At 42.4% G+C, this 129,167-nt stretch overlaps 1 protein-coding gene across 1 annotated transcript; it reads left to right on the top strand.

Moving 5' to 3' along the window:
* Positions 1–28,732: 28,732 nt before the first annotated feature.
* On the top strand, positions 28,733–71,962 carry BCAS1 (breast carcinoma amplified sequence 1). The gene is made up of 11 exons (XM_027646058.1): positions 28,733–28,801; positions 28,906–28,969; positions 37,136–37,692; positions 43,097–43,252; positions 43,762–43,806; positions 46,269–46,403; positions 49,720–49,755; positions 50,067–50,270; positions 56,186–56,353; positions 65,369–65,635; positions 70,859–71,962. Exons 1-11 carry the CDS (start codon positions 28,733–28,735, stop codon positions 70,931–70,933), a joined length of 1,776 nt encoding a protein of 591 aa, XP_027501859.1. The 3' UTR covers positions 70,934–71,962.
* The last annotated feature ends 57,205 nt before the right edge of the window (positions 71,963–129,167 follow it).

The raw sequence follows: 129,167 nt of genomic DNA, 5'->3' as shown, positions 1-129,167 counted from the left end.
CAGTCAGCTGGGACACAGTCTGGAAAGCCCAGGTCCTGGTGGGAGGGTCTGGTGGGCACTGCCTGGCACCACCCAGCCCCAGTGGGGTGGGTCCTGGGTTAAATATGAGCAGTTAAGCCCTGCAGGGCAGAGCCTTGGTGCCAAACCCCTTTTGTGCCTTTAATTCTGCTATTCCTTCAATCCAGGCCAACCCCCATATTCAGGAATGAGTTAAGCCCAAGCTTTCAGCCCCTTTTCCTCTGTATAATCCTGTGAGACCCCAATGAATGATCTATCAGGAGTTTCTGTATCTGAGTACATTTCTCCCTGGTGTGCACAGAACTGAGGTCTCCAGGGACGGCATTGTTACATTTCTCTGTCACTATGACAAGATAAAATCCATAAAAAGTTTCGAGGAAGGATGAAAATAGTTTGAACCTCTGCAAAATCAAAAGAAATATATATATTAAGAAATGCCATCCAGCAGCACTGTGACTGACAGGCTGATGGTCACATAAAGGAAAATTTGACAGTCAAAACCTGCTCTGTCTTTACCAAGGGAAAGCAGCCTCAGGTTGAGTGACTGGTGGTGTAAGAAAAATCCTACAGCACTGTGAGGATGGTGCTTTTCCAAAAATTATGTTGCCATGTGCCCCTTAGAGTGACTGGAGTTTGTGCTGCTGACACTGATCTGGGAGTTGGGAGCACTGGGTCCCTGAGCCTGGGAAAGGTGGGCTGGGAGAACAATCCCCTGGGAGCTTTGGCAGCTCCTGTGAAGCTGTGTGGGGGGATCTACCCAAGCTGCTGTGACAATAACCCACACCAAGTCTCCTCTTATAACAGCATAAACTAATATTACTCCATTAGAGCCAGCGGAGTTGTGCCAATATGAAACAAGTTTGTTCAATTCCAGGCACTTCACATTGCTCACAAATGTCCTGATGATTTAACTCCTAAAGACAAGCAGAGGGAAGAGGTGTTATCTCGTTGAACTGACCTTGACAGCCCAGTTATCAGCTGTTTCGAAATCCTTTATTGCTCCTGTGTAGTAAATCCCAGGTTCATACTTACTGGACTGCTCATTATTCCTGCTACTTAAATTTAGGGGACTCAAAGATCTGTACAGGTGTTGCTGTGAGGAAGGTTTTGACTAATTCTGTACTAGCTGTGGTACCAATGAGTGCTGCCTGCTGGATTTCTGAAAGTACAATAACCACTGACCTGGAAAATTGTGTTTCCGGAAGCTTTGTAGATTTTCAAGTTCCCGAAGTTTGCAAAGAACTTCATTAATCTGCTACCTCAAAGTAAATGTCCAAAGCAATTTACCTAGGAAATAGGTAATTATCAAACTACACAGATAATGAATGACCAAGCCAGACTCCCACATCAAGAAACCCACATGGCTTCCTTTCCCCTCATTCTTCAGCTGTAGAAACCCAGTGTGATGCCTCTGAGATTAATAAATGTCTATGAAACCCTTCACCTGTGGTCAGCTGGATAAATTCAGTGCAGTTCTTTGCTGCTTTGAAATGAGTTGCTCATTCATAATTTTCATTTCAGCACTGCTTCCCTGTTATCATTTCCTATGGTTACTCCTCAGAGGAAGGGAGTTGGATCATAAAATAATTGGAATTAATTGGCCTCCACATTAACTTTCTCAGCAAGGAAGTGAAGGAGGTTTACCCATCCAGAAGGAAGTTAATTTGGGCATGTTGGTGGGAATGCTATAGACAAAGCTGAAGCCAACTAATCCATGTTTTCTATGGATAAAGAATGCAAGTTTTCTGGACTGACAACCTGGCATTTTTGATCTGTGTTTTATTCATTATAATCTGGCTGTTCCATGGCTCTGAGTCAGTCTCTGTGTACACCTTTCACTGCTCTGATTACCTGACAGATAATGTGTCCTGGTTTGTCTCCTTCCATGCTGAGAAGGACCTTTGTGCTCAACAACTAGAGATAGAATTCTCATCTGTGTCAGTGCCGACTTTGATTAATGGGGCAAAATTACCCAAAACCTGAAAAATGAATTCTGCCAACTGTTCACAGCTAAAGTTCATTTCAGGACAAATTTTTGGAGAACAACTCAACACATTCTTAATTTTAAATACATGAACCATCATTCTGATCTTAGTGGGACTGCAGGAGTATGCGTGGGGTTTTTTAATGCATTCTCACTTTTTGTAAAAGGAGAAAGTTTAACAATTTCCAGCAGCTTGTGGCACACATATTCAAAACTCGTGGAAGAGTTGTACTTTTAGAAGAAAAGCTGCCTTTTTACTTCAGATAATTCAGACAAAGAGCCCATTGAGATTGAAGCTACAAGCAGCTCATTAATCTCTTACCCTGGCTTCATGTATTCTTCTGATAACTTGTGGATTGATATACTGAGGTGTGGGTTGCTGCATTCAAATTTTTTAAATGTAACCTTCCAGGCAAGGCTTGGAGAAAAGTATGAATATCATATTACGAAACTGAGCATTATTCTTATTGCTCAGTTTTATTCTTGGGCATTTTTGAGTGTCAGTTTTCAAGTGAGTGAAAAACAGAGTTGCTGAATTGTTTTGGCCTGGAAGGAGGACATGTCCTGACTGTCCAGGCTGCCATCCCTCCTCTCTTTCTACTGTAGCTCAGGGTTGCAACCCCACCGCTTTCAATCCCTTTCATATTCTGAGGTACAAGCCAGCAATCCATCTGCTGGAACTGAGAAATGTAAAGTCACATGAAACTGATGTCAGCCACTATGAAACCAGTGCAATTCTTTGGGCAGGGATGTGTAAGTGGTGAGGATGGAGGCCACACTTGGGAGTTGGTTCAATGTTACAGTGCGCTTTTCCCAAAACATCCATGCTCTTTATGTGAATATTTCTGCATTACTGCTCACTTCTTTCTTGTCTGTTCACCCTGAACTGTGTTAGTGCCTCATACAATTCCTATCTGGACTTTATCTTCTATATTCCTATCCTCTTCTTTACCAGCAGAGGAAGAACTACATTTATGTTCAGCTCTTGTCCATGGTTTTTGTCTCAGCTGCGTGATCACTAACCTGTGGCTTTGGAACAACTTAACAAGTTAAACTTCAGCTACAGGATTTGGATCCAGAAGGAGTTTTAGACAACTTTATATTGTAGGGTTTAGATGGAGCAATCCTCCTCCTGACAGGGAAAGCAACAACGAGACCTCTTTCTAAACCAAAGTATTTTTCTCCAAGGGACAATGTCAAAACAAGTGGGGAATGGAATGTATTTATAATCGGGGTAAATTTTGCTGTGCTTTCTTGGGCACGTCCCTCTCAACAAGTTTGAACTCTTTGCCTCTAATTGTTCCATGTGTTGAGTGAACTGCAGCCTCCACACATCAGGGGAGAAGGGAAGGAAGCAGAGTCAGCTGCTGACAGGGAGAACAGGGCAATAAAGGGGAACCAGGAGTACCTGAGTTACCCCTTGGTCTCCCCAAATTGGTCCCCAGCTGCATGTTTGTGATACTTTGCCCTCCACTATCAAATTAGGTGCCCTGAAACCTGATAGTGAATCAAGCAAGTCACATCTGATTCATTCTGCTGCTGAACTGTGTTTCACAGGAAAACAGGAGACAGGAGAGAAGCAGGGGAATGGTGCAGGTCTGGTTTGCCTTGGACTAAAGGGTTCCCTCACTGTGGGATGGATTTCTAGAAGCACAGAGTGGCTCAAGGTGAAGAAAGGAAAAATGTTCCCTAAATTTAATGGAAATAATGGAAGGAAGTCTTCGAGAAACCTCAGGCAGTGTGAGTTGCACTTATCTTGGCTTCCAAGTTCCTACAAAAAAAGCCCTTACTGTTATCTCAGTTCTACCGACGGGAATCACAGATAGTTTTGCAGATGAGGTCAATGCCTGAATCAGGCTCTGTCCCACTTCTTTCCAGGGCAAAGGTCCCCACATATCTGATCAGGAGTCAGCCAAGAGTCAACTCAACCCATGGGCAAAGGCCACCCTAGAACTGGGATCTGCTTTGGTGGCTTTGCAGGACATTCAACCACAGGCTGCAAACACCAAACACACTCCTCACATTGAGGTTGATGGGATTAAACTGTCTGTCCTGCCATAAAGCACAGGAGAAGACCTGAGCTGGGATCCAAATTTCAGTCATTTTAAATGGGAGCAGGAGTAGAATAAGGGAGATTTTGGGAGTAAGATTCTGTGTAGGATGACAAGATAGTTGGACTCACACACACCTTCTGCTCTGTTCAGGAGGTGCCAAGTTTTGGTACTCTGGAACAATGCTGTCTTCTCTCTGGCTGTGTTTGAAAGTCAGAGCAATAGGAAAGAAAAGCTTTCAATTCATATTTCTCCTTGTGATACCAACACTCAGTATCTCATTTCAACACAAGTGAAAAGCTTCAAAGCACTTCACTCCACTAAAATAAAATTAACAACAGCAAAGAGAAGAAAATAGGAGATATCAGGAGATGTTTTACATGAAATCGCTGAACACAATGATATAAATTTCTCAAGTAACTGAACACCCTGAACACTCTTATTGGGATCTTCCACTGGAGCTTCAAGGAAAGACTGGACGTGGCACTCAGTGCTCTGGGCTGGGTGACAAGGTGGGGATTGGTCACAGGTTGGACTCGATGGTCTTGGGGGTCTTTTCCAACCTTCTGTGGTTCAAGACGTATAATGGGAAGTTGGCTCCATAAGATATCAGGTTTTTAGTTTTCCTAATGAAGTTTAACATTTCAAAGTTCACATCTAAGTGCTTGCTCTCTAAAAGGCTGATAAGAAGTGCAGACTTCACATTTGCAGTGAAGTGAAATATCACTTTATCAGCTTTATGAAATCCAGAAGTGCTGCAGCTCTGTGGAGGTATCTGCTCATCCTACCTGTTCTATTAAGTACCTGTTAATGTGCAGATTGAAAAGGATTTTTCAGGGAAAGAAAGTGCCGTAGAGTTACAAGAATGAAGTAGGCCCATAATTGTAAGGATATTTCATTTGCTGAGCCCTCTTTATATATGATGCTTTGATTTAGACACCGAAGGCAGAAGCTGCTTTAACTGGTTGAATCCTTCTGAAATGGAAAGGACTTGTCCCTCAGAGTTGTTCACACGAATTCCAAAGAATAGGGGAGTTGTGAATTTTTTTAGGTGTGGTTTGCTTACCTGCAATAAAAGCCCTGTGAGATTGCACCCCAAAGAACTTTGTGGGTTCACAGACTAATTATGGGCTGTTGTCCTTCACAGGTATCCTGCTTTCTGTCCTGAGACTTTGAACCAGACAAAAACCTTTCTTGCAGGGTCGGTTTTGGTAGGATCAGAGCTGCTCTGACTCACCTCTTGGCTACAAAATCACTGGAGTCAACAGCAGGAAGGTGGCATGAACATGTATTTGGGGGGTGACACCTTGGAGCTGGAAAGGGCAAGACCACCTTTCTGACTGCATCAGCTCCAAATTACTCAAAGGAACAGGTAACTGCACCTGGAGTTGCACACATTGACCTGGAGAGGGATTCCCAAGGTCAATCTTAGGAGAAACACAGGTGTTGAACCACATTATTTGAGATGCAGACCCTGAGGTTCTTAAATATTTAGGTGACATTAAGCCATCTAAAGCCAGCAGGATTTATTTTTTTTTCCTGAATGCCAAAATTTTGCTTTGGATGTGTGAACCTCTCAGAAACTTTCCTTCTGTTTTGAGCAGCTCAGAAAAGAACTCCTTGCACGAGTTTTCTTTATTACTGAACAGTGGTAAAACAAGGCACACTCAGAGGGAAGTCTGGCAACTAAGGTTTGGGAAGGTGCTGGAGGACATTTTCCAGAAAGGAAGGTACCTTCAAATACACTTGATTCATAACTCTTGCAAAGTTTTTCTTGCCCAAAGGCAAAATTGAAAGGAAAACTAGATCAGCTCGTTGCTTGAGGAATCAAAGAGTTAGTTGTGAGCCAACAGATATTCACTGCAGGGAGAGGGAAGTTTTATTTATGTTGTGGATACAAATGACTGGAATAAATATTTAAAAATAGCATATTCTATTGCCTGCAGGTGGAGTTGTTCAGGGAGGGATATGGCTGATGCCAAATATTTGATCTGTGCTTTGATCCAACAGCAGGGCTCTGGCAGGTGCCCTTAGAAACACAGAGAACACATTTTTTTGTATATTCAACAGCCCCTCGGGAAGCTGCTGCTTCCTCTGAGCCCCTCTTGGGCTGTCATTGGCACCCAATGTGCTTCACTGGAAAACAGATTTTTGAGGACATGGAGGGTACTGTGCTATGTATAGAAGTCAATGGCATCCAGGGTAAAACAGCTGAAGGAGCAACTGGAATTTCTGGGGGAAATCAGAGCTCCTGGGCAAATAGAGAGGTGTGAATTCTGTGTAATGGAAATAACGTGTTCGCAGGGGAAGTTAAAGCAGAGGGTGTTCAGACAGGTCACACAGTAACCACTACCAGCCTGTCTCAACAGAGAGATCAGGTACAAAGTGATGGGGATTAAGGAAGGAAAGGGATGTTGTGTTTGGCTGCCCCAGCTGGTGCCTGAGCGCTCGTGCTGGGGCACAGCCGGCTCTGCATTCCCTGGCTCCCATCACCTGGCACGGCACAACCAGGGCAGGATGCCCTGGGAAGGGAGAGGGGTGGTGGAGCTGCATAGGAGGTTAAATTGCCAAGAAACATGCTCTTATATTCGTAACAAAATGCACCATTCAAAGCACGAGCATCTGCTGTCGCCTCAACAGACTGATGGGATGCTCAGAGTTTTACAACAAAGTGTCAGTGCCATCCTGTGAAGCCACATGTCCAATGCTGGCCATGCTCAAACCCCTTCACTTGGTCTCCTTCTCTCTGGAGGGATGTTGTGCTGTATGATGGGTGTTAAAGCTGACAGCTTCCTGTCTTCACACCCTGCCCAGGGCTGAGGCCTGTTACTGCAGCTGAAGGAGAATGAGAACTGTGTTTCCTATTTTTTTTGACTTGAAATTAAATCCGGAAATCTAAAATTCTTCTGTATATGAAAACTTGACAGAAGTGAAGATTTTTTTTTTAATGAAATCAAGTTAGAGAGAGAGGAAACACTTGAGATGAATGCAAACCTTACAGAAAGGAATCTTTTAGAAAACTTGGAATTGTTTTTAAGAATTACTGTGTCTGTTAAAGAACTTGCTCCAGGACAAGGATTTTTCTTTCAGTCAAGCCCTGAACGGTAGATTTCAACATTATTATGTCAACAACTCTTCATTTTCAATTTGAAAGGGCATTTCATGAAAACTGCCTTAATCTCATGGCATGTTTCAATTTTCAGAAAGTAGCTCCATCCAAACACCTTAAGGCACAGCATCATCAGGCCCAAGTGATAAACATCAAACTGTGTAAAAACCTTGGGCAATGTTGGCCTGAGCAGAAAATACCCAAGAATGTCTTGAGCCTGCCTTTAAAACACATCTTTTCCCCCCAGACTTAAATCTCCGTGAGCCTTATAGTACCTTGACTCCTTGATTCCTGACTGTAGCACCAGTGACAGCCCTCTGAAGGTTTGATGCTGATTAAATTATTGAGATGTGTGTGTAAAGACCAGGCACATCTACACCTCCACAGATGTATTCTTGGGATCCCTCTACACCAGAATTGACTGGAGAGACAACCTGCCCCATGAAATTTTCCTCTATTCATTCATACAGTCAAGGAGACCCTGGGGAAGCACAGCCCGTGATCAGATGCAGAAGAGTTTATTAACCATGCTTGGCAGATGTGCAAGTCACCACACAAACACTGTTTGAGTCAAAGGGAAAAACAATTCCTTGACCTGAGCAAGGATATTCGTATCAAAAACTTTACACTGGACTTCTGTCAAAGGTTGCATCTATTTTTGGTGTGCGCATAACACTCCACACTCCACATTTTTGAATCATGATATGGCTTTTCTAACCAACAGAAACATGCAGATGTTGCTCCTTTTCCTACATCTCTTGTCTTGGTATGTGCACACAGAGTCAACTGATTTACCCTCAGTTGCTAATCCAGAGTTAGAGTTTTGCTTACCAGGCATGAGGACCACACTGTAATCAGACAGTGGCATTCCTGGGGGAAATCTGCCCTCTGAACTATTTCCAACAGCCTGTGCAAGACTTTATAATATTCTTAGCTTGTGTAGAAATCATAAATACAATATTAGTAGTGACTTAAAGCAGGCAGATGTTTTAAAAGCCCAGGTAACAGTGTTTGACTCAAAGTTAATTCTGCAACTATCTAAAGCAGGCAGACTCCAAGTCCTTTGCTTCTCCTCAGAGTGTTGTCCCCTCATTTCGTGCTGCACCCTTCTAGCTTGATCCTCATCAATTCTCACCCTCAGTGCTTTTCTCAGCCTGTCAGAGGCCTTTCCCTTCCCTCCTGGACATCCCCACATGTATCACCTCCTCACCTTCTACTGTTCCCCAGGCTGTTTTGTCAGCCTGTCCCAAATCTTCCTTGAGACAAGCTGAGCAAACCAGGCAGGGTGATGAAGAAAACAAGTTCTGCCACGACTACACCACCAAACTGAGGCCAGAAGGCTTGTTTTAGCAGTTATTGCCCCAGCAAGCCCAGTGGAGAGTGACTGTAAGACAGAAGGAACCTGTTGCCACTGATGAGTGACATCCAGTAGCTGAGAGAAAACACAAAGATGTGCCATGTGCCAGCTTCTTTCTTCTCCTTCAAGGACAGGAAAAATGTACAGAATGTGTCTAGACAAGGTGATGATTCATATTCTTTGCAATGTGTTCCAAGCGTTGAGGGGAGGCAGGGTACAGCCACCATGGCTCCTTTCTTCATGAGCCTCTCTGCTTCTTGTTGTTGTCATTTCTTCTTGCTTTGGAAGGGCATGGAGAAAATTAGTGCTTTATATTCATTTTTACTATAGTTAATAAAATACATTAAAGCATCCTTGAACTTCATTTCAGCTCATAAGTCTGAAAAGTAGAAAAAAACTTAGACATCTGTTAATTTTGAAATACCACTAAAGGAGATGTTGTGAATAAAGTAGATCATGCTCAACTGCTTTCTTTAACACAACATTTACTCTATAGCTTCCGAGGAACTTGCAAGTTCAGGGATCAGTGCCTCCAGGGCTCCCAGAATTAGTGTAGTATGTGGGGTTTTTACTAAAAATAGTTAAAGTTTCATCAGGATTGGACTTTTGTGTGTCTATTTTTGGCATCCTTCAGTAGACAAATGCACTGGCTGAACTCGCTCTCCCAACCTCTTGATGGTGTTTTGCTATTAATAGAAGAAAAGGGTTTAATGAGTAACTGGTCTCACGGTGTGGGATAATACATTCCCACTTTGCAATCTGCTCCTGTGACCTTTACAACCAGAGACACACTTAAAAAACAATACAGGGATCTGCCAGGATACCCGAGCAGGAGGGAGCAGGTGCCTGTGGGAGCACAGCCTGGCATGGATCCTGGGGGGAAAACATCCCTGGCCAGTGACCCAGAAGCCACATCCTGAGCCCTCGGAACTATATTGATACCAGCAACCCCCAGGCTCTGCTGGGAGGAAAGGCTGAGGGAATTGGGATTGTTCAGCATGGAGAAGAAAAGGCTTTGGGGTGATCTGATTGGACCTGAAGAGAGTGACAAGAAAGATGAAGAGAGACAATTTCCAATGGGCCTGGAGTGACAGGACAAAGGGGAATGGCTTCACACTAACAGAGAGGAGGGTTAGATGGGATATTAGGAAGAAATTGTTCCCTGTGAGGGTGGGGAGACCCTGGCACAGGTTGCCCAGAGAAGCTGTGGCTGCCCCATCCCTGGGAGTGTCCAAGGCCAGGTTGGACGGGGTTTGGAGCAACCTGGTCTAGTGGAAGGTGTCCCTGCCCATGGCAGGGGTTGAATGGGACTGGATGATCTTCCAACTCAAACCATTCTGTGATGAACTGTGGCCAAACCAGCCCCAGGTTCCTGCCTCAACCCTCCAGTGGATGTAGGAGATGGGCAGCACGGGGTTGTCAGGGGACATTCCCAGGAATGCAGGGACAAGTGGGATCCAGGCTCACAAATCTCAGCTGCACATTTTCTCCAGATTCCCAAATACCGGTGTGTGAGGAGCTGCTTTGAGTCTGAAAAGCAGGGAAGATGCATAGTCCAAGAAGAAATAAAAGACCCAGATCATTTTAAGGTGTCTTGTTACGCAAAGATGACGTGGGTCACATGGGTAAACCAAAGATGCCACCGTGGGTTATGGTGCAGCAGGTCGGACTCAGTGTCAGGGTGTGGGTAACTGGCACTTTGCAGCCAGCTGACCTCGACAAAAAGCAGGAAAAACTTTAGGAAAACCAGGCCAGGAGAGCTGATTTATTTCTGAGTAATATATGACACTCTCATGAGTAATGGTATTTTTACTTGAAAGGTTAAGTGGGAAACAGAAACCGAGTGTTTGTGGCTCTGTTCCAAGAATAATATTTGAACTAATCCAGCAACTTTGATCATCCAACTACACATCATGTTTATTTGTGAAATATGTCAACATTTTCCTAGGCCCATGCGGATTTCCCCTCCTTTTGATCTCTCAGTACCCTCAGTTTTCCTGTAAGGTTAGAGGGATTAATCCATATTTATGATCACATAAAAAATAAAGTATTCTGTGTTTTTACATTTTCTAAACTGGACAAGATCGAGACAAATAATAAAAGCATACCGAATAACTGGTGGCTCTTTCCTGCTCTTACAAATTAAACATTCCTTCTCATGGGCATCCTCAGAGCAAGATTTCCACCAGTTTGTATGTTCAGTGTACACAGATACCATTCCTCGGGTGAAGGGAAAAAGGTTCTTAGAGCCAGAAGAGTGGGAGCACAAGGTTTGGGGTGGTTGTGTCCCAGGACTAGGCTGGAGCCAGGATGAGTTGGCTGACAACGTAACACATACAGGTAGATTGTGACTTTCCTTTTCCTTGCCTGAGCAGCAAAGGTTCTTTAAATTTAATTAGATTTAAAGCTCCATTAGTTCTATACTTCTTGTGTCAACACACAATGTCCCAGAAGCACAACAATATTCCCTGGTTTGGCACTAGAAGGAATATGTCTGGCTGTGCTGGAAATGACCATTTCCATTTCCTAGACAGACATCACTAAAGCTCCATTAGCCTTTACTTCAAGGGTCTGGCTCTAGAAAAGAAGCAATCATTAATTTTAGGTGTTAACTGCCTGGTTTTTAGCCAGTACTACCAACAGGGATACTTGTGAACATCTTGTCCAGTGAGACTTGAGTCAAGACCATCTTCTTTGCACAGAGTATACTGAAAATATCATCTTAACTGACAGCAAAGACATGAAAGTCTTTATAGCCACTGTCTTACCTTTGCCATGACAATGTTTTGAGAACTGTTATAAAAATTATCTCCCAAACCTATTTCTTCCCGAATTCTCTACAATTGCATTCAGAATTTTCTGCTAGAATTGGTTGAATTTCTCTTTTACCATCCCTCTCTCTCTCACCCAAGGCTGAAGCACCCTAAATCCCACACTCTAAACCTTCATTTGCAGTTATTTTTCCCCCACCCATCCCATCTACATGTTGCACAAAGTCTTTCAAGTCCAGGTTTGTTGGAGCCAACAAAAGCATCGGGTAAGTCACTGGTGTCAAAAAGTCTAGTTGAAGGGGTTTTTTTTAATATTCTTGGGCAACCTGTTAGGAAAAAGCCAGTAGCAAATGATGAGCTTGTAGGAACATATTGCAAAAGCTTGTCCCTCCTTCTTACCAGCAGTGAACTGCATGATCTGAACTGGAATATATTTGTCTCAGAGAATGGATGAGTGAGTTTGCTGGGATTATCAGCCTTTCTTATGAGTAAGAGCACTGCCCTTCTTTTCAGCAATCCTTGATCTAAAGGAAAACAGTTTGCTTCTCATCCTTTATCTTTTATTAGACACTATTGAAGGTGGGGAAAAACCCATTGGATCTGAGGTAGCTCCTTGGCAGTGTTAGAGCCCATTGTACCAGCTGGGTGGCCTAGAAGAGCTGCTGCAGACATTTCACAAAGAATTATATTTATTTTAAATCATGATGTGGCTTTTCTAACCAAACCATGTTTTCAGCAGAATTCCCTTTAGAACCAGTCTCAGCCCTAAGGTATGCAGCTCAGCCTACAAAGTGCAGGCAATATCTACACCATCAAGACAAACTAGAAGAATTCTCAGCCCCGTCTTGGGAAAGCCTTTTCCAGTGGGCAGCTGGGGAAGGCACAGGGAGGAAGCTGAAGGCAGGTTGGATCCTACAGGCAGCAGGAACAGCCTGGTCCTGGCTGCTGCCTCCTTGAGCCTTTTCCCAACGTGTCCTTAAGAATTTGCTGAGTGAATGAACTGCACACACATGGCAAATCCAGCCCTTCCAGGAAAGCTTTGGGTTGGGGGAAAACATGAAATATAGTCATGTTGTGTGTGCCCAGCAAAGCCAGCTCACACTGGGTCTACTATGTGCATGTAGAACAAATATCCAGCAGGAATCCCTTCTGTGATAAGGGAAAGGCCAAAGAGTGCAACCAATCCCAACGCTGACATGAGTACGTGACCCTCTCTGCCCTGCAGGAAAACCTGGGCACTGCTGCTCCAGGTTAAAAACACCCCTGCATTTCCCCTGGGGGCTGTAACACCAGCCATCAGCCAAATTAAAACCTAGACCTTTTTCATTTTTTTCCTTTTAATTGGAAATTTGAAGAATATATTTAATACCGTGGGGTTTTTTCCCCCCAAAGGTGGCCTCGAACTGTGTAAACTCTCAGGTTAAGTGCTCAATTAAAAGGTCAAATTATCCAAAGAGAAAACTGAAGTGTCAGGCAATAATTGTCCACTGGACTCCGTTACCTGAGGAGTTCATTGCACACTGACCTCCTTTAAACATTACACAGACTGGTGGGACCTGTGGTACTTCCTACTGGTTATTTATAACTCCGAAAAATCCGGACTCGGGCAAATACCGAGATCGCTCTCTGGAAGAGTTTTAATGTGAAATTGCAGGATCCACAAATACAGTAAAGATGCTCTCAGAATTCCCAACCAAGCTTTTTCTAGGAGAAAAAAAAGTAGCCCCTGTCTCTCGCCAGCATAACAAAAAGTTATATGAATGCAGCAGAATATTTAAGTTATTACTAATGCTTGCTGATGAAGTCTCATTTTATGAGCCTCCCCCAGATCTCAGCTCTGTGCCCATAATTTTCCTGTGGGATGTCTATTCTGACTCAACACTTCAAGCTCATTCTTCACTTTTGACCAAAAACTCAGCTTCTGTTTTATGCTGTCTGTGCCTCTAACGAGCCAACAGGGACAGTGACACAGGGCAGTCATTCCTACAATAATCCCTGCTCAGCACCACTGGGAAGGAATTCTCCCCTGTGAGGGTGAGGAGGCCCTGGCACAGGTTGTTCAGAGAAGCTGTGGCTGCCCCATCCCTGGAAGTGTTCCCAGGTTGGATGGAGCTCTGGGCTAGTGGAAGGTGTTCCTGCCCATGGTAGAGGGGTCGAATGAGATGATCTTTAAGGTCCCTCCAACCCAACCCATTCCATGGTTCTGTGATTCTATATAATGTCATTATTATTAATCTTCGTGCACATTAAATGTGGTTTCCAAAGCTGACTAAAATGCGTTCCTTTCTCTCGGGTTGCGACGGGCTCAGATGAGGCCTGAAGTGATTCTGCCTTGTGCACTCACCAACCCTGACGGTGCCACATGATCTGTAGATCCCCTTTCCCTTCTGCCTGGTGTGTATCCCCTTTGGCAATCACATGCCAACTGCAAAAACATTAACCACTGTGTCCTCTGTAAACCCAGCCCTCTATCAGCAGCAGGGAGGCCTTCACCTGCTGTTTTCTGGGAGATGTGGTCTAATCCTGATAAGAGCTATCTAATCACTTCACAAAGTTGAGAAGAGACAGCAGGGGTGAAAAAAAAAAAAGCTGCTAAATAGATGTTACTTCTCTTTCTTTTCGAATTCTTGGGCACTGTGAGCACACATCACCTCAATACAATGATAAAAAGGCTTCCTGAGTCACCAGTTGGATTTGTTGTGAGACCTGAGTGAGTTAGCACTGACATATGAGTCACATTAAATCATTAACCACACCTGAAAATATCAGCATGGACTCCATGACCCCGGGGAACAAATTTAACAACACAAAAACTTGATCTGAAAAAAATAAAAAAAAAAAAAAAAAAGGAGAAGAAAGCTAACTTTAGAATGAGACTAGTTCAGACCAAACACTTGAGTCGTGTGGCTCGGAGAGCCAGCCTGAGTCATGTGTTGGCATTTACCTCCCCCTCTGCCTGTGAGGGGGTAGATGCATCTTCACAAGGGTTCTTATGCCTAAATTGGGCTTTTTTGTCCAAAATGAGAACAAAAGGATGAACAGAGCATAACTTGGCTGCCCAAGGAGTCATCACAGCAGCTGGTGCCTTCATACCTTGTGCTAAAGAGAGAAATCTGATATTCAGTTAAATAAATGTTTAAATTACTGTTAATTATTCAAATGTCAATGATAAAATCAGCTTCTCCAAGGTTTTGGTTGCATTTCCTTATTTTAAAGACAATTAAAATGGTAACCCAATTTCTTTAAGGATGTATGAGTATGTCCTTGTTGATACCTACATATTATTTTCACAGTTGTTACTTATGATTTTACTATAGATGCTAAAAACAAACCTGCCCATGAGTATGACAAGAACAACCCTTTTGCAGCCAAACTATCCATCCAGCCACCACAGTCACCACAGTTTGTCTATTTTAGTAGCACAAGGGAAACAGGGTGTGTTGCAGCAGCATGAAGGAAACCCAGAGGGCTTAAAAAGTCCTTTTCAGCACTGGCAATTAAATAGTAGAAATGTCACTTCCAGTTTGAGCTGCAGAAACATGCATATACATGTGCAGGTAATCAGACAAGTTTGTCCTTGGCTGAAGGCAAAAGAGAACAGACAGAAAATTCCCTTGCACAGGGAAGTACCTGGGAAGAGTTGCAAGGCACGGGGACACTGGAGAGCACCCCATTTTGAGTCAAAAATATTCAGAAACTTGAAAAGGAGGTTTATTTCTCCTGACACCTTCTACCACTGGGGAAAAGGTAAGGCAAGGCTTGTTTTCCAGCAATGGAATTTGCAGGACACAGATGCCAGGAAGAGTTGTGTAGAGTATGTCCAGAACCTCATCCCTTTGCTGAGCCTTGGATTTGAGGACAGATTAGGCAAACTCAGCTTCAAACTCCCCTACACCAGTTGCCAAGACGGTTGAGATCCCATGGCAAGGTATCCTCTGCTAAATTCCCAGACTGCCCAAATCTGTGTTTCCCATAATCCTAGACCTGACATTGCACTTGGCCTTTAGCAGAAGGTCAGGGACAGCACACGGCTGAAAGGTGGTTTTTACTGGGGAAATGATGCAAATCATACAGTTCATAGGAATTTGGAGGATTTAACCAGGCTTCACTTGAGTCGTCGAGTTCTTTCTAATCCGGAATTCATAAACTAACTGCAGAACAAACACACAAAGATAAACACAGGGACACATATGAGGCAGACCAGACAGATTTGGAAAGACAAACTTCCAAAGACATAACAGAAGGATGAGTTGAGAAAGAAGGCCAAAATGCCACATACTCAGATTGTAATCACTGTGATGTCTCCCGGGAAATTGAACATGGATTAGAAGAAAAGACCAAATAATGGGCAGAATCAAAGCTTGCTGCAACAATGGAAATTTTGGTGGATACAACAGCCTAATTCGGTGGAAATAATGTGCCTGAAAATGGTTTGTTGCCAGGAATGTTCTTCTTTACTACAGTTACCTGATGCCATCTGAATCATTGAACAATCAGGCCAATGAAACAGTGGAATTACTATTCCAGGTGAGACTTTTGGTCAGTCAATGATCTTGCTGTCCCCAGGAGTGATCCAAGACCTTTGAAGCAAGGCAGGAGAAAGATTGTTTCAGCTAGATACTAAACACATTGCTCCTTATCAGGGGTCTCTTAATCTCTGGTAAGAGGTTGTCTTAAATCCTAAAATGTTTGATTTGATGCTATTTCAAAAGCACATCAGCAGTAACCATTGTTATCCTGGATTTATTTTGTCACGTTGCAGGCAAGGTGTCTGAAATCCTCACTTCAGGTGTGCTGAGGTCCAACCTTTGCCATTGGGATTGGTCATTGTGTTCACCAACACAGCAGCATTGGAAAAAAAGGAAATGTCAAGGCCAAAAGTGAGACATGGAAAGTGGTGAAGGAGACAGGTGTGGCAGGAGGAACAGCATTTACCAAACTGATAAACTCCACAGTTTATCAGAGATGTAAAGGAATGAAATGATGACACAGCTATGTCTGAAGCAGTACTCTAGCTATTGAACCCAAAAAATCCCAAGTCCATAAGAAATTCTAGTTGTAATTCCTGGCCCCATTTACGTGCAGGTGACTTCACTAATCAGATTGGTGGGGAAAGTGAAATGCAAAGCAGGCCCAGTGTTCCAGGCACTCCCCAGTGAGTCACTGCTGCAGCCACGACATCAATGGGAAATGCTGACTGCCAGTTTTCCATTCTTTCCCAGATGCTCCTTCCTCAACATTGCCCTTCACAACTCTTTAGCTGTTTGACTCACCCCACTGAGCAGCTCCTTCCCCTCAGTCATCTGCCTGCAGCTCCCAGCAGTCTGAACTGCCTGAGGAATGCCAGGACACTCCAGTGAGTTTGGCCCCCAGGAATCCTCATTTGTAATTCTGAGAGGCCGAGTTCCTTCCAGCTGCCCACACCATTCACTTGGAACTAGCCAGGCACATATTTTCCCAAATCCATTTGCAGAATTGCCAGACAACAGGCTCCCATTGACTCAGGGCATTCTTTGTGTCAGGACAAGAGCAGGAGTTACTGTACTGTCATCACAGCAGGGCAACAGAGAAAGACCCTTTGTCTGGCTCAAACATTTCAGTTTTGTGCTGCAACATGTTGGGCTCGGCCAATCTGTAAAGAGATGAATGCAAAGTGATTCAGGTGAGGTTACACAGGATAAGTGTAGGGAGTGTAACCGCCAAAATCACCCCACAGGTCATGGTTTAACCCCAGATGGCAACTAAGTACCACAGAGCTGCTCATTCACTGCCCTCACACTTGGGTGGGATGGGAGGAGAATGGGGGAAAAGGTAAAACTTATGGGTTGAGATAAAAACAGTTTGATAATTGAAACAAAGCATAATATAACATATAATGATGGTGATAATGATGATGATAATAATGATAATATAATAGAAGAAAGAAGGAAGGGGGGAAGGAAGGGAGGAAGGAGGGAGGTAAGGAAGGAAGGAAGGAGGGAAGAAGAGAGAGGAATAAAATTCATTGCCTGTTTTGGGCTAAAACGCTGAGCTCAGCTGAGCGAGTTGAGCATCTCCCCGCTGAGCACGGCTTAACGCCGCCACCTGCCGACGAGCATCCCTGAGCTTCCCTGGACTTCCCCAAGCTTCCCCGAGCATCTCTGGACTTCTCTGAGCATCCTGCAGCGTCCCTGGGCATCTCCCTGGGGTGATGCTGAGAACGTGGTAGGAGGCAAAGTTGTAATTGTGTTTTACAAGTGAGTAAAAGGAGGTTGGGTCATGTAGGACGGGTCAGCTCATGCACTGGTCAAGAGTGTCAGATATTAACCTGTCACTCCTGGAGAGCTCCACTTAAATGAGATAAATCTTCTTCATTTAAAGCTCAAAAACTGATACGTGGTTTGGAATCCAGAAGCAACAACTCCAAACTGCATCAGGCCTATAAATCCTCTGGTTTGGTTTTTTTTTACTGATTTTGAATTCAGATGTGACAAAATCAAAACATTTTCCCTTCTACTCTGGGAGTATTGCTCCTCACTACAAAATTAGCAGCAGAGATCTTCCACCAGCACTGAGCACTTGTGGGAGGAATCACACCAAGAGCTGAACTGTGATGTCAGGAATGTGGATTAGAGATGTGTTTACCTCCTCACTTCCTTATGCACAGCTCTCACTTCTGCTTTTGAGGATTTACACTTTTAAATATTATATAAATAAACTATATAAATATTTAATATTTAGTAAGTTACTATCTGGCAATATTATCCCCTTCAAAAATGTGTAGTATCACCAGATTTGATTGTCACTGACTTTACTGCTCATGATTAGACTGTAGATCCTTGAATTGCAGTCTGAACTCTGAATATTTGATAATTCCTCTTCACCTCTTTTAGACATAGCGACAAATTTCTCACACTGATATTTAATTTCTTTAAAACCCAAACATCCCAGAACATTTCTAAATGCATTCAAACACAAGCACCACTGAGTCAATAAAACTATACAATCCCAAGACGCACATTGTATGCTTTTTTACATGAAACAAATGGTTTCATGAACCAGGAGGATTTACAAGCCCTGAAACTCTTGCTTTGTTTCTCCCAGCTGAGCTCCTGTGCTGCTGTAATGTCACTGGCTGCCATGGAGCTGTGCTGAAGGACAGGTCTGGCTGGGAGCTGGAGTTATCCTGGAATAAAGCCTCAGCTCATAACAATCCATAACTGCTGAGTAACACAGCGGGGTCACAAGAGTTGAACAGGAGTGCTGAGATGACGAGTTCAGAAAGGGAAAGGGGCAGTGCAGGAGCTGGCACAGGTCTTACCTGATATCTCAGTGGCAGCTCATCTCCAGTAGCAGCAATAAAGTTATATAAAACTCTTATATTTCACAGCTTTTCACTGAGATTAATGTTTCCTCGCATAGTTTGAAGCTTTTATGCCTTCAGTGTCTGAAGTTGGGGCTGTCCACCCTTATGTTTTCACTCGACAGAAGTTTAGCAAATCATGTTTTTCCAGGAAGAAAAATTGGCTCCAGCTGTCCTGATCCTGCACTGACCTAAGGGGCCTCTCCTGCACTGAAGAGCAGCTGTAACTCTGGGCATCACAGCAGCTGCAGGAATTCCCAGCTGGAGTTCTCCCAGATGATGCTTCGTGAATATGAAGCACCAAACAAGGTGCCCAAGGGGCCACTCAGTGCTGTTTTCTTGGGACAAAAGAAAAGACCAAAGTAAATTAAAGAAAATTTAGACCTTGCCCTCAGCCCAAAGCCACAAGGGTGGTGAAAGAGAGGTTTGAACTCAGCACCAGGACAGTAAGGCAGGACTGTGAACACCACTTCACGTGTGTCCCCCTGGCACCAGGCACTTGCCAAGCCAAAACCTAGCTGTGGGGACTTTTCTCCTGAAAGCCAGGTCTTATCCCCAGCTCAGCCCATCCCATTGTCTGATGGAGAATTCTTAGCTCCTCCTCGAGACAGAAGAGCATCATAGACACAATCCGCATGGATTCAGCACCCTCCTAAAGATAAATCCTCATCTTACCGCTGGTGCTGCTGATGTGTCCAAGCCAGTTTCTCACTCAAGTGAAAAATTAAATACATGGTCTACAATAAGTGGTTTTTTGTCCTTTTTCTTTTTTAGTGACCCAAACTCCTCAATTTTTTTCATATTTCAGGCTTGGGAAGGGGAAGGATGATAGAGCAACAGGGGGAAAGTACAGACAGTGGGCATCAAAGCTGTGACAGCTGGTGAAAGTCGTGACCCAGCCTGTGCAGAAGCTACATAAAGGAAGTGAAATATTTAACATAGTATTGTTATCATCACTGCATACTTGATAGAAACTTAAAATGCTCGTACAGGGGAATAATTGTGGTTCAAATGCCTGTTCCACCCACTAAGGCACTATGTCTACAATAACTCTCTGTTTCGATCCTGACACAGTAACCCTTTATCTGTTCTAGGAGCTCCCACATGAAGAAATAGCTGGTATAGATTCTGTAATTCTCCCTCTTTAAAAACAAATAGTAAGAGTAGGAACCTGGAGGTTTTTTGCAATGGAGAGAGACAACCCCAGATTAGCAGCTCCTTTGCTACATCAGCACCGTGAGCCACAGCCAGTGTCTGCAGAAAACAGAGGTTGCAATATAGTCTGAAAAAATATGTTTGAGGCTCTCTCTGGTGAGCAACTGTTTCTCATTCAGCATGATGCTCCAGCTGCAGTGTGTGAGCCAAATTCTGCTCCCACATCAGTGTGGATCTGGAGGGATTCCACTGGGTTTGGAGACCACAGTAACTCAGGCTGCAGCCTCGCTCATGGTCCCTGCTGAGAGGTATGGGAAGCATGGTAATAATTAGGGAGGATTCTGCTTCCCTGGAGCTCCCTGCACTGAAGCAATTATTCTCTCCTTTTCATTACCCATTCAAGACCACATTGGCTAAATATAAGACAGATTCAACAATTAATATGAGCTCCATAAGAGACAGCGGGGAAAACCTACTTGCTGAAAACATAATTCTTCAGTAATCACCAGGAATCACTAACTGTAAAGGAGCCAGATCCAATAAAGCTTCAAACTTAAGCAGAACTTAAGCAGAAACAGTTTTCCCTGTAACTCTGAGTCAGGCATTTTAGTTTTGGAGGAACACAGGTTCAGATGTGCTTTCCTTTGTCCCATTAAAAACAGCACCTGTTCCCTGAGAGATGGGGATGTTTGTGGTGATGGTGTGATGTGTCTGACTTTACCTCTGCACCATCTTTCCAGCTCTTGTCTGTCTCAAGGACTATGGATTTCACACCAGGGATCAGGAATTTAGGAATGCCAGCACCTTATTTTGGGGCCTGTCAGTTGTTGAAGCTACAGGGGTGTAACAACATCAGTCACAGCACTGCCTCTAATTTTTTGGAAACCTACTCCAAGTAGGTAACTTATATTGAACTGGCAAATCTGAACTTCAGAGGTCTCACTCAGAGTTTTTTAGAAATGCAGGTTCCATCTGAAGACCAAACACTGCTGTGTTGCTCCCTCTTCTCCCTTTCTTCTGCACTGACTGTGCCAGCGTGCCAAAGCTCTCACTGCCAGGACAGCCTTCCCTGAGACAGGGAAATGATGCATTTGGCCAACATTTTCATTGGGGAAAATTCTCACTGGAATATTCAGATCATATTAAATGTGGTTTGGATGTTGAGGATAAGCTGAAACCACAGGAAGGTGGAAAGGCAGATGATTCTGTAGCTCCTGGTGGATTTATTGAGTTTTTGTAAGAAACAACTCCATGTCACCAACTCCAATTACTTTGGTGTCTCCTTACTTTCGGTGTTGACTGGAACCAAATCACCTCCTTCAGCCTTGCAACCCTGCTGCAGTCCTTGTATGTCAACCAAAGAAGGCAGAAATGCATCCAATTTATCCTTCCCATGGCTTTCTTGGACAGGAATGGAACTAAACTCAATGAACTTGGAATTTTTCACTGCAAGCAAAGCATCTCTTATCTGCCAGCTCATGCCTGTTTCCAGCTGTTTCCCAGCCATCAGTGCAGGGATCCCTGTGGATCTCAGGGGCCATTGTGCCACCCCTTGGGCATCAGCCCAATCCTGTCCAGGTGCTGAGGCAGGGGGGGTTGGTCTGGCTCTGGGATTCAGGTGGCTCTGAGCTCTCCCTGCTTGGGATCCAGGGTAAATTAAGCAATGCAAATGCTGAGTTGGTCCTCTCATATGAAAGAAGTCCATGACTCACTTCATCCATCCTCTGGGGACTGAAGTGGGAAAGGCTGAGTCAAAGCTTCATTTGTATTTTGTCTGAAACCATCAGAATTTGACTGGAGTTGTGCCTAATTTTTTTACTGCTCAGCTGTTCTCCTGCAGATTCCTTCTCTCATCTCTCTCTCATGTTGCCAAGGGTCTATTGGTGCACATCCCTCCTGCTCTGCTAAATAAACCTTGACAGGAGCAGCCAGATGGAAGCTCTCACCTTAAATTAACACATCAGCCCCTTTCAAGACCACGTGTAGCAAAAGCAGATGCAAATACAGACCAAGAGTAATCTGCTCCTCGCTTGTCAATATTTGAATGGTCTTGGCTCTCATTCTGGACAGTAATAAAAGAAGCTGGTTAATCATTTATAATTGTTGGGAGCTCTGTGCCATTAATGAACAGGAAGTTTTATGCAGCTGTCAGATGCACAAGCTGAGCATTTCCTGCAGAGGAGAAAGATTTATTTGGTGACAGTTTCATTATAGATTTTTAGAAAGAAAAAATAGCATTTTGATCATTGAAAAATCAAGAAAGAAGCACACAGTTTCCTGTGCTTTGGAGAGGATGACACCCAGCTAAATAATTCCCAAGCAGGAGGCAAACCAAAACTCACCACATGCCCCTCTGGAATGTCCTGGGTGGATACATGGGATGTCTTTGAAATGGTTGTAAAACAATAATAAAACAAGAGCTGAAATACACCTCAAAGAATGGATGGTTAATTGTCCATCAGGACCACAAAACTGGGGAAAATTAATCAGCACAAAGCTCTCTGTGATGTCTCTAATTTAATAAGGTCACAGCAGTGTAATCAGGAGGAGCATCTCAGTGACTGCACAGCAAATTAGCTCTGGGTGTAATTGCACCGATGCTGGAGGAGTCACAGAGACATTTCCTCTGATATTTGCTGCAGTTATTTCTGCTCTTGGAAGTGCTGCCAAACCAGGTCAGAGAAGGATGCGCTACGAGGAGGAGGAGGGAGAAGCTTTGATCTGCACACAAATAGCCCTGATACCGTGGAAAGACCCCTTGGGACACTGTGGGTATTCCCACTGCCTGGCTGCAGGCTCAGGGATTGGATCTGGGAGAGGACAGCACCTGAGGCAGGTGTCACCACCACCCCCTGGTTTGCTCAGCACAGCCTGTGTAGGACCCAAAGGACATTTGTCCCTTCACTTCAGCACTTGGGTTAAGCCCCCAAAGCAAGGCAGTGACCTTTTCTTTTAAAAGTGTCTAAATTATTCCTGCACAATTCAAGTCATGAAGGGGGAAAAATGCCTGGATGAATAATGGCAAACACAATTCTGTGGGAAATAAAGGCAAGAGTACAAACATCCTGCAGCAACACTGCCATCTGTTTGGGCTCAATTCAAGGAATAGCCTTTTTTGAGGAAAAGGAGTATTTTTATTCTCATATTCACAGCACATGCCATAAAGTGAAGTATATAATAATACAATTTAGTTTTTATAATGCACATTAAGTTTTTAAGGCTGAATTTGAAGATATTTTACGACCAAGTAGATCCACAGAAAGCAAAACATGGTGCAAACATATCTTGAAATTAATGACCTTTTCTTAAAGAAATGAAGAATTTCTGGAATTAAATATTTACATCACGGTAATATTTCCTGCATGATAATATTTAAACCCAAGGAAAAATAAAAAGAAAAAAGGCAATGAAAACTAGTCCAGTGTCACTGCGTGGGTGAGGTTGGTAATTTGTGTCTCAGCCCACAGGTAAGTTCTGCTGCCGCTGATCCAGAGACTGATCCGAAACCAGATTCCTTCTCTGACAGGATTATGAGACTGAACTCATGGGGTATCACCTGAACTCGTAGCAGGCAGGAATTTACACTATCTAAGGTGATAAAATAAGGGGAAAATAATCAAGATGCTTTACCCAGTCCTTGAAGAGATGAGGGAATAGGAATATTCACTCCTCCTCGCATGCAGGGCTGAGGGGTTGGATGCAATCAGATGCTGTTTCCACCCTTACAGTTTCTTCATCAGCTTCTGAAGCATCTGACACCATTCACAGCCAGCACATCACCTTGTTACAGATCTGTTTTTGTTTCTTTATCATGGCTAATAACAGAATTATACTCAAAACCACAAAGCAACACCAAAATAAAAGTGCCATCCAGGTGACAGAAGCAAGTTAATAGAGAAAAAGATCTGGGATTGCAGTGGTGTTCCTTTCAAATTATAAAATAAGGATTTTTTTCTTGGTATTACGACAGGTTGTGGGAATCCCACTTTTCAAAACTAAGTTTTATTGACTGAGGTGGTGTGAAAACTCAGAACAAAAAGCCTTTCCCTGCTCCAGACACCCCCAGTCTGAGTGTGGGCTTAGTGACTCACCTGAGGGAGCAGCAAATCGTGACAATGGGTTTAAAATATCAACACTTAGTCAGTCTGCACGTTATGGGGGGATGTTAAGAACCACTTTGACTACAGCAAGCAGTCATGTCATCAAAAGCACTTGGTTTTGTCTGCCATGGTGGGAAAAGTCCGGGTTTGGAAGGGGTTTGTAGGTGTCCACACAATGTCAGAATTCCCAATACCAGAGTGTCCATGACAGGCTGCCCCAGAGCCACGAATCCAGGTGTGCCTTGGAACAGGTTTGGGTGGCCAGAGTGCTAAGAACAGAAAATACCTGGAGAAGGCTGGGAAGGTGGACGGAGCTGCTCCACCCTCGCTGTGTTTGCACCCAGTGTTTGTGAGCACTCCCTGGGCTGATTGTGGAGGCACAGTAGGGCAGGGGCAGGGCTGGGGGAGCAGCACCTCAGCTGGAGCAGCTCTGGGGGAGCAGCACCTCAGCTGGAGCAGCTCTGGGGGAGCAGCACCTCGCCAGGGGCAGAGCTGGGTGGGCAGCACATCACCTGGATCAGCTCCAGCTCCCAGAGGGTGTCCCAGCCACCCTCCCCAGGTAACTCCTGCTGCTGGTTTGGCTTTTCTTGGATTTTGCTTTTGCTCTTCCTCCTCTGCTCGAGCAGCTCTGCCTGTGCTCTCCTGCTGAATGATCCTGGGATTTCCTGCTTGGCTTCTCTTGTTTGGGCTTTAAAGAACCTGCTGTAACTTTTCCCTTGCAGTGTACTAACTTTTTCTGCACAAGGACACAAGAATACAAAGACCAGCCAGGCTGGGATTGTTCACCTTGTGGCATTGTTGAACTGTTCTCTCCCTGAAAGCTCAGGTGTGAATGCTTGAACTGTTTTGCTTTTCCCATTTGGCTCCAGTGCAGAGTGGCTGAAGGAACTGTATTAAAAACTGCCCCTAGAGCCTTAAGGAGTGTGATTCTGCATGCCCTGGATGCACAGGCAGCTGCCAGGCTGCTATTCAAGTTGTTCTTGGGTGTTTCTTGTTTGCTGTAGGTGAGTCAGCTCAACCCTTCCTTCTCCTGTCCCTTCACTGCTGTCTATTGTGTGTCCATTCCTCCTCCCCAGCCACTGACAGGGCTCAGATGCACTTGGCCCCTGGTTTCATCACACCCAGCACGTGCCTGAGGTGTCTGTTCCTGCAGGACAGTGACTGAGAGCGGCACTGAGGGAAGGTAAGCAGTCTCTAAAACTATCCTATTATTAGTCCTTTTTTGGCTCCACATAAATCAGAGCAGGAGCTTCTGCCTTCCTACCTGGACAGGGACCTGCCTCCATGCTCACCTGGGTTCCAAGAGGCAGGAAAGTTGATTATTCTTTCTGACATTTAAGTACAACATATGGCAAGTTCTAGTGAGGAATTAATTGTGTACTTTTGACATTAATAGACACTGTGACACAGGTGATTGTGATATTGCAGCTCGGCCATTACATTAGAAAGGTCAGTCTCAGCTGGCTTTAGCCAGAGTACACAGAAGATCACAGGTTTTGTTGTAGTTTTTTCTAAGAGTTTTCAAATCTTTTAGCACTCTTCCAGCACCAAAACAATGATTTTTGAGAAAGAGAAAAAAAGAAGAGAATTTTCCAAGGCCTTGAACTTCTGCTCAGGCACATGATGCTTCATATAACACAAAAAAAATTTAAAATACATTTTTCTTTTGTATTGTTTTCTGCATTACAATAGAAGCAGTGAAGCATAAGTGGGGAAAGGAACTGTTTCAGAGCTGTGTCTGATGTAGAGGCTGGTAGTTCATGTTCCCTTTTAAACCAGTTGGGCTACATTCCACCTGGCCTGAAGGAGCCCCCCAGGAGGATAATATCCTTGAAACTCTGTGAAAAAACCTGTTTCTAGAAAGGAAGCCTAAGGATGAGAACGAGCTTACTCCAGCTCCTCTTGACTTCTAAGGGCTTTCTTCTCATTTTGAAGAATGTTCTTACATCAGCACCATCTCTTTTCCCTCTCAATCATCAAAAATTGTCCTGTCCCTGTAAATGCTGTCAAATCTCTCACAGACTCCCAGGTCTGGTGGAGGCTTTCTCTGTACTCACAGCTTACTACAGAGATCAGTTTTGTGCTTCTCAAACATAGAACAAAGGGCACAAATAGGTCTTTCCTGAAGCTTATACTGCTAAGAAATATGACTAATAACTGAGACACCTAAAGGAGAGGCCAAGTGAGCACCCTAAGGGTGGTGTTGGGCTCACAGCTGGACAGTTGTGCTCAGTGATTGACAATGTCAATCCAGTGAGTCTGCTCACTGGGAACAAGCTCATGGCCAAATCCAGAGAGCTGCCACAGGTTCCCAGTCCTCAGGTGGGTTCCTGCACACTGGGAGTCCTCAGCACCTTCTGGAATGGTCAGAAAATAAAACACAACAAATTCCACCTCAACCTGAGGAAGAACTTCTTCCCATGGAGGTGGCAGAGCCCTGGAATAGCTGCCCAGGGAGGGTGTGGAGTCTCTCTGGAGACATTCCAAACCCACCTGGACATGTTCCTGTGTCACCTGCTCTGGGTGACCCTGCCTGGGCAGGGGGGTTGGGCTGAGTGATCTCCAGGGGGCCCTTCCAGCCCCAATATTCTGTGATTCTTTGGTTCATAAACACATTGTGAGTGCCCTTTCTTTTTCAGAAAACTTCTTTGGCTACACATTTAAGAATTTCCTCCCATTTACTCAGCTCTAGAGCCCCACACGTGCAATGAGCTGCAACAGTCTCTGCAGCAGCAATTTTGAGACATGGTGGCAGAAGGGAAGAGCTGTGGCATTACTTGCTTGGCAACTCTGCTGGTTTGATATCATTTTGTATGTTTATATTATAACTTCTGCTGATGCTCAGATTTGTCTGTAGGTGGCAGTGACCTGTCATTTTCTCCTTAAAATTGGGCAGAAGCATTATGTACATATATATATCATAGAATCACAGAATGAATTGGGTTGGAAGGGACCTTAAAGATCATCTCATTCTATCCCCCATGGGCAGAGACACCTTCCACTAGACCATGTTGCGTCAACCTGGCCTTGGACACTTCCAGGGATGGGGCAGCCACAGCTTCTCTATTCCATGATTCTGTATCTCTGTGGAAAACTGTGTTTGGTGTTTTGGGATCATATTCTGAAAGGGTAATCCAGCAAGTTTATCCAGTTTTTTGAAAAATAAAGCCTCCAATACCTATCCAGTTTTCTATGAGAGAGAGTTCTGGTGAGTGAAAATATTCTAAAATTCCACATGACCACTGTGTGTGTTTTATTTCAGTGAGAATTATAAACTGGATTTTAGAAAATGGGTAATTTTTCCTAGAGCTCTGCCAGAGCTCAGAGCCTGTGATCTCTGCTCTGTATCATTTAAAGATAACTTACTTGATGTGAGTAGACCTGCAGCAACAGGAAATTGAAGTGGCTGAGAATCAAGATACGAATCATTGTTGAAATAAAAAAAGAAAGAGAAGAATTTGCTTCTCTCTCTCCCCACAGATACAAACTGATTTGACAGTTCATGTTAAAAAGGAAGCAAACCTGCAAATATTCCATCTTTTGCTTAAGTTTTCTCCTGGTATAAACCAGGCCTTGTGAATGGAAAACAAAAGTAAATCCTCCAGATTCAACCAGATACTAAATTTATCATCGAGACTAAGCAGTAGGATTTGAATCTTGTTTTCTTCTCTTCCAATAGAATAATGTTTAAAGTTGCTAGGAAACAGAATTACAGAGCAGGGACAAGAGGCCATTGTACATCCACAGGGAAGCTCTGGCTGTTTTCCACCGCAAATCAGAACTTCTGATTTATACTGGAAATATCAGCTGAGGAGATAAAACTCCTGTAAAATACCTCTACACCCTGAGCTTGAGCTCAGCAGACAGTAACTGGAAGCAGCACATTCCAATTCTAGTGAACATCACTTAGCAACGCTACTGTTTTCCTTCTTTTATCCAACAGCTGCAGGTTGTTTGATTAAAATTTAATTTAATTAAAGGAGTTGTTCTCAACCATGCCTCTGCAGCTTCACTGACTCATGCAGGCAGAAACAAGAGCAATAACAAAGCAGAAGGCACTTGGTACCCGTGGGGGCTGTGCAGGACATCCAAAAGGATGAGCACAGCTGCAGCCCTCTGCCTTCCTCTCTCTGGGCACCTTCCTGTCTCAAGGTGTGGCTCAGAATACTTTCTCTTCATTGTTTATTTATTTATCAGTATGCACACATCTGTATCCTGAGCCAAAGTCTAATAGGAACTTCCCTCTTGACTTCAGATTCCTTTGCCCCTCCACCACATTACAGGGAGTGTTTGGCCCCAAAGAATCTACAGTCCTAAAGCACATAAATGTATTCTAAATTATGGGGAAAGGAAAATAAAACAAAAAACCCAGAAGGTTATGTGCACTTGTACACAGGAAAGAGACTGCAATTCAGAGTTTACATGGGTGATGCCTTTACATGCTGCCTCCTTCCTTTCTGCATTTTTAAAATGAAAACCAAACAAAAGCATACAAGCTGTTGTAATTTATTCACAGATTTAAGTGTTTTTCTGCTGCTAACTCCACGTTGCTCTCTCCTGAGCCCTAATGAATGATGGAGGTGTGATTGCAGCCAGTTTTCCTCAACAAACAAGAAAAGTTTGTTGGTTTGTACCATTTTCTGTGAGCACTTGTGAGCCCTGAGGATAATGGGCTAGGGGTAAGACTGGTTGGTGCAGCCTGATGATGGGGCAGGTGGGGCTTTTTAGGGACCTCAACAGCCTGTCTGTCCCCATTGGCTGTCTCTTAATTGGAACCAAGCAACAAATTCATATCAATGAGGAAGAAAAAGTTATTTGGGTTTTTCCCTCCACCTGACAGGAACTATGGGGAATACAGTGAGTGTCCCAGAGGAAGCTGAGGAGGACAATACCTGCACAGTGAAGAGCTACCAGGTAAGGGAGAGCTGCCCAGTCTCATCTTCTCTGGTTACTTCCTATTGCAGTCTTTAAACCCTGTGATGTACAAGTCCTAAGAATTGTATTATTTGCTCTTTCAGGCTCTCTCTGAATCTCCTGACACTGTTAAAAATGGATCTGTTGTATTTGCTCAGAATGGTGAAGGTATGTACAGGGAAAAGTGCATTTGCCCTTCTTTTCCCATGAGACAGAGGTTTATCCCTGGGCAACAATAAATATTGGGGCATAGTTTCATAGAAGATGAGCTCTTGTGAATCAGTATTTTACAGAAGCTTGAACGTTTCAAGATAACAAAGAGTAAAACAAGAAAACACTTCTGAAGTTCTCTGGAAGCTGTTTAATAATTCTAGGAATTTGCTGGCCCACAAGAAGTGGGTTTATTGAGTGAAGAGTTTGGTTAATGTGAAGTGTCATAATGCAGGAGTGGTTTGGTGCTGGGCCTTTCTGTGCTGCTGCACAAACCTCAGGGTTTGTGATAAACTACTTGTGCTTGGGAGGAACCTGTGTCTCCAAGGAGCCCTGGAGGAATTGTTGCTGCAAGGACCCAGATCTGGGCTCTTGAGAGGGGGTAATGCAGCAGTGGCACCAGTACAGGGGATTAATGGCCTGTTAGTGAGGATTTGTGTTTGTGGAGCACCCAGGGGAATGTTTTGCAGCCTGCAAAGAGAGTAGGTCATGTGTTGGGAGAGCAAAAAAGCCCATGCCCTGGCTACATGTTCTCATCCACAGGGTTGTAAAGTCTTAGAAACCACCTCTGCATTTTTATGTGAAACCATATTTCTGATCCTTTCAGTAGCAATTTCCAGTGACTGAAATGATAGAAATGTGACTCCCTCTTGTTCATTTAAACCTCTTGTTCTCTCTTTTTTGGTCTTGTGTTTTTGAGTAGCTGCATTGCTTTGACTTCAAAGAGGCCAAGCAGTTTTTCGTCAACAATTAAATTTGTATGGGAATATTTTTTTTTTTTGTCTTGTTTGTCATTTTAAAATTGTGATTTGCTGGGAAAAGTACTGTAAGGTGGTAGGCATTATACCTATAGTGATATTGTTGTATCAGAATTGCCTCTGGCCCTGAGCCTTGGCAGTGCCCCTTTCTGAGTCTGAGAATGGGTCTTAGTGAATATTTCATGTACAGAAACCTGCCTTGCTCTCCTTGTAGAGGTAGCAGACCTTCCTGAAGAGAGCAGGGAACAGCTAAAATCAGCAGTGAGAACTTCATAAAAAACATTTAACTGTGTCAGCTGCCTGTGTTTGAATTATAGTGTAGGGTGTAACACAGTAGTTTATTCTTTCCCTCACAGTAATGAAATAAAAATCTGTGTCCCTGTTGCATACAAACTGAGTGTAGGAGCTGAGTAGTTGGTGAGGGCTCAGTGAGTGCATCCCATTTCAGCCCTGTTTGGGTGGGGGTCATATGGGATGGGAAAAGGATTTCAAGGGATCACACCAGGGCAGGCTGGACCCTGAGCTGTCCCTGCAAAGGGAAGCCCCACTCTCAGGGCTGACATCTCAAAAACCCGGGGTGAACTGCATGGCCTGAGCATTCAAAATTTGTTTTCAAGTAGTTTTGAAAAGTTATCTCCACATATTCATGGGCAATTGCTCTTATCCAAAGACATGTGTGTCTTCTTGCTTGTCAGCACCTCATTAATTCTCTTTTCCACCCCTTGTTGGCTTTGGAGCCTTTGTGAGCAGCACTCAGGGAGCAGCAACGCTCCTGTTCACAGCTCTGCAGGTTCAGCCACGTTCATCTTACCAGTATTTCCTTTGCATTGGATTTCTTTCTGTTTTCAGAACATGATAAAACCCAACAATTCTCTTAAATCTCTGTAAGGAAAGAAAATACTTTATAATTCATTGCTAAGAAAAATACTTTATTATTCATTATTAAGAGAACCCTCTCAGACTGTTACATGCACTTGAAAAATCTAAGTTTAGACAAAAATAATCAGCCTGTTCTGGTGATATGCAGATGGCACTGATTACAGCTCAGAATCTCTGTTCTATGGCTAATTTCCCAATCCCATCTCACTATAAGGTAGTTTAAACAGTTTCCTACTAGAAAAGCAAAGCCTTTATCTCTGTGTTTCTGCTGGTGTAAACTAGCAAAGTTCTGGGGAGTAAATAAAAGCCAGATGATTTACACTGTCTGAAGACCTAAAAAATGCATGTACATTTTACCCTTAATACATAAAATGAAGCATATGGGATTGTTTTACTTAAATGGATTACCTAATTAATGTAATTACTAAATCAGTTTAAGTAGCAAGTTGAAAAATTAGACCGTCCTATGTTGATACTACTTATATTTTAACTTTATATATGTTTAAAAAGCAGTTAAATTCATTAACTGTTTCGACATCACTGAAATCTCATTGGTTTGTGCAATATAGTCAAGGTGTTGGTGGAATAAAAGTGCAAGTGCTGTTTAGAGATAGAAATTATTACTATGGAAAACATAATTGATAGTATTTGTAAAATGAAATGATACAGTAAATAGTAGTATAGTGTATTTTATGGCACAAAGTGAGCATTTTTGGGGAAGACAAAGGCTTAAAAAAGGCAATTAAAGCACAAGGATTTAATGAGAAGTGTTAGCTAGGGGCTTGTGCTCTTTGTCCTGTTAGTTTGCATTCCTGTGATTGCCAGAGATCTACCCATGTGCTGTGCATTAGGGGGTACAGCTGATAAATGAGTGTATGAAATCTGTATCTGTTAATATAACGGAAAAGGAATCCAGGGAGTTTAACTCCACATGACCAGAGGAAGGAACGTTACTTGGAAGAGCCCCGTCAGCATCTGCTTCACATCTGGGGCAGCAGATTGGGGCTGGGTCCCTACGTTTGCTGCTTCTGCTCAAACAGCCTGACAGCTGTGTGGGCTCAGGGATTCTTTCCATGACTCGCCTTTCCTGCTCCCACTGATTGTCAGGGCTGCAGACACTGCACAGAGGAGGAAGATGCACGTTCTCCCCCTGCAATGCCATTCCAACAGCAGCAGTGCCCTCACTGCCCCTTCAGGGCTTGTTGCTCTGCAGGCTCAAGGAGAGTAGAGTTAATCCTGACTTTTCCTAATGTTCTGTGCTGACCTTTAAGTACTTTAAGTAATATAAGTACTTGGTGGGCAACAGGTAAAGGGAAGATGTCCAGAACTAGAAGCTGTATCTCTGATTTCCACAACATGGAGCAGGAGAACATAATGGGAACAACTTCACCTGTGTTTGGGTGGTAATTAGATGCAGATCAAAACAATGACCTGCTCATAAAAAGCACAAAGGAATTACAAACAGTACAAGGTAAGGGAGGTTTAGTGAAGATGCAACTCCTTTGTCCCAGAGGATAAATCTCATTCAGCAAATCCTGCTCCTACTCAGCATCTAACAGAAATTATGTATTGCAAGAGCTCTGTGTGCCTGTAAGGCCTGAAACACGTTGCCTTTTAGGTATTTTTTCAAAGAATGATCATCATTATTCTTGCTGCTGGCTTCTCTACCCCAATTTCCATTAATTTCAGTAAATCTGTTAGGTAAATAATGATGGCAGTTAACTTAGTAAAACAAAATTATTTTTGGAGTATAAATGTGCTGTCAACATTTTGCATGGAATAGTGGAGCAAGACTGCAAAAGAATGCTAGTATGTTCTTTCTTTAAGAAAGGGAGGAAATGTCTTATTTTACACTTCTATAGTGCACCTGAAAAATCAGTCATTTTAACCTTGTCACAACGGTTTTTGAGGTCTTTTATGTCAACACAAAGTGTACTTGGAGATATGGAAATTCTACATCTACTGTAGCATTATGATGCTGTTAAATGCTAAATAACAGAGGGAAAAATGAGCCTACCAAATATCTATAAAAATCTATGAGAAATGTAAATGTAAAAATTCGCTCATTGTTGCTGGGTATTTCGATTTTTAAGCCCAGCATTTGTGCAGTAATTCATTCAGGGCTATTATAGCCCATTGTGCTGGCCTATACTGATGGAATTGTTGGTGCCAAATGTTGCCTTGTAGCCCTTGCTGGTTCCTTCAGGGCCATTAAAATCTATTTTCCCCATGATTAGCTGAACTCCAGGGAATAAAAAAAATGCCCTGTTACTATAATTCCATTGCTGAGCAAAATATCTGTTTGTAACTGGATTGCATTCAAAATAGTCCAAGATACTAAAAACTTATTTGTAGCTTATGGTTGGCTCTGTTTGACTTCTAAAGAGACCTGACTCTTTCTATTGTCAAAAGCAACAGCATTAGCAAGTGTTTCTCCTAGGATTTATTATATGGCATGTTCATGTGCTGGTGGCTGGAAAGATGGAAAGAGACTATTTACAGGGGCCTGGAGTGACAGGACGAGGGGAATGGCTTCAAACTGACAGAGAGCAGGGTTGGATGGGATATTGGGAAGAAATTCTTGGCTCTGAGGGTGGGGAGGCCCTGGCACAGGTTGCCCAGAGAAGCTGTGGCTGCTCCAGCACTGGAAGTGCCCAAGGCCAGGTTGGATGGAGCTTGGAGTAACCTGGGATAGTGGAATTGTCCCTGCCCATGGCAGGGGGTGGAACAAGACGCCCTTTAAGATCCCTTCCAAACCATTCCATGATTCTTTAACATTGCACAAACCATTCCTCTGTGCAGTTTTTCTTAAATCAAGGGGAAAATGTTGGCCTAATCTACCAAATTTCAGAAAAAATATCCTTGTGATCTTCTAGAAGAGGGGATTTGAGCAGTTGTAGTGTTTCCTTTTTAGCATATCCTGATGAAGTGAAGGGAAAAGCAAGACAAATCTTCTGCAGTGTGACTGTCTTTTGTTAAATACTTGAAAGGAAAATGCCTGTGCAGTAGTAGCAGGAAATGCAGACTCACAGCAGTGCTGTAAATTGTGTATTGATTTTCATTTCAGAGCAGCTTTTAATCTCATTCAGAAAGAACTACTTTGATCTACTTGCAGACCTGGTCTAAAATCTGGGAGGTTTTTCTTCTCTTCCTAATTCTACCTCTGGAGTGGGAAATAATTTTTTGAAAGAATGGCACTTCTATCTCTTTAAAAGCAAGAACATCATGCACTTTTCATCCAAATACTGCTGTTTCAAAGCTTTTCTCTTGCAGTTTTTGCTGTGAGTGGGGCATGAGTGAGACTCCTCTGTGCAGCCCAGCACAGCACTGTCTCCTGACTGGTGGTGGGATCTGCTTTGCCTGTGCCTGAGCAGACTTTCCCTAAAACAGTTTGAACTGTCCTGACACAAGAGACACAGCAGAGCTCAAGCCAGTGATATTTTCCAGGTCTTTCATTCCTTCCATGATAATTAGAGATAAAAGGAGCTTGATAGGTTCATGAGCTACTTCTTGTTTAGTTGGTTTGCTTAATGATGAGCTTATACTCCTATTTTTATACTGAAGGCAGTTTTCCTGTGTTTCATTTGTTATCTGTTACATAAAGCAGAAGTTCAGGATCTATTACAATTATTTTCCAATGGATATTGTTTCTCCTTTCTTTAGCTGGGAAAGGATTTGCTTTTTGCTTCCTTCCCAAGTTTCCAACTATAATTAGAGATTAGTGCTTTAGTTCTTTTTCATACATTACTACAGGGGGCTTAGGAAAATATAACTGATCCTTAGTGGCCCCAGCTGAGTAGCTGAATAGGTGGTTGAGTAGCTGCTAATTTGTACCTTTGCTTTGCATGTCAGTACATTGAAATAGGTGCTCATGAAATATTGCAGAACAATATTGCTGGCCAAGAATTCTTGCCAATGGAAGTTATTTTCTCACATGAATAATAGCAGAGAGAATCCAGGGAAAGAAACTTTCTCAGTGTGCACAGAAAGCAAAAAATTTCTGTCCCTGGCCAGAACAGGTTGTGCTGAGGCACTGGGGCCACTCTGCCTTGGCCTCAAACACAATGAGAAGGCAAATGGCACGTTAAAAAATGTTGGAAGTAGAGGAGTCAGGAGCCAGGTCCCAGCAGCTGTCAGGTGCTGGTGGCAGCTGTGACTCCTGACACCACAGCCCTGACTCTGTCAGCTGTTGCCTTCACTGCTGCAAGGATTTTGGTCAAGTTCTTTGAGGTTTATGCTGTCACACTCTGATCACACCTTTCCTGCACAGCTGCCTTGAGCTCTGGAGTCCCAGCACAGAAAGGACATGGAGCTGTTGGACTGAGTCCAGAGGAGACACCAGGATGACCAGAGGGATGGAGCAGCTCTGCTGGGAGGAAAGGCTGAGAGAATTGGGATTGATCAGCCTGGAGAGGAGAAGCTTTGGGGTGATCTAATTGTGACCTTCCAGTACCTGAAGGAGCTCCAGGAAAGATGGAGAGAGACTATTTACAAGGGCCTGGAGGGACAGGACAAGGGGAATGGCTTCAAACTAAGAGAGTAGGGTTGGATTGGATATTAGGAAGAAATTGTTTCCTGTGAGGGTGGTAAGGCCCTGGCACAGGTTGCCCAGAGAAGCTGTGGCTGCCCCATCCCTGGAAGTGTCCAAGGCCAGGTTGGATGGGACTTGGAGCAACCTGGACTAGTGGAAGGTGTCCCTGCCCATGTCAGAGGATGGAATGAGATGATCTCTAAGGTCCCTTCCAAACCAAACCATTCCATGGTTCTTGGGCTTATGGAAGCTCTTACCCCCTTGCTAGTCAGGACAAACAAGTGTGAAGCAGGACTGTCCAGCAGGTCACCAAGTTAAGGCCATGGGGAAGAACTGGGTGTTGGAGCTTTGTTCTCCTGGATTTGCCCAGAGATGACCAGGAGTGTACCCAGGGTTTCTGGCACTGCCACAGAGGGACAGTATCACATACAGACACATTGTACAGTACCTGCTGATGCTTGGGTGGTGTTATACAAAATCCTTGGGGGAGGCGGGAAGTTGGGGTCTTTTGGTGTGAAAAGCTAAGAGGTGTCTTTGAAAGCTGTGATCTAAAAACACTCTGCTTGCCTGATCTTAAAAAAGACTTTAACAAATGCAGCTGAACACTGAAGGTCTGTGCTGTGTGTGGAAGACAGGTGTTTCAGTCAGGTTTTGTTGGTATCTGGGATTTTATTTCTCTTAAAGTAAAATGCGAAAGGCATAATATTGACTAGACTATTACAATTATAATTTGAAATAATTTCAATTTTTCATTGAAACTGACAATTTTCATGTTCTAATTTAGCAAGTCACTTTGAGGCTGTCAGTTTTTCACAGTTATAATTAAGTAGATCTAAATTCATCCCTGAAATCTGTGCTGATGATTGACAGGGAAGTCAGATCTATATTCTAGTCAAAGGAGGGAAGAGGAGCTGGAGCTGAGGGGGAGCTGTGCAAGGTTTACCTCTCGACAAACCTCCTCTTGTATACTGGGGTTTCACACCACATCATCTGTGATTCAGTCTCCCAGCCACAAAACAGATACAAGAAAGATTATTTTTCTTTTTTTCCTTTTGCTTCTTTTGTCTTCTATAAAGCAGGAGCCATCTCCTCCTGTGCAAATCTGGTCCTAGGGATTTTCACCTCAGTTGTATTATGAAAGTACCCTTGTATTATAAAATATACTTTTAAGGTGAAAGATATTTCACATCTAAAGTGTGATGTCCCTGTGTGTACACAAGGGGGAACGATTTGTGAGAATTTTTAGGGGGGAAATGTGATTCATCCATACTGTTGGTGGGTAAAAAGAGTCAGAAACATAAGGATAAGCATGGCTTGGATGTGACTTATAAGTATTTAAATCAGGCTTAAAATAACCTACAGGCTATAGAGAAGAGCAAGTAGAAACTTGTGAAGAGTGGGCAGCAAGGTAAGGAACAGTGCTGGAAAAATGAATGAAATAAGTCATGACTGCAAAGCCCCCTGGGGAATTTGGCCAACCAGGAAACAAGACCAGTCCTTATGGTTTCCATTCTTTTTTTCCTCTTTAGCTTTGGCAGAGGAAAGTGTAATATATTAATATATGACTGTCTCAAGTTTTACTGAGGGTTTTTTTTTTTTTTTACATATTGCTAATTTTAATGCAATTTTACTGTGAGGTCCACTGGGCTAAGCAGTAAAAATGTGGGTCGTTATCTGACTTTGGCAGCTGAGAGGGGGGTGTGGAGGAGGTATAATTTGCACTGACTTGAATGAGGAGTGGCAGGAAAGAAAATCAGCCAGGCAGGTGTGATGGATGAGCAGAAGCTCGTATTTAGCACGGGAAGGCACAGGGTCCCAGGTGAGCTGCCCCCTGTGTGCTCCTCCCCGAGGCCCCACGTTTCAGACCCCATTTATTAAAGCGCCGTGATTAATTGTACACCCAGCACAACTCCTTTGCTGTGCCGGATAATTCCCGTTCTATCCTTCTGTTTGTAGTGGATGCAAAGGCGAGTGTTGCCCGGGATAATGTGGCCGTTTCTTCCCCGAAGACAATGGAGCTGGGCCCCGCTGCCGAGGCGGGCGGGCAGAGCCTCGGGAGCGCTGCCAGGAGAGCTGGGCCAGCTGCTAAACCCCGCTCTGTGCTCGCCTTCTCGTGGGCTGTACCAGGGCGTACTGAAGATCCAGCGACGGATTCATCACTTGGACCGGCGAAACTTGATGTCAGCCCTGTGTCTCCCAGCGGGAACAAAGCCCTGAGTGAGGGAGCAGAGGTTCCTGGGGCAGCTGTGCCGGAGGAAGGCTCCGATAAAAACCTGAGCCGGGCACCGCTGCAGGACATCGAGCTCACAGTGTCACCTGAGGGAGAGGATGTGGCCACCTCAAAGCCAAAACCAGTGACCTTCTTTGACAGGATCTTCAAACTGGAGAAGGGAAAGGAAAGGAGTAAAGCACGAGGTGATCCCCAGGAGGAGCGGCAGGCGTTGGACCTTCCCGACGGGAGCATCACGGCTGTGGGATTACAGAGCACGTCCAATGGTGTCCCACAGGGGAAGGCAAGTGCTGCTGTACAATACCCATTCACTAATGAATATTGGGAATATTTATGGAGTAGGACAGCTCCGTGCTGTGATGGCTGTGAGTGAATGTGTTACCACAGGTGACGCCCCGCGGGGGTGGCTGGAGAGAGGTGTGGGAGAGGAACCTGTGGTGAAGTGGTGAAGCTCTGGCATCTATCTCATGGTTAAATGCTGTCACTGACCTCGAATTTAAATTAATTTTTAATTCTCTGAAAACTTTGGCCAAGATTGTTGTGTCCTTAAGAACTGGACTCAATGATCCTTGTGGGTCCCTTCTGACTCCTGGTACTCTGTGAACTATCTGTGTGCACGCTCCAAAGCCAGGATGAACAGCAGCCAGCTACCAGTGAAAGCAAGAATACCTGAAAGCAAAAAACTAAATGCTTTAGGAGCTTGGAGTTTGGCCTTGGATGGTTTTAAAGAAGTTCCTTGTTGTGTTTTGTGCCATTCTTAAAATAGTCCCATTTCTTGAGCAATAGCTGCCTGTTGCAATATCCTATATATTACAATAAGCAATATTATGCAGCAGCAATTTTTTTACTCCTGGCTATTGTGATTTTTTTTTTTTTTTAGTCAAGGAAATGTAGTCCATTAGAATTGATTTTACAGGATGAGAATGTGATATAAGAAACTATCTGTGAGAGCACATTAGTCAAAGGAGTTGAAAACAAGTATCAGTTTAGATTTTACACTTCCTGCAAAGTCTGATATCAGCAAAGATACTGTAGAATTAATTTTCAGGTAATTAACTTTTGAATAAGTCCATCCCTTGGATGGAGATAAATGGCATAACTCTTACTAGTTCTGCTGGAGAGGTGGAATACACTAATTATTGATCTAATTCAAATCCTGTCCAATGTGAGGGACTAGAATTTCATAACCACTGGTTTTATTGGCCTAGTTCAGGTTCACAAATAAGACTGCTGTGTGATCACTAATGCTCTGAGTAGCGCTGAACATAGTTCACCAGATACTCACTGCTTGCACTGACAACATTGCAGGTTGTCCCCAAAAGTCTCTTTGATCCTCTACCTTGTCTTCTGTATCCTAGACCTCAAATTTGAAATCACGTTTCTTGTACGAACTTAAAATTTTTAATATTTTTCTGAAGCTTCATTTGTAAGACAAAACATTTGCATTTATGACCAGTGGCCTTCCAAAGTGGCCCCATCACTAGTGTTTCAGACAGCTACAGGTGTGTTTTTTAAAGAATCCATAGTCTCCACCAAGCAGAATATAAAGTCATTCACTACCTAAACAGAAAAGGGGGGATAATTCAGAATGAATAATCTGTTCAGTGCACACTGGCACTTCTGTGTGTAGCCTATGAGAAGGAAGCCTTTCAACACTGTAAATTCCTGAAGATTTTTTTGACTAACACAATAAGTTTTCCTTGTGGCTTGGAGGAATTGTTACTTTTACAACCAAAATTCATATTTCCTGTTTTGCTGTCATTGCAGTGACACTACTTTCACGCTGTGGGGTGTGAAAGGTCACAATTGGTGCTGCTGAAGTAACACAGTGTGAAACTCTAATGGATTAACAATCTGGAGGAGTTTTGACCAGAAGTCAGAGTTAAACACTTGGTGGGAGCAAATAGTCATGCTGAAAGCCCAAGTAAACCAGTGCTGTATGAGCAGCCATCAGGGCACAGGACAAGATAATGTAAATCTTATTCTGCCAGTTCTAACAGCTCCTGGAAGCACTTTCATTCAGATCAAGCTTTGTTATATCAGCACTGCCCGTATTTCTTACTAATTCTTACTGGTTTGGAGTTTTCTTCAAGTTGTCTTTTACCTACCCACATCCTGGATCTCACTAATGGGAATAATCTGGACACCCCAGGCATTCCTCAGCTGCAGGTGATGTTTGGTGTCTGAGTGTTTCAGGATCACACAACAGCTTTTTGGGGACCTGCTTGAGGATGGGTCTACTGGGTAACAAAAGTGCCTGGACATCTTGTGTGGGCCTAAATCTGTACCGTGGAAATCCTTGAGCACTCACAAAATCAGGGTTCAAGTCACTCAGTGTAAGTAAGTGGCAGAACTGTATCATAGGTGAGCGAAATTCTAGCCTTAACCTTGAATTTCTGGACTATAATTTTATATTTAATTCTTCCAACATGAAAAGGAAAATATGTTGGGGGTAGAGAGGAGTTAAGGACCTTTTCTGGGAAAAATATATCAACTAAACACTCCAATATGTTGCCAAATTTAAGTCCATTTCTAAAACAAAGGCCACGGCTCTGCCTTGCAGCACAGTTGCCTTCTGTTCCCCCTAAAGTTTCTAGTTCTTGTGTAGGATGGGAGAATGACCAAGTCTAATTTAATTACTGTTACTGTAGTAACTACAGTTACCAAATAATCATATTAAAAATCCAGATATTGCTGCCAGCAGTTCCTCTTTTCCTTTTTTTTTTCTTTTTTTTTTTTTTCTGAGGATTATGACTTGTAGTATCTGTAAAAGCTAAAAGCAAAGCAAAGTAAAGTTTCCCTGGATTGAGTGCCAACACAAAACAAACAGCATTGCTGGTAAGTAAGAGAGAGACTCCACAGTTGTAGCTTAAGAGCTGCACAAACATTCTGTGTTTGGTGAACCACTCTTTATTTTTGTGGTCTACAAAACTACATTCAGAACAGAGCATAATTAAAACAAGGACAGAATTCATGAATTCATGAAGCATTTACTATGTAAGCCAAAGAAAAGATAAATTATATGCCTGAAATGTTTCACTGAGCCATGATTCATGCAAACAAAAGTGCTGGCAGGAATACATTCTTTTGATATGTTTTTTTTCTGATGACTGAACTGAAACTACAGTATAAGTATTTAAGGTGTTTATTACCCCTAAATTTGGCTCCTCAGAGAAATGAATTGAACATTTACATAGGATCTGTTAACTCCTAATACCGACCTTCTGTTATTTCTAGACTTTCTCTCATTATTTGCCCCCGGGGCTTTGCACAGGGAGCTGCTGCAGAGGCTTTTGTGGTGATTTTGTGGCTCTGAAAACGTGATAGTGTAGGACTGTGCATTATCTCTCCCTGATTTATATGCTGATGGCCCGAGCCTGTGCTCCTTCCTGAGCAGTATTCCCATGGGAGCACAAGATGGATCACAGCATCTGTCAAAGCCTGAATTTCAGTTGTATCTTGGTAATTAAGGGCAGCCTCGGACTGGAAATCCTGGAGTGAGGATACTCGTGCAGTGGTGGGTTATGGGGCACATTTGTGCTCTGAAGTTGGAGTTCAGGGATTTTTGGATAGTGCTGTGCTTCAAGCTCTGCAGTGTCTGCAATGGCTTTCCAGGGAGATTTCCTGGGACAACCAGTGCTGCCAGAGGTAGTACCTGGCACCTCTGGAGCTGCCCCAGCTGGTATCTGCTGCTGGAAACAGCTGAGTGCAGCAAAGTTCCCTTCCTCCTAAAGTGCAGCCCAACATCAGGGCTTGGGCTTGTGCTGTAATAAAAAAAAAAAATCTATTTTGTTTATTATTCTCGATAGCATCAAGTAGTAAAGAGCTTGATGGCATCAAGTCCCTCAGCTGTGAACCTGGTTTTGTTTAGCAACATATCTTGTGCCTCCAGCTCCTCTGATCTCCTGCCTCACGGCTCTTTTGGCCCTTTAACATCTGAAAGGGAGCCAGCATTTGTCATAGGAGCTCTTTAGATGCCATCCCTGGCTGTGGGGCTGCCCTGGCCACGCATGTTCTATACGGGACAGATTGTTCCTGGAGCCACTCTGGCCTGGAACTGGCAGCTGGACAAAGTGGTGTGTAAGGTCCTTGTTAGAAACTTCTGAATATTTGAGGCACTCAACCACTGTGCTGTGATTCTTCCTGGGTAAACTTGGAAAATGGTGGGTGGAGAATTAAACAGAAATCTGTTCTTGCATTTGAAGCCTTGCGTATTTAACTCCCTAAATGCTGTGTGGAGACTGACCACTCCATGCTCAGCCTATCCCTGTCTGTTTATCCCTCTGAAGTTTTAAACCATTTATGCATCTTTAGTCAACTCCTTCCACTAGTGACCTGGAGAAAGCTATGTCCTCTGCAAATGTCATGCAAATACTGTGGGGTTTTTAATTGCCTAGCAGAGGGAAAAGTTCCAGAGAACAATTTTTTTTTTTCAACTTCTCACACCAAAAAAAGCATTGAATTGTAATGGGTAGGTTAGGGATAAAAACCTTGCTGTCCCTTAGACCTCCAGGAAGATGCTGTTTACTGGAGACACCTAGACAGGCTCATCAGTATTTCTTGTCCTGATTTTTCCTGTGGAGTAATCAGGTTTCCTACAACTGCTTCTCTAGTCATTCTTTCCTAGTGACCAGATTCTTTCTTAGTAACCCAATGGATACTTGGGTACTGCCAACTAAATAGTTGGAGATGGTAACTTCTGCTGAAGAGTTATGGAACTGCCAGGGTGGTTCTGCTCAGTTTTAAATCCTCACCAAAGTCAAGGCCACCATCGTGCCAGGCACAATTTACTTTTATAAAGTGGGTAGATCAACCCTGCACTTACAGTTGTAGATACATTGATAGAAGGAAGTAGGATTATTGGTAACACTCAGACATCACTAGCCAGGTGTAGTACTAGTAAATATTTTAAAAAGGAGGTGCTGAATGGGCCGTGAGGACTTGTCTTAAGCTGCTCTCTTGTGACAGCATTTGTGTTGAATTTACCTGTGCAGGCTCAAGGCAAAGGTTGCCAGAATAGCAAGCAAATTGAAGGTGAAAGGGTGCCAAAAAATAGCCATGACTCTTGTTTAGGTGTTTAAACAGAAACTGAGTGACTTAATACTGCATACTTATGAGTGCTTGAGCACTGGAAAACTCTTTTTGGGCTCTGGGAACTCTAACTCCATGAAGAGAGGAGGCAGCTCCATCTGGCTCAGTAGAATCGCTTTGGGTTGTTGCCTTTTTCCTTCTTTTAATCTGTGTCATGTTTGTGTTTGCTAGATAGTAATTATTCCTGGAATGGCAGAATAGAGTATCAGAAGCAATCTTTGTATGGTACAATCAAACACTGAGCTGTCAAAGGCCAAAATCTCAGCTTTTATTTTCATTCTTTACAAGTTCAGCCTTGAAAAGAGAAGAGTGGTGTTTAGGATGCTGTGTGTGACTTGATTTGTGTTTGTTGTACTTGGTAGCTGAGAACAATGTTCCCCCAACCAAGAGCCAATGCTGAATATATTAGAAAAGAGGGGAAAGAGATGTATAAATACTCGATTGTTCTGAATATGTAGGCTGGGGAAGTATGGTTGGAATTAGGGTTGTGACTCTCTGAGCAACAGAATGCAAGTCACAAAAGCTACTTTTGCATTCCACTGGGGAATCAGGCAAACCAGGACTGAGGAATCTCTGCCCCCCTTTTTTTTTTTTAGGAGGTAGATGACTGCAACCAAAAGGACCTACGGGAGGACTCTGCAGGTGTCACCAGTCCCAGTGCTGCTCAAGCTGAGAAGGCAGAGGTAAAGCAGAACAGCCCCCAGGCAGCTGCTGCAGGAGACAACTCCGTCATGAGCTTCCTCAAAACACTGGTGAGACTTCACCATTCCTTTCCATCTCTTTAAGCTTTAAATTGCTCCTAAAAATGCTATGTGAACATGAGCTGAGTGTACATGTTTGCTGTCACGGGCACTGGGGAGGGATGAAATGAGAGGTGTGTGATGACAGTGCAGTTGTGATCAAATGATGGGCACCTGCTCTGGAAACCTTTACTTCTGCAGAGATGCTTGTAGACCTGGAAGTATTTACCTGTCTTAAACATCTTCTGCATGAAGAAATTCATTTTGTAACATCTCTAAGTTTGTTTTTATTGATTGATGAGTAAGCGTGAATAGCAAATATTTGGTCCAGGCATTTTTCATTTTAGCCGTTGACTTTAAGTTGTTGTCAAGAAATGTTTACAGGTATTGGTTCCCCCTCATGTAGGAAAATTTATACTTTCACCTTTGTGCTAGAAAAACCTGCTGATTTCAAACATATGATCTTTTAGATCTTTTGAAAGGCTGATTGGAGTGACTGTTTTTTCTCAAATACTTTTAAGGTCTCCCCAAGCAAAGCTGAAGCCAAAAGTGATTCTGAAGACAAGGTAGGCAGATTCCTTGTTCAGTCACTAGAGTTTCTGACACAGCTATTTCCTCTTCATTGTGTTGCTTTTTCAACAATTAATGTAATTTGAAGCAATTAAAAATATTTTTCCCCTGAATAAATTTAAAAGGAAGATGAGAATAAATAGTGCAGTTAATCATATCATTAGTTACAATCAAAATCTGAACTGTTGCATCTTCTGCAAGCTTGATGATGACTTGATAATGCTCTTGTTGTTGCTCTGACTTGTCCTTGATCTAAAACTTCAAGTCCCTGCAGTGAAATCCTCTGGATTCCACAGAAAAATTCCATTTGCCCGTAGAGTAGAAGTTTTTCTTGCACTGTGATAAGACACAAAGAATAGAACCCTAAAAAAAGCAATGTTTTACATACAGATATTAAGTAGCCAAAATCACTGAGAATCAACATTTTTGTTTTCTCTCCTATTTTTTTATCCTTTTGTCTCATTCAATTTTTGGTAAAGCCTGGTACTGAAACGATCAGTTTTTGCAGAAAGCTTCGTGAGGACATGGGGGATATACATCACTCCCCAACTGTAGCTCAATAACTCTGAAATAACTCCAAAAATCGTCAGCTGGGGCTAAGGTCTTCCCAGACATCCAGAAAATGCAGTTCTCAAACTGCACTGGCTCAGTGGGAGCTGCAGCTCTTTCAACAGCCGTGAAAAATCCGGTTGCTCAATCCCGTTGACATACCTGGCTTTGTCATGTGCTGCTGCAACAGGTGACTCTTGGTGCTGGGGTGCTGTAATTTGGAAACAAATATGCTGTTTGGGTTTGGTTTGTTATCACACTGGAAGGGTAAACAAGCCCAGATGACTGGCAGGATATGCAAACTCGTTATGCAGAGGTTAAGTGGGAGTTCTCTTTTATTAGGAATTCCTTTATCTTCCTGATAGGACATTTTCACTTTATTAAAGGGGAAGTAAGTTTAAAAGGTTAATTTATCAGTTTTTATGTAGAAAAGCTGTAGATTTTTGAGCTGATATGAAATAATGGTGGGGTTTTTTTTCCTCTGAGAAATAACTTGTGTCTTAGTGGTAAAGATGTGTTTTCCCCTGGGAGCAGTCTGAGCCTCTCCCAAGTGCTGTGGGGCTCTCAGGTGGCTGCTGTGCTTTTGAGTCATAGAATCACAGAATATCCTGAGTTGGGTCTCACAAGGATCATCCAGTCCAACTCCTGGCCCTGCACAGACACCCCAACAATCCCACCCTGTCCCTGAGAGCGTTGTCCAAATGTTCCTTGAGCTCTGGCAGCCTTGGGGCTGTGAGCACTGCCCTGGGGAGCCTGTTCAGTACCCAACCACTCTCTCGGGGAAGAACTTGCTTTTTGTAGCAATGTGCTGCCATCAGGGATATCTGTGGCTCTAATCAGCTGGGTGAAGCCATGTGTGCTTCCAGCAGCCTGGGCACACCCTTGATGACTGTCCCTTCATCTGTGTAAGCACGGGAGTTAGAGCAGAGTCACTTCCTTGGAAGAGCTGATCCTTTGCAAGTTCAAACAAATCAAGAGTGTGTTCTGAGATCTGCCCCAGACCACCGAACTGAGCCTTCTGTGGCAGACCCTGAGTTGTTCCCATCTCACTCTGCATTTGGGAATTATGAGAATTTTGCAGGATACTGCAGGAAAAAAAGGCCAGTTTCCATGTGACTGACCACAGCTCCTTGACTTCTTCACAACACAAAGCGTTGGCAGGACTGGTGACTGCACTGCAGGACACAACCTTGGGACCAGGATCTTGACTTCATGTGCTCATATGTGTCACATTCTGTACTCTGGACCTTTCCTCCCACCCTGTTAGTTAAACATCCCCAATATTTGTCCCTGCACAGGACAGACCCAAGAGGCACATAGCTGGGATTGTTTGGGTGTCCTGTGCAGGGCCAGGAGTTGGACTCTGATAATCCTTGTGGGTCCCTTCCAGCTCAGAATATTCTATGATTCACACTGTAAACACCATAGGCTGATTGTATCTTTGGAGTTTGGGTCTCTTTACACTTCCATAGTTCCTGGAAAGTTTTGTCAATTCATTTTCAAGTTTTTTGCTAGTTGGAAGCTTTTTTTTTTTTGCCTTGTTAAAGTGTAAAATAAAAAAGAATTAAGCTTGCAAAGGGACAAGCTAGTTACCTTGGGTCAACAACTGAAGTCTCAGTCTTTGTGGGATTTAGGTTTCAATTTAATGGAGATTTTAAAGGGAAAATTGTGGCTTAATTTAGAATCAAGTGGATTGTCTTAACTTTTATTTCACTCCTCATATGAAAGAAAGTCCAAGGAGAGCTGAGTAATCACTCAGAAGAAAAAAAAAACAACAAACCCATGATTTGTTGTCCAGGGCAAAAAGGAGATGTTTACCTTTAATGCTATGTGTGTGAGTGTTTGAATGTCTTTCATGAACCAAGTAACTTTGCAATAAGTGCTCAACTGCCACTGGTGTTGTACAAAGGGCTCGAGAGCAGAGAAGGGCCATGGTGGGCAGCCCTCTCCGAAGGCAGAATCCCCAACCAAAGGAGCCAAGAAAAAGAAGGCAGAGAGTCCCAAACTGGGACACAGCACATTTAGTAAACTCTTTAGGCACAAGGTCGGTATGAACCTCGAGCAGGAGCAGAACCCTGAGCAGTAACAGATGGCTCCTGTCAGAGAGAGAAGTTGCTTAACTGGTGACTCCAACCAGCATCTGGCCAGATGTGCAGTGCTCTGGGAGTGCTGTGTGAGCATTCCTGGGCCAGGTGTGATGAAAACCATCCTCATGTGCAGCGTTTCTCTCGTTGGGCCATCTGTGAGCTCAGGGTTCTGAAAGAACTCCTCTCACCCTCCCTGCTCTGTGATTCCCAGTTACTAACCCTGACTAAACCTCCCTGGCCGCTACAAACAAAATCAAAGGTGCTGACAAACAATGAATTGTGTAAACGTGAGCAGAGCCTGCAACTGCAGAGCAGGCAGAGCTGCAGAGCTCAGTGCAGCTACACTTCAGGCTTTATGGTCATTAACAGGCACCATCACGTGGCTAAAATTGGTGAATTGGGCCATCTGATATGGCACAGAGAAGGTTGGAACATGGAATTTCCTTCAGAAATAGGTATTTCTCACTGAAAACAAGAAAAGTAATTGTTGATTGAAGTCCATGTTTAGTTTGAAGGAAAAAAAAAATCTGGTTTTGAAGAGCACTTTTAAGTGTTTTAAATGCACATTCAATCAAAGGGTTGTTTCAGAGGACCAAAAATCACTGAAAGCTTTTGGTCTCAAGCTCTGTATTTAGGGGTTTCTGCAGTCTCTGAAGATAATCTGCCATGGTGCTCCATGGCAGAGAAGCAGAGAATTGTATCTTTTTAGCCCAAAGAATGTGGGAGCAGAGACCCTTTCACTGGGGGAGGCAAGTGATTAATATTTAATGCTCACTCAAAACACCCACATGGAATTTCTGGTGAGTAGGGGGCTTTATAGTCAAGGGCACAAGTCAAAGGGAGTTCTTTAACACATTTTCAACACACAAATGTTCTTTCCATGTCACATTTTTGAGATAAGTCATCTGCATGTTGCTGAAGGAATAATAATATTCCCAATGGTTCTAAGTCTGCAATTCTTGCCAATAGCCTAAAGTTCTCATCTCATATATACTATGTTGATAGCTAATAGTTTTGATATTTAATACAATGAAAATATTAATTAATTGCTCATAATGAGTTAAGGTTTCCTGGTAAAAACCACACCTGTCTAGTATTTTTTAAGACCTTTCTACAACAATGCAAAAATCTTGCAGTGAATTGTAGGGAGAGATGCTTGGCTTTCATTGGAATATTTAATGGAACTTTAAAAAGTTATGGTCTGGAATGAGAGCAGTTGTCTTTAAGGACAGCAACAGCACTAAATTTTTACGCCAATAAAATCTATCTTATAAAATGTCATTACTTTTAAAACAGCTTTTTCTTGTTTCCAAATTTATTTTCACAGTTTCCTTTCCACATACAAATTAAAGAAGCAATAGCTGAGAGAGCATTTATGGTGTATTAAGAGTAAAGGGGATGGATTAAAATGGTGCCAACAGTTTGCTTGTGAGGCTGATTGAAAATGGCAATTCAGATTGGAGCAGTGATGTGACAGGCAGACCTTCAAGTTACCAATTCTAGTAAAAAATCCCACAGTTTGTATCTTTTCCTCTGAAATGCCTTACCATGATGTGTGAACTAGATCACCAGGAAATAAATTCCTTTATCTGAAATGACAATTTTAATCTATTTATTCACATTTAGTTTTGAGCACTTCACTGTCTCCTCTGAAAGTTTTCTGTGCAAGTCTTCCAAAATAAACAGCTCTGTACGTTAATTAAGATTAAGTTGACTATTAGCTTAACAGCAACATTGTTTTTCAGTCTCCTGTTATGTGAATACTAACTTTAAAGCAACTCCTGAATGTTGTTTTCAAACAGCAATGCCCATCCTGATATAAAACCCTAACACAGACCTCAGACTGAGTTTGGGTGGCATTCTAAATTGGGTCCCTGTCTACCCTTTCTTTCCCATCCCTGTGTATTTGCCTTGCATTTCATGCCAGTTTTTCAGTGTAACCGTGCTGATTTATGGGGTTTTTCCTTGGAAGAGAAGGGTTGTTCACTTACTTTGAGTACTAGTGCTCAGGCCAGTCCATGGTATTGTGCTTGTTCTTCCTACTTGCTCTGGATTTTGTTCATTAGAGCTGACCACAAAAAAGATCCTGGCTCCTGCAAAATAACTCTCACCTGTTGTCTCAAGAAGTCCCCAAAGCCCAGGGGGCAGGGCTGAGTTTATGGCTGGCTGATGTTTTATGTACAGCTCAGGTAATTCTTCAGTGTGAGCTCTGCTGGGTGTGAGGGCTGAGAGAGGAGTGTATCGCTGCCCAAGGAGGAATTTCCTCCTGGATTTCTGTGTTTTGAGGAAACCAGGAGATACAGATCTGAGGAGGAGGTTATTACAAAAGGCAGATTACAAGGAAGAGACTTTTTACAAGAGCACATAGTGACAGGACAAGGGGGAATGGCTTCATAGTGACAGAGAGTAGGTTTAGATTGGGCATTGGGAAGAAATTGTTCCCTATGAGGATGGGGAGGCCCTGGCACAGGTTGCCCAGAGAAGCTGTGGCTGCCCCATCCCTGGAAGTGTCCAAGGCCAGGTTGGATGGGGCTTGGAGCAACCTGGAATAGTAGAAGGCGTCCTTGCCCATGGCAGGGGGTGGAATGAGATGATTTTTAATGTCCCTTCCAACCTCAGCCAGTCTATGATTATATGAAAAGACTAAATCCCACCCAATGCCCAAAAGTGTTGAGGGGATGGGTTAAACCAACCCTCAGCACCTTCAGAGCTTCTCGTTGTGGAACTGCAACTCCTGCTCCTACAAAACCATGGCTGTTTTGTGCCCTTGCTTTCCAGGCTGTCATTTGCCTGTGTTTTATACCCCAGAAAGTGAAGTTCCCCATTCTGAAGGCAGCATGAGCACATCCCAGACTGGTGTGTGGTTCCCCATAGAAAACACCCAGCTCTGGTGTGTAAATGTGCCCTGGAAATTGCACACACAGACCCAGCGCAGAAAAACCTCTGCTAGTACCTTCAAACCCTGTGTGATGTGTTACCTGGACAGAATGGGAATACATGGAATATGGGTATGCAGATATAAATAGAGTCATTTTTAAAGAACGGGTTGAGGACTACAAGCACAGCAACGTGAGCACAAAGCAGTGAAGGTAGAAGGATGGGACCTGGCAGTGCTCTGGAAGCCTCTCCTCAGCCTGGGCTCAGTTTCCATGGCTGCAGGAGCCAGGACTTTCACAAACGTGCACTAAAAATAAAATAATTTGTCCCACAGACAATTTGAGCACTGTGACATTGCCTCAGACAGACTTGTCTTTGTGTTTTGTTTCCCTTCAGGCTGCAAAAGAGACCCAACAGACAACCAACACCAAAGTGAGTAGGATGGCTGGAGTTATCTGTGTGAATAATGTGGGCAAAGGGGAATTATTCTCACTGTCATCTTTAGTCTCTAAGACGGTGTTTTAATTCCTTTATCAATTACTCATCTCTGTGAGGGGTGGGCTGCTGTGCCATTTGCTTCCTCTCTTCAAGATGTTGCTTCATTTGAAAGGGCAGAGATGCACCTTGGTACCCGTGTGACCTGTGCAGTGGTGCTCACCTGTACCAGGTGATGCCTGAAAATGATCTGGGTGTTCTGTTTGTTTTGCTCTCCACAATAACCTGTGTGTCCATGTTCCTTGCAGAGCCCTGAGCAGCAGCCTGTTACCTCTGTAAAACCAGACAAAACTGTCCCTCCCTCCCAAGAGCCGCCGCCGGCCAAGCAGAACCCGAAGGCCCCCGAGGCTGCAGCCACCCCTCAGGGAGCAGCCAGTGAAGCCCCCAGGGAGGGGATGAAGGAGAAACCATCAGCCACCCCCATGCCCCTGAGCAAACTCTTCTGGAAAAAGGTATGGCTGGATTGTGGAGCTGCTCCATCTCCGGGCAGGGAGAGGAGTTATTGCCGAGCCCTGTGACAGCAGAGCAGTCAAACCTGCCCGGGAGAGCAGCTCCCATGTGCTAAACTTTGTATGCACATACAAATACATCCCTGTGTCTTTGTCTCCTGGTTTTGTCAAAACACACAAATCCAGGAGGGATACAGTTTGTTAAATCTTGTAATTTTTTTATTTATGTGGAATAAGGAACGTTTTTCTCTGTCAATTCAATGCTTCTGTTAAAAATCCCACAGAGATCACAGCATTCTTTACCAAATCATATCATTAATAGAGATACATCTATAAAACCCTATCTCTCTTTTATACTCCATCTTTTGGAACTGTTTGCTTTAGTTCCAGATGTTTAAAAACCTGGAATCTGGTGGGTCTATTCTTACTCAGTAGAAAATGTTCCATGGCAGAGCAGATCAGTCTTTAGTCTGGGCGTTTAGTTGCTTGGGAAGACACATTATTGCTCAGGTTAAATAATGATTTTAACTAAAATTAGGACTAACTCTGAAAACACAGTTCCTTTTTCCATGATCCTCATGGAATCTTCAGTTGAAAGAAGGGCTGTATTAAACTTTACTGAATCACTGTATGTTGAATAACTGCTTTTCTGGGCTTCTGTTCAAGTCCAAATCCCAGAAATTAACTGCTTCCAAACAGCCAGATGCTGCTGAGTGGCCCTGCAGCTTCTTGAGCTTGAGCTGGAGATACGTTTTGGAAATGTTATTTGTGTAAAAAAAATGAAGGTGTTTAGTAAATAGTAAATATGCATGAAAACAATCCAAGCTTGAAACATTTGCTACTTGGGACTTAATTTCCTGGGGAATTGGGTGAATCAGGTACTTGGAATGAGATGGAAGTTGGGAAGAAGAGGGAGACGGAGGGTTTTTTATGTAGCTATTGCTACAGAAACCTCCCACTCTGAGTAGTCTGGCTTATTTGCTGGGAAGCAGGATGTATGTTGAACATCAGGATGAAATGAGGGAAAAAAAGAGGCCTTCTGGCAGACTGTTTTGTGTAGTTTCATTGTAAAACAGAGTAATAAATTTGGTCTGAATTCAGCAATTTCATAATGAAGTAACAGAGTCTTTAAAAAAAAAAAACACGTAAGAAAGGAAGATTTTCTTGCAGAAAACTAGTGAAAATCACCCCTTTAGGAGAGAAATTGGTGGTGAAGGCTTAAAAAAAATCTGATAAGGTTTTGGTAAGGTTTCTAAACCTTATTTTGAAATATTAACCCAAACTAAAGCAGTTATTGATGTTTTACTGCCCTCAGTGAACACCAGCTCTTCATATCCCATATTAGAGCTAAATAAGCTCTTGGTCCCTGCCCTGTGCTGCTTTAACCTTGTAACAATCCTCACGTGAAGTCAAGGGATCTCAAACATCTCAGGGGCACAAACCTTGTCCCAAAATTCTTTCACTCCTGTTAGTTTAGCTGATAACACTGTATTTTTTTTATCATACACCATCATCAGCTGCTTATGGAACAGAAAGTTTTGCAGAGAATTCTCTGCAAGCAGATTTCTGTTGCTGCCAAAAATACTAAGGGCTGGTTAAAGCACTTACACAAATGCACTGAATTACAATAGTGTGTGAAACCTGAACTCTGAAAAATGAGCCTGGTTTTGCTTAGTTAGAACTTCTTGGGTCTGGAATCATGCTGAGGCTAAAGTTTTTGCAAGTTTTCTGGAGCGAATTTTTGCGATAGAGAACCAGATTTGGTCCTAAGAATTTAAAAAAAAAATCTGCCTCTTTGAGCACTGAATCCTCACCTGTAAAAGGCTCATGTTTCCTTACTGAGATTTCTTGACAGAGAATAATATTTCCTTTGATGAAAGCCCTTGGTGACTCAGTCAGTTTGAAGCTAAAAATAATGAGAGTAGAGGTACCAAAAAAATAAAGTCCTTAGATTACAGGTTAGGCTCAAACTCAGCTTGGTTTGAAGAATTCGTGGGATGCTTTCCTGCAGTGATTTTATCTTTCTGGCACACTCAGTACACTGTCCTTTTGCTAGGACAGCGAATTGAAGCTGGCAACTGTTCAAATAGGTGTATAATTCAGAGCCAGGAGTAATTTTCCTTTTGAACTAACAAACAGCAACCACAACACTCAAAAGATCCAGGACTGAGATCCAGCTTCTCCCTTTCCAGGCAGTCTCTTAAATATCCATCTTCTGATGAGCTTTCACTTCAAAGTGAAGCTAATGAAGTGCCTGTCAACACGTTGCAGTTGATGCTGCTGCTCTGACTGCAGATGAATAAATATGGAAAGGGAAAAATTCCTTTTTCAGATTCTCAGCTGGGAACCACTTTGTATTTGCCCTATTTCCTGATGGGTCTGCACAGGAGTTTTTGTAACTGTTACTCAAATGTTTGACATGGCAGCATTTCTTTTCTAATAAGGAATACTGATAGAAAACTACAGTTAATGATTTCCAATATTTGTGTTGAAAAGCTGGCTTCAAGGCCTTGTAGGTCTTTCACCAGGGCAGAGGAACAGGATGCTTTGTATTTATCTGATCAAGGCAGGCCAGTAAATTGTGGAAGGTGATCAAGGCAGCATTATTTGGATTGCTCTGTGAACCAGACTTTTAAGCTGTTGCAACTCTGCTGTCAAACAACTGCAGAAAAATTATGCTCTTTTTACTGAGGGGTATTTCTGTGCTGATACACAAACAGCAAACTGGTTGGCTGTTGGGTGAAGGAGAATACAGAGTCACAGAAGGGTTTGGGCTGGAAGGGACCTTAAAGGCAACCCAGTTCCACCCCCTACCATGGGCAGGGACACCTGCCACTAGCCCAGGTTGCTCCAAGCCCCATCCAACCTGGTTTTGAACACTTCCAGTCCCCTTAACAACTTCATGGCCTCCTCTGGACTTGCTCCAACAGTTCCATGTCCAATCTCACCTTTACTCCTGAGCCTGTAATTGTGTTCCATCATAAGCAAAAAGAGGGGAGTATGTGAGGCAAATGTTAAAATTACCCAAGGCTTACCAACTTCCTGCAGCCCTTTACCTCCTCCCATCCTGGAATACACACCATCTACCATGTGGAAGAGAAGGAGATCCTGGCTAGGTTTTGCTGAGTAAATGGATGAAGGCACTTGAAGGAGAATTCCCCCATGGCTGAGGGACTGAGGGGGGCAATAAGGTTTTGGGGCTGTTTCACAGCCTGACTGCTGGCACAGATGCCACCCTCAGAGCAGGGAAGGACCTTGACCTCCCCAACCTGGGGATTCGGGGGTCAGACCCCACTCCTGGGCTGTCCAGACCTGTGTGGTGTCAGTGGTTCATAGTCTGAGCTGTCACAGCCCAAGACCTGCTCGGTGGCACCTTCAGGCAGTGGCTGCAGGTCACAGGGGCTTTGGGGGGAGGTCCAAGCCCAGGGTGAGGGTTAAAGCCGAGGTGCCTTGACTGCAGCAACCTCTGTTGGCTTTGCCTTGGCCAGGGAGGGCAGGAAGGTGGGGGAAAGTCTCTCCAACCCTCCCTGCTCCCTGCCTGTGAGTCTGGAGCAGATCTCAAGCCTGACTACCCTTTTAAGTGGAAATTTCTTGAACAAAAGGTCATCTTGTATATATTGTTAAGATAAAAGAAAAGCTGCTTCATAGGGAAGGTATGACCCAGGGAAAGCAGAAGTGCTCCTCGTGTCTAATGAAATGCAGTGGGGAGTGCCAGCTCAGGCTGCAGCACGAGATCAAAGCAGGGTGCAGTGTTTATCTCAATTTGGAGGAAAGATGCAGCCAGCCAAAGGAAAACTCCAAGTTATCCAGGTCACAAAATAAGTTACACTCTCGTAAGGCAACAATTTGTGTGCTCAGGAACCCAGATAAGAAAATGGAGCAGTAATAGTTCCCCAAAACAACAGGAGGGTTTGTAAGAACCAGAAGATGTCTCAGAGTAGGCACAAACTTTCCACCACAATTGGTTTAAAAACCTTATTACTGAAAGAAAATTAGGGACATTTAAGGGAATAAAAAATGCTTTCAAAACAGTGAAATAAAGAGCACAGTAAAATACTCTTACAAAACACAGCTAGCAAAGATAAGTTAAAATATTATTTTGAAAAAGAAAGCAAAAGCTGCTCTGTAACAGGAAGAAGAAAGCATGGAGCTCATCTTACTTCAAACAAATGTATCTTGAAATGTTTTCTAAATTTGGCAGAGTGCCTTTAACAAAAGAAAAATAAAATAACCCAACAGCCCTTCTGTCCCCATGGTGCATAACTGCAATAGCTGCTGACTTAGACTGAATTTATTAAAATTTGTGTTTAAGGAAACTGGAAGCAGAATCTGGACCCATGAATGCAGCAACCTCAGCTGCTGCAGTTTATAGGTGTAAGGAGAGAACTTTTATGAGAACACTTATGCATCAAAGCTGATATGAGCCAGGCTGTTTGCAAATTATTATTCTATATAAATTGGAGTTTCTTCCTAAAACTGGCCACAAAACTTGATATAACTTTTGTTTTTCCCTTAAGTGAAGTGAAGAAGCTGAGCCTGTTGCTCTAGAGAACAATTAATGTAACATCATTCAACATTTATTGACTTCAGCTTTGTCAGGCTTTTCCTATTTCACTCTCAGTTCCTGCCAGAAACACCTTGGTGATTTTCTTGAATGCACAAATGGAAATTTTTCTTCAAGTTTCTTAGGGGGAACAGGAACAACAATTAAAAATTCTTTTTAATTGTCAGAGAACCTTTGCTGGAAGGGGTTTTGTCATGTCTCCATTTGCCACCTCAGCTTTATTTGAGAAGAGGACTTTGAGATGTGTCTGGAGTTTCCTCTTGGTCCAGCATGTCTGAAATAGCCTGATGTGATTGCACAGAAGTTGTGGAACCTCCAGCCTTGGAGGCACCACAAGCTCAACACAAGCAGTTCCTCAGCAGCTTTCAGCAGGAGGTTGGACCAGGCTTCCACAGATAACTTTGAGATCACAAAATTGTGAAAGAAAACCTTCAGAGTCAGTTAATTCAGCCTCACAGAGGGAGATGGGTTTACAGGAATGGTTTCTGGAGATAATTATAGGAAATTCATACCATTTTTAATAGCAAGCCTAAGAATCTCAAACAAGATAAACCATAACTTCCACAACAACTTTGATATAGTAATTCCAAATTAAAGTAAGTGCATAGGTGTTTAAGTTAAAGAAAGAAAAAGGTGTTCTAAATCAGGATTTAAACGTTCCTAAAGCCCAGGAGCTTTTCTTGAATTCAAATGAGGGTCAGCACTATCAAAGAGGGTGACTGTGACCCGTGGAATTAGGTGAAGGAATAGATGAGCTACTTAATTACCTTGTACCTCAAAAAATCATTTATATCTGTGCAATTGGGAAGAGGAGCTGGGGATGCAGATGTGACCAGCCTGACAATGCTGGGGCTGGGATGTGGCACTCCTGTATTTCACTAGGAATGAACCTATACAGTTTTAACAATAATGTCCACAATGTGTTTTATTTAATCCTATTTCTGCTTTTGTGTGCAAACTCCTGGGTATGATCTTTCTCATATTTACTGGTTTTACCTGAGTGTCATCTTCTCAGGATACATGTTGCTGTATGTCATTTTATTTAAATTTTCTTTTTAAAACTGTAATCAAATCTAGATTCTTATGTTTGAGAACTGGTACTGCAGCACAAGAAAGGCCATTTCTTCAATTTATGTAAGCTGGCGGGATTTTAACACTTATTTACTTTTTTTATTTGGGATGAATCAAATTCCTGAAGCAACACCTAGAGATCAGTTAAGCAAAGGATGCTTTCATGCCACGCTTGTTCCTGCAGTGCTGCAGCACTTTGTAACCTCTTTAAAAACCACAAGCAAATCCTCACTGATTAAGTGGGAATGTTTTTTTCCCCTTTTTTCACGTTTCCCAACCCCAGAACGCATCGGAGGAAGCGGAGGCCGTGAGCAATGAGAAAACAGAGGCGTCTTTCGAAGCGGTGGCTCCGGACAGGGACGAGAGCAAGAGCCCGGAGGGCTCAGAGGTGAAACCCAGAGGAGCAGAAAGCAAAACGCCCAAGGCGAACCTGAGGAAGTTTTTCAAGCTGGTAAGCGAAGCGCTGCCGGGATGGGGGTGATTCTTGGGGAAATCCTGCATCTGGGCGGGCGGAGCGTGACCCCCCTGCCCGCAATTCCCCGTCCTGCATCTCCCTCTCGCGGCTCCTCCCGGAACGTTCCGCGCTCCCTTCCCCGCCTGCCCGGGGGCTCCAGTGGCCCTTTCCCTCCCCCAGGTGGCCCAGGGAGCTCCAAGGATTGAGCTGCTGAATGAGTCTCAGCTCCACAATCCGCTTCCCCCGGGCTGATGCTCCGGGATGATCCCATCTCCAAACCTGTCTCCCGTTCGTCCAATGCCCCTGCGTTGTGTCGAGTCCTGCACTTGCTTCAGGGAGTTGTATTTTCAGTAGCTCAATTTTTTTTTTATTTTTTTTTTGGCAGCTTACGTAGGTTAGCTAAACTGGCATGTGAAAGGATGCAGTTGCTGCTGCAAAAGTCTGTTAGATGGAAAAATGGAAGGCATAAAGTAGAATCTAATCCTTTTATAGAAGACCAGAGGGAAGAAGGAAACCACTGAGGTGATCAAGTGGCTGGTATTTTGTTGTGGCTGTAGGTGTGAAATTATCCCGATGGATTTGTGTACAAACAGCCAGACAATATTTCTTAAAAGAGTCTAGAAAAGTGGCCAAGAAAGAAAATAATCCAAGTCTAGAAATAACATGTCTCTGATAAAATTGTAGCAGACCTTGAGGATTTATATAGCAAATTGATCTATTCTGGCAAGGTTTACAAATGCATATGGAAGATTTCCTTTTTCAGTCAATGCTGGTTTATTTTCAGGCAGCTACACAGTGTGGATATCAGAGTAACTTAAACATTAAAATGTGGAAAAATGTAGTTTCTTTGAAGCTGATGTAATGGCCAGCCCAGGTGTCTGCCCACAGGTGAATACCTGGTACATACCTGTGAACAGTCACGGTGTCACAGGTTAAAATTTGTGACTCAGACTGTAGGAGTGCACACCACAGCCCAACTCTTGATTTATTTTTTATTTCCAAAAGATTAGCATTTCTTTTATTCTCAGCTGTTTGCTGGCCTCAGCCCAACCTGTGATGGGTTCATTCAGTTTTTGTTCTCGGGGAGTGCTTTACTACAGGGTCATTCTTATGTATTTGAGGATCCAAGCAAAAAATTCTTAATATCAGCCAGCAATTGTGCACCTAACCTGCTTTTAATTCCACATAAGATTTCAGTCAGTTTAGAAAAATCTCCACCTTATTCCTAAATCCAAGGGGCCTTGTGGTTGTCCTGCATGGAGGCCTGGCAGTGGCACAAGCTGGGCTTGCAGAAGGGGAGTTGGGAGCAGTGCATTTCAAACACTAACAACTGTGGGCATCATGACTTCAGATCGTGTCTCTCTACCAAAAAACAGCACCCATTAAAAAAATAAAGCTGTTCCACACCCATCTTAGTCACCATGGAAGAAAACAATGCTGTGTTAAAAGCAGTAGATGTATCACTGCTCTAATCAGAGCGGGGATTTAATCCAGATTTCGGCCTAGAAAACAGAACCAGTGCTAGACAAACATCTACCCACAGGGGAAACAGAATTGTGTTAATGGTGTAAGTGGTTTTGCAGCTTTTTGGAACCTTCAGTATTCATCTGCTCTACTTTTGGCTATCGATTTCCAAACGGATCGAGGATTATTTTTATATCTGTATTGTCCCTGAAGTTTCCTGGGCTGTTTCCTCTGAGTAACTCTGGGATTACTGGATCACTTCCATGCTTTTGTACAGAATCAGTTGCCCAACAGCTTTGTGCCAGCTGCTCAGTCAGTATTTCTGATTCTGAAGGCAGACACAAGGATTTTAAGCCACTGCTGAACAGGTACTTTCTGTAAAGCTTTTGAACTAGTGGTGAGTGCTGCAAATGGGTGAAATATCTGAAATTCCAACACAGGCTTGATTTTTCTCACAAGGAAGAGGTAGGGAAGCTCCAGGGCTGCGGAGAGCTGAGATGAACTCTGTAGAGATGTCTAATAGGGCTTTTTGCTCAGCAGAGCTGCATTGCCAGAGCATTCACTGGAAGGTGTAATTTCCACTCAGAAAAGGTTTCTACTGTAGTTTTGTCCGGAGGTTTGGCTGCCCTACAGAAGCAGCCATAAAGTGGAGGGAGAAATTCTTCTCTGTGAGGGTGGGGAGGCCCTGGCACAGGTTGCCCAGAGAAGCTGTGGCTGCCCCATCCCTGGAAGTGTCCAAGGCCAGGCTGAACAGGGCTTGGAGCAACCTGGACTAGTGGGAGGTTATTAGAGCAATAATATCTCTTGGAAGAGGTTGACTTTTAATTTTATATTAATATGATTCTTTACTGGGTTTCTCTTCTGCCTGTAGAGGAAGATCCCAAGGTATTCTCACAACATCCACAGTTTTATGTCACACAGGTCACCACCAGGTACCCAAGGAAAGATAGTTTAGCATTTTAGGATTGAAGACTGGGACCTAGAAATTAAGATTAATTCTATTGCAGTCTATTGTGAACCTCCAACAGGCAAGTCAGTTATTCTCCAGATGCCCCAGTTTTGACATTTTTCTCCTCAGAAAGCACAAGTATGGGCTGATAGCAAGGAGACATTTAGATCCACAGCACTGTAATTGCTGCTGTTGACACAAGGAGAAGCCATTGGGAGAACCAGGAGGAATTCCCTTGGAAAAGGCAGAGTGTATCCCAAAGACTGCCTGCTGACTTGCTCAGTGCAGATGTCCTTTCTTATTTGTGCTGAGTTATTTGTGCTTGTAAAGGTCACAAAAGCCACTGCTGTAGTTAAAATAGGAGAGGGTTAACTAATACTATAAAAGATATTGGGAAATTATAGCAAGATAAAGTACTAGTCTAAATCCCTGGAATTCAATAAGAGATGGAGAAATAGCACTGCTCTTTTATCAAAGTAATCCACCTATGTGGATTTGAAATCCAGCTGAAAGTCATTCCAGCCTCATTAATCAAAAATCGAACATTTATTGTGTTATTTTCAGGGTGGGATATATCAGAGCCAGTGCAGGTGTCCTGATAGAGATGTTACACCTGAATTAATCACCCCAGGTCCCCTTGTGGAGGTCGAGCAGGTCTGAGAGCCCCTTAGAACACGTCAGATGATGTAAGCCCTGAAAGTTCCTGCATGGGATATAAACAGGTGCAAAGCTAAATAAGAGAAATCCTTTCAAAAAGGCTGGTTTGAGATATTTTGTGGAGATAAGAAGGGTGTAAACTGGCATTTTTAATAAGAATGAGATAATTGCCAACTGTAAACTGAGGCTGTATCTTTGTCCTCAGCCAGGAAGTTTATTGGCAGCACAGATGGTCTAAGACAGTGTTGAGTATGGATGTTCCCAAGGAGAGTTTATCTTTCTGGGATAACTAAATATTGTTTCCACATTGTCTGCTGTGTCTGTGCTGGCCTACTTCCCCATGTAAATAAACTTTTAGGCAATAAATAGCATTTGGAATCAAGAATAGCTATTTTATGCTCTCACAACTTAACTTTTCTTCATTATTCATGAAAATGTAGCAAGTGTGTTGGCTGTCCCCACCTTCCTCCATTTAAAGTTGTCCTGATCCACCCCTTATTGCCAAAGAAAGCAGGGGGGGATTTTTGGGAAGCTCTGGGCAGCAGCAATCCTAAGTGACCAAAGGCAAGGATAAGAGGTCAGCAGTGCTGGAGAGAAATCCTTGGGATCGTGTCTCACTGACGGCAAGAGGGAACTTTGTCTAGACCTCAAGGTCTTTACTCTGTTATTTTTGGTAAAAAAAATAAAAATAAATAATAAAAAAAAAAAAAAAAGAGAGAGATGGATTACTAGATGTTGGCTAAAGCAGGACTAATTTTTTTCTGGGTTTGGGGTGTTTAGGGGGGGAAAAGGGAACACTGATGACTGTTACAGCACAAACTTTTTTTTCTGGAGGCATCTGAGCCTTGCTGAGATAGAAACGTGAACTAGATCTTATCAGAGCACATCTTCATATGCTCTGACTGAGTTTGTCTCCTGCAGTGTAAAGACAGACCACACTGTGCTTCCTCCCCTCCATTTCTGCAACCTCTTGCACAGATAAAGCGTCTCGAGCACAAACACAGGAGGCTGAGCAACAACGTGTTCCAGAGAGAGAATTTTTCCCACAAAAGTAATGAATTGTCATGGAGTGGTTTGGTTTCCTATGCTGCTGCTGGCACATATTGATTTTCTGTGGTTTTATAGGAAAATCAGGGACTGAAATAGGTCCTTGCAATAACACCATTTGTAGGATGGAGCTGACACTGTTGTGCTTCAAGTTACAAATCTACAAGCTGCAGAAAACCACAATTCCGCCTGATCTATCTTTAGAACAAAAGTCACATCCTTTCATTGTTTTCATTGAACTTAGGCAATGAAAAATGACATTTAAATTTGGGTTCTTTGAAATTCTGGAGTTTATTTTACGCTTTGCTGCTGAGCTCTGTGGCTTGTACAGCACTCAGGGGAATACCACAGAACACGGCTCCTAATTACAAATGTACACACCACTCCTGTTCTTTCTGTGGCACTAATTGTGACTAAAGCTTAATTTAACTGTCACAAAGCTTGTGGTATTTACTCCTTGAGCTAGTTTTGTCAAACAGGGCTTTCTCATTTTTAAAGCTAAATGGAAACGGGGGATTTTACCTTAAAAAAGGTATTTCAGAGTCAAGGTTTGCTCTGAGTGACCTCTCAGAGCTGCAGCCTCAGGGTCTGCTTGGGTTGGGAAGAGTAGGTACCAAGGAGGGCTATCACTTAGATGTGTATAGACTGCAGGCATAAACTGGGAAGCAAAAATTGGGAATAAATGGATGCTGATGATAAATTATAAAAATACACCTATAGAGCTGAGTGGGTTTTAATTATTCACAGGACATGCACTTAGTGGGATGGTTGGATAGAGAGGAAGTCCCACCAGATCCTGTAAGAATTTGGCTCTGCAAAGCAGAAAAAGCTCTTTCCTAGAAAACTACAGTGGCAGGGCTGATAAAACTGTCTTGTTTAGGACTGACATGATCTCAGGTCCACTGAGACCTCACTCATGTTTCTCCTTTTTTCTTAATGGGAAAACTGACTTGCAAGAAACAGACTGACAGAAAAAAACCCTGCAAAATCTACCTTGGGGTTGTGGGTATTTCAGAAACGTTGGTGGAGTTTCTGAAGTGTCTGGTTTTGTTTTAGTGTTGCAAAGAGTGGCCTTAAATCAAACCTTTATTCATGTGTGTCTTCTTAGTGAATGAACCCTGTTAGAAGTCCTGTAACCCTTTGTTATTTTAGTCAGTCAAGGGTGATGGAGGGACAACCAGTTCCGAAGTGGTAAATGGCCCCAGTCACCACGTAAGTGCCTGGATTTTTTCATCTTTTGGTGATGGGTTCCTGCCACTTCCTTCCATACAACTCTACCTTTTGAAATGTAAAAATCACTGAGAGGAAAGTTGCTCCATGCTCACTGATTTCTTTCCTTATCTATTTATCTTACCTATTCATGCTATTAAACAAGATTTTAAAGGGTCACTATCAGATTTAAAAAAAAACACCAAACTTTTTTCCAGGTCTGTTTTTTTCTTAAATCAATTAGTGAGTTTACAATCAGGTTTACTCCTCTCTCTTGCTGCTATTTTACCTTCTGCATGTAGCTTGGCTTAGGCAGTGAAACTAAATACACACAGCTAGAATTATTTTTATTTTGTTGATTTACTTGTCTTCTGAGGAAAAGATCATTTACGTGCAAACTCTGTAAAGGAGAAATGAAACTGAGAATGAAAACTGTTCACTGCAATTTAACAAAAACCGTGGTAGTATTTTTTCTTGTTCTGTTTTTTTTTCTTTCATTCTGTGTTCATAAAACCTAACCCAAAACTGTGGATGTGACATTTGCATTATATTCTGCATGCCTTTAAAATGCTTCAGAAAAATTATATTTTCATTAGAAATACAAATACTGTTACCTTGTGTGAGAACAAAAACCTCATCTGTTGCAAGGCAAGATACCCAGAAGAATTACTTTGAGTAATCTTTCAGTAATCAAAGGTAAAACAAGGCTCTGTGTATGGACAGTGTTTCCTTTAAGAGAAAAACTGAAGTTGTATTAAAAACTGACATTTCAGAATTTCCTTTTTTAATTAACAGTAAAACTATATTTCACTCTTCCTATTTTCATTATGTCTTATGACACCAAGGTTAATCTTTACGAATTAGTCACTAAAAGCATCCCAAATACAGAAGTCTTGTCTTGTGACATTTGCTCCTTATTTCATACAACAGTTTTGTGAAGTGATCTGGGTAAAACTCTAAAAGTTACAGTCCTGGATCTACTTTTTATTATTTTAATTAGCAGCCAGTTGCCTTCCATTTTTGTAAATCACCTTATTATTCTTCCTCCTCTCCCTTGCCCTGATGTAAATTTAGAACAGTTTTATTACACTGAAAAGCCCAGTGAAAACTGGATCTGCTGTTGACTTTTCGGGGGGATTTCTGTGAAAAGATCTCCTTGAATTATGCCATTGTGTCCCTGGAATGTTGTGATTCTTCTCCACTTTCCATCACTGCCATTCTGAATGCCACAGAAATTTATTACAGCACTGACACAAAATCTGCAGAAATTTCAGAGTCTGCCTTTTTCACTCAAAAATCAGCCTTGGATTAAGGTCTCCTGTAACACGATGGGGAAAATACTCTGCTGTTCATCTTTTCTTTTTCTATTTCTGTTGCACTGCCAGCACTGAGAGAGGAAAAGCAATCTGTCAGGTGCAGCTCACCCTTTAGAATAAGAAACATTAACATGTTTCATTATTCATAGGCTTCACTTCGTATTTCCTGAGCTGCTCCCATCAATATCAAATATGCCAATTTCCTGCCTTTCAAGGTTAATATGAAACACCTCAAAGAGATTATCTGATAGGAGTGGGGGTTTTTTTCCCCTCTTATTTTGCCTGGAAAATGTATTATGAATATTTTTTAAAAGTGTTTTGTTTGACTAACATCAAAGGCCCAACCTGGCCGTAGAAATAATCCTGTTGCATCCCACTCATGGCTCAGTCCTGAACAGCCAAGCACGTGTGGTGAGGAAGACCCTAATTTTACACCCACAGAGCAAACCCACAGATTTCACAGAGTGTTCATAAGGGTCAGAGGTTGTTCTGGCACCTCTGAACTCAGATGTATCCAGCCTCAGAGCTCTATTCAGTCTCAGAGCTGTATTTTGGGTGCTGTGGTTGTTTTTGAACTGAACGTGCACGTTTGCAACTGCACCAAAGAGACATTTCAAAAGCTGAAACAAATAAGAGTAAGAAGGAACAGCAGCTGAGAGCTCCTGGACTGAGAGTTAAACTGAGTCAAACAGAGGCAGACACAATTAAATCTGACTTTCTGTTCATCCTCGTGCTGGGAAAGCTCCTGCATCACTTGAGCCACTCAAAAGTGCATCTGAACAGGTCTCTTTTCTCAGGTGAGGTGAAGAAGACACACGTAGAGTGTGGTGTCTGTGCAACCTCGCAAGACAGTTCTCCTTTATTCTGAATTACTGAATTTACTTGAATAAAGTGTTGACACCCAGGTGGTGTGTGAGGCCACTGATCACCTCCATCTCCATGGCTTCATGTGCATCCTGCAGATCCAGAGCAAAGACAAGCTCCTGACTGGATTTTTAACTGTAAGAGCAGACAAATCCAGATGTAAGGAAATATATACCCACATATGTCTGGCCTTTGGAAAAAGAAATAGTTCAACACAAGCAATTATTTTGTGGAGGACTTGAGCCTACTGGTCAAGACCGAATGTATTAAATGGTTGCAGGCTCTATAACTTAAATTTGGGTTTTTTTAAGATTGGGTGTGGAAGAAAGGTGAATCAAGTGAAAAAGGCAAGCCTTGCTACCCCCTCTCATTCTTGTTTCCCCAAAATTAGAGTGGCTTGAGGGTATTTTTAAAAATAGATACAAGAGGTGTATTTGCATTGTGTTTCTCTAGAGTCTCTACCTTCAGGTTTTTCTCTGAAATCACAGTATCTAAAAATGTGTTTGTTTTTAGTGAAACCTGAGCCTGTCATGTAAGCACAAAACCCCAGGCCTTTAGAACACCAAATATTTCAACGCTAACAGTAAAATCCCCAAAGCTGTAAAAATTAAACAGCACTAAGCTCCGGGCCATGCCCTGAGGGGAGATGTAAGATTTCCAGCTTTTCAACCTGGCAAATTTGTGCTGTTGTAATGATGTTAATAAATAGAGCAATATGATTCTGTTTTTTGCAAAAGAAAAAAAGAAAATCCCATTTGCAAACAGATTTCCAGGCAAAACATCATTATTTGCTGCCCTCCAAACAGTGACAGTTTCATTGTCTGATCCTTTGTTTGTCACATATGATTTTTCTCCTGTGAACTTCAAACATATCCTGCACTTCTCCAAGTTTTCTATACTATGAATAGTTTTCTCTGTGATTGTGTTTCTTTGGAAGATTTGCTGTCTCTTCTTTTGCACTTATACATGAAATTTTCTAAGATGCTGTGGCCTTCCATAGCCAAACCCTGTCCTGTTAATTTTTGGGTGGAGTGTTGCAGTTTTGCAGCAGATTTGTTTTTATCATTCGCTTTATGGTGCCTTTTGCTTCTTTTCTCTCCCCAATCTTTCCCTTGCCCTTTTTGGGTGCTTTCACTCTTTGGGATGCAAAATCTGGAGGAGTCTTAGTGGGCAGTGCCTCCTTGTGACTCTGCATCTCTCTGTGCGTGTTCTCTGCCTCCTAAACCAGCTTCAGCAGAGACACAGACAGAAATAAGGCAGGTTTAGGCAAGGTAGTTTGATCTTGCAGTCCTTGTTCATGTGAGTAATTCCATCAGCTCCCTGGGAGCCCTTCCCTTGAGCCAAGGCTGCAGGAGTTCATCCCAACCTCTGTAAATGAAAACCTGTTGGACAGCAGGCTTTCTCCCTGCCAGGTGGCAGGGTGGGGTTTTTTAACATATTTATGGATTGCTTTCCAAAATATTTATATTTCCCACTGAAAATAACCCTTGTCTGACACCCCTGCAGACGTTAAATGCCACAGAGAGGCCACTTGCCCCAGCTGAAGGTGACCCTGTGGGCCAGAGGAGCAAGGAGAGCTCCAAAGACAAGAAGTCCACGGTGGAGCTGAGCAAGCAGAAGGGCAGCAAACAGGAGAGCAGGGAGCAGCCAGACCCCCGGGAGCCACCGGCAGCCGACACCGACTCCATCCAGAACGGAGGAGATGCTTCCAAGGAACCCTCCTACAAGAAGACAGAGAAGAGGCAGTCCCTGGGAGGGTTTTTCAAGGGCCTTGTATGTTAATTCACCTTCTCTTTTTAGTATTTCCCAGCTGTTTAACTGCCCAGCCTGTAGGTTGTTATCCATGGGGGATTTGTGCTCTGAGGGAGTGCAGCTTCACCGGCAGCTTTGCAGGGCTTGGGCAAAAGAACAGCAAGATTTTGGGCACAGGAGGGAATTTTGGGCCTCAGAGTACTGATTCACAGGTAGGGTTTGCTATGGGAGAGCTGTAACTGTTCCCACACCACTGTTTTTGGGGTTCATGCCTTGGCTATGGGGATGATTAAACTGCTCCTGTAGCAGGCACTGAACCACCTACAAATTAGGGTGTGTTTATAAGGGAAAAGTGGAGGTGGTGCTGGTTCACCAGAGTAACCTGCTTGCTCTAAACCACCCTGATGGTGGTTCAGTGTCTGCTTCAGAGCAGCTAGGATATCCTTGCAAAATGGGAAATCCCTGCTAGGAAAAAATCAAAGGAGACCACTGGGGTGGGTAGGAACCAGCACAGTGGTCACAAGATAAGCACCTTGTGCCAGCAATCAGTGATAGACTCGTTAAAACACATAAAAAGCACACATGGTATTTTTTTCTTATTGCTTTTTGTTAAATCTTAGCCTAAATTCGCTGTGCCCCCTTCACTGAAACCTGAAATGCAGAAATGAAAGAATTCAGCACACTGAAACTCTGAGTTTCCAGAAGACTTGGTGTTACTGGTGCAGCTGGTCAGAGCATTTAATAGATGGAGATTTACTTTTCTGCCTGTCCATATTCAGGGGCATATGTAGAAACAGAAGCACAGGTTAGACCTGGGACTGCCTCTTAACCCTTGGCAAGAGGCTTTTTATAAATCAATTGGAAGGATGCAGCTTAAACCTCTTTCCTCACATTGCTACAGCAATAATGGATCTGCAGCACTATGGGGTCATTTTTAGCATCTTTTGGAAACTTAGTGTGCAAACCAAACTTCACCACAACTTTCAAGTGATGCAAAGAAACTCAACAGATGTGTCTGTTGCCTGCAATGATTCCTAGTGAGTCTGGCTGCCCTAAGAGGTGTGCAGCTTGCTTTGTCCTTCCTCACTTCTAAGGCTGTCAGGGTAGAAGCAGAGATGGGCAATCCTTCAAGAAGAAAAGTCAGGCAATATAGATTGAAATACTGACTCAGAGCTGGAAACCAGCCCAGTTAGGACACTGGGTTATAAAGCCACTGCCACGCACACCAGTGTGACTCATTCCAAGGCAGATGTTTTTCCACATCAGAAGTGCTTTATTTGCACCATTTCACAGAATTGCTGTGTATCCTGCAGAGGGCGATTCGCATCACCAAAGCAAGGACATATTACAAGGGGAATTAAGGCAAAAGAGAAATAATTTCCTGCAGTAGAGATTAGCAACAGGTCAGCCTCGCTGTTCTGGGGTAAAATCCTGGTCCACCATAGATCGGTGGAGTTTTCCTGTAGTTTCAATGGAGCAAAGATGTGAAGCTCATCTGGAGTGAAAAATAACTTGCATTGGCTTCTGCTCATCTTGTCTCCCACTGAAACCACGACGAGAAATCCTTTTGCTTAATATGCCATGAAAAAGCCAGAGTTATACGATGATACTGATTATACAGCTCTGTGAAGCTGTGAGCTGACTGAAGCTACCAAAGGCATACTCACGTGTTTTTCTTTCTTAACCTCCTTTGCCTCCAAATTCTGTGTGGATTTTCATTGTGCCCAACATTGGTGCAAGGGTGTAACGTGATCCACGCTCACAAACATGGTGTGTGGGTGTCATATCCTGCTCTGGGTACTGCCAGCTTCCAGGAGGAGCAGGGCCGCTGTTACTTAAGCTGCTTGGATGGTGGTGACATATCTCATGTCAGCTGGAGGGGATGAAGGCAGCAACATTTTTCTAGCACAGGTTGTCTAGAAATTAGGCAAATGTTACCTGTCACTATTATTTCTGGAGAAAAGCGAGATTTGTTTTTCTGGTCTGAAGTTTTCTTGAAGTTAAGCCCTCCCTTGCTGTAGTTCTCACTGTGTGAGAAAGGGTTTATCTGTTGATAGTCACTCTTTATTTTGTATAGTGTCATTCATTCAAGCTGTATCCAAAAATCCTTCGTAGAGTTTAGCAACAATTACAAATTTAAAATTATTCCGGAAAGGGAGATATGAGGAAGTGCAAGTTAACAAGGAAACAGTCTTTCAAGGGCAAGATCATGAGAGACACAGAGAGAGGCAGGAAAGGTGTCTCAGATTCAAAAGGCAAGAAAAAGCTTTTAGATCAAGAGAGGAGATTTTGAAGAGGTAAAAAGACCATTTGGGGAATAAAACACGGAATAAATGTAGAGGAAGTAGAGATGTTCTGTGAGATCTTTTTGCTTGCCTCAGTTTGGCTGTATAGCCCCTTATCTTGTGTTGCAATTATAGAGGCCAGCAGTACTTCTGCAGCTTCCTTCTCCCATTAGCAGAAGATGGCTCTTAAAAAAAAGTATTTGATAACAGTTAAACTGCTTTGGTCAGTTTATTGTGCTTTTAAAGTGGCAGGGGAAAAAAAAACCAAACCCTTTACAATGAGGTCTGTGTATGGAATATCTCTCATGAAAAATTACCACCTCTCTTTGAATATCCTCAGGAAGATTATCCATACCTAAGAAACCTAGTTCTGCAATGCTCCTAAAAATAATCTACATCTCCCAGGTGATCAGACTCAGCCCCAGGAAGGTGTAATCATTAATCTCAAAGTATTAGATCACATGCACAAACCAATGCCAGAATCTCCATTTCAAGATAAGAGCTTGAGTATTTGGTGGCAACTCAGCAGAAAAATTCGGCTTTATGCCGATAAAAGGGAAGGAGGAAATATTTAACAGGGGCTGCAGCAGCTCCCGTGCCCTGTGCCCACTGAGCTCCTCCCGTTCTGCTATTTCAGTAGCAGATATTTTAACACCACCCTCTCCTGGATCTCGATTCCTCTGGGAAAGGGCACAGAGCAAGAGGATGTCAGACTGCAGGAATGCAGCTGATGAGAACACTGCAGTTCCAGCATCTGCTCCCAGTCGGGCCAACAAAGGCTGAAATTTTGGCTACAAAGGACACCACTTATGCAAGCAAAGAGTGTTCCAGCCCTGTGTGGTTTGAGCACAGCTGATAAGGTCCAGTGGTTGTTCCTATGGCAAAAGAGATTAATTCATAAACTATATAAAATGTATTTAGTGAGTCTTAGAGAGATTAGATTAGAAAGAAGTAGAAAGGGGAGGGGGGGGAAAAGGTTAATGACATTGTTTTCAGAGCTGGAATAACTCATACTCAAGTTGTCAGAAGCTGGGAGAGCTTAGCATGTGGAAACTACTGGGACCTGTTCTGCCCAGAGTATCTGCCCCACTGACACAGGCTTCTCCTGGGCAAAAACTGGGAGAAAAATATACTCCCATACCATGACATTCCTGTGTGTGCACTTTAAAGTGCTCTGCCCAAAATAATACATTCCAGCTTAGCTGCCAACTTCCACTGCACTGCAAGACAGGAGCCAGTGGTACCTGTGCTGCTGAATCCGAGGGCAGAGCTGGAATTTGTCCGTTAAAAGGGCAGGAACAAAGTTCTTTATTTCACACCTGGCTTGGAAATTCCAGTTTAACGAGAATCATCAGCCAGTCTCCCTCAGAGCTTCCTGCTTTAATCAGCAACCACCTTGAAAATGGGTGCAGCAGGGAGACTGCAGTATGAGCAAATAACATGACACCACTGCAAATGTGCTAAATGAGTCAAAAATGGGGATTATCTCAAATGAGCTCCCCCTCCTATCTCCTCCCTCCACCTATTTATAGGAAGAATGGCAAATAGCATCATCCTGTTTCCTAGATTAGTCTAGAAGTGGCTTAATATCTTCGTGCCCAGACAGGAACAGCTATAGCTGACAGACTCCATTACTCTTTTAATGTGGGAAATCTTTTACCTGATGTGTAGGTTTTTAGGGTTGCTGGATAAATTTGGAATGACTAGGTCCTTGGTATTGTTTGATGGATAAGTGATGGATTTGTTGCTGCATGTAAATGGCAAAAAAATTTTATTCTGCTCTAGAGAACCTTCCAAACTTGACATCAGTGGAAGCAGAAGCAAACCCACTGCAGCCAGTTGAGCTGCACAAGGTTACAGTTAAGACAGGGGATTCTTTCAGTCCATTGTGATTTTTGGCTGCTCTTTTTCATACTTAGATTCTCAAAGGTGAAAATTTAAAAGAAGATCAGTGAGGTGGAGTGTAATCAGTATAAAAACCCCACTGTTTTTACTTCCCTGAAAGGGGTGAGGAAGTTGAAATCTTTCACTCTCCATGTCTGACACAGAATTGTCCTGAAGTGATGAGTCAGGTTTCCAGCAGAAACATACTGTGTGAAAGGACAATTCACATATGAATCTGCACAGTTCCCATTGTCACCTTTAGCTTTGTCATGCTGGTTTTTCTGTTTAGCATGTAATGATTTGGGCATCTGGCTACAAATAGCATGGGCATCCCATGCACTGTTAACAGTGACCTCTGAAACACTGCTTTGGGTCCATTTTGCTGTCATGTTCTGAGGTTTTGATGACTTCAAGGCTGGTAAAATTAGGTCAAGCACCTTAAACTAAAGCCAAATTTTTATCAGTTACCAGTGAAAAATGTAGTTGGTATAGCTGGAGCTATACATTTCCTTCATCTAAGCTGGATTAGTGTCTTGAACTGGTGCCAAACCCAGAATTATATTTGCAGTGTAAGAGAAGCTTTATCACTCTAACATTGTAGAATACCTGTCATGCATAAAAGTATTTAATGTTCCCTTAACCTAGAGCAGACCAAGGCTGGCTATAATACACTATTAATCATGCTTGAAGGACTCTTAGCATGGTTTCAGTGAAGCATTTAGGCCAGGGAAATTTTAGAGAAAGTTATGCCAAAAACCCAGTACTACAAGCACAGCAGCTTGGCTCTGGTGTGTTAGTCCAGTGTCTGAAAACAATTGTTTTCCATGCCAATTGAGAAAATTATATTAAAACAACCGACACATTTAGGCAAAATCACAAGCAGTAGATTTCTGGGATTCTCGTGATGCAGGTAGTGCTCATATTCTTATGCATATTAAATAAGGGGCAAACAAATAAAAGCAGGGAGGTGAAAGGAGTGGGAAACGTCTGTAGCAAAACTCTAAGACAAAATTCCAGACTTAACCATTCTGAAGTATTTGAAAGTGTTTCTAAAGATCTCTCTCTTGTTCCACAGGGTTCCAAAAGGATGTCTGATGCAGAGGTGCAAACAGATCCAGTGTCCATCCTACCTGCTGGGAAATCCAAGTAATGACTCCAAGTGGCTGCTGGAGGCTCAGCAGCTCTCTGAGAGCTCCCTTGCAGTAGACATGACTCATTCCTTTCCTTTACATGGTTGTCATCAAATGCCTGAGGCTAAAGCAAACACTGGTGTATCATTTAAGGTATATCATTTACAGGGTTTGTTCCTTAGATGTTAGAAAGCGACTCTAAAGATCACCAAGTAACGTGTTGTATGTTTAAAGAAAGGTCGTGTGGATGATTTTAAATCTGTAGAGGGTGGGGTATGTAAGGTAGGAAGGTGGCAGTGAACTAAAAAAAAAGGCAGGGAAAAAAATGCATGTGTCAAAAGAATGTAGATTGGGCAGCAAGGCGTGAGCAACAAACACTCTGCTTTAGAGAGCTTTAAAGCAGCCAGGAAAAACAAAAATCTCCTTTGATAAATGTTATACTCAAATGTAAAAACAACCGAGTCACTTTGTGTGGTTTCTCAATAGAGCTGAAATTAGCTAAAAAAAGCCTGCAGAATAATAGAATCAGTGGTTATAAATTTATGCTTCCTATTGGTTATTAATGGAAATTAAAACGCTAAAATGTAAAGGCTTTACGTGATTGAGACAGCGTCTCTCTCGTCTGGGTGAGGTGGGATAACAAATTAAAAGCTATTTAAGGTTCTAATAGGAACACAAGAGGGCACCCACGTCCCCGTGCACTCCTAACACCAGGCTGTACCTACAATCCTGGGATTAATGTTTCTCAGATCATAGGAAACTTAGTTGTTTATTCAGATATTTGTTTATATCCGTACTTGTAATTAATCCTAATAAAAACCAAAATCAAAGCTGTCCAGGCACCTCCCTGCTTCACAAGACTCCTATAATAACTGTAGTTAATAAATTTTACAGTAAATTAAGATTTCTGTTTGTTCAGTCCTGGGCAAACCCGTACAGGGAGCCACAGGCCTGATATTTTAATCCACACTAGCATCTGAATGATACAGTAGTGTATATTTTGACCTCCTTATCTTTAAATAAACTAATGCTTATCCTTTGGAAAAAAAGATCCTTTGCTGCTTTAATTCTAAAACAAAGTTTGTTATTTATGTCCCTGTGGTCTGATGATTGAAGTGACATTAAGGCAGAAATGAGCAGGTACAACCCCTGCCTGTGGAGGGAATAGCTATAATTCATTCTTTTTTGGAGTAAAGATTATAACTGGAAATCAGGGAAGAATTCTGTAAAATCCACAGAATTCCAGTTCTAACTAGTCAGAGAGGACAGAGGTAAAGAGTTTTGTTTGTCCATGAGCCAGTGTAGGTAGGTTGTCCTTTTGCAAACCTGCAGACTTGTGGTGAACAACCAAAACTTGCTGCTGGTTCTGTGCACAGGGAGCACAGACAAAAGGTTCTTCAGCTCTAATGGTACTTTCTGTTCCCCTCCCTGGCACAATGGGCCTCTCATGCCATATAAAGTGATATCAATCAAAAGGGACCATTTACAGATTTCCAACCTGATTTGTAATGTTCTGCTTGTACATCTGTGTGGGACCAGTGACTTTGGTGCATCCCCCGTTACGGTACCATGAGAGAAGAACTGGGCTTGTTATGTCCAGCCTTGCTACACACACATACAGAAAAAAATAAGAAGTTTTAGGCTTTGTCTACATTACATGAGCTTTAATTAAATCAGTGCATGTAAGGCTACATACAGGGAGACAACCACCATGGTTACACAGTGGTATGAAAGTGCCAGATGTCAGCACAGTGTGTGTTACCAGAGCAGAGAATAAGCTGCTGACTTCACACTGCTGTAATTGCCTCTGTGTTAGAATAGTATTTGGGCATTTTTCAAATAAAAATATGCTCTGGCTACTCAGTTACATCATAGAATCTCAGAATGGGTTGGGTTGGAAGGGATCTTAGAGATCATCCCATTCCACCCCCTGCCATGGGCAGGGACACCTCCCACTAGCCTGGGTTGCTCCAAACCCCATCCAACCTCGCCTTGGACACTTCCAGGGATGAGGCAGCCACAGCTTCTCTGGGCAACCTGTGCCAGGGCTTCCCCACCCTCACAGGGAGGAATTTTTCCCTAATATCCAATCTAACCATACTTTCTGTCAGTTTGAAGCCATTCCCCCTTGTCCTGTCACTCCAGGCTCTTGCAAAAAGTCTCTCTCCATCTTTCTTGTAGCTCCTTCAGGTGCTGGAAGGCCACAATTAGGTTACCCCAAAGCCTTCTCTTTTCTAGGATGAAAATTTAAACTGTATTTATATTACTATATTATAAACAGTGTAGATATCAATGTTATATTATGGATAGATCAGGCCTTCTGTGGAAGAGAGCAACCCTTCCTCAGTCCACTCTTTAGGAGCAGGTCCGTGCTGGTTGCACTCTGCATTCCCGAGGCCATTAGGACTGCTGACCACATGACTGCACCGTATCACTTGGCAGTGGGGCTAATTTCAGGAATCAGGAAATCCTCTTGGCAGAAAAACAAGAAAAACAGTGAGTTTGGCTGTAGATGCCCCTCATGCCACGGAGCTGTTACTGCAGATGAAATAACGGTTAGTGTTGGCACTGCCTCCCACAGAGAAACTGCCCCAATTGTTTGATTCCTCTCTGATAACAGGAACAACACAAGCTTTGAAGAAGCCAGTCAGCCTTCTCATAAAGCAGCAACACATGGAGCCCCCAGAGGAAGAAAGGTCTTAGGAGATGCATCCCCAGTTAAGTCGAGCTTCCGCATTCCACATGCCATATAAGAAACATAAAAGTACAGCTTTTATGTTCAGGCCCGGTAAAGTTTAACAAGTCATTTGGAAATCAAAGCTTTGGAAGAGGCTGCAGTCCAACACAAAGGAAAAGAGCAGCCAAAGCAATACATTGCATTTAGAGACTGTTGTCAACAAATAAGCTCTGGCTTTACGCATAAGATCTTTTGCAGCAGCTCAGACTGTTTCAAGGATCTTAAGATGTGTTTCATGTAGGCATTTTGTAAGAACTTTAAGCAGATAGTGCTTAATATAGAGATATCTCATAAATATAAAAGGGAATGGATTAAAATTGCTACTTTTTGTGTAAGAAGTGCTTCCCTCCAATGGACAGATGTTTCTCTCCCCCTCAATAAGAGAGCAGGTTCCCAGATGGAGTTCCTGGCTCTGCCTCAGGTGTCCATCCTGCTGTTCCCAGGACAAGCCCCCAGTGAGCCGAGCTCATCACTGCACACAGGGGTGGGGTGCTGCAGGTTTTCCTGACCTGAAAGCAAATTATCTCCATGGAAGTGTATCTGAGCTTGATTGTTCTTCTCTGGAAGGTGTCCAGATGTGTAACTGCGCTGCCTTTCAGGAAGGTTTTATAGATAACTCCTGGCAGACCTGTCCTGTGCTGACCCCACTATGCTCAGCCCCACAGGTCCCAAACTGTCCGTCCATTAACCAGCCGCTAATTACACACACCAGGTGATTGCACTTTAGCAGTTATTACTTATTTGGTGTAAGCATTGTCTACAGACCAACAAAAAACCCCAAAAGCCTGGTGGTTTTCCAGCCTGCCCTGTCTAGTGGCTGTCTCTTGAGGGGTGTCTATGAGGGGGCCCTGTTGGAGGTCATGCAGAGGCTGCAGTGAGGGCCCATCTTCATGTCCCACACCCATCTCCATATCCCAGGCCCATCTCCATGTCCCACACCCATCTCCATATCCCAGGCCCATCTCCATGTCCAACCAACCACCTGAGCAAAGTCTCCTGTCCCCAGGGTTGTGGGGGGGGACTGGCAGACTTGTTACACTTCCCCTGACATTTTAGGGGACAGAGGGACACTGAGGTAGTGCTGAGGGCTGGGTTCCTGTGCCTCTGCTCGGGGACAGTAGGTGTGTGACGGCTGCTGTGGCCCTACTGGGCTTTCCCATGGTGGGAGTACTGTGGTGGGGCATATTGTGGGCTGAAAAGTGTCCATGAAGGATGAGGAACCATGCAGGGGGTCACAGAAAGGGAGAGGCCTGGCTGCACATGACCTGTTGGGCTGAGGTGTTGCTGGCACCAAACCATTGCTGGTTTTTTTGGGGACACCACAACTGGTGCCCCAAACCTGTCCATGGGCTATTGGGCCCCCTCCACCTCCACTCTGGCCTGGACAAACCTGGGGGGCTGCCCAGGAGCTTTTGAGAATCCCAGCTCCTATGAATATGTGCTTGAAAAGACCATAATTGCACTCTTGATCCTGTATAATTGGATCTTGGGAGGTTCCTGTTGGCCACCTGGCTGCTGAAAGCATTTGTTCTGATGAGTTAAGTGCATCCATCCATCACGCTGGATCTGCACTCCCGGGGAGGTCTGCAGAGCAATAAACTCCTCTGAGAGTATCTAGACTTTCTCCCTGTTGACCACGTATCTACCCTCAGCCTGGTGTTACTCCGGAGCAGCTTTCCAGTTGGGAATCTGATCAGGATCTTGCCCCTTGTAAGTATGAGATTCTTCACTCTGTTCACACCGAGACCTGGCTCTGACATCTAAGGGAGTAGCAAAGCTGCTTCCAGGGTTTGTGTGTTTCAGAGCTCTGCACCCAGGGCTTAGAACATGTTTTAAGAATACCTTAATACCTTTTTATATGTAAATGTTTACAGATGGCTTTGAAGCAACTCAGGCAACAAAATCCACGGCTTCATCCATGGAAAAGGCAGTGTGACAGGAGATAAACAGAAAGGGTTGGTGTGCAGACGGGCTGGGCTGTGGGAACTGACTCCATCTGGGAGGTTAGAGGAGGAATAGTTCTAACTTCTGTAGAGTCATACACTCATTTGAGAATATCAGTGAAGAATCTGGATTTGCTATAGACTCCACCTCTTCTGGATAACACACCCTGGTCTTTACTGGCAATTCAGCAGTTTAGCAGTTCTGAGAACACAAAAACAGGAAATTCTGCAGCAGCCTTGACGGAGGCTGAAGATGCGTAGAAATTCCTTAAAGAAGTGTTATTTTCTGAAAACAAACTGTCAAAAGCCTCGAAGAAAAATAAACCTCTTATCAACACTCTTTGCTTTTACTTAATCATTTCCTATTAAATTTGTCACCTACTGAAGTGCAGAGGAAAACAGCCTCCTGTACAGGAAGCAGGAGTGATTCAACTTCGAACCGGAAAGGGACAAAGTCCAAATTCCTTCTTTATCACATCCCACTGTGAGCAGGTGATGCAGCATTTGGCATTACCCCTTCACCCACCTTTACACAGCATAGGAATGAGGTCCTTTATTATCATCACAGTGCACAGGGAATGGTAAAGACAGACCCTGAACATAATGACGTCTAAAACGTAATTAGAATTTTGCAGACTCATCTTTGTTGCAGTGCTCCACAAATTTTGGGGATGGTTGTGATTACTTCATTAGGGTTGTTTGGAAAACAGAAGGGAAGTGGGGATTAAGTTGCAGAGTTTTCACTTTTTTTTTTTCTGTCAGCAGTTTCTAGTCAATTGGAGAAATAGTTGGTATAGTCTGCAATTTTATTACTTCAGCAAATGAAACTGAAGTAGCCCAGAATGTTGAGGCACTGTCACCACAGGAAGCTTTCCCTTTGCAGCTTTTGAGCCCTGGCAGTGACTGTCATAGGAGAAGGAAAAGGATTGCTTGTGAAAAATTTCCTTGTAAAATTGAGCTGAAGCTTATTTTTATTTTTTTTTTTTTAACCACAGATTCACAGCATTGGAAAGGCATATAATTATCAAATGCCCTGTTCCTATACAAACATTATATAGCCTCTGATAAACAAAAGACTGAGAGAAATAAGAACATGTATCTGTCTGGTACAGCTGAGAATCATCCTATCAGTCATTCACTTTAGAAGGCCCAAACCAAAACTGTCACGACTCCTCTGTGGGCAGGTTGTCACTGAGCGTTGCATTCAGGCAGTGATTCCTTTCCAGGGCACAAACAGGCTTTGGAAGAAGGTGTGGGATTTTGTCTCCCCTTGTGTGGGGTAGCAGGGCTGTGGGAAATCATTACAATCACTGTGAGGAACAGCCAGAGTGGAGCTTGCAGATGTCCTGCTGCCTGCTCCTAATCCCAGATCTGTTCCTTCTCAAAGCCGCCTCACCCAGCCTCTCTGTAGGACACCATAAATTCCCATCTCTGCATAGTTTACACTATTTCTAGAAAATCTATGAACAGAAGTACTCATTGACACCACTCTGGAGGTGATACCATGTCCTGTGTGAATGCACATCGTGGCTGAGGAGATCAGGTTCATGTAAACATCTAGAGGAATAGATACTTGGTGAGCTCCTAAAGCCAGGTGGTTCTCACTGGACTACTACTGGAGACCTGCAGGAATAAACCTGTATTAGCTCTTCAGCTATTTTATAGCTTTAGGTATTTATTTCTATAAACTAAAAGCCCTGGTGTGAGCTAAGGTAGCTGAAAGGTGTTCTCTCAGCTGTCAGAACAGGAGAGCAAGGAGAAGCAGACAGTACCCTCTCAAATTCCAGCAGCATAAATTAGCAGGCGTCCTTCATCACATTCAGTAATCAAGGCTACATAACTATATTAACACCTATTTACTGACACAAAATGCTGTATCTCTGTTCACATCCCCAGTCATGGAGCAGAACCTGCTCTCAGGTGTTATAGAAACAATTCCCTGTACTCAGAGAACCCACTAATGGGTCACACCAGAAGCATTGTGGTGATTGCAGTTAAGTGCTTGCAACTGTGTGAGCAGAGCAGCCCTGCCAGAGACACAGCCACACAAACTTAATTCCAGTGTGACTGAATCCCTGCAAAGGCTTTTACCGATGTTGTGACTATACTTGAGAATCAGTCCTGGCTCTCTTCTCCCACCTTCTTGCCTCCACACATTCCTGCCAGTAAAACTGCCAAGTAAAAACTAGGTTTGGTCTCTGTCAACCTGCTGCTGAGGTGGGATCTGCAGGTGTCACGGGGACCTACCAATGTTTAATGACTGCAGTGGGGTGAGTCAGCCCAGGTGGGGTTCATTTCTGAGGTGATGAGAAGGTTTAAGCTCCTTTGGAAGGGATTGGGAAGGAAGACAGAGCTAACACATGAGATGGATTTTGATGGCAGCAGGTAGGAGCTGTGATCCCCAACTGCCTTTTGGGTAGACAGGATGGTGTGGGATGATTTTGTTGCCTTTCAATCTGGGGTGTGTGCTCAGCCTTTTACAGGGCTCTTCTGGTTTCCTGAGGAGACACCAGTCCTTGATAAGCTTTTTTGGGTTCAGCTTTCCCTGGTGCTTGTGGGGTGATTTGCCTGGAAGTGTTGTGTGATGCCTTAACTCAACCCCTCGCTAAAACCTGACCTTTGGGAAGCTTTACACACCTGCAACCCAGTGCAGCCATTCACTCTCCCACCTTTTTGTTAGAAGCCAAAATGTGAACTTAGCCACTGAACTTGAACCCTGAAATCATAAACAACTCTATCAATATTTAATTAAAGGTAAATGGCAATGCTAAAATGTAAATTCACTGAAGCCCAGAACTATGTGGGAACATTCATCACAAAAATAACAAGCGTGGTTTTTAAAGTTGCTTTTCCATGTGGAATGTGCTGGGAAGTAGGGGATATGTCACTAATCACTGAGACCCAAGCAGGGCTTGTATTGAGTATGAGAGACAAATGATGGTGGATTTTGGCATGTCAGCATCAGAAAACCTGCCTGTGCCAGTGGACATAAAATATCATTTCTTGGGTTGTTTGTGTTTTTATTCTTGTGGGGGGTTGTTTGTGTTTTTATTCTTTCTCAACAAACCAAATTCTTTATAACTTGGACATTTTTACTCTACCTTAAGTGCTGCAAAGAGGTTTAGGAACAGTGCAAAAGGAACGTGAAGTTTGGTGTTTTCAGAGCCAGGGGATGTGGCAAGGGGAGGGTTAAGGCAAATCTGCTTCCTTTCCTTGTCCCCTGTCAGTGTGTCAGTCAGGAGAGCTGACCTGCAGTGATGTAACATAATATGGACACCCAGGCTTTTAACAAATGTCACTTTGAAACAAAGCATGTGCTTTTAGAGAAAGTTGTTTGTTTTAACTGAACCCAAAATCAAGCATTCATCATCTTGTCTCCTGTAAAGCATATTGTTCTAGCTTGGAAAAAACTGAAACTAAACCATATGCTGAAAGTGGAAGAATTTAGAAAAACTTGCTCTCTTTCCCTCCAGTCTGTGCCTCATTTTTTTAACTTCAAGGAGGGGGAAGGAATTGCTGTAGACAGAGTAAAGATGGTAGTTGCTATTCCCAGTCCTTTACACGAGAGTAGGTGCTTTCAAGTACTTGGAAACAAACATTGTACTAAAATTACCACTGGTTACTGGCAGAATTACTTGTAAACGTCTATATTCTAGGATGGAAATAGTATTTATGGCTTTGCAGAAAGTGTTCCTGAAGCGTTTTGTTCACAGATGTATCTTTGTTCTTATGTACACGGTTTGCCAAGAATTCCCTAAGCAACTACTGATTATGCATACTTCAAATTTGGGTATTGGGCTTATAATTTCTCACAGAACTGAACCTTTTATGAATGCTGATTTTTTGGCAGGGAGATTTTGTAAAGGTCACCCCAAATTGCCATTGTTACCATGCTTCCAACCTTCTACTTTGTCTTGAATTTACTCCTCCAAGGTGACTCTTCAGAAGACTGTAGTGTTACTCCCATAAAAGTTGAAAAATATTATGTTAATTTAGAACTGGATTTCAAAGTTTGAGAGCAAATCACTGTCTGGTTTTGTGGAATATTTTCTATGTTTTCAGGATCAAAAATTTATTGTTGAGCTCCATGCATCAATCACCTTTATCTAAGTGCTTTTTTTATGTCTGACTTCCTCTTAACACATTTAGTTGATCTCTGCCCTACCACCAAGACAACATGAAGTACTCCTGAAAGGTTTGCAGCCTGAGATGATAAAAACTCATGTGAGCAATCCAGTTGCTATCACCAACAACCATCTTAGAGATAAAAGTGAGATTTCTATTCCAGTGTTAGTCTGAATTTCGATTTTGCTGTTAACTGCCTATAGGGAAAAAAATATTATTTGACAGTTTTTGCAAGCTGATCTTCAAAATAGACACCTCAAATGAGATAATGCTTTATTCTTATTTATACTTTCTAATTGTAATGGGGCTTGCTTACATTAAAGCCAGGGATACAGAGAACATGTAAAAAGATACCTACATTTATTCTTTGATTTCACTTTTTCAGGTGTAGTGTACACCTGAGACATCTCTCTATAAGCCAGGTTTATTAATTGTCTCCAAGGGACAATGTTTCCACTTCACCATAGCCCTGATTCACACGTGGGTGTTGTTCCAGTGAGATGTGTCCATGCTTAGGCAAGACAAGCATTTTCTTTCTCTTTTGGTATTTTTTTTTGGTTGGTTGGTTTTTTTGTGGGTTTGTTTGTTTGTTTTCTTTCTTTTTCTTGTTGCAGTTGGTGGGATATTTAACTTGCATTATCAGAATTAGTCCTGAGCTGTTCATGATTTAATATCCGGCCCTTGAGGAGGTTTAGGCTTGGACCAGATGATGAATATTCTATAAAAGCTGATGTTGCTGCGCTGCATAAAGGAGCAGCTCAGGTGGAAAAGGGAAGGTGCCAAAAGGGAGGTGTTCACACTGAAATGGACTGCAAACAAGCTGCTGCAGAACCATCTGCAGGACCTGTTCTCAGCAGTAAAATATTAAAGATTAAGCAGATAAAACAATCCTTGCTATTGAAAATCAGATTGCTGCTTTCATGCATGTGTATTGGCAGTGCAGCCCTGCCACAGATGGACACTATTAAAGGGAGTAATCAAATACCAACATGTGTTTCATACAGAAAGAGACCCTGACCAAACTGCCTAGCAGGAGAATTCTTGTATTTATTTTTATATCAGAGAGGTAACCAAGATTTTAAGCTTTTTTTTTTTTTATGCTGATCCTGTGTTGGTTACTGGGAGCTCTTTATGTGATTCTTGCAAGTTCCAATTTAAAAATGCATAACACATTTTTAATTATTTTGAAGGAAAACTATAATGCATGAACCTGGGTTCACACGAGGCCTTGTCACTTTTACGGGCAGGTTCCAAAGTGTGCCGGGATAATTTAGATGTCAAAAATTGACTTGCTTTTCCTGTAATTAAATGGGTGTACATCAGGATTCCCTAAACTGAATTCAGTGGAATCCCAGAGTGCAGAACAGATGCAATGCTGCAGATCTCTCCCAGCACAGTAAACATTGCAGCCACTTATGGAATTACTTGGCCTCTGATGTTTCTGAAGCTGACTGCAGCCAGAGCAGGGACGAGGGCATTGTGCACAGATTTGCAATTGTCCCACCAGCTCTGTTCAGGCCGTGCAGGGCAGGCTCCTCCCCTGCCTTCCTGGCAGAAAAACACACAATATTGTCACTTCCCCGAGTTGCTTCCTCGTGCAGCAGCTGAATCCCATCCCCGTCCAGCTCCGCTCCCCCAGCCTTTGTGTCCTGGGAATGCTGAGTGACTCCATTTCTGCCACGGCCTCTTCAGTAACTCTGAAAAAAACCCAAGTTGCTGCTGGTATTACAGCATTTGAAAATTATTTTCCCAGAATTACATATATTTTTAACAACCAAATTTTTAGTTTATCAAAGTTTGCTGCTTTTCTTTTTTTTTATTATTATTTTTTTTTCTTCCACATAGCCCTGCTGTTCCTGCAGTTAATCTGTTTGTCTATAATAATGTTAGGTTTGTTTTAACTTTTATGGAGGCGGTTGATCAGATCCTGTGGATTACTGAACTCAATAAAATCTCTGTGCCCTGCAATTCTATATTACACAGTATTTCTTGCAAATTCACTGAATGTCAGCACAGTGGTACCAATAAAATCACACAGGCTGCTTTCCTAACAGGGCAAGAATGAGTTGTTCTATCCAAAAATGACTGTCTGAAGCAGATTTTCCATGAACTGCTTTGTCAGTGTGTGCGTGCATGCACACACATCCAATCCCAGCGTTCCTGGGACCTCATGGATTAAGTTCCCCTAAGCATCCATGATATAATTTCTTCCAGGACCAGATTCATGTGGTAATGTCATTGTTACACAACTGCTGTTCTCAGCTTTAAAATAATGACATTAAGTACTAAATAATCAAAAGTTTTCTTCCTTCCCTCCCTCACTAATTTTTTCCAATGTGAAATTTAAAAGCCAAAAATAATTGGGAGGGGAAAAAAAAGGTAAAAAAACCAAAACCAACCAAACAAAAAAAAACCCCCACCAACAAAACAAAATGGTCTTCTGTACCAGAAGTACAGACATTATGTTGCATCAAAAAGAATTTGGTTATCTCCCCTTCCCCACCCCCGAAACAGAAGTTGTTTCAACATCCTGGCTTGTCCCTGCTTTCATACCAGCAATATGTTCTTTGGCATGTCCTGAGCATTACAGCAACAGCCCAGCCTGCCAGAGTTTAATAGCTCTGCTATGTGATTATAGTTTTCAGGCCATACCCACTTTATTGACACAGTTTCCTTTTACTATTGCTTAATATCACTTCCCTCCTCTTTCTGCCACCCACTTCCCCCCGTTATCCAGCCCCAGCTCTCGCTCCAATGCCAGTAGAGGGCACTTGGATTTAGTTTCTTGGACGTTTCAGTCGCTAAAACTGTTCAAGCAGTTGCACTTAGAGGTTGTTTGGGTTTTTTTCCTGTCGTCCCATTCATAGAAACCTGGAGACTAAAAACAAAACCCAAACAAAGCGATAATCCCACCCTCCACGATCCCATTTTCCGTGGAGCTCAGGGAGGGCAGAGTGGTGCCCGGAGGAGCTGATGGGTGTCACTGCAGGCAAGGCACCGTTTTGGTGAACTCCAAGACATGTTTTCTTTAGGAGAATCTTCCTGATCTTGGAGGGAGGATAATGAAAGAGTCCTCCAAGATGTTTTCGAAGCAATTTCTTCACAGTGGTGCCCTGGGTAAATAACACTTCTGCAGCCTCAGCAAAATGGGGGCTTATCCCAGCTCCAGCTGAGCACAGGGCTCCAGTGCACACCTCCAAACCTCCCTCCTCTCTTTACTCTGGGGTTATTTTTATATTTTTTCAGGATTCACAGCTCAAGCTGGATGTTGTGTCCAGTAATCTCTGTTCAGGTTTCCTGTTAATCCTCCCTTCCTTCACAAAGAATAAAGCAATGCCACTGTATGGTTTAATTCCAAACACTTGGCTCAGAAAGCTCCTGTTTGGGGTCTCACTAGGGATGGGGTTTCATTTGGTGCCTTTTTTGGGATCCCACTGATTAAAAGCTGATGTGTGACTGGGAGTGGGGCAGAGAAAGCAAAGGAGTGTCACTGAATGGGAGAGGGGTGAAGAAAAAGGGGAAATGAGAGACCTCTGCCTTGTAAAAACTGAGGTACACTGGACAGAAAAAAAGTGCCTAAAAATGTATCTATGCACACTGTGACCTGAATGTTAAGCAAGTGCCACAGAAGTGCTTTTAAATTAAAAAAGAGAGAGGATAAATGAGAATGAGTGCCTAATGTTTATGAAAAGATATATTCCCCACTCCATTCTCTCTTTGTCTTTCAAATGCAGAAGAAACAAAAAGGTCAGGAGAGATTTGGTCGATACCATAACACGGAAGTCACTTTTTGTGCTATTGTGAATGTGTTATTGTTCTTCTCTTGCTGCCTTGTTCATGTTAAGAATGAAATAAAAACAATGCTAATGACAAGAGAGGGACAAAGCCTGTGCTGGGCCAGATGGCTGTTGGGGAGGAAACTCTTACCTGTGTTCTTTACCACATTGCTTTGAAGAAAAACTGTGCTGTTTATTCTCACTGTAACCTTCTCAGAAAGTAACTTTCAGTTTTCTGCTTGAGCCCTATGAAATGTCTCACTGAAACCTTTCTCTCCTAACACTGCCATCCAACTGGGAAAGCTGTTACCTCGCAGAAGTTACTGAAGTGTGTCTGGTACAAAAAACAAGTCACGTCGATGGCTGACAATAGAACATAGTTAAAGACAACTGATTTGAGATTTACATATCTGAAGTGTATATGCAGTTGTACAGTCAGTTATGTCCTTTCAGTTCCTGTGGAAGTCAGATAACTGCATAGCTGCTTTGTGAGATACATAATTGCCTGGTTATGTACATAATTAATTAAATACTGTGTGCAATCATAACTGCATGAGTAGAACAGGAGCACAGTCATACCTGTCACGATAAGCTGAGCTTGGACAGACAGCTGAGTTATTAATGCTGCACATACTGGGACAACTGGGATCCTTTACTTGTCATGTAACTTCAGCAGAAGAGCTGCCACGGAATCAGTTGCTTTTAAAAGGAAGTATTCTTCCCCTACAGGCTGCACTGGCCCAAAGTATTCACAGTCCTGCCCTAAGCTGAAGCTGAGAAATAATTTGCCAGCATTTCTGGCATTATTTCCAGTACAAAACTCATCTGGGTTTAAAAAGTGCACTCCTTGTGCATTATCAGTTGTGTCCTTTCAGGATAAAGAGAAGCTTTTAATCTCCTCCATTCTCCATGTGAATTGGAAAAGGCATTGTCTTTATAAAGTCTTTTTGTCCAACAGTTCACACAACAGGGTTTTGCTTTGAGGCTGCAGCTTTTAGGAACTATGATATTTCCTGAGACTGGAAATGGTGAAACCCTTCTAAAACTGACTAATACATATCTCGGTTTAATAATGGAAAAACGTGTATTCAGAACTCTCTCTTTAAAGGTAAGGGATGTTCCTACTCCTCTACTGTCTGAAGTTCCCAGTATTCAGTGTCAGCACTCTGGTTCAGGCAGATGTGAGTCACGGATCCAGAGCAAATCTTTGTGTGAATGAGGTGAATGTTCGGGTTCTTCAGTTGGTTCTGACTGGCACATCACTGCTCTGAGATTTCTTTGGTGGCAAGAATAAGTATTTAAATCTGTTGGCTGAAGCAATTAGCAGTTCACCTTTTAATCACAACTCACAGGCTAAAAGAGGAGGAATGTACTTAGATAACAGGAAAAAACCTCTAAATTTAATTTGAGGTCCTTGTGCTTTAGAACTGCTGTGCTGTGTATATCCCTGGGATATATTTCTGACTCTCCATGAGTTTGAATCCTGTGATGGACGAAGGCTGAGTTACCAGAGCCAGAAAGATTTTTATTTACATTTTTAACACAGTCTGAAAGGAGAAAAATAATTTGCTAGTTGGCCTAGTAAAAAGTATTATGCTTCCCTGTAGCTTTGCCTGCCATAAGAAAGGGTGGGATAACCTGCTCAGGTTTTCCTGTTGCATTTCTGCCAAGCAAACATTATCAGTGATGCCATTCCTGTAAGTCAGTCATCCTCTTGGAAGGGAAGAGGTGACACAGCTCTGTTGTTTTTTGGGTGCGTAGGGAGTGTGGAACAGTGCCCAGGATGGATGCAGGGTCCCACTTCCACTGCTGGAATGATGTGCAAAGACCATGGATGCACATCTTCACCTGGCTGGGGCTGAAAAGTCTCTGCCCCTTGCCCAGTGTGGAGCCCATGGGATGGTCCTAAGCCCACTGTGGGCACAAGGAGACAGGTTGACAGAAACCTTCTTGCTTTTGTGTTCAAGTTCATTTATTTAAGGCCAAACAAGCCGGGGCAGCCATAAAAAGGGGTTTGACAGCAAATTCTGAGTTGGCAGCAATGAGTGGGGATGGAGATCTGCCTATGGTTTAAGATTTGATGATAAGCTACTTCCAGCTTTTCCTCCATGGGGAGATATTAATTTATTATATAAAACAGGGAGTGTCGCCAGGATCAGTCTGGGTAACCAGCATAAATCTAGTTTATGTGCTTCCCCTCAGTGTTCATGTACCTGCACAGTACGAGCAGACACAGTAAAAGCTGTGGACAGTAAGAACAGCAGGATAGTAAGAAGCAGAACAAAAAAGGGCACATTTTCAGGTAGTTCTTTTCTGCCCATAACCCCACTAGAGCGAGTGAAAGCTTGAAATAAAAAGCACAACCAAATGCATGCTGGATGCACATACACAGAACTTGTTAGGAGCAAAAAACAAAACAAAACCCCTCATGCACTATTCCACATCTGCCTGACAAACTCCATAGTGTTTGCTTGCTTCTAATAAAGATCACACAGAGCTAATACTCTATCAGAGCTTAAAGACCAAATAAATGCAGCGTTCACGTCCTCCCAGGGTCTGTGCCCTGGTTTTAGTGGCATGCATGGCACAGGCAGTGTCCTGAGAGGATCCTGAAATGCAACTTCCCACATGCAGCAAGGCTTTCTGATCATCCTGCTGCAGATTGTCTTAAAAGATACCAGTGTTATTAGAAAGAGCATGTCTGTGCTCTGAGAAATCACTTCTTTTAGGCTTGTCAATAAAATTCTGGAGAGGCAGAAAGAGAGGGCTGAAAGAAGAACAATCTAAAAAGTGTAGCCAAGATTATAGTTTGCAGGGCACAGAGTGGTTTATTGGAGCTGAGCAATCAATATTTTGCAGGGTGGTTTACTCTGTGAAGCAGGAACAGCAGCAGTTCCTCCTTCAAACCCTACCAAGTGACAACAGAATCGAGGCAGAAACTCTATTTCTGCAATGTGATATGTCCAGAAGATCTGGGGGTCTCTCCCCAGCCTGTGTGTGGTGACTGATAACCTATCTGAAAGCTCCTGCTTCTTTGGGCCAGGAGCCGTTGGTGTTATCTGTGTCAGAGGTGGCTATAGAAAGAGAAATTGCTGATTTTGTTTCCACACAGAAGGTGGTTTTGAATATTGGTGTACTCAGAAAGAAAAAAATACGGTATCTGGAGTAGGGCAAGTGACATTTATAACGTCACTGAGAGTCAGGTTTGGCTTTGGAAAGAGCAGACCAGGCTGAGTAAAATAAGTGACCCAAATCTGAAGCATGCAACATGCTCAAAACTTTCTTTTTCTTCACTGCAAACATCACTCAGTGTGTCTCACTTTAAGTATTAAATGCCTTAAATGTAGGCATTGGGGAGTTTGTTTAGATGAAAAGTAATATTTTGTCGAATTAGATAAAAGAAGCCACTTACAGATTTGATCACAATAATCATGAATAATCTAATTTAACCCTTTTTTCATTTTAAATCACCTGATTCAAGTTGATTTGTTCACAGTGATTTGTCAAACAGCTTGTGCAAACAAACTGTGTCCTGTGATTTTTCCCTAGATGGTCCAGCAGGAGGTTGACATTGTTCAGTTTTTTTGTCACATGATTGGCCACAAGTCACATTCTGTTATTTCTGTTTCCTGTTTGACGACTGAAATAAGAGATTTTCAGGTCTTGAAAATTATCTGATCTATTATGCAAATAAAAACCCGGCTGCTGAGAACTGACCCAGGAACACTTTCACTTCTGACTGTTCGATCCAAAACATGTTTGGCTTCAGGACTCACAGTGCAGCTGCTTTTCCTCAGTATTCTGGAGAACAAGGATGGGCAAATCTTTTCTTCTGTTGATTTTAGTTCTTTGGGAATGCTTTATGCACCTTTTGGTTTAAAAGCTACATCTGGGCAGCTGCTCATTTGTTGTATCACGGGGCACTTTGTTCGTCTCCTCATGGAAAGGCACTTTGAGGGTTTCATATAAAGGCTGTGCAGCTCCAAGGGTGAGTGGGTGGGTATTGCCACAGTGCCCTGAATTGCACACACCAAAATAGAATCACAGGTGGTTTGGATTGGAAGGGACCTTAAAGATCATCCAGTCCCATCCACCCCCTGCCATGGGCAGAGACACCTTCTACCACTAGCCCAGGTTGCTCAGAGCTCTGTCCAACCTGGCCTGGGATGCTTCCAGGGATGGGGCAGCCACAGCTTCTCTGGGCAACCTGTGCCAGGGTTCACCACCCTCACAGCCAAGAATTTCTTCCCTAATACCCAATCTAACCCTACTCTCTGTCAGTTTGAAGCCATTCCCCCTTGTCCTGTCACTCCAGGTCCTTGTAAATAATCTCTCTTCTTCCTTCCTGTAGCTCCTTCAGGTCCTGGAAGGCCACAATTAAGTGACCCCAAAGGCTTCTCTTCTCCAGGCTGAACAATCCCAATTCCCTCAGTCTTTCCTCCCAGCAGAGCTGCTCCATCCCTCTGATCATCTTGGTGCCTCCTCTGGACTGACTCCAACAGCTCCACATCCTCCCTGTGCTAGGACCTCAGAGATGGAGGCAGCTCTGCAGGAAGGGTAAATTTAAATTAGACATCAAACTGCTTGTGCAAAGACCACAGGTACCTTTCACTTGTGGTGGGCAGGCTGTTGTGGCCCCAATGTTATTATCTATTAGTAATTGAATTAAAATGGAGAAAAGTAATACAAATAAATGATGGCTGAGGAAGAGATTTGTTTCCTGCAGCCTACATAACACTGCTTTTAATAATCTCAGCCACAGTTTTAATATCAGTTTAAATTAAAATGAAAGACCACAAGGTAAGATCACACTGAAACTGAATGTTGCAAAACTAATTCTATGTGTGCTCATAAAAGGCATTTTTATAAAGGTGTGGTTAGTGGAAAGCAAATGTTCAAGCAGTGTCTGTCAGCCAACTCACAGCCAGTTGACAAAACTGGACTTGCTGATTGTAGCTCCCTTTGGAAATTAAGAGGGTAGGGGGAGACATAAAGAAAAACCCATCACAGAGAATAGATGTCAGGTTATAAGAATAATACAACAATACACATTAAATTCCTGTTTTCAAACCCTCTAAATCATCAAGCAGTCCATAAGGACAGGCAGGTAGCGCGTGCTCTGTGCACTCCCTCAGCAGCAAAGGGTGTTCCTGGAGGTGGCAGAGTCTGGTGTAATCTGCAAATTGGGTAATTCACCCAGAGGAAATCAGGAGCTGATTATCTGCAGGACTCTTGGATTTAAAGTGCTTTGTGAAATCACCCCACTGTAACCAGAATTCTGTTCAGGTCAAAAGCAGAATGGTTTGACAAGGTTACTTTTAAATGAATGTTAGCAAAAAAAAAACCCTTGGAATTTGTTTTTGTCTATTTATTTTATAGTTTAGACTACAGTGCTATCTATTTTAAAAAGAAAACCACAGAGTTTTCAAGTCTAAATATGTGAGACTTTTTTTAACATTTGGAATAAATCCAGTAATTCAAGATCTCTCAATCCAAGGTCAAGTCAAACTCTCTGCAGAACTTTAGTTTTATTTTCTGGGTTTAGTTTTATCTGAGAAAGGGGGAAGGACTAAATGAATTTTGGTATAATTTGGTTAGAATAGAATTCTACCACTTGAAACTTCAGTGCCTAAAATAAATATATCTGATTTTTAGGTGGATTTGCTAGTACACCATTATTTGCACAAATTCGTGCCTTTGAAATGGCCACATTCATCACTGTTAGAGCAGGGTGGGCTTTCCTGGAAGTGCACCAGGAGTAGCCCTGCCTCAATAAGACAATAAGAATGACCAAATTCCCATTTTCTTTCAGATGAAAGTGAAGTTTGTATGAAACATATGAAACTGGTCATGGGTCACATCCAGCTGCAGTTATTTTGAAGGAAGAAAGGGGATTTCTGTTGTCACGACCTTTAGTTTTGTGGAGCCTGTTTGGAACACTTTCACTTGGGTCATTTAAACAGAGAGAGAGTTACCTGAAGTGTATAAACATGACAAATCATGACAGCAAACTTTACTGATTACACCAGGCTTTGATGACTAGGTTGGACTTATGCAACATAAATATAACAAAACAATGCTTGGAAACTTCAATTTTGTGGCATATACACAGACTCTGAGTGTAAATCAGTAAATGTCTCTGTTCATGTTCATTCAATACCCTGATTTTAAACAGCATTTTCTACTGGGTAGGCTATAGGTGCAATTTTTTAACATTCCTATTTTTAAAAGGAAAGTGAGATAAGTTTGGGCAAATTCCACTTACTTCCCTGTCATCTCAGGATTCTTCTGTGCTCTGGACATGTGAGGTTATTTATACGTGAAAATCAACTCTTAGAAAATACTTATTTAACACTTCTGCTGGAATAACTCCTCTTTGGGAGTAAGGAGTTTTATTCAGAGGTCAGGATGTGGTCCCACTGCCAGAAGGAGAGTCTGTACTGGACTCAGTGTTGGATCATTTCTGCGGTTCAGGATCAAAGCTCTCCTGGGATAAGATCTTTGTTTATAGAGAAGTTGGGGTGGTGGTGTGTTTGGGTTTTGTTCTCTTTTTTCTTTGCCTCGTTGTAGGCAGTTGGTTGCACTTTCAGAGTGGAGGGGACTGGGAGCATCATGTCATCTCCTGCTGGAGACACTTTGGAGGGAGACGGTTTGTGTGTCCTAAAGATGCTCCCACTCTGGATCTGGCTGCTCCCTCCCCTGAAGACTCTCTGTGTCCAGCTCTCCTCGACAGAGCAAGCTTTGTCTCTGGCTCTCATGTGCTCCATCCTGAGCTTTGTGATCTGCATTTTCCCAGCGGGGCACAGCTGTCACGGTGACTCACAGGCTGAAAATCACCCTTTGATGTAGCTGTGGCTCCAACCATGGAGTGTGTTCTCCTCTTCCTTGTCCCGTCTAGTTTGAAGTGATTCAAACACCGCTCCTGTTAGCAAAATATTCCATAGTCTAGGAGACTGTTGTTATTCAGCCTAATTTCATTTCAGCCCACACTATTTCATGCCAGCCTTTAAAGTTTACACACGTCACATATTTTAAGTTCTTATCATATCCTCCCTTAGTCATAATCTTACCAAACTAAATGCATTCAACCTTTCTGCTGTTTTTTTCTTAATAAATTAATTTACCTAGAAGCCTTTTTATTCTTCTATTCCCTGAGTTAGCAATAGAGCTCTTCAAACAGATGGGAATTAAGGAGGGGGAAGGGGGAATTTTTTAAAATCAAAGTGACTCATGCAGAAATATTAAAACATACTCAGAAGTGAAGCGACATTTTTTTAAAAAAATTGAAACTGTTGGGACTTTTTAAGAGATAGAAAGCTCTCTAAAGATTGCAATAGTTGTGCAAATCAATCCTGTGTTCTTGCTGTTGTTGTGGTTTTTTGTTGTTTTTGGTTTTTTTTTTTTATTTAACAATCCCCTCCCTCTCAGTTCAGAGCTCTTGAATGACTCCAAATTTAGTTAGTGATTTATGCTGATTTTTTTTTTTCCCGGGGTCTTCAATAGTGATTTAATTTAAGCACACTTATGATTTATGTGAAATTATTCATTATGCAGTTGGCCTTATTTAAGACAATAAATTGCCCCTTTCAAACAATAGACTGGCTTTTGGAGAGGAGTTAGGGCTGAGAGAGGAGTAAGCAGATAATACCAGAGAGACTGCTTGGAATTTTAAACTGATATTAGGATGGTCTGTGAGTAGGCAGGGAGGCTGCCCTGCATTTCCTCCTGTCTGGAACATTAAGTGTTCAAGTGCAGTAATGGTGCTTCCTGTCAGTGGGAATTGTTTAGCAGCTGATCACTTTATAAAGTGGAAGGGCAGGGGAAGCGACTGAAATAGCTGGGAATAGGAAATTCCTGCAGAATAGAGAAGTAAAACCCTAAAAGGCCTCGAAGTGAGTAATTGAGGAAGATGGAGCTGCAGTGGCTTCTCTCACTTTTCAATTAGTTCGGTTTTCTCGGCTCCCCCCGGTGGGAGTGATCCGATCACTGGAGGCTCCTGATGCCGAGTCCTGCCCTGCACTGTTACACATCACGTGGCCAACAACCAAAAAAAAAAAAAGGATTCATTCCTTCTCGCACAAAGCCTGCTATCCTTCCCCCCACCCCTTCTCTTTTTCAAACATCCAATTGTCAATTAAAAATTGCAGTATTTTTTCAAATGGGTGGGGAAATGCTATTTTCCAGTGGGATATGAGAAGAAAACTTTACAAGCTGGGGGAGGGGAGTAACAACAAAGCACTTATTCTTCCCTTTCCCCTCCCCCAGGAGAGGGAGGAAGCAGAGGAGTGGTAGTAGAAGTAGGAAGAAGAAAGGAATTAAAAAGTAAAGAAAACTTGAAAGTGGAGTACGGAAAGGAATTTAAAGGGGAACTGTGCACTTTTAGCAAAACTTTGTCAAGAGGGCTAAATTCTGGGAGATAATGGAAACTCTGCATTTAAGAGATACTTTAATTTTCAGCACGTGTATTGCCCTGCTGGTATCAGTTTAGTTACTCTGATTGATTCCAGCTGAAGGTGTGGCCTAAAGGTTTAGGCTAAAACCCAGCCGAGATGATTTGTGTAACATCCTCATGTATTGGGGGAGAGGTAACTCACTTGGATAGTTTCACCGGGGAGGTTTCATAACCTTTAAGCTGGGTGTGTGCTCGTTCAGTGTGGTAAAAGCAGCATTCAAAAGGAGTTGGGCTTTGTGTGGTGAGGGCTGCTTTCTGAGGATTAGTCCAACCACCTGTTACTAAAACATGAAACCCAGTCAGAGGAACAATGACATACCTTTCCAGACTCATGCAGAAAGGCTCACCTTGGGCGGAAGAACTGCAAGAACATTTTGGTGGGGGACACACCAGCTTTTGTCTTTCAACCTGAAACTTTTCCACTGCTTTCCCTGCATGTCAGCTTTGCATTTCTGTGATTTTTGTGCTCTGACTTCATGCACACACACATGTGCACACACACACACACACACACACAGACACAATCACTGAATCCTCTGTTTGAGCACAGTTGCGCTGTCCAGGCTGTTGATAAGCAAAGAGGAGCAAAGTATATGTTCCACGCCTGAAAGCACGTGCTTTTCCACTTGTAGATGTACACACAACATGGGCAAAAGATAGATATATAACCATATATAGATATATAACCAGTACTGACCCAGGGGAGAATCTTTCCTGACTGATTTTCCTCTTGGTTTTAAATACAGAGATATTGTCTGGTTTTGTTGTACTTACTCTTCAGTACAGCTGCCTTGAAAAGCAGCGTTTCCACTTCTCAAGGATTTCTTTCCCGTTTTTGTTTCCTTACTGGTTTTCAACTTGCTCTGGGTTCTGGGAGGATGAAGTTTTCTAAAAAGCAATGCCTCGGGCTCCACATCCCACCAGGAAAATTGACAAGGACAGCAGGGAAAGCGGGAAGGAACCGGAGTGGCTCAGCAGCTGCCCCAGCCCTGGGCTGGACCCTCCCCAGCCTTGGTGCCTGTTCGTCAAACCCCGGGATGTTTTAAATAACATGTTCCAGGCTTAGCAAATTGTGATTATCCAACAAAACCTCGCTTTGTCAGGAAGTTTCTGACTGGCTTTACTTTGGAATAACTTGCTGCATCTGACCCGAGAGAGTAAAAGCCTCGGCTTTCTTGGGGCAGGGAATGAATAAATAACTGATAATGCATGCCCAAAGTTCTCCCACTGGGATTAATAATAGTACATAAATATTTATAGCAAAAGTGAGTTGTCCTTGAATTAGATCTGGAGCCACCGTTCAGTTTTGAATGGAATTGAACCTGCTTCTACCAGATTTGTATTTGGGCTTGAATTTCTGTTCTGGGAACTATTAAAAAGCTGTTTGGCCTCTTCTGAATGCAGTAACAACACTGCCGAAAACTAAAACCAGGAAAGTTCCTCATTCCTTCTTCCTCACGCTAGGGCAGAACGCTTAGTTTTTGACAATGACCCTGTACAAGCATAACTGCCTGTTTACTAGCTGTTGGAAACCGGTTGTAGAGGCTTTGTGCATTTACTTAGCAGCTGTAAGAAGAGATAGGTGTGTGTGAAAGCACAGCCTGGCTCTTCCTCATTCCCTCCCGGCGCTGCACAAGGTGACAGTTTGCAGCACCAAGTTGCTACTGGCTGTGCAGCCTCAGTTTTGCTTTTTTTTCTGCTTCCTTAACAGAGAGGGTTTGGGTTAAAAGAGGAAACAAAAATGTGCAGCTATTCCTATCTGAAAACCAGACCTTAGCTCCCGGTGGTTCTTTTCTTTTCCTTTCAAAACACGAGCAAGATTAAAAATAAAGAAGTGTCAGTGTGCTAATGTTTCAGTTTCTAATCAGTTCACAAATGGCAGGAAATTAACTGGCTTTTCATGAACATCTGTTCCACTTCTGGCTTGAAAGGTTGGAGGCAAATGTTATCTGTCAAATCTAATAGCAAACAGCAGTAATAAATATACTTTTCATTTTTCACCCCCATTTCTCTATTGGCCATTCAAAATAATACATACTAGCCAAATGCATTGTGTTCTTTTCCTCTTGTATTTTATTTGGGGGGGGGGGAACTGGTAATTATTAGGATGATGAATTGGCTCAGAATAAAGATGAGGAAGAAGGCTGTGATTCCAGCACTGCAGTGCTTACACCTGCCAGATGTGTCACGAGCAGACAACACTCACCCCGAGTTCTTCTTGGGTGAAATGTTCTTTTCTGAAAACTTCATCGTGATTTACAAAGCAAAGTCTCTTTCTTCCTAGTATTATTTATCTTTAAGTGACTCGAGGAACTAAAGGTCTTGTTGCTGCAGCAACAGTGTCTATGGGGATGTCACATCAAAGTGACTTTATTTAATCACTTTTTCGTGCCTTGTGTTCCCAGGTTCTTCAGTCTACAGTAACAGTACTTCCCAGGACAGGTGTAACTCATTTTGTACTGAGCTTATTTGCTTGAGGTTGTTAGGAATTAATGAATATCTAACCACTCTGGTAGTTACTTTGTCCCCAGGAGAGACTTTGCTACCACTGTGTTGCCTCACGCTGGGCCTGGAATGTCTGCACATTATGCTCTTTTCATTGCTTCTGGTACTGTGCACTAGATGTTGTCTCTTCCTTTTAAAAATGGACAAGCATCCAGGATTTCTTGTTCCATAATATGAGGTGATAGGGAATTCACAAGCCCGGAATCATGTGGAGGTTGTAAGAGCTGTGCTTTTCTTGGCTCCCAGCACACACAGGACTTGAAATCCTTGACTGAAGAGATGTTGGGAAATCTACAGTATGCTCTTGTGACAGTTGATTATTCCTAAAATTGGTTTCAGAACCCATTCAAAGAAAAGTTGCTCTGGAGAACAGAGGAGCTGAGTGAAACCTTAAGCAATGCACAGTGCAGATTGCTGGGGTTTGAGCAGTCCACAGCTGAAATGGAGAATGACAGCCCAGATAATGCAACAAATGGCCTAAAAAGCACCAAAAGCTTCCCAGATTCCCTCATGGGGTCCAAAGAGAAGGACATTAATCAGGACAGACAGAAGAATCTGTAACCAAACAGGTCTGGCCATTACACAAGAATACCATGCAAACCTGAAACTAGAGGAAAAGATCTTTATCTGCACCTCGCATGCAAAAAAACATACAGAGGGGAAACTCAAACAGCATTTTGTGCTGCCCTGCAATGATCCAACCGCAGATGGATGTGTGAGCCTGTTTGCTCTCATTACTGGCAATAATTGCTGGTGCCACATTGAACAGTCAGTAAAAGGACTTCCTCAGTCTGCTTGCTGGACATCAGGACTGCTTTTCCCACTCTTCTGGATGCTAAACTTCACTTGAAATAGGACTAGGGCTTTATGGGGCAGACAGGCCACATAGAATCAAAGGGCTTCAGAATTAATAAATTTTTGTGAAGAAGAGTTATAAGGTTTTAGAAAAATCAGTCCACACTGTCTTTAATCATCCGGTGGAGTTAATGCTGATCTGCAGTGCCACGAGGAGAGTTCAGATGAGGGGAGAAGGCTGCTTTGAGATCCCAAGGTGCAGCAGATCCCTTAAATTCCCTCTGTAGGTGATGACTCTTTCTGTCCTGCCCCAGTGAGAGGCACTGTGTTGATATTACCCATGAGGGCACTTTGTTGATTTTCCTGTTGTCTGTTTGGACACAGCTTTCCTTAGCCCTTGTTTCTCTCTCACATCACCCGCTGTGGGTGTGCTTGGCAGTGAGGTCAGTGTGACAAGGGTGAAACCTTTCACTGTTGCTTCCATCCACTTAAATCCAGTGCAGCAGCATGGCTGTGTTTGAAATGGGCTTTTCCAGTTGGAATGGCTTCCTAAAGAAGTCCTGTGGTGGAAAGGGATAAAAGGCACTCCAAAATTATGGTCACTGCTGCACCTCTTCTCCTCTTGGTACCAAAAGGCTGAAGAGCCTCCAGGCTCATATCATCACTCTGACCATATTATCTTGTCTTGTCCTTGCTTGTTGTCCTCAATACTGCCTGATGAGTTTATAAAGAGTGTAAGTTATTTACTATTTAGCTCTAAATTCTCAAAGCTTCCTGGAAAGCTGGGGAAGAATTGTCCCTGTGTGACATGTGGGAAGCGGAGCAGATGTGCTGGGAGATAGGGACTTGCTCAGGCTACCAGGAGTCAGGTTTCCTCAATCCATTGAGTAGTGCCAGGTTCATATTGTTCCTTCCTTGTTTAAAAAAAAACAACAACAACAACAACAACAACAAAAATTTTGTACTGCGTGGCTGATGATTTACACATCCTTGTTCAAACAGATGCACAAATCTGGTTTAATGAAAGGAGAAGCAATATTGTCTATCAATGAACTCTGAATAATTGTATTGTGCTCTAAGCACTGAGTACAACAGTTCTCACTAGGGGAGGAAAAATCATTGGGCAAGAAAAATAATTGTCTCACTAGCAATTACCATTAAAGTATTAAAGAAACTGATGTGCTTATCATTAAATAATCTCTCTGGAAGCTTTTGTTCCCTAATAAAGTGCTCATCTTATGGAGTACCATCAGGAGTACAGTAATTTGATTGTGATTATGAGCCTTTACCAGCTTACTGGAGAACTGCTTGTAAATATTAATAATGGATTCCCACCACGGGAAAAGAAGGCACAGCTGACATTCTCAAATTATGAAAAAGGGATCATTAAGGCCTAGGTGGCCTCCTCATCCTCTGTTATCAACATCTTCATGGCATCCTAAAGGTTTCAGCACGCTGTTTTTTCTTGAGATTGCACAGTTTAACCCTCTGACATTGTGCTTTTTGGTTGACTTTTTCATATCAAGATGGACTGTCTTCCTCTGTAGTTTAGTGTTTACATTGATGAACCTTTTCACCCACTCATTACCTTTAGTTTTTTACTTGCAGGTGGAGAGTCTTCCTTATAACATCATCATAATCTCCCAGAAAAATTAGGTGGATGGGGAAAACACCCACCAATAAATAATTTGGGGTTTAGTTTTGCTTTGGCCAAAAATACAACATAAATCTGTCATTTCCACCGTTCCACTACCATTTCAGAAGCCCCAAAGTGCTTCAAGACAGAGAAAAAGTACATTTATGCACATCAAAATGCCAGGAGGTTCCTACAGCCCGTCTTCAAAATGCCAAGGCACTTATGCCACTTTCTAAAGGTGTCACAGTCTCCTATGAACATCACTTCAGAAACTCAGCTCTACAGATTTGCTCTTGAGTTTCTGCTGTGTCCCAGAACAAACTGTTAGGTTTTTTTTAAAAACTGCCTCAAAAATAACATTAATCTTGTAATTTCATTTTTAAATACAGCAGGTTTTAAATCTGCAGGACGAGGTGTGAATACCCCAACAGGAAGCTTCAGAAGGAGAATTAAAGGGGTTTTTTTTTTATATCAAGAGTTCCTAAGGTACTGAAAGTTTTGTGTAAAAGGCAGATGACACATTCCCTGCACTTCTCTTCTGCCCTGTGGCTTGTGGCTGTCATTTTTGGACACTACCAAACACTTGAGGCATTGATATGATCAGCTCTTCCCAACAGGAGCCTTTCATCCCTACCATTCATCTTTATTTTATTGCAGTTGGTGGCAATAAATGTGGAATGAGATGCTACATTTGTCCCTAAATGCTCTCAATTTATGATTTCATATTGTAGGGTCAAAGTCTAATGGGTTTGCTTCCTACTGTACTGAGTGTGGCCTTGTGGGGCTCTGAATGCCTGTATTGTGCTTTATTTGGAAACCCTCACCTGAGAACTCATGGCACAGCAATCAAAGAGACACACTTTGATGCTGATGGTTATTATTCTGTCAGCCATTTAAAAAGCTCTTTACAGGAGAGAGAAAAGAAAAAGCTATAGAAAAATAGGCAAACCATGAATATTTGTCCGGTTTTGTGGGGGTGAGAAATTCTAGTGAGAGTTCCAGACAATTTTTTAATACATCTTTTCTGAAGGTTTTATTTCCCCGTCTCTTACACGTGTTTTTTGAGTAATATTAAATCTAAGCTTTGAGTCACCAACATCCTGGTATGCATCACCACACTTTTTGTATGAAACAGAAGAGAATCTTTCTGTATTATCAGGAACACACAGAGCATTAATTTGTATTTTTCTCTTTTTTCCTTCTGAAAAGGGGGAGTTGAGATACCCGGCCTGGAAAACACTTTCACAAAAACTTCTCTGCAGAAGTACTGTCTATGGAACATGGAATGCTTTTCAGTCCATTTAGTGTGTGTGTGTGCTGTTCAGATGATATTCATCTTTAAAAAAATGCTGTCTTTCTCCAATTTCTTCATGTTCTGTAAGTGGCAGAGAACCCAAAGGACTGTTGAGCTGGAGCCTCCTCACCCTGCACCCCACATTGCAAACAACTGTTATCTTTCAAGCTGTCATAGTGTCATGACTTTTGTACTATTTTATGAAACTCTTTGTATTTAATTCAAAGCAAGCCTACCAGGGCTGAGACATCTCTCTTGTTCCCTGGTTTGGTTTTTGTGTCTGGGTGTTGTTCATGTGTGTTTTAGTATTGCAGAGCTAAAAGGAAAAATTAAAACCATGAAGACAGGATATAGAACTCAGAGTGTGAGAACTTTTTCCCACGCTGTGGAACTTGGTCAGCTCTGCTTTTTCCAAGCATCTCAGCAGGTGGGATGTCCCCTCACCTCAGCTGGAAGATCAGTTTACCTGGGAATGCTGGGAATTTTAGAATCCCAGAATGGTTTGGGTTGGAAGGGACCTTAAAGACCATCTCATTCCACCTCCTATCATGGGCAGGGACACTTTCCACTAGCCCAGGTTGCTCCAAGCCCTGTCCATCCTGGCCTTGGACACTTCCAGGGATGGGGCAGCCACAGCTTCTCTGGGCAACCTGTGCCAGGGCCTCACCACCCTCATATTTTTCTTTCCACATTCTTTCCTCACATTATTTCTTCCCAGTATCCCATCTAACCCTACTCTCTGTCAGTTTGAAGCCATTCCCCCTGTCCTGTCACCACATACTCTTCTAAATAGGAATAGTTAATTTATTTAGACTTCTTCATTTTTCTGTTTTGACCTATGAGCTTTGTCCAGTTTGGATTACTTTGGGCTAAGGTAATAAAGTCTTTTAAGCACAAGAGCAGTAGAAACTTAATCTACATTTATACCACAGTGAAATAAGAACAGTATTACGATATAGACTGGCTGTTGCTGGGTTAGTTCAGGTAACACAGGTAACCAACAGTAATGAGAAGAATCAGAAGGAAGAAAAAATCCTCTAATTGTTTTCAGGATACCCTAAGGCATTGCTCCTTCTCCTTTACACACTGAAATCTCTTCTTCCATCCGTGTCCATGGAGCTCTGACTCCAGCTGGAACCCCCAGCTCCAGGTAAGGGCAGGAGGATGGGATCTGCCTGGATGAGCTCAGGTTAGGCAACCTGACCCTAACCACTCCCAGCACACAGCCTGGGATGTAGATGGAAAGATAAATACCCAGGTAGCTTCCAGGGATCTGTGTTGAAGGTTTCCATCTGTAAAATGCAGAAGTAGCACTTCACTGGCATTAACACTTCTGCAGAAGAGGTGTAAAAATACTTTATGGAAGTTTGCACTTGTGTAATTACAGCTATTCTAAACATCTCTTTAGAAAGCTTGTAAAAAAAAAAAAGGTTCTTAAAGCTTAAAAAAATGAAGTTACTAAACATGAGGATTCTACAAAATGTTACAACCCACCATGGAATGTCAGAAATTTCATTTTATCCAGAAAACAAACAAACGAGGGAGTGGAGAAAAGAGAACACAGTTTTTATCTCCACGGTCCTCATTTATGTGAAGGGGGAGGTGTACAGCAAAAACAAACCCAATCCCTTTACACTCACAAATTAAGACCTTGAACTCTCGTTTGTAAACCTTTTAATGTGTTGGAAAAGGGTGTCCCGGTAGTGTTTTCACACTAAATTCTGTGTCTGACCACAAAACAGGTCCACGTTCAGACCCAGCCCCTAAAAGGCAAACACAAAAGGAGCACCCAAGATAGTTAAATGAAATCACTCTGTCTGGAGCTGGAGCAATCCCTTAGGTGCTGCAGCTCTTCTAAGAACCCCAAAGCTTTCTGTCAGTAATTCAGCACATACCTGACCAAAAAAAAAAAAAAAAAACAAAAAAAGTTGTCTGACTGGTTTTGTTGTTTCAGCTGTGCTGGAGCGGGGAAGCAAACAAAGCTTTAGCATTTCAATGAAGTTTCAAGTCTGACTATATTTTCAAGTAAATATTTATCAGTGTCGATGCCCTCTGAGTAGCTCAGCTTCAGCATTTTATATTTAACAAATCGTTTGTTGCTATCACAGAAAAATAACTCGGGTATTTCTCTCAAGGAGGAAACGTGTCACTGCAGGGTTCCCTCCCTTAGTACTTAATGTGCACAAGGAGCAAGGAAAATAGTTGTTTTCTTGTCTCCTATGCTGGAATTTGTAACTAAAAATCAAGGGATGCCTCACATCTATTTTTTAACACTTGACCAGCTGGATGCCCTGTGATATCAGAGCCTCACGATCTCGGTGCAAGTTGCAGTAAATGTAGGTTATTTTTTGTGCCGTCAGGAAGTGGCTGCCAGGCCCTGAGATTCTTTCTGCTCCAGTGACATAAACAAGCACCAAAGGATGTCAGGTCAAACTCTCATCTCTCCCTTTTTACCGTCATTAAGAAGAATAAAGTTTTGATTTGCTTTGCTGCGGGTTTCAAGCTGATTTTAGCAGAAAAAAAATGCCGATGCATCTTAGTGTTTTCCCTTTCGATATTTTCAAAAGATCTTCCAATTAACTGGTAATAATCCCAAATGCAGCACTGCAAGAAGCTGTGGGGTTTATTGTGACTTGGCAACTTCAAAGTAACGGCAGCCGGGAGATTATCCAATTGCACTTCTTGGCAGCAGCTGTTAAATCTTAAATTGCTGAAACATTATCTCCCATTCTGCAAGATAGAGCCCAGCAAAACTGTATGTAAACTCACACGGACAAATTGGAAACTTGCATCCTTTCATACTTTAGTAAAACTAAAACTTAACTAATCAGGGAAAAGGCCTTAGGAAAGTAGTGATCACCAGACAGCGTGGAGACAGCTTATCTCTTTGATCACAAGATACTGGTTTTAAATCACAGGTAAACAGGCTTTTGAAGTATAGCAGGCTATTTAATCTGTAACCACCAACATAAATTATTTTTTTTTTTTACCCGTTTTCATCAGGAAAAGTGAATATTTCAGCTGGGGGAGAAAGTGTCTGTAGCGAGGTGACCCGGTTATGCTGCAGGTGACGCTGCGTTCGCCACACCCACACCAGCGAGGCACTGAACACTGGTAAATAACTCCAAAAGTCCTGCCTGTATAGGAGACCTTTTATAGGTGTGCCTGCAAGAGCGAGGAGTGCCTTTGATTGCTATTTATGCAGCCCAGTTATTCAGTTGCTGTGATTAACACACTTTTCTGGATTTCCTTAAGTCGTTTAAAATCTGCTATTTCTGCACAAGCAGCTGATCCCTTGGTCCCCTGCAGAATTAGGGGTCGGTGTGTAATCGTTCCTATCTAGCTGAGTAAATTTGCCTCTTGATATCCCTCCCTGTGCATTCTTTTTGGAAGTGTGATTGTTAAAATCAGTGAGCAATCGCTGGAAGAAAGAAAAGCTAAATGTGATTAAAGTTGGAACAGGCCTTTTATTTGCATGCAGATAACGCCATTGAAACCCCTTTTTCTTAAAGATTTTTTTTGTTTCCTCCTCTCATTCTATGTCTGTGGAGGTTCTAACAGCTCAGGGGAGGTGAATTTGATTTATTGGAGGCTTGAGGAGGGTTGTTATAAATGTCTGTCTCCTCATCCAGTAACTCAAGCTTGAGGTCAGATTGGATGGGGAGCAGTTATAATTTGTCTGTGGTGATGAACTTTCATTATCTTAATATCCCAAGCAAGGTACCTGCTAGCAACCAAACCACTTCCTCTGTATCATTGGGTAAAAAAAACCACCCTGAGTCTGTGTATTATTATCTGCCAAACTTTAAAAGTCTGCACTTCCTGAAGAAAAAGTAGCAAAAGCCCCGAGCTCAGTACTCAGCTGGGTAAGGGGGTGAATATTTATTCACACTTCATCTCGCATTTTATTTGGTAAATCTCTCAAAAATTAAATAACTTCACTTCTTTTATCTGGGTTTAGTGGTCAAAACTTCAGCAAAAAGGTGGAGGAAAAGAGAAGAAAGTAAATAAAATAAATTGTCAGGCCAGCAGCTGGGAGACTGCTCGGATGGTAAGGAAATGCTTTGGAGGAAGAGGTTTGGGTCTGACACGTGTGTAATCATTGCAAAACTTCTTTTTCCCAGTGAATTGAATCATATTTATCTGATCCCTCTAAATTCAAGAGAAGGCAAAAGTTATTTTTACCTCAGAACATTTTTACATCCCTTAAAATGATCTTTGATTAGTTTAAGGGTGTTTTACAACTTAGGTGATGAGGTGAGAGGAGGAACAACAACCATTCTTGTGACTCTGTGTTAAGATCTTTGTGGTTGTGTTTTGACTACAGCAATTAAATACAGCAGTGCTCAGACTGAAAATGTTATTAAGGATAAGAACTGGAGAGAAAGTGAGAGATTTTTGAAGGTTAACCATAAAAACTCTATCTAAAGGCATAACAGCAATATTCTTCCATCCAGGCAGCCTGGAATATCTGGTTTCCTTCGCAGTTCCCACCTCCTTCTGCAAGGACTGAGCAGTAGAAGGTGAATTTGGAAGTAAATAGCAAGACATGAGAACTTTGACCTGTAGATTCAAATGTATTTTAGAACGAAAATAGACACAGAGGTGTCATTACAGGAGGTTTTTTTCTGCTCACTGATGTGGTATGCACAGTCAAGTCATCTGTAAAGCAATTAAAAGCTTTTTGTTCTAACTCAGACTAAGAGAAGTTTCTCTTGTATTTTTACATGAAATTTCTCATGTATTTTTTATGTTGGACTAGATCCATTAGATCCCTGATGTGGACAGACACATCCAGCAGCATCTTGATATTGATTAAATATCAAACCAGCTATTATTTGTGACTGATCCTCACTGGAGGAGCACAAAACATTTCGGTGAGACAGCTCCCACGGGTGACATTTTAATGGCTCAAAAGGCTCCTCCACTCTTCAGTACAACATGTCTGCGAGGAGATGTTGTAACGCACACATCTCCCAAGTATTTAAATCGAAATCATCAGCATAACCCCGTTAAAGCTGCACTGTTCCTTTTTCTGAGCCGTACAAATAGAGAAGTAAAATAACAGCTTGGTAAATACCGCCTGCACTTCTGCAAACGCCGTAGTTCAGTGTGTGTGAATATGTGCATATGAGTCCTTGTTGAGCTTTTATTCACAAAGCAAGTGGTGAATTCATGTAGCAATGGAAAACCTGAGGTACAGCCAGAAGATCTGGGTCTTTAAATGTGCTTAATTGGGGAAAAAGTGTGGAAATTTTGAGACTCGTGAGTGGTGCCTGAAAGAAGAGCAAATGTCTTGCAAGGTTTCATTGTGCAGCAGTCCTCTGTTTCACTGAATGTTTTCGATTATCTTACCAGATTAGCTCCCTCAATGTACTGAAAAGCACCTAGCCAAGTGTCCCGATAAGGGATGTACTTCTCGTCCTTCTGTTTTCCTCCTTTTCCCATCCCTCCCTCAGCCCCCTGTGTCCTGGCACCTGGAAGAAGGGAAGGTGGCACCGCAGATCTTCATTAGGCTGCTGCAATTAAACCCTTCTAACATTTTTAGAGCCAAAAAGTGGGATTAAGACAGCATCCTTATTACTGGGCCCATTCTGCACTGCAGGTTTCACCTTATTCTTCCAGGAGATGCTCAGTATCTCCTTCTTGTAATACTTAAGCATGGAAAAGCAGGAAATTACTGAATTTTCCACTCTGTACCTGTCTGCATCTTGCTACTACAGGTTGTAAAGATTCCATTTAACTTTCTACAGGGAGCTACTTCAATCCCGAGGTCAGAGCACTCATGTAAACGAATTATAGAATGAATCCCAGAGTGGTTTGGGTTGCAAGAGACCTTTAAGATCATCAAGTTCCACCTCCTTGCCATGGGACACCTTCCACTAGACCAGGCTCAAGGCCCCAGAGGAGAGAAGTGCCAAACATCTCTTGCAGACAGTGACAGTCCAGATGTTGGTTTGGGTGTTGTGGTTTTTTTTTAATTGCACAATGCCAATTATAAACTATCTTTGCTAATAACAAGAAGATTTCATGCAGTTTTCCCTGAAGCCATTCAGAACAGAAGTCTTAGTTTAGTCATTTCAAATCAAATAATTGTTTTTCTCACAAAACGAAGCTTTCACTCGAGTTTGAGTCTCAAACTGTACCACAACTGGGGAGAGGAGGGGCAAAAGTTTCTCTCTCTTGCAAAATATCAGAGTCCCAGATTTTTAGGACAAGTGAAAAGGAATATAAAGCACTTTGACGAACTAACTTGTACATTGAAAGAGGAATTGCCTTCAGGCTCTTGGCTCTTACATTTGTATAAAAACAAAATAAATAAAAACAAAGCTCGAGTTTTTAAGTCTTCCATAGGAAGGTATGTAAATCATTTGCCTGGAATTGCTCAGCTCTAATAACTGCCATTGTATAATATAAAATATAAATGTTATCTGCCATTGTGTAATATAAAATATAAATGTTATCCTGTCTAATTAAGACGCAGAAGATTTTTTTTTAAGCAATCAATCAACTGTAAGTAAAACAAAGGGAAAAAAAACCAAAAAGAGCATAACAAACAAAGTCCCAAACCCCAAATGTTGGGAGGTTTTTATTGAAGTTGTAGTTAGTTGTTGTTGTTGATGGAATAGAATCCATTTTATTGAAGCAAATTAAATTATTTTTAATGAAGAAAAGCACAGAGGACTCAAAAAGGAACAATTGTGGCTCTGATCTCTAATCATGTTCTTTGCTGCCTTGTCTTCTATTACAAAAAATAGAAATTAAAAAATTAAAAGCCAAAATAAATAAGTTTTGCAGGTTATCTGAGTGTTTAATTAGCTACAGGTTGTGCAGTCTCTGTCCAGTTCCCCCGTGTTGGGTCACTGTGGGCTCGGTGTCACCTCCCATCTCATTCCCTGCAGGATCCCAACAGTTTTTATCTGTGATGGTGTCTCTGAGTTTCAAAGCACAAGCTCAACGATAATTTTACAACTCTGGCACTTTGAGACTTGCTCAAGCAAAGAACACAATCTTTCAATCCAGCTGAATTCAACACTTGTATTTATTAACAAAGTGGCACCCGGCCAGAATTGTGAACACGGAACCTGTTTGCCCATAATGCTGCCTTTGTGAGGATATCTGAATTTCTGGAATTCAGACCCACCAATTTGCTCAATGAACCAGAAAGCAGTTCTATTCCATGGCAGGAGGAATTAGGAAAAATTACCAGGCTTGCATTTTTTTTTTTCTCAAAGTCTGTAATAAAATTATCTTTGAACTTATTCTTCTGAGTATTGGGTTGTTCCTGTACATTCCAGTCATCTCAGGATGACCACATGAGAAGAAGAAGAAAACAAAAAAAACCACCCAGTACTGAGACAACAGCAAATATTGTAATTTCCTAGTTTCTTTTTCCTAGAAATAACCTCAGCAAGGCTTCCTAAGTAAAGATGTTGAGTAATGTAAGAGATTTGTTCAGGAAATTTATACAGTATAACTGAAAATACTCTGAAAAGATCAGCAAATGATGTTTTACAGCTTTTAAAATTATTTTTTGTAATTATAAGGGCTTGCAGAGTGGCAAAAGTCGAACTTTAGTTTGTGTTTCTTTTGAGAAAGAGGCACTTCTGAAAAGTGTTCTGCCTTCAATTTCTTCTCTTTTGTGTATTTGTGTTTGTTTTGTTTTTCTTTTTAACAGCAACAGAGATTTTGGCCTCTCTGAAGAAGTGTGAAAACATTTACTGTAATTCCTTGCATCACTTGAAGTGGCAGGAGAGCTTGGGCAGTGCCAGAATGTCCCATCATTAACATGTAAGTCTATGATTTTATTTTTAAAGTGTTTAACAAAATTAGCCCCATTTGTTTAAGTAAAAATCCCTTCCCTTTTCGACTGTTAACATTCAGTTATTGTGACACTGTTATTTCACTAAGTCTGCATCCATCAGTGTTTAGGTTTAAGAGTTGCATTTGTAAATAAAATTAGAAGACCACCCCTTAGCATATATTTTTTAATAAAAAGACTGCTTATCTTGCATGTATCCATGAAAAATAAGGAAATACAACTTCTATTTTACAGCTGTTGTATTCTTCATCATTCTGTTCTTGTTGGTAGATTTAGAGGCACTTAGAAGAGATCAGTGGGCTTCTGGTAACTCCAATAGTTCAGGCTGAGTATGAGTTGAGGAGATGTTTTGATGATGAATTGGGAAGAATTCCACAAACTTTGCAGAGTTCAACTCCCAAAGAAATTAAGTCACTCTGATACCTGACAATCTGCTCACATGGCACAAAAAGCTGGTTGAAGGTATAAATCAGAGAAACACAGAATGGGTTGGGTTGAAAGGGACCTTAAAGATCATCCCATTCCACCCCCTGCCATGGGCAGGGACACCTTCCACTAGCCCAGGTTGCTCCAAGCCCTGTCCAACCTGGCCTTGGACACTTCCAGGGATGGGGCAGCCACAGCTTCTCTGGGCAACCTGTGCCAGGGCCTGATGAAAACTTGCAGATGCTCTGATATGAAGAGTGTTGGTGGTGCTCAGCCCATGCCAGCTGGATGCACAGGGATATGATCTAGTGAACATGGGATGCCTGGGATTTGAGGAAGACTAGTTCCTGTTCCTGATTATCTGAATTTCACCTTCTATTTGATATCTGCATTTGGTATCTGGCTTTTCTCTGTAAATCATTTACCTGGACTGTGAAAGATTTGGGATATCTTATGACTGGGTTCAATCAGGGCTTCTAGGGGCTGTCATAGCATGAGTTCTAAACTAAACTGTGAATTTCTGAACACAAGGCCAGATGTCCTAGTGATGCACAAGCCATTTTCACTGAGGAAATCATGCATCCTGCTCTCTTCTCTGGGTGGGGATAGGAGTGGCCACACAGTGCTCATGGCTCAGTGGCTGCCACTGAAATTGCACCATTTCCATATGACATTTCAAGTTGAAGGTATCAGCAAATACTGCCAGAGACAAATGCTGTGCCTCATTCTCATTTTTATTTTTTAAGCCTTTCACTTCCTCTTTTAGTTTTCTCCTTGTTCTAATACTGGTTTTTTACTGTGTAGTTCACGTCCTTTTAAGTGTAAATGAAAAACCAAAGGCTTCGGGTGGAGGAGTTGGTTCTGAAGCAGTGACAGGGACACTGTAGGATTTGCTCTTTCAATAGGTGTTTCTTCTTTTTTAAATTGATGGTCACAAACCAGGAACACACTGTGGTTGCCCCAAACCAGTCCCTATCCTGCTGTCTTTTGCATCCTCTCACCTGGCTGTAAATTTGAGCACTCCAGGCAGTGCACGTGACAGCAGGAGGGCAAAGGAAGGCAGAGACCACACTGAACAAGAGTTACTCCTTCACTTCAGGCTTGAGTAACAGAAAAAACAACCTTTGGGGTTTTTTTTGTTTTATTTCTGTTTTCCTCTATTTCCTTGTCTCTGTTTCTGTATTGCTTTACCGCTCCCTGTCTTGTTTGTGTCCTCTTTGGGTATCATTTTTCAGTGCTGATCCCTGTGTTTCTCATGCCCCACATCCCTCCTGCACAGCCTTTGTCACCCTGGTTTGACACATCTGCTGTTGCTTCTCTGAGTAGCCCAGGCAGTGTTGGAAATGTCCACTTTCTTTAGATACCACGTGAGCTAAGAAGGGATTTTTGCATTAGGGATTGTTGTCCCACACCATGTCATTGCACCACCTGTATTTACATTTCTGCTCTCCTGTGCCCAGGTGAATATTTCATTTCAGAGTGGCAGCTAGTGGCTTTTGTCCTGGGGGGTTTGAACTGTTGCTTTCTGACTCTTCAATACAGGTGGCATAAAACTGGTTTAACACTGGTATCCCTCTTTACCCTCATTATTTTCATTTTAATAACACAATAAGGAGGGGGCTGCCCCAAAGATGTGGTACCTGGATGTGGAGCACACCTCTGAGCAGAAATGTGATATGAAAAGCAGAATGAGGGATGGCATATGAAGAGTGAGGAACAGGAGCACAATGTCCCATTTAGGTGGGGAAAGCTGAAGAAAATCATTGCTTTTTCCTTCTCTCCAGACTCCCCACTGTTTGCCTCACTGACTTGTATAAAGAGGGTGGAAGAGCTGTTTCTTTCAGGATCCCAGTTGAATAGTTTCTGTGCAAAGTATCTGTCATGAACAAAAGCAGGGGGGAAAAAATCACTCTGATGGGATCCTAGAGCTGCAGGATAATTCAAATTAGAAGAGACCTGAGGAGGCCACCTAGTCTAACCTCCTGCAACACGTGAGTTCCCCTGTGTTTCCATTACAGTTTTAATTAATGAATAAGCAGGACCCAGTTTACAGATGCACACTTGATTTATTTGCCAGAGAACTCTTGGTGTGGCTTGTTCAGACTTCCAAGGACCATGAGGAGCACCGTGTTTAGCTGCTCTTTGGCTGTTTAAGCATTAGTGTGATTTCCAACACTCCTTTGGAGGTCAGGCAGCCCAGGAAGCCAGAGGTAAATGACCCCCTGGAGAACTGTTCTGGAAGCCCAGATGCGAGGTTTTACTTCTACCATTAGTTATTCAGATTTCCCAGAACAATTCCATTACAAATTCAAAGTGTGAATTCGTTGTGCTGTTGCACACATGCCATGGCCTGTTCCTGGTTCAGGTTCCTGGAAGGAACACAGGCAGGATTGCTTCAGCTCTTTACCAGGAACACCAAAGTGTACCCAAACTAATGATCAGCTTTTCCTCATCTGTGCACAGACATGTAACCTTCCACTTCTCTGTGTTGGCTCTGACAATTTGTAATTTCATGGAGCCTGAGTGTCAGAAAAATATGTTTGCATTTGGCTGGTTCAGCTCCCTGAACCAGATCTCAGTGGTTAGAGGTGCTGGCACAGGGAAGGGGATGGGAGCAGTGGATGAAGACTGGTCTAGCTGTAACTGCAGTGTTTGTTGATTTTTCAGTTTAATATGAGGCCCTCCCTGGAAAACTAAATTTGTATTGTTTGGTTGTTTGGCCCTCTTCCAGTTGTGCTGATTGCCTTTTATTGGGCATTACAGATTTTAGCTGTACTTGATTAGAGCATTAGCTTGATTTCTTTGCCTAATGCTCACAGTTCTCACATGTTTCTCTCTGTCAGCTCAGGCAGCAGCAGCACGACAGCACGACAGCGAGTGTCTGCATTTGTCCTTCCTCAGCGGTGATATTCAAAGTAAAACAATCTTTGAAGCAACCTTTTCTTGCCTAACCTCATTTCTTGATTTTATCCTTCTGAAGGATAGACCAAAATCTGTATCTCAGACCTTCTCAGTGTCTCATCTCAGTGTGGGAGGAGGAGGTAAAGTAAATGAAGGGGCTGGACCTCACAGCCTTGAGTTTCAAGACCAGCCAGGCCTGAGTTCTAAAGGAGAGCCATGTCCTGCCTTGCCATGGCCATACACTGAACAGGCATCCCTGGGCTGCCTTCTGTGATGCCACAGGAATCTGCTCTTAGGAACCCCATGGCCAGGATTATAATTTAAAACAACACATAACCTGCCTGAAAACCTTTTGGTGGAATTCAATGAAGGAGCAGTTCTTGGCTCCCACCATATACGTGCCCTTGCATAGACCACAGGTCAGAAGAAGAAGAGAGTCAAGCTTATGGTTTTGATTTCATAATAAAATGTTTTGTTATGGCTTCATTTCATGTCCAGGGATGCACAGTTGAATCACACATCATTCAGCCTCTTAATTTCCTGTAATAAAAATATAAGTGTTCAGATAAAGAAGTTCAAAAGACCTTTACTTGAAAACCTGAGGTTGAGGGAGAGAAAAATCTTCTCTACACTTCTTCCAGCTCTTAAACAGGTCAACAGTGTTAGATTATGTGTTTGCATGGTGTCCTTCAGTGTCACCATCCTGCAGTGAGGAACTTCTGAAGTCTGTGCTTCAGTGCATTTAGTAACCTGACAAACCCCATTTGCTGAGCTGGCTGAAGGAGACAGAGGCTGGGCGTGAGGGAGCTGCAGTCCCACGGTGGGATGCTGGGATTTGCCTGATCCAGCCGTGCTGGAAAGCACCTGGTCAAGTCCTCAGTCAGGGATCTGGATAGTGGGCATCACCCACTGAGGAAACGGGAGCTTTGTCCCAAACTGGAGCTGCTGCAGAGCCGTGGCAGGGAGTGCTCTGGGCAGCCTCCTGATACATGTGTCTGCTTACCTTCAATTCCTGTTTGTGTAACTGCCTGATGCTCCCAAAGGAGCGAGACTTCTGCTGGCTGCAGAGATGCTCGTGGCTTTGGGAAGGACGGGCAGTGCTCTCCCCCTCCCAGGGATGCAGTCGCACTCCACCATTAACCACAAAGGCGCTGTGATTAGAGAGCACCAGGAAGCCACCGACGCCTTTCACTCTTATTGAGGACAGTCAGTCACAGGGGCACTTTGACAGGAATGATAAACAAATTACTGAAGGCTATTTCTACAGCGTTTTCTGCCCCTGTTAAATCCCACAGAGGCCCCACGAAACCCCAACCCAGCGACAAGGGAGCACAAAGCACAAACAGAGAGAATGCACAAGCTGGGCTGCACAACCCTGCTTGATGTGAGGTCTCCTCTGATATCACAAACTTTTTCTATTAGGAAAAAGAAGCCAGAAGCCTTTGCCTACCAAAAAAGAATCTTTGATCTAAGGCTTTTATGTTCCTCTCCCCCCACCACCCTCTCCCCCCTCGCTGGAAGGAGCCATGCCAGCATTAGGGGAACAGCATCTGCAAAACAATTTGCAAAGCTGCCCTTGGATACATCTTGATTTTCAAAAAGCAAAGCTTTCACATAATGTCATGTGGTGATTTTTGTGATGTTGCATTTTTTAGTGGCCTGTGTGTAGAAGATGGATGTCAAAGACATCAACCCAACAAACAACTGTAAATATTTGCCTTGAGAAAGCATGTGGTATATCCTGTAATTCTTGGCTCAGCCTCTTAATCTGGAGGCAGCTTAATTAGTTGTTAGTGGACTAAAGCAAAGAAAATCTTTTAAAAATAAATTAAATAAACAAGATGGGGCCTGATTTTTATGAAGTGCTACAGTCCACTGTGGCTTTTGTAGAACCTAAGTGTGCTCATCACTCTGAAAACTGGGCCCTGAACTCAGAGTTTGAAAGGTAAAATTTCAGCTAAGTTCTTGGGACTACATAAAATCACCCAATTAAGGGTTTTTAGAAACGATTGACAATGCACAGTCCCCTAATTCTAAATTTATTTTCCTGAACTTGTGAAAATAGTTTGAGAAATACCAAATTTCCTTCAGCTTCTGCTGCTTTTTGGTCCTAAGGAGGGGATAATGTTTTGGAAGAGAGAGGAAAGCCAACAGAATGTTCCAGAAAACAGTTCCCTTTCACGAAAAAGGGACGATGTCTTGATATTTGCTTTCATTCTAACAACATCTTTAAATATAAGATGGCAAATATGTTCACAATTCCATTGACATGTGGTTCCACAGAACAGGTCTCTTTTTTTCCAGTGAGCCCTAAAAGTGTGAAAAAACATAAGCTTTACTGAGGACAGTTTAATGGGATCTGCATTCAGCAGTCGGGATTTCATTTTCTTTTTTAAAAATATTAGACTGTATAAGGTGTTTGATATAAAATAAAATATAAAACCTTAATGCTGTGATGTCATCTGGAATAGTGTTCAGTCTTATTTCAGCAAGAAATTCTTCATAAATAAAGGTGGCTAAGAGATGAGTGACATGTTTAAAATGGCTAAAGGAATTAATTTTTGCAGTGCAACACAACTATTCCATGGAACTCATTATCACAAGATGTTCTGGAAGCCAAGAAAAAATAAAGTTAGATGTGTATCAGAAATAGCCATGGGGCAAGAAAAGAAATTATAGCTTCTCGAGCTCCAAGGCATAAGACACTATTAACAGATGTGGGTTAGAAAACAACTCTTGCTATAGATTGGATCTTTTACAAGATCTTCGAATATTCCAAACATTGAACTGGCCAACTTTAGGGAGAAGATTCTTATCTCCTGATGTCTTATTCCAGCTGGTGATTTCTGTACCTGTATGAAGGAGCCATTTCCTCAGATAAATAATATAATGAATTTACTGCATCTTGAGCAATTCCACTTTTGATTAGCTGTGTAATTTTCCCCGTTGGGAGCCCAGGAAGGGCAGCAAGACAGCTCTGGGTACCTTTGGTACTGCAGGAGTTTGTTCTCTGCCCAAGGAAAAGGGGTTCAGGTCCCCACTGCTGATTTACGGTGATATTTACACAGAAAAAGCCAGTCCTGAGCACATGGGGTTTGTGGTGGCGTTTTTGTTTCTCTTTTGAGAACACAGACCATCACATTACACCCTAATTTAAGAATTTTCACTAGCAGTTTTGCCTGTGCTGTTAACAAACTGGAGATGCAAATATTGTTCCCACTCCCTGGCTCCTGAGGAGAGCGTTCCATTGATATGTTAATACCTTCTTTTCTCTCCCTACCGCGACCTAAGATCTAAACAGCCACAGTATTAGATACAGTACTTGCAGGAAACAAAAGTAATGTATCATTCTTAGCTAGAAAACGAACTTTTTCTATGGATGTTTTCTGTAGGACACTTGGGCTAAGAAATATTTTCATGTGTGGGAGTTTTCGGGCAATAATAAATAACACATTTTTATGCGATGCAATGTGCTGTTTACAGCTGTGATGCTCGTGTGGCTATTTGTCTCTTGCCATTCTTACTAATATTACAATAAAATAGATATAATATTAATCAGGGCATAAATGTTAATTTTTACTATAAGCCTCCTTAGTTTTAAGTGTTTTTATGTGGGGGAAAAATAATCAGTAAATAGGATGCTTACAACTGAAAAGAATTTGGGTGTTGTATTAAACCAAGAAATAGGGTGGATAATTAGAAAGCAGTTATGTGCCCTGAGTGGGATGAAATATTTAGCTGGAATTTGGGAGACCTGCGTTGTTCAGAATATAGAAACTGCACTTGGAACATGCCAACTAAAAATGAATTAGAAATACACCACTCCCTAGGGTCTGTAATTGGAGTTAAGGAATCTCTGTTCCACTCTGTGATACTGAGTTAACTTGAGATCTTGATAAAATCGTGTAATCTGTAATTCTGCCTCAGTCATGTGCACCTTCCTCGACACAACTGCTTAAACAACAAACAGCACAGCACCTTTTAGGGACTGCTGTGGTCAAAGCAGCTGACTTAGAATAAAAATGCTGAAATTCAGCAGAACTTTGGCTAAATAAAACTCCCACCTTTCAAGCTCACAGCTGAACGAATTATAACATCAGTGAGAATGAGAAAACTTCCCTTCTCCAGACAGATGCAGGACATGATAACATGCTTCAGATTTTCCCTGTGAAAATACCTCAAAATATTTTAGATAGTAGGAAGTGTTTCTTAGTCAGAAATCTTGCCCAGACTCTTTTAACAGATTCCAATGCTGCCCATTCTGCAGTCATTGACACACACCCCAAACATTTTTACTGTAAATCGCGGCTCGAGGGGGTTTTGTGTCTTTGTGTGCAAGCACTGCAAATGAGTCATTAAGATGCCGACTGAAAAGTAAAAAAACTTTTGAATGTCTAAATGGCTTCACACAACGGGTGTCCGAAATCTGCATGAATTCAACCCACGAGCACTCACCTATTCCAAACCTCCACTGGAGCCCAACGAGGAGAGACATTAGTATGAAAGAATTTTGAACTATGCTGAGAGTGTGATTCTCTCATCATATGCTCCTTCTTGAAATCAGAATGAGACATTTCTGCCTTAGATGTGGTTCTGCTTGGCCAACAGATATAATAATAAGGTTTATCAAGTCGGAGTTTTCACTGTCAGAGCCTCACGTGGTGGTTGCATGAGCACTTCTGTACTTCTATAAGCATATAAATTAATTTATATGTAACTGTCAATTTGGGGAATCAATAAAAAATGTATTTTAACTGAGATATTCTGAAGAAGCAAGAATATTGAGGGACTTCATCCCTGGATTATGGCAAGTTTTCTTTTATGAGCTCTCTGAGGTACCTGGCTGGGGAAGCAGCAGGCTCTGATTTTCAAAGTACCATCTTCCACCTTCATACCCCTGCACATCCTTTCCCAGCAGGTTCTGATAGACAGGTGTAGCTCCAGTGATTTTTTTAATAGTAAAAGATAGCCCTGGACAAATTTGAGGATGTCTCATGCAATAATGGGATAGTGTGTTGTATATCCAAGTAGAACTTCCCAGCGTTTCTGCACCAGCTGAAGTGTTTACACCCGTCCTCCCAGTGGGCCAGGTTTATTCATGGTGCAATTTCTTTGATTTTCATCAACTGTGCAACGTGTTGTCATGACTGGAGACACACTTATGTACATCTTTAGTCTCTAATACGTGTCTTAATTATTGACAGCACTGAAATGTTTCCCTCCTTATCCCAAAACACAGTTATCCTTCTTATAATAAAGAATATAATTCTCAAGATCATTTCACTTATGGAGTGGACTTTTTTTTAGGGGAAATATTCCTGAAAATGCACAATCCAAACATTTTTCATTTTTCAAACAAGTGACAAAAAAAATATCATTTCACTGAACTCCAGGACTCACAGAACAGCTCTGAATTGAGGGTCTTCACTTTCTAATCCTGCACAGACCCACACTATATGTGCACAGCAAATATTTAACTTAGGTACTTCAAGAATGCAAAAAACTATGAGAAGAAAGAGAAAATAAAGGCCACCAGATCAGCAAAACCAACCAAACATCTTTTAATGCCTGTGCTGGGGTTTTGTCTCACTGCATCTACATGCAGTTATGTTCAGAAAGAAAGCAGCAGGGGTTATGATCCTTAGTTTATTTATTTATATATAGATTTATTTATTTATCGGTTTATTTATTTATTTATTGTGGTGTGCATGTCAGCAACTTCAATTTCATGGCTCCCACATACATCATTTTTTCTTAGGTGAACAGAGAATTACACTTCATGTTCTCGTACAAAAGTCTGAGGTTTCCACAGAAAGTTTAAACCACTAAGGCATATTTTAGTCTGCTGGTAAAATGTAAGTTGACTCGGGTTTTTTTACTAAATATATCATAATATTTTAGAAGGACAGAATAATAGGGCATAATGTCCTTGAAACCCTTTTAAGCAGAATTATGGTCCTGTACCAAGCCACTCAAATGGTTTATAGAACTAAATCCTCCAGGTATTGCCCCAACTCTGCTGAACACTCCTGAAGAGCAGCAGGGACACTGATGTGCAGATCCTTTCGGGAAAGATCCCATCTGTGCTCTCACAGCTCCCTGGTGTCCATACACCTGGAAAGGGAGAGGACATTCACAGCCCTGGGCATCTGCTGCTCCTGCGGTGCCCCGGGATCCTGAAGTGAAGGGTTGCACTTTAAAAAACACTGGGATGCTCCTCTCGTGTCACCTGTGTTTGTGGAACAAGGTGTGACCCCTGGACTCCGTGGGTCCCAAATCCTCCATCCAGCTGTGGGAGTCTGGGCTGGGGGCTCCCAGCATTCCTGTGAGTGTGCTCAGGGTGGCTGTGCTGAGCCCCCCAAATCCATCTGCTCTGGCAAACCTTGTAAGGATTCTCTTCCTTTGGAGAGACTGGGACTTGCTCTGCAGTTCTGGACTTACTTGGAGTGGGTTATTGCAACTCTGAGCATGTGAAGCCCCCTCAGCAGGGAATCAGGACCCAGACAAGTTGGGAATATTAATGCCTTCCTGCTCACCTCCTTTTGTTTGGACTTGTGCGTTTTATATCTCATTTTTCTCAAAGCTTACAAAGAAAAGCGGAGCCCAAGTCCTATTGTTGCTCTTTAAAACTCGCAATCCCTTAAATTAAAAAAAAAAGTTGCTGTAAAATAATTGGATTGGTGATTAAATCGCCAGAGGTTTGAGGTTTGGTTTACATTTATCTTCCTGAGGAACGGCGTTTATCAACTCCCTGCGAGCTATCATCACCTCATAGGATCTGCTAAATACACAATGTTCAGGCTGCTGTTTCAGCAGAGTGTGAAAGCCTTGACCAGTGGCATTAACATATTAGTTGAAAACATTTAAACAACAGCATTTGAAACCTTTAATACACTGAACTGTCCTGCTGCCCAGGAAGGGCTGTCTGAGATGAGGCCCATAGGAAAATAATAATATAAATAAAAATAAAAACAACAATTAAATTAATAATTATATTTATAATATTTATAAATAATTATAATATAAATACTAATGAAAGCTCTGCTTTCTTCAAGGAAATAAGAGGCAGTTTCTCAGTTATTTGCTTGTTTATGTCTTTATTTCATCCCGTTATTTCCTCGAGGGGAAGAAGCTGTTCGGAATGAATTCTTATTCAAACCTCCCAATCAAACCTGTGCACTTTATCATCCGCCCTCGGTTGGGTCCGAAGTGATAGGAAGAACCCTCAGGACAAACGAGTAGAACAAAATAAGGCATTTGAAGAATCATTAAACCACAATCGAGCCTAATTGCTTCGTTTTGGTTGACAAAATATCCAACCTATTTAACTTTACCAGACATCTGGTATGTGGAACCTGTAACCGGTCTTTAAGAGGGTTAAGGTAGTGGGAGTTTTATTTTATTTTATTTTACTTTATTTTACTACACCTGATAATTAATATCTTAAAGCTTCTGGAGTAAATTTCTCTCTAAGAAACAGCAAAATAAATCTGTAATGAGTGCATCACAAACTCCTCTAGTCTGGGATTGTGGCTTTCCAGTTCTGTTTGGGGACTTCGTGTTCAGCTAATAAATAGTATTGGGATGACATTTGGCCTTAAATATGTATTTAAATGAGTCACCTTGAATGAACCGGACTGCTCCTGCTTAGAAGGAAGGAATATTTAAGGAGATGTTTTTCAGCGTGGCTTAGGCAAGGCTTTCTTGTCTGAACTGTAATTTATGGGTGCAAATTTCGGTAGTGTGAACCTTGCTTTATCTGATCTCTGTGTACATTGCTCTGGGAGGGGGGAAGGGACTATTCAGATTTTTGCATTATAGCAAAGTGGTCTGAAAGAGCAGAATGAAAACAGGCACGGGGGGGGGGGGGGGGGGGGGGGGAGGAAGTGCCTCTATTTTATGTTTAAAATCCTTCTCCTTTTCTGGAAAAAAAGACACTTATGAAAGAGGAGATTTTCATAAAAGGGATATTTCCTCATGCAAAGCATCCCTGCCCATGTGCAGCTCTCCCTGTCTCTACCAGGGCCTTCCACTTAATTCTTAGCAACACTAAACTTGTCTCCATGAGTTTGGCTGGCTGGGTCCAAGGTACCACTCCAGAGGCTCTTCAATGCTATTATTTAATAACTCAGAGCTGTTAGAGGGAATCCAGGGTTGGGTGTTGCAACAGAACTCACTTTTTAATCGTTCATCCTTAGTTCTTTAGCAATGTTGGCACAGCACAGGTGGACAAAGCCACACATGTGTAAAGAGAGAAGTATTTTTTTTTTTTCATTCTTTATCCATAATTGTCAAAAACTACTGCCAAAAAGATATTTTAGGGATTATTCCTTTCTCCTTTTTACATCACCTTGTTTAAGGGATCCCAGCTGGGGTGTTGTCCTGCTGCCACTGCTGCCACAGCCACCATTTCACAGTAGCCCCCGTGTTAAAACCAAATGGTGGCACAAAGGGCTCTGCTCATCATTCATCCCCCAGCTGTCTTTTTGCCTTTGCCACCCTCCTTGTTCTCCTCCTCCAATAAAACCTTTCACTTACTGAAATTCAAAAAAAAAAGGACTTAATCCCCCTGTCCCTGCAACATCAGCCCCACAGGTTAATGCACACTCCAATAGTTAAAATCAAAGAAACGGGGCCTTCTTACAATGGGGCCTTTAAAAAAAAAAATCCTATACATCTATTTATAAACCGTCTAATCTCAAAAATCCTTATTACCTATCGTGTTACTTTAAATCATGGACATGAAGGAAAGGGAGTCTTGGCATTCAATTATCCTTCTTGCTTTAACAAGGTGTGTATAATAAATGAGCAGTTCTTAATTGACTTCCATGCAATTTGACACTGCTGGAGCAGGAGGAAGAGGGAGCCAGAAAGAAAGGAGACCTGCAGCTTCAAGATGTTAGACAACATAGTTATTTATAGCATGAAACATTATTAAATTAGTTATCCAGTATTTAAATAAATGATATTTAGCACAATAATTATTACAAGCAATGCTTTGCCAGTAATTATGCTTTGCATGGTTTTGTGTTGTCACAGATAGTATTGTACCATTGGTTAAAAGGTAAAATTCTCAAGATTTTAACAGTCATTGCTAAAGAAGTATGCTTAAAAATGTAATTTCCTATTTTATGGATTTCTTTCTTTAAATTAGGCTTTATAAAAACAGATAATGCAATAATAAAATCCCTGCTGATAAATATTTTATTTGGACAGTGAATGATGCAAAAACATATTCAACATGTATCTCTGAATTTAGATGAATTTAGTTAATTATTATTTGGTACGTACAAGATACTGAGCAGGTCTTCAGAAGGGACATTTGTCACTGTAGTCACCCTGAATCACGTTGTTATGGTTTTGGGTGGCATTTTAATGCAAACATGAGCCTCCAGGCTGTAGTTTAGCCTGGCACAAACCTTCCCTGTGCCCTTGTTCATCCTCCACTCCCTGTCTGGCATCTGTGCCAGCACAGGCAAGGAAGGACAGGCAGTGGGTACCACCATTCCCAGTGGCAGGTCAGCCCTGGGATGGCTTTCCTAGGAGCAGCAGCAGCAGCAGGATGTCACACACCTCCACAGCTCCCTGCTCTGTTTTGGTGCTGCCACACCAGTTCTTCCACTCCTATGGAAGAGTTTGGTGGAGCTGAGCTCGGGCAGCTCCTCTGGGGAAGGACAAATGCCACGGCCACAGCTGAGGAACTGCCTGGGAAACATCTTTGACCCTCAGTAGCCAAGCGTTGCTCCGTACAAAAAACCTACCAGCTCTGCAAACAGACAGGAGAAATCCAGGCATCCACAGCGTGCCCAGACAGTGCTGCCCCATCCCCTCTCCCTGAGTGGGACACAACTGGAGTTACCAGCACTGATCCAGCTCCAGTTTTCCAACCCTGCTCCAGGGATTTATCTGTTAAACTGCACCACTTCCTCCCCGCTGTGCCAACAGAGTGCAGGGGGTGTGCACTGGGCTTTGGTTAGAGCTGTTCCCTCTTTTGGCATAGTAAACACTGAGCCCAAAAACTCCTGGGGGAGGTCCTTCTCCTGCATTGATGTACTTTGAAAAACCATTTTGCCAACTGGTGTTACCGTAGATACTCTGGAAACTGGTGTTATTTTCAGTTAGAACAGGCAGCTTCACCTTTCTCCTCCACCCGCTACTCATTTTCTACCACTGCAGCTTCAAATCTGCCTTTCAGCCTCAGCCCTCAGCAAAGCTGGGCCAGGAGCCAGAGCACAGTAATTCTTATCAAGAGATCACTTTAAAACTTTAACCACAGGAATAAGGTGCTACAGATTCTTAGATCTAATGAAGAATGTACTTCCATTCCCGAAGTTGAGCAAAGCCAGGCTTGTGTCTGCTCAGGAAAGATAAAATGCCACGAGAGCAGAGGATTCATAACAGCCTCTGTCAGCTCTTTCAATCATTTAGGTATGATTTGCATCAACATTTACAGCTGCTGACTATTTACAGTTGCACAGTTATTATGTCTTCCATCAGCTGCTAAATGAACAGGTGTTTACCATTGTACTGCAGAAGAGGATGATGGATGGAAACCAACAGCCCTCCCATAGGAAAACTGTTCCCTTAAGGAAGCAGCAGAGCGCTGAGTACGGATATAAATTTAGCTAAGTTGCCTAACAACCTCTAATTTTAATACTGACTCCTTTATTTTGGCATTGGTAGGGGAGAGAGAGGGGCTGGCAGGAGAGGAAACACTGGGGTTGTGGACAAATGTGCTGCTCTGGCTGTGGCTGAGCCGGTGGATGAGGCTCCTCACCTCTTGCCTGGGGCTGTAACTCTCTCTCTTCTGGCCACATAACAGCACATGTGCTCACTCCCAACCTGCCTTGGTCTTGTTCTTTGCTTAGGTGGGGTCACTTTGGGATATTGGGGTTGGGGAATACCTGGGCTCCTGCCTTCTGTCTTTTGAAGACCCCCCCCAAAATGCCCTGCTGAGCATGGGCATCACACCAGGCAACCCCAGCACGTTCTCACTTCACCATTGCTTTGGAAGGACAATTAAGGGAGACAGGCAGGTTTGCCCTGAGTCACCGGGTTCTTCTTATATTGCTCTTTTAGGGTAACCTCTAGTTAAAAGTTGGACTTGATGATCCTGGAGGTCTTTTCCAACTTTAATGATTCAGTGATAATTCCCTTTTTTTGTGTGTCCTTCCCCACTCACACGTGTGGTGCCATCCCTTGGGAACATTCCAGCATGAAGCTCTGCAGGTAAATCCGCAGTGGTGAGAGGCTATTAATGATATTATTAATGATAAAATTATTAATATTAATTAATCCATGCATCATGGATCAGCAGCTTTTGAGTTAGATGCTGTTAAATGCTAAAAGAGAAAGACAAGTCCTTTCCCCCAGAAGCTTTGATTGCCAACTCTGTAGGATCATATGCCAGGACTGAAAGTCATTTGAATTTGTCTACATGGGCAATTCTTCTGGTTTACTGAATTACTATTACACAACTGTACTGAGCTGCCTGCCTGCTTTCCAAAATGTAGATTCATCAATGAAGTTATATTAATGTAACTGGAGTGGTTTAAAGTCACCACTTGGTCTGTACCAAAGATGTCACAACCATACAAATTAGATTTTAAGATTTGTTTTCAGAAGAGCAAATAAAAATGGTATGAGGGCACAGTTAACATTTTTTGGCAAATTTATGTAATAAAAAATCTACTTTGCTTGTTACAAAGCCAGAAGTTTTTGGTGCAGACAAAGATTGTATTGTGGTTGGGTTTAGTTCAAAAACTTTTTTGAATTTTTCAATCCATTTTTGTGTCAGTTCTATGGTAAGACAGCAATCTATTTTATCAACTCTGTCTCTCCGCAGACGTGTGTTAAGCCATTCCTATTTCCTTGAGCATTTTAAACATGTGCTTAACTTTAAGCACATGGTTCACTGGGTTTTATTAAATAAAATAGTAAAAAAAAAAAATAAAAATTGGCACACTCTTCCCATTTCAGTTCCCAGTGCAAGCCCTGATGACAGTCTAATGACAATATAGAGCGTGCTCTCAGCGTTAGACTGAGCTCTCTGTGGGGAGCACATACAGCCTTTCTATAAGTGGAAATTTATATTCTTGAGAGTTGTTTCTCGTGCCAAATTTTCAGGGGCACGAGCAACTACAGACCAGAAATCAGAAACTATTTCAGCAATGAATTTAATGAAAAGCTGTGATCTTTTTCAGGTTTCATGCCTTTCAAGGCAGGTCTAAGTTAAAGTGGTTACACTTGCAAAGTAAAATAACCTCCACTTCCTTGTGCTGTTAAATGAACTTTTTTATTCTGTTGACAGCCAGGGGTGACCTCTCACATGAAGAACAGTTTCCTTAATTATTTTGCAAGAGCTCAACAGTGTCATTGCCTCTCCCATGAATCCGATGTTCTGGATTTCACCTTAATTGGATCCCACTTCTCCAGGACCTCCTGCTGTGACCTGGGAATGAGGAAGATTCTTCATGTCCCAGCAGAAGGTAGAGACATCGAGGAGAAAGGAAAGGGCTTGTTTTTTACAGCTAAAAATGAAACCAAAAACTGCGACTGTTTGACACAGGGCACAGCACTTGGCAGGTTCCAGGGTGCTCCAGCCCTGACCTTTTGCAGATTTTGGTTTTTAACTTGGAGGTTTTGGTGCTGTCTGTGCCTTTCTCTGACCTGTCTGGTGTTTTATCAGTGACATCTTCTAATTGGAGAGTTTGGCTCTTGGCAGTGCTCTGGTTATTCAGCCAGGCTGAGGGGCCAGGAAAATCAGGGATGAGACCCTTGGAAAAGGGCTTGTTCACAGCTCTTAGAGTGCCCTGCACACTCACTTTTGTTGTAATTTTAACCCAGATTGACTTCAGAGGAGTCACACCCAAGATACACGGGCATACCTGGCAGCTGAGTCAGGTGCACCAGCCTATTGACTGAGTTTCAGTTGTGCAAATTAAAAAAAAATCAAACCAAACCAAACCAACCAACCAACCAAAAAGAACAAAAAACAAAGCTGCTGTATAGAAGTCAAGCTTCCAAATTATCATCCATGGGGTGAGGACTCAGCTAGAGAAAATTCAGCAGAACAGTGATATTTCTTATTGTTATTAATAAAAAAAATGGACTAACTATGAGGCAACAAAATAATTAGAAAGAAAAGTCCCTTGGTGTAATGATTTGGCTTCAGATATAAAATGATCAATGCCATATCTGAAGTAACTGAATTTCTTCCTGCAAAGGTACATTACAATATTTATTTTCATGCATATGATGAAAGCCAGCCTACATTAGCACCAATTCTTTCTCTTTTTGTGCTTATGGAACCACTAGAATCATGTAATCTTGCTGCAGTAACAAAACATCTTTGAAATACGTTTTTCCACATTTCTGAACAGAGGGCCAAAGCCTGAGAGGAAATAAGGAGCTTTTTCAGTGTTGGGTTTTTGTTCCTGTGTAATATCCTGACTTCCTTTAGGCTATTACCCCAGTTTAAAGAATTGGTGGACATCATTTATAACTATTCATTATGTTTTTGGGTGAACATGTTCTTATGCAAACAATTCAACTTACTAATTAGCAATATAATACACTTACATTTTTTACCTGAAAGTAAACCAGTGAGTATGTCAGAGTATCCTGTCAAGGTATGATGTTGAAGCCTTGCTTGTGTATATTCAGGACAATTAATAGCAACCAGCACTAAGTATAGCCACAAAACTGAGTTATTTTATTTCCCTCTGATAACATCCTGTTAGAAAACTTGATTTCCTGCATTCTCTGGGATTTGGTTGTCCCACCAAGCAGTTCTGCTCAGGTCAATATGTAGCACACATAAGCTCAGGTTTTATGGCCATTTTGTTTACATATTCTTCCAAACCCAGACCAACCCTCAGGCCTGTTGTTTGCCCACGCTCTGCATCCATGGTGTGTCTCTTCCCTTTGCCTCTACTTGGTGTTATGGTTTGAATTGTTTCTAAAGCTGAAGATTGCACAAACAACGCATCGGGGTGTGAGTAAGGGATGTGTCAGCCCTGATTATTCATCTCAGGGTATATTTACATTACTCAGCTGAGGACTCCTCAGCATCTCAGCTTACTCAGTGCAAAGCCCAGGCTGCAGGAGCTGTGTAGGGTACCCTGGCACTGGAAAGAACACACACCATATGATTTGTCTTGTAGGAAGTCTTTTCTTATCTGTCACCTAAAGCAAACACACCTCAATAAGAAGTTTAATATTTAGAGCCTTGTAATCTCTAAACTGTGGTGTCTCTGGGCCAGGATCTCTTCAGGCTGTGTCAGGATTCTCACAAGGTCCTGATTCTCAAACTGAAAAAGGGGAAGTTTAGGTGAGAGGTATGGAAGAAATTTCTCCCTGTGAGGGTGGGGAGGCCCTGGCACAGGTTGTCCAGAGAAGCTGTGGCTGTCCCATCCCTGCAAGTGTCCAAGGTCAGGTTGGATGGGGCTTGGAACAACCTGGGCTGGTGGAAGGTGTCCCTGCCCATGGCAGGGGGTGGGACTGGATGGTCTTTAAGGTCCCTCCCAACCCAAACCATTCCATGATTCATCACTGGGATTCCTGTGTACTACCCAGCACAAGTTATATAAGATATTACTACTGATATTTTCTTTTATGTAGGAATTTTCCAGGTTGATTCTGTGTGATGGTTCATGGGAGCTACATGTTGTTCACCATAATTTTCTTTGATCCTTTTTTGGTGAAGGCAATTTTAAAAAATGACTGTTTCCGGATATCTGAAGCAGAGTGCAGATCTGAACTCTCGATTACAGCCTGTACAATATGAATACTTGATTAATAGTTACTGTAAGCACTCATAAGGAATTTTAGGCATCTGGTTTGAATAAATCACACAGGGATAAAGATATCTAAATTCAGCCTAATTTTCATCATCTTGGAAATACAGCCTTGAGGATGGAACCTGGCAACTGTGGGGATTGGTCTTTGGTATAAATATTCTCGCTGTCCTCTTTAAATTAATGACTTTTGCTACTGATGCCAAAGGACTCAGGATTTCCCCAGAACTTCCCATGTAATGGAACAGTAAAAAAATCAGGAAATTTGCATATAAGAATTAATTCTTATGAATCACTGGTGGTGTGTGGTTTGGGGCCTCTGCAGTTCAGCCCCCCCAGTTCACACCAGTCTGAACACGTGCACCCCACACTCTCATTACTGTTCTGCTGCACTGGGATAAAATAAAAATGCAAATATTATTTCAAAGTGATCGATGTGTTGTGCTGGCTGCTGCCTTCATTGTTGCTCTTTTCTTTCGGGGTCTGGATGCCCTGAGCTCCACTGGGAGCCTCCCCTTCCTGGGCAGTTGTTACTTTAGATCAGAACATCATGGATTGCACCTGGCAAAACCCCAGCTTGCTCTCTCTAATGGCAGGGCCTTTTTCCTTCCATCAAATGCAAGTTTTTCTGTTGAACGTTAAAAATTACACCAGTTCAACTTAGAGCAAACTAGTAATTTTTTTTTTTCACCTATTCTGGGGCAGTAAATCCTCAGTACCTACAGAAATGAGTACAGCAGCAAGGCTGAGATTTTAATCTTAGTGAAAGAAATCGTCATATTCCTATTTCCTGAAGTGGAAACAGAGTTTCTCTTACGATTTCCACCTCAGACCTGATGACAGATTTTCTGAGAGGGAAAGGGCTTCTTGCTACTAATTATTCTTGCTTGATTTCCCTCCACCCTCTTTTGCAAGCATAATATCCCTAACGAGGATTCAGTTTGCTTCTCGAATCAATTAGTCCACTGATTTACTTTGCCTTTTCTTAGGTATGCCCACAAATTGAGGATCTAGCTCTTCAAAAGTTCTGCTTTTGGGTTGAGAGAGTTACTTACTTTTTTTCCCAGATAATGTTTTGTTTGCTGCTTTCCCTTGTTCTATCTGTCTATTAACACCACAGACAGTTCTAGCTCACTTTTAATGTGACATGCAACTTCCTCTTTATGCTTGCCTGCTCCTTTTGCTTTGCCATAGCAAGTTAAAGAGTTTCTGCTGTCTGTAAAACTACAGTGTGTTTGAAATACTTCATGGAAGAAGTAAAAGAAAATAAAATCCACCACTGTATTATCCGTTGGCCTTATCATATAATATCATTGAATATATTTACACACGTATTTTTCTGAGTTTTCATTCACATCCCTCACGTTGCAGACACTGAGACGAGACACAGGATCTGCTCACCACGCTGAGACTAAAGGTCATGATCTAATTTCTTTGCATCAAGGCACAGGAGGAATATGTGACCAAGAATTACTCAGTACTGAGCCTTGGGTTTGATTAAGCTGGTGGAGGATGTTTCACAGAGAACCCTCAGCGTTTATGGGAAGAAGTCTGGTTTTGCGCAGGATCGTTTCTTCCAAAGAGGGAGGAAAGATGACTAAAAAAACCCAAACAAACAAACAAAAAAAATCAAAACCAAAACAACAACAGCAACAGCAACAACAACAAAAACAACAACAACAAAAAAACCCCAAACAACAAAAATAAACCCAAGAACCCTCGGGGAGGGCGATGAGCGGGGATAATGTTCCTTCAGTGGGTCAACTACAGTATTCGAAAACAGAGCTCTCGCCTTTAAAACTGTTAATTCAGTTGAGTCTTATTCAATAGATAAAAGCGGTTTAAGGACAGGTGGTAGCCCATCAGTCCCCTTTCAGCAGATGAGGTATCAAATGGTAAGTCATTTGCAAATGTTGCTTTCAATAGGTGGGAAATCCCTAACTATAGTAGGCGCTGCCCACGCACAATGGGCGCTTAATGTCGGGTTACAATTCCGGGAAGATATTGCGCTAATTTTGTTTGTTTAGTATCTATCTCTGCCTTTACAATTTACAACCCCCCAGTTATTTACTGGGCCGGGCAGGAGCAGTTCTGAGCTCACATTTCTTTGTTCCAATCGTTCAGAGAAATGAAATCTCCCATGTGGGGCTGGAAATGTAATTTTCGGAGAAGCCGTATAACTGGCCAGGCTTGTTTAGAGCTACGAGAGTATAACTCTATTGACTTTCCTGCTTTGCTTTGCTGTTTAGTTGTACTTGAGTGACTTCATTAAAAAGGAGGGCAGTTACTTAATCGTACAATCCAACTCACTGGTGTCATTTGCAGTTTCCTGTTCTATTCTTACTCAGAGAGGTGAACGCAAATTCTTTTTTAAACTTCTGGAGATTTCATCTGAACCAAAATCTCCTCGAGATTTCTTTCGTATCCTTTCCCCTGAAGCGATCACGTTGGAAAATGATGCTGTAAATGTAAATGTATTTCTGGTTAATGCCAGACGGGCCAGATTGTGCTCGGCACAGCCTTGGCAGGAGCTGGTTACCTTTGTTCGGTGGCTGTAATACAGTAACACCCAGAGGCCCGCTATGAATCCCTGGTAAAGGCAGGCATTGTGTTCCCAGCCTTCCCAAGGAGCTGGCCCCGAATTAGCGAGTAAAACAAGGGGAAGAGCAACAGGGAGAGTTTTAGGATGCTGTTCCTACCGTGGAACAGATGCTCGTGCCTCCCAGCAGAGATGGTATTTAGGAAGGAACTCCAAGCAGAGCGGTTTAGCATTTTGGCTGTTTCTTTTTCATCTGGGAAGTTCATTAATACATCAATATTCATTAAGTGATTAAGTGCTAGTACTGCCATTACACAGCCAGATATCAGGGTGTTGGTATCTGACATTTAACTTACACGTGGACTTGAAAAGCTGGGAAGCTGCTTTTCAGGCACAAGCTTTGAAAAAGAGGAAACCTTCTTTTAAGGTATTTATTTTCTGAGGAGAATTAATGGACTTCAGTTTTGCACGCAAAGCTCTTTTATCCCCCTATCCTGCCAATATAACACCAGACAGGATTTTGATTCCCACTCTGTGCAATAAACCCCAGTTTTCTCCCCATCCAACTGCAGTACATCTCTTTTGGTATCTGTCCTTTTGCCACCTGGCTGAGGCTGTGGGCAGGTATGTGCTGATTAGTTCTACCTGATGGTTAAATAACAATGGAATTTCACTTGCTTTTCCCTTGCTTGGGTGCTATCTCCCCTCTGCCAAGTCATAAATTTTGCATAAAACCCCCAAGGGATTAATCATCACTGTGATGAATGAATCGAGAAATTATTAAAGAATTTCAGCAGCTCTGCCAAAAATGGTCTGCAGGTTCTGAACTTGTCAATAAGGGGAAGGAGGGTGTTAAACACTTTGGTTTCATGAGCTCCCTTCCTCAGGTGCCCCTCAAGTGTCGGGCCATTTGCAAAGTTTAACAACACTGAGGCATTTTGGGAGAGGAAAATGCAATTCCTGATCATGTGTAAGGAAAGACTTTTTTAAGAGAAGAAAATGTAGTTTCCTAAGTAATTACTTGTAAAAGGATATAATTGTACAAATACACGTAGAGTTATATAACAATATGCTTAAATACACATTTTTTTTGGAACAGTGAGGCAAAAACATGATTCTAACCTGTCTGATTTTGGAGCTAAACATGCCCTGTGCTCTGCTGTGGTGCTCCCTCTGAACACCTGAGAGGAGCAGCATCATTAAAAACATCACTTCCATCCTCTGTCCTGTGTTGTACAACTGCTTTATTTTTAGAAGACACTTAGTGCTCTGTGTGATCACACTTTGAATCTTCCTCAGCATCGTTCTGCGTTGCTTTTCTGTTAGCTCTGCTCTGGCAATTAAAAAGTTGCATGCAATTATCACAGATAATCACATATTTTAAGGGTGGCCTGACGACAAATAATCCTCAAGTCCTTTGAGGACAATTTTATCTTCATATAAATATTTTAAATATCGTGTAAAAAAGTTTAGGGTACACATGGGGTGTGAGAGTCCAGGACGGCCTCGTGTTTATTTAATTAATTTTTCTGTGGGCTTTAAAGAAATCTCATCAAACGCTTTTCTCTAATCATTCGAAATATTATTGCTTGTTTTGTAGGTGTTTAAATGTTATCGAGAATGGCCGTAAATAGAAGGAGGAGGAGGGAGGGGGGTATCTATTTGTAAGATGAGAAAAGGAACCACTGCCTATTGTTTGACCTGAACAGCTCCCTGATTGACTGGGAGAAGGAATATCTCCATGGGAACAGATGAATGTCTGGTTTTCATGTGGTGAAATCCCCAATCGAGCTCACAGTGGCTTCACTAACGTGCCACTCTAAATTGGTTGTTTGCATGCTGCTTCTTACCTTTCGCTAAACTAAACAAGAATATCCTTCCAAAGTTACCGTCTGCCGAATGCTAATAATGGAATAAAAATGCAGAACAAATAACGATTGAAATTAACGGGTTTGTTGTTTTGTGCTGTTGTTGGTTTTGGGATTTTTTTTTATATAATTTATTTTGGTTTTTAAGTAGAGCAGGCAAAATAATGAAATGAGACTAAGCATATAACACGGAGCAGTCTTTCCCCCGTGCTCCCTTTTGCAGATCTGGGAGATAGGGGAGGTCTTGCGATGCCTCCTCACGACACAAGAATGCTGTTAGTTTGGGGGAATTTGGAGAACTCCCGAATCCATTGTGTCTACGGGTTTGCTCCAGCCATTTACTATGATCTGTTTTCCCTGTTTTCAATGTCAGTTGACTTCAACACTGCTGTATCTAAAAATAATTTAAATATATCAGAGGTAACAAAAGAACCACAGTTAACGTTAAAAACAAAAAAAATTCACAATCCAGGTTGGATGAAGGAGTGATTCCTAAATATTAAAGCCCCAGTGGTCTTATCTGGACCAGCTGCTTATAATGTCTGTGAGGAATGTGGCACATCAAGTGTGTGAACACTGCAGCTATTGTATCCTAACAGGCTGATTGAACCCTGGATAATTGGCATGTAACCTTCTC

This window comes from Corapipo altera, unplaced genomic scaffold (assembly GCF_003945725.1).
Source record: "Corapipo altera isolate COAL_440 unplaced genomic scaffold, ASM394572v1 64, whole genome shotgun sequence".
Lineage (NCBI taxonomy): Eukaryota > Metazoa > Chordata > Aves > Passeriformes > Pipridae > Corapipo > Corapipo altera.
Note: the sequence above shows the minus strand (reverse complement) of the source record. Positions and strands in the feature narration are given on the sequence as shown.

Excerpts from the sequence above, each read along its gene's own strand:
- BCAS1 (XM_027646058.1), top strand. The coding sequence starts at position 28,733 with ATGGGGAATACAGTGAGTGTCCCAGAGGAAGCTGAGGAGGACAATACC. Across the intron at positions 37,693-43,096 it reads ATGGTGTCCCACAGGGGAAG|GAGGTAGATGACTGCAACCA; the intron begins GCAAGTGCTGCT and ends TTTTTTTTTTAG. Across the intron at positions 43,253-43,761 it reads TGAGCTTCCTCAAAACACTG|GTCTCCCCAAGCAAAGCTGA; the intron begins GTGAGACTTCAC and ends AATACTTTTAAG.